The sequence below is a fragment of the Struthio camelus genome, chromosome 5 (assembly GCF_040807025.1).
Source record: "Struthio camelus isolate bStrCam1 chromosome 5, bStrCam1.hap1, whole genome shotgun sequence".
Lineage (NCBI taxonomy): Eukaryota > Metazoa > Chordata > Aves > Struthioniformes > Struthionidae > Struthio > Struthio camelus.
The window spans coordinates 32580138-32723864 of NC_090946.1; the positions used below are offsets into that span (position 1 = coordinate 32580138).

Here is a 143727-nt window from a genome sequence, read left to right on the forward strand (position 1 = left end):
GTATTAAAAATTGCATATGGCATAACAGACTAGTTAATTCTCTAAGTTTTTCAGTGATATTTTCAACAGTATTAAAAGTATTTCCAAAGAAATTTCCAACCTTTATTCACCCTTTGTAGACAAATTCCCTTTACTGTTTTTCTTGCTCTTTTTTGCAGTCAATTTCTAGCAGTCACTTTCAGTTTGCCAATGAGAATTTCACAGCAACAGAGGGATTTCTGTACACCTCGCAGAATATATAGAAAAACTGAATGCCTTTAATGTTTATCATGTGACTTAGCAACACAAAACTTGATTCCAAGCGGTAAGGTACTTCAATCAAGTAAAGACAACAAGACAAAACAAATTACTACAGGGCCCAAGTTTTCTCTTGAAGAGGTAACACCTCTCATTTTACATTCTGAGTAATTATAAGTGACTCCTTTAAAATAGTTTTAAAAATTAGCTAAATTAATTGAAAAAAGCAAAAAAATGTAATGACAAGAAAAGGAATAAATGATTATGTTTCTATATGATTAACTAGAATGTATATATTCTATCAATACAGACAGTTATTCTAGCTAGTACAACCAGTGGTGTTTAATTAGCAGGAATTCTGCATAGTTAAAGTGGTGGCTTTGTAACAAAACATACATAAAGCACTGTAAATAGTAATAATATGTACAGAAATGTTTAATTCTTTCAATTAAGGGGCTTATCAAGTGAAGTGAAACAGTGTATAACCCTGATCAGAGAAACAGACCAGGCTGGAAAAATGATAACAATACTTCACAGGTAGAAAACATTTTCATGACAAGATCTCAACATGAATTAAAAAAATACGCTATACTTGTTGTTCCTAGTTCAAAAGATGTAGTGAAAAAAAGAAGATAGAATTGTTTGTTTCCTGATTATTAAGTGGTCCTTCCCTGAAACTTTCCAAACTAAAGCCATTTCTCACATCTGGTAGGAACACAGATCTTTAAGACATTCATGTAATTCAAGTCAGATGTAAAAATCTGAACTACACTACGTGAAATTCAAGAACAAAACAGTTACAAGGTTAGAGAAGTCTGCAGTATGGCACCTCTTTTAATCAGTAACAGCCTCAGTTTCACATTTATCTGTAAGTATCAGACTATAACTAAGAATGATCTACTTCATTAATTATTTCAGTCCTCAGTGTAACAAGTTACCAGATTAGTGGCAGTTTACTTCTGTAATATTATTGCCCAATTTATTATCCCTGTACTCTAGACAAAGTCCACAGCAATATGGTCTGTATTAGACTATACTTCCAATGGAAAATATTGAAGATCACTAATATCAATAAGTACTTCCTTATCTCAGCCATTTGTAACTACTTGTATTGATTTCATTACATTCCAGCAGTTCTGCTTATACTCAAATGGTAGTCATTAATTTCCATTAATTAAGTCACAGCTAAACATAATTTAAATTATTTCCAATAAATGTTCAATTTGTGTCTGTTATCTGCATTTAATTTCCATTGATCCTAAAAAGCTACTGTTGAGCTTAATTGCCACCATAACAAAAACAGCTTACCATAACCATCATTGGGTCTCCATTAATACCAATGGACAGCTACAGGGACTGATTTCTCTCTTATTATCAAGCAGTAGGGAGCAGTGCTACACAGAGTTTGCAGTGCAAATCAATGGCTAAAAACCCAAACAGCTGCAGCTGAAGTTGCCTGGAGAGTGCTATTTACCTCAGCAACGAATGTGTGCGCTTCTGGGATTCCATTTTCAATTGGCTAGAAAATATTCTAGAGGTTTCCTTAGACTAAGGATGTGAAAAAAAAAAGAATGAATTATAACGGACTGCTGAGGGTAGCACAGTCGTCTGACTTTCAGCTAGAAAATGGCATCTGTTAAAGAAAAGTTCTGGACGTAAAGAAAAATGGAGGCAATTTGTGTAATCCTTTTTTTTTTCCTTACTGTAATTTTTGTCCATAAAAATACTCTGGCTGACCAAGAACTGGGAGGAAAAAAAAAAAAAACTTATCTGTAGGTTCAGATATTTTTGACATTATAGTTTCATAGCAACACTTTAAACTCATTGACATTAAATCACCATTTTAATATATTATCAGTTAGGTGTGTTACATACAAGTCAGTTACATTTAGACTCTCAGAAAATGCTAATTCATGAAAGCAAAACATCTGTGTAGAAGTGATGATCTTGACTAATATTCCTTTTGAAGAGAAAAACAAAAGAATCAGCTTACTGAGAATTAAACGTTACTGCGTTTTCAAAATGACATTTTCAATTTTGCATTGCAAAATATTTTTCCTACTTCCCGTATTTCAAGCTGAGATCTAAATGAAATATTTTGCTTTTATTCAAACAAAATACTCAATTGACTAACAATTTCTTTATTCATAATTATACTTTATTATAGCTTTCTGGATTATTTTATTGCTTTCATTAGAAGTGGAAATAAAACTCAGCCGTAAGACATTCCCCAAGAATGAAAAATCTGGATCTCACTGGGCTTTAGTTGGAGTGTTTTTCACTAGCTTCACTTTCTGAATATGTTCAAAGTCTTCTCCAAAGCAGAATTTGTTAAAGTTGGTCAGTCTTCAGTCACTAAAAGTAGAGCTTTATTGTCATTAAATTTGTCTCAAAAAGGAAGGATTGCCATCTTCTAGTGACAAATACTGTTGAAAGGCCTGCACTTCCAGTCTGAAAGGACCTCCATGCTCATCCTGTGCAAGAGTTGCCAGGCATCCCACATTATAACATGGTCAAACCTCTTGTCTGTTATGAAATGGCAACAGGGTATGGCTTTTCCCGCAGTTCTGTTACAGCCTCCTGTTCTTTCACAGTTCTACATATGCACACATGCAAATATAATACACATTCAGGGTCTACATTTGGGGCTGGAAAGGCATAAATTACCATTGGACCTAAGACTTGCAAAATTTGGAGATAGCCGTACTAACTATTTATCAACAGTAAATTGTTACTTTATCATAGTGAATGTTCAGCATTTAGCTCTGAATTCTGAGCCCAGGGAAACATATGACTGTTGTCACCATCCCACTTCAGCCCTACTGTGCCTACTCTGTTCACTCAGAGAAGCAGGGAATCTCATAGGTTTGCCTGAAATTCTAGCTTCACGGTATCCCTTGAGGTGAGAGAAATCCAGCTTGAAGGTCCAGATTTGCCTGGCTTGCAGCAGTTGTAACATGGTTAATATGGAGTCAGGATAAGCTCCGACATAGCATGCTCCACTATCCCAGTCCTTCTAGACAGTACGTCAAACAAGGACGTGAACTGCCACAGCATTAAGTGCAGAGTGGCACTTTGGGTTAAGGGAAATTCCAAAACAAATTGCAAGGAGTTGGAATCCCTTCTTTCCAGTTTATGAGAGATAATCCTTGTAGTGGAATAAATTAAAGAAAATAACATTACTGAATCAGTCAAATTTCTCTGTATATCCCTTCTGGTGTAAGAAAAGGTGACTTTTTTTGATCTTGCGGAGTCAGTAAGTTTGGAGCCTAATAGTCTAAAGAAAGGACAGGTTTTAAGGGCTGAAGTTTTTTCATGGAAAATCCCCCGCCATTAATATTTTGTGGAAAAAAAAAAAAAAGAGTGTAAGCTCAAACAGATGGTTGATCAAATAGCTAGAATCAAAATTGTAAGGCCCCAGCATTTTACCCTGAAACTACAAGGCAATTGGAAGACTCTGAAGTTTTGCTGTCACTGCTAGACAGTTGCCCCATCTTTGCTATTCTTCTACAAAAAGAGAGAAAAGTGGAGAGAAGTGTCATATTTACCCCCGAGGAGAAAGATCAAAACAATAGCTCTGCTATTGGTTTCTTATTGCCTGTTTAAATCTCAGAAAAGCTACAATGCCTTGTTTCCACTATTCATTAGTCACTTAGGAAGAAAAGGAAGGGACAAGCAAATGAATGAACAGATGAATGAAGGAATGAGCCCTCATTTGTTCTGCAAGAGGAAACATATTCTAAGAGGCAGTATTCAGTCTGCCTTGGCCAATCCATCCTACACAAGATTTGGCTCTACGGTGGCTTAGGGCACATCTTTGCAGTCTAATCTCAAGGTGACAAGGACTGGGGTAATAATAACAAACTTTGCATCCAAAAGAAAATTGACACTTGTAAGAACCAAGCCCAGATGCTCTGGGCTACAGGTAAAGGGACCAGGGCATCCAGGAACAGCTGAGACTCCCAGGCAAGCCTGTCATGCAAACCTGCATAGCAAGGAGCGGATGCACACCCTATGGAGGATTAATACTGTCAAGAGCTGATTGAAAGATCTGAACAAAGGAAACCATTTGCAGTGCACAAAAAGAAGGAATTTTATTGGTCTTAGAAAACTTATCTCCTGAAACCTTATCTATTAACTATTTACACAGACACAGACATCAGTGGTGAGAGATACTATCTGCACTTCCTTTTGATTGTTTCCCTTTCATACCAACATTACCTCGGCCTGCTCAGGCCTGCGCCTCTCTAGCTAGCCCACACTCAGGGTGTGTGCAGGCTCAGCAAGGCTGCTGTAAAGCACGCTGCTCCAGCAGTTGATCAAAGACTGGAGTAGGGTGGTTCCTGGGACTCTGAGTTTACACTTGTTTTCTAAGCTCCCAGTTATCTCTTGTGCCTATTTAGTAGAAAGTCTGATAGCTGACAGTGCTCCAAAGGACTGAGTACCGTAGAGAAAATGGTCTCTTCCTCCTTCTCCTACTCCTTAGAGAAGTATTTCACCCTAGGATCTCTCAGAAAGAGAAGAATAGAGGCACTACTGAACAATGGCATTTATCCCAAGTACAAATTGAAAATGTGCCATGAATATTTCTTGCAGATCCTGTGTAATAATCAGAGAACAGATAAAGCAGTAAAACTTAATTTCCTTCTAGTTCTTCTAGGACCTTCTTGATTTTCTCCATTTCTGTGGAAGAGAGGTGTCGGGCTCACCCCATGCCCATGTTTCAGCCTAAGTTTGTGAATGGAAACTTTTGTTCATATGCTTGAATCCCAGGCCGTTTCTCTAGCAGGAGTAAGATTCATAGAGCCGCACGTGCTTCACATGTAACAGATGAGACTCTCAGTCTCCTGTTTTCATGGTATCAGCCAGAACAGGTGAGGCTGACCTTATCCACAGTCAGAAGGCATGGGGAAGGGTGTATTAAAGATCCACGTTCTGCTAGTGCCCAAGGTAGTAGAAAACTGCATGCTATTCAGTATGCTGCTGACCAGCTGTGGTAGCAGCAGGGAGAGTGGTTGATGTGAAGAGCCAGAATTGTATTCAAATTCATATATTTTTTTCTAAAACAAAAGTAAAGTTCTGCCAGGTTGGAAGTAGGTCATCTAAGCAATTAACTGGTAGTCTTCAAAGACAGCTGTACAGATTTTTTTCCATCCTCAGAGTAATGCTCGTGAGTGGCCTCATGTAGATGTCCAAAGTGAGAACAAACTATTAGTGATGTGCATAATTGTTGCTGGCTCCAAGCTTCTGGTGGTGTAACATGCATAGCATTTCCTACTGGTACTTGCATATCTTGTGCCCATTCTCCCAAATAATTTGACTTTGAAATCACAGACTATGACAAATGTTTTGTTACACAACACCAGATAAGGACATAATTGTTGTTCCTCTTGCTTCCCATTTAAGAGTTGTCTCAGCTCCTCTGGCTGTTCAGACTGCCCCTATAAAAATAATTTTGCTGTGCAACCCCCTTGGCAATTTGACCTTCAGTTATAAAAACTGCGGGTTTTCCAGGCTCTGCAACCTGGAAGCAAAGAATGAGGATTAGTTAAGGATTATGATGGCTCATGAACAGTTGTCAGTTCTTCCAGTTCCACAGCTCATTCTGTTTTCCTTTCACACTCTAATTATCCTGGAAGCCCTGCCCAGTGGGGCAGGTGCCCTCAGGAGATAAGCAGCAGTATGAAAAAATTGGGAATTAATTCCATTGTACAATAAACTTGACATGTAATCTACTTCTTAGATTTGTGACACATCCAATAGAGTTAACATAACTATTACACACCCACTGTGGACCGTATATCCTTCCCAAGACTTTTCGGTGGTATTCCAGACAGCCCCATTTTACAATAACTAAGGATTCTCCTTATGTATTTTCCCTTTTTTTTTTTTAATTTGCACATACAAACATGCACTCAGTCATGGACAATAAACTCAGATGCCAATGGCTTGGAGGATACCTTTTCCAGCTGGATTCGGCTCAAGCAAGAGAACTCCTGGTGTACAGGTCTTGCAGGGATTTGGTCATAAACTTGGTATCTAGCCACTTAGCTTTATCAAGCTTCAGGTGCTTTTGAACATGTACAGGACTTCAAAAACTTAGGTACTTTGAAGCTGTGGGGAAAAAAAAAAAGGTGAAGATCATGTGATATTTAGGTACCTTTGGCCCTAGGCACAGTTGAGCAAAGTTTCCAGGATTTAGTTTCAGTATAAAGACATAGTACTTGAATTTAACTTCTGTACCAATGGAGATTCCTAAATCTATTTTTCACCCTATCCCTTAGTGACTAAGGCATCTGAATCAGTGGCGGAGATTAAAATAAGCCTCTTTGATAATTCCCTAAATTCTTAAGTTAAAAGCACTCCTATGAGATACATAAATGGTTTCCCTGTTTTACATAGACCAGAAAATCAGGACCAAAGTCCAAGAAAAAAGGACATATCAAAACATCAGCTGAAACAGAAGGTTCCAGCTGTTTCAAATGCCACTAAACCACAATGATTATTGCTAACATAAATAAAGCAAAATCTTAATCCAGCTTTATCAAGGAGTTACTAACCATATTTCTTGGTTCCTGAAGTAGTTTTATGAGAGAGTGCATTTTCATAAGCAGGGAGGAAGATGGTGTATTAGCTGCTGGACTGTAAAAAAAAACCTGGGCACCAACAAATCCATCTAACAACCAGCTGAGCTTGGTCACTTCATATTTGCCATATAGAATCGAAGAAGAGCTGTCAAACCAAAGTCCAAATTATGTCCTTGCTAAGTGGCTTGACTTGTGTTTTTTTGTTTTGTTTTTTTTCTTTGGACAATGTCACTTCCTTGTGACCACCACAAATGATAACAGTTGCATAAGCTTTATGGTTGCTAAACCAAAGGAATGGCTGGAATTTGCTGAAAATCTTTACAGCTTCAGTAGTTAGATCAGACTGACATTTTGTACTTTAAAAGCTATCTTTAAAAGACAAAATAGGTGACAGAGCCATTCCAGAATCTGGCAAGACAAAGAAAAAATATCAAAGCCTGGAAATGCCAACCTATTGCAGTTTTGATGCACTTTATGATTGTGGTGAAGGGTTTGGGTTTTTTCATTTGCAGACTCCTGGCTCTCTTCGTCCAGTAACAAAAGTGCCAATAGCCTTTCTAAATTAAACCCAGCATCTCGTCTGTATTTAAGGCGGCTCTTTCTCTGTCCCACCACAAAATGCCATACCACATCTTCATGCACAGTGCCAGCTCTCTCGTAGCATCTATGTGAACTTCCCGCCACTTTCCCAAAAGTGCTTTTTTTTTCTACTGCTGAGATCCTCCACTAAAGAAAATCATCAGGGTGTGTTCAATGGGTAATTTTTTGCTAGTCAGGTTAAACTGATCACCCAAAGTTCCCCCCCTTTTTTTTTCTCATTGCCTCACTCTTCTGTTACTCTCCAATATGTTCTCAGAGAAACCTAATTCTAGCTTACACACCCGTATGTAACCCACAAATGGAGGGAAGCATTGAATTTGAAACTCATTTAAATGTCCCTGTAATTTCTTAGCTTTCCAAAGTATGCGTTATTTATTGCAAAAGGAAAATATTTTTAAAGGTGCCAAAAAGAATGTCTGCACCAGCCATCAAGGCATGGTGCAGGGGAACCTGAGCTTTCTGGAGATGAGTTTGCTGTCTCTGGGACAGCAGAGCCATGAGAGCAGGACTGTTCAGTCCAGTAGTGTGCTGCTTGAGTAAGGATGTTCTGCTTTTGGGATCCAGTGTAGTATCTCTTCATGGCAGTTAATAAATGCCCTTTTGGATCCCAGTAATTTTCACCACGACTTATGCTTCTACATCTCTTACGAGTTTTTTAATCTCTCGCTGCTAGTTGTTTATCCTGGCATTTCTCTTTGGTGTTTTATTGCTCCAGTGGCTACCAGAAACTCCTTGGAACTGAGGTGGAGAGAAGTTAATAGGGTGCAAAGATTTGAAAACCAAGGATGACTTTTTGCTGGACTTGCGGAGGGACTGACTTGGGATTATGTATTTCTATTTCAGAAAGGCCAAACTTGGACTGTTTATTTAGAAAGGCCAAACAGATTAATGGCACAAGGTAAGAGACATCTACTGGATTCTTTCCAGAATGAGAGGATGTGCCACAGATAGTTCTAGATCTGAAAATCAAGTTCCTAGGTACTCAGGTAGTGATAGCACAGGTACTCAGCTACCAGAGTGATGAGCAAACCAGGAATGAAGTGAAGCAAAGCAAAGAGGAGAGGTGCCAGTAGCTCTGTCACTGCTTGTTCAGTATAAAATTGTTATTTTGGACTCCTATGCTTATGTAAGCTGTCTGGTAGATTCACTGTTAAGGTGTTCAGTCCTTTGGCATGAAAGAAGACAGTATGAACAGTTGGAACACTGTCTCTATTTCCCCTCGGTAAAATGCAATCTCTTTTGACATTATTAAATAAGTATCTTTCACTGTTTTCCTATTTCAACCAGCCTATGTGTTTATGTTTGAATGGTAAAGTAGCTTATAGAGAAAAATATCTGCTATAATTGTTCTGCCAACCATGTTGTTCTTTAATATGAACACAACAATAAAGTTGTATTCATAAACTCACTGTTCCCAATATAAGTAATTACTAAACCATAAGAAAAATAAATGCATGCAATAACCAAAAGCATAAACCCAGCACTGCTAAACAGCCCTTCATAACTGTGGCTCTGAATTATTACTGCCTCACCAACACAGCCACAATTTCTGACTTCATAAAATCCTCTACTCTACAAACTAAATGAATTGGATAATTAAGAAAGCCTATGTTTTGTTACCATTTTTAAAATGGTAACATTTCATTCCCTGGCATGCATGATCCATACCTACTTGCTCTCTATACATTTGAAGTTGTGTGCATAGAGAATTTAGAAGCTGGACAGCTGCTTTGCTCTTCATAGTCGCCTCAGATGCTCTGCCAGCAACTTCAGATTTAGATTAGAAAATCTTCAAGGCAGGGACTTTGTCAGTGAAGTGTCTTATAGATAGGTACAAAGCCAACAAGAAATAGAAAATTAAAGGTTAATAGTAGAAGTTTTGGTGAAAAAAGCTTAGCATGGGCGACGTGCATGTGCGGGCCATGGTAGGTACCTGGCAGGGTATAGAGTGGGGCTAAGACTGCAACAGCTGTTCACAACAGTTGTTTTACTACAGCATCTCCTGCCGCCCCAGGGCAAGGAGAGGGTCTTGATGGAGTGGCAGCTACTGTTGTCCCTGGAGGTCTGGTGGAGGAAGAGATAACCAAAATAACAGGACTGACCCCATAAAGGTCAAGTGCGCCCCACACTCTCTGTACTAGCCTAGAGAAAGGAGGCAGAGAGCAGGAATAATACAAAGTGTGCGATATAGTTCATAGTACATGCTGCACCTGCTCTGCATCTTTGCAGGGGGCTACGTGTGGGAGTGTTCATCCGTCTATGAGGTTTAAGCAGAGCTCACGAGCCCATTGGCTGGGCAGACGGAGCCCATGTGCGCACATGAAAAATTATCCTCGTTTCAGCAGAAAGCAAAGAAGAGGGAGGAAGAGAGAGGATGTTCCTTTTCTCTTCCACCCTTCCAAGCCTTCTATCATCTTTTTGTTGTCAGCCTCCCTTATTTTCCACCCAGACTGCTCCAGATTTTACTTTGATGACATGATTCAGTAGCGGTCTGCATGTGTGAGGGTTGCCATTAGCCTCTCTTTACCCTGCACAGCATAGTAGTCACTCCCACTGCTGTAGCTGAGGATAGATCATTACCTCTGTGTTTTCCTGCGTTGTGCCAAGAGATATCCATTATAACTCCCCCCAAAAAATGTTGGCTCATTACCTTTCACAATGCATTAGCTCCATAAATAAGACAAAATTACACCTGTATAGAAGATGTAAGAGAATTACGCATGTATGTTTTATTCTGAACAGCATCTCCAGAGCAGTTGCTGATACTTTCCCAGTTGCATTTCACTTGTAACATTTCAGCATTTGCCAATAGGATTTTTTTGCACTCTATGCAGATGGACGGGTGTTGTTATCACTCCACCCACATGCCTGAGTCCAGTAATAGTCGTGCTCCTGGCAAAATTCAATTTCTTCTCATCTCTCGACCCATGTTCATCTTTGTATTATTTTTAATTAATGTACGGTTAGCTGAAGCTCCCTCCTTAAATCAATGATTTCCTTTCAATTCTTGTTAAAGATTTTTCATTTTCATAGTTTTGCAGCATGTTGTCCAGAATCAACTAGCAGCACGTTTTCCTTTCATTATCAAATCAGTAAGGAATGGACTCAATGAAGCAAAACAGAACATAGACCCTGCACTGAGAACCTTCAGGCTTAAAGGGCTTTCTGTCTGCTCCAGACATTCATTTGCCAAATACATTGCAAATGAAAACATTGTCTTTTGCCACCTTGCAAGCTACAGGCCAGATCCCCTATTGCTGTAAAGTGTCATAGCTCCATTTTGGATTGTGAGCAAAAAGTCCTGATTTACACCAGCTAAGTATTTGACACTGTACTCTTCCTACTGTCTAGCGAAGGGAATAGCTGTCTGCGAAGCTTCCCTTCAAACAGGAATTTTGGCGTTCTCTGTGTATTTCTAAATGCAAGTTTTCCATACTTTTTTTTCTGACAAATAGTATACTGATATCTATACTCAGCTCTTCAGGGAACATTATATTGAGGATTTCTGTCCGTGCTTCTGTGTGCCACAATGCTTGGTATATCGTAACATTGTTATTAAATAAGTTCTAATCTAAATGTGATTCAATTTACAACAGTCATTAGCAAACTGAAAACAATCCGTAAAACTCCCAAGACTTTCGATTCGTGTTTGCGAACAAATTACAAGAAATAGAGTGATGAGCATACCTAATCTATCAAAGTGGCTGTGCACGCAGCAAGATCTGCAAACTGCACAAACTGGAACTAGACCCAATTAAAGACAAGATCCAACCTTTATGGCTTAAGCCTGTGCTCACTGTGCACATGTGTTATATTAATCCTTTTCTTTCTCCTTTTGTCCAGTTACTCTTCTGTGCATTTTGGTCTAAATTTTCAGAAAATTGCATGCACAGTTCCTACAATTATGCATATAATCAATTAGTTATTTAGGTATACAACTACTGTGACCAGGTAGGTATGCAAATCTCCAAGCAGTTTTTACCACTTTTCCAGTAATTTAGACCTTTGTAATTTATGTGTCCAGTTTCGTTCAAAATGGTAAGTTCCTGGAAATTTTAACTCATTTGAAACATATGTGTAGGTCCATATGAAGTGCTCAAAAGCCTCACAAAGAGAAAGGATAACCTTGTTGTTAAGGCAAGAGAGCACAAAATCTGGTTTGCATTCTGAGTTCTGCCACACATTTCCTGTGTCACCCTGGGCAAGTCATGAACTATAACCTGTTTAAGTGTAGCTGACCTACATGTAACACAGACAGAGCAATCCTCACTTTGCAAGGTTACTGAGAGGTGTTTTTTTGTTAGCCCATATGAAAAACATTGACACGAGCAAGTAGAAGGTGCTACAGAAGCATAAGCTATCATTAATGATATTACATGTAGTCACAGTAACAAATATGATCCATACTCAATTGTAAAACCCTAAGTAAAGGGGCAGATATGGCCATTGAGAACTGAGTGAACAAATGGCAAACAAATGCAAGTAAGGAGATGAGTAAGGGCCTAAGAATAATGGTGAGTATGAGTAGGCATGTGAGTAATTAACCTTTATACTGCAATTTTTACTGTCCTCTTTGGTCTTGTCCTTTCATGTAAGGTTACAATGTCAGAAGACATTTGAGAAGAACTGAGCTAGCTAACATGGCACTGACCACCTCATGGTCTGTTTGATCACCATCGGTTATTCTTCACTAATCAAGGTGATTCTGAAAGTGATATTCATGCCATGTGTTGGTCAAGAGGTGGTGGAAAGCAGTGTGGGAGCAAACCGATTAATGTAGCTGTGTTCAGTTATAGGAATATATGCCCTTTGTTTCCTCATTCATCAGAACAGAACTGTAAAGTCATTTTTGTTGCTGTGACTGCTTTCATCTTTCTAGATAAAATGCAGTTAGGTTTACACATTGCTTCACTAAATGTTTGGGATAAGGCCTTGTGGGAGCTATATAAATCACAACATATTCTGTGAGAATACATCTTCTTTTAAAAATTACTTCATTTTTTAGCTGACCTATATATGACACACTGACATCATTCAGAGTATAGAATAGACTGATGGCCGTATAGGGCCCACATTTATGACCTAATACAGCAAAGTGCTCAGCATCCTCAGATCCAGCTGGGATAAAATGTTACATCTTGGGCCCCATGTAGCAAATTTTCATTTTCATTAACAAAATCTTTCCTGTTGAGAAACAAAACAAAGCCTTTGAAAAAAAAATCCTACAAATTGTATCTCTTTACCTCTGCAAAACACTTTTATGAGTATTTCATGTCTGATACTCCTTGGGATGATTTGAAAATAAGAATTAAAAATGAACATATTGGAATGAATGAAGAAAATTCTGCTATATTAAACTGAAGGGGTTTTGAGCTTCAGAAGGATGTTTGAAAATATGCCCTGATACATACCTCTGAAAGTGACGGTCACCCATCACTTGTAGTGAAACTGTATCTCAGAAAGCAAGTCTACGGATAGTATATTTAATTTCCTACAGAGGACTTTGTACTTCAAATGTAAAATGTTTATGTGTCCACAAATTGAAAAAGTTTGAAAAAGAGTGCTCTACAGAAAGTGCACAGCAGTTTTGGAGAGCATTTTATCTGGAAAACTTAGATGAGGATATCATCAGAAAGAGCTAATTATCAGCAGCATTATATTAATCTCACCAATGATTGTCATTACTCTCCAGCAGTTTGCTTTCTGCCCAAAATGATTTCATGAATGACCTGAGAGGTCATAAACCTAAATGGGCTTTCACATGAACCCTTCTCCATGGCTACTGTTTAGCATAGTTGCTACTCTTAATTTATGATTTGGGCAGTGCAAACCACAGCGCCTCTCGAACATGTCTGGGCTGGGCATTGAGGACTGCAGGGAAAACCACCCCCTCAGACTGCTATTTGCTAGGAATGCTCCTGTGGGTGCCTCCACCTCTGCCAGTGGAAAGGGGCAGTGCAGTCTCCTGGTTCATCACATCCACCTTCAGCATGGCTGTACGCTTTGAAGTAATTGCTTCACACAGGAAAACAACACAGATTCCACTTAACAACATTCAAATAACAAGAATATGAGGGGCCGTTGTGGTGAGCCACTGTGACCTTCAGTAGCGTGTTGGCCTTCAGAAAAAGATATAATCTTGATTTTAAAATTTCCAGTGAGGAAAATTGAACTATAAACTTTGGGAAATTATTTCCATGGCTAATTACATTCAATTAAAAATCTATTAAGATTAGAAGGGAGCTTCACAGGGGTCCTTATCAGCTACAGAGAAAGAGCTCAGATTTACTGTTTTTTAAATGTGAATCACCATCTGTGTTATGCGGTATTTCTTTTATCACCAGTTGCAACACAGAAACATACTGACTATAAAAGTCTGGTCAGCAGAATGATCATGATTTCTTTCCAGGTCTTGTGAAGTGTTTATTAAATGTATTAAACATAAACTGAAAATTTGAGATAATCGTTATGTGCAGTGGGAGTAGTTTCACACTTTAGCTGGTCTTAATAACATCTAAACTACAGTTGGTGGGAAAAAAAAGGCCCTTCTATAACATGATTCATTTGATCTTAGACATACGCCTAACTTACACTTAGGCAGATGAATCATATTTATAGTATGTGTGGCAGTTAAGAAAATTTGGGCCATGGCCCTAGTTCTGAGCAAGTAAGAGAAGGCCAGATGAAAAAGTTTTACTTACTGGAAAATGAGCTGCAAGACAATAGGGTGGAGGGAGTGAATCTTCAGCTCAGATCCATGGTGCTATAATGGCAAGTTACCCCTGCAGGTGCCAGGCCCTGGAGTGCTGCAGAGAAATTCCCTAAGGCTACGACAACATTAGTAAGTACTGAGTGCAGAAAGGAATAGATTTGGCCAGCGAAACAAATGGAGTTCAGATTCCAGCGTCCACATTTTCTACACTTTAGGGGTTTTACTCTGGGCTAACTGTAGTCTGGTCCCACGGACTGCATGTAAGATCCACTCTTGGATCTTCTGATTTCAATTAATCTAAAAGGAATGGAGTCCATGTGCTCTGAGATTGCTCTGTGATGTGAACCAAAGCCCGGCAAGGGAACAACAGGGAGACTCACTTCATAAGCATTCTCTAGATCTGCACTACAGCGTTCATGCAACATCCAAAGTGTCTTTTCTTTGTGGCAATAAAGTATGTGGATCTGTGCTCAACACTTGATGCTAGATCTCTGTTAGTGGTCGTTATCTTCTCCGCTCTAGTCCATAGCCTGCTAGAGACATTCAGTCACACATTCCCAGAGCCAAACCAAACAGTCTGCTCCTTTTTCTATCTCTAGATGTTTTGCTGACTCCTGTCAAATATAGCTAGTATGTTCAGAACCGCAGTGTGAACTGATTTTTGGATAAAAGTGCCCAAGGAGCTAGAATAATATCCAGTACCTGCTAGTGAGGAGTCTGCCTGAGTTTCAAGCTATGCTTTAGCTATCACACTCTGAGCAGGCCTTTAACTGTCTGTGTTTCGCCCTAACCTGAATCCGTGATCCCTTAAAGATCAGATTGGCTTGGTTGAACTCAAGTGTCCAGCAGATGTAGGCACTGCAATCCTTTCTCTTTCTTCATACAGATTCTCTACTTTAGCACAGCAGAAATACCTGGTTCCTTCTCTGCTTGGCTTTGTGTGACCCTACAGGCTTTATTAGACTTTGTCACTTTTCAGTTTGATCTTGAATAGAATTTCTTCCAACACTAATGTAGACAACTCTGCAAGTGTTGACATTAAGAGGAACAAAGTTCTTTAAATTGCAAGTTCCTTAGAGGAGAGATCCTTCTTTCATTTTTCTCTAAGTGCTGTGCTCACCTACAGGCTCAACCTAACTAATAATAATAATAATTAATAATAATAAAAATAAAATAATAATAATAATAATATCATAAAAAGGTGGAAACTTAAACAAAAGATCAACAGCTTTTATCAATGTGTGGGGTCATGTCTAGAATGTAGAGAGATCATTTCATTTGTAGAAGACTTAGTAATTGAAGGAGGAAAATTATCTACCCCTTCTCCACCTTCCAAAGAAATTACCTAATAATTTCCAATCTAGATGAATTTTAAAAGAATTTGGTCTTGACTGAGTCATCATCTCAAAGCAAGGAAAAGTATTTTGCTATTTAATTTAAATTTTCACAAGTTGTCTAATGTCAACTGAAATTCATGCTGTACCTCAACTAACATATGCTTCTTAAATTTTCTCTCCTTTTGCTATACATCTAATAAAATAAATAGACAAAATTAATAACTTGTTGTACTTCTAACCCAAGTGCCTTAAGAAGCTGAATTCAATTTCCAGACAGGGAAGCTGAGGCAGAGGGAGCTCTAGGGCTTTGTCGGAGATCACACAGCAAGCCAGCTACTGACCTAGGAATAAAATCCAGGCGTGCTGTTTAATTTCTACATGCAGTCCACTAACCAACACTACCATCCCAATCTCTCTGCAGCTATATCTAATTTCTAAAGGTGTTGGAAAAGTTTCATTTTTGTGCAAGATTTCAAAGGAAAGAAGGTTGTCTTACTTGAAGCTATTGAATTTTAAAATGTTGTATTATTTTGCTTCTAAGTGTGTGAAAATGTTTATCCCACTTGTCAGTTTCTCTCACAGAAATGATACTTTGATAAACCTCAGTGCTTACGGTCTCTGCTGTTAAAAGATCAGATTCTTGAAAAAAGTGAAGAATGTGATTTAGATGTCAAAAATGTCCACCTGTTTATATGACAAATACAACCAAGGGAGATTTTCTTCCTGTATTCTCTGTTGATGCTTTTTAAACGTTAGTGGTGGAGCAGCAAGTATTTGTTAACATCTCTAAAGAATGGTTTGTTGGTGTATAGATGCAGAAGTAGCGTTCAGAGTATTTGTCGGACCTGAGTAGGAAGGGGCTGTTCCGTTTTAGGCAAGGCCTAGCTACAAAGAAGCGATAACAGAGACGCCATTGACCGACAGGGATACATGCAGAAGCCACAAAGATTTGTCTCCAGACAGATCACAAGAACCAGAATTCCTTCACACATAGAAAGAAACAATTGCTGAGCACTTGAAGGAAATGTACGGAGTTGAGATTCAGTAGTGTAAACCAAGAACCTTTTTGTTGATACAGAAAAAAATATGCCTGTTGGAAGTCTTCACATACGTAGATGTCAAGGGTTTCTTTTTAGTAGAATTAAGTAAAAGCTTTCTTTGCTCCTCCTCCCACAAAATGCCTTGGGAACTTTCTGCAGATCCCAACTGTCAGGTTTTTGCCTTTTTCGCTCAGTCTAAAATACATTTATATTTTTCTCCTCGCCAATTAGATAATCTTTATTTTTCATTCATCTCAGGCCTAGCTGCATCACTTTGACCTCTTTGTGAGGCCTGGGTAAATCCTGAAGATGCTGGGCCACAATTCTTAAGAAGGAAACTTCAAGTTCTTTCCGCTTCACTTCCCCTTCACATGTCTGAGGCAGTTAACGTTGCTGCCCCATAGTCTGCGTGGCAGGAGCTGTGTGCTAGCTGTGGCACCTATTGTCTGCATTTTTCCTCTCGTTAGTCTCCTTGACCTTTTATTGTCTTACTCCTGCAGTGTCAGGTCAGACTTAGTGTAGGTCTCCCTTCACTAAGGACCCCTTTCCTTTCGTGGATCACTAAGCAGGACAATTGCTCTATCCATCTTTTCAGGGTCTATTGTCGAGCCCCCCCTGAGCTGAGAAAGGTTTGATTCACTGGGGAACCATTTTGGTCAAAGGGAAGCCTGACTATGTGTCCTTTTAGGAACTCTGTCTTAATCACTGACTTTTTTATCTGGGATATGAAGAGGATTCAGGAGATCAAAAGGTTTGGGAGTACATGGGTTTGACCACATTTTTCCTAGAAATAATGGGAAACCTCCACTGAAAAATGAGCTCCGTTACAATGGGCAAACAAGAAGGAAAGCCACATAGTGTTCCCAGAGCATTCTGAATCATCAGACCTTCAATAGCTTCTATAGAGAGGGGAAAAAGTAAACAGAAATGTAAATGGAATGTAATAATTAATGGACCTAAAGAAACAGACTCATTTTATTTGCGCATAATTGTTGCCTTTAAAAAAAAAGATAAATCAAAAGACATCAACAGAGCAGATGGAGAAAGATGAAGACTGGAAGTTCAATGTGGCTGACCATGCAATGGACATGTATGTGGTTACTCAGAATTAGTTGCTCGTCACCTTTACAAGTGATTATACCTCTGAAGGCCCCATGTTGTTCCCAGCACCATGAAAAGTTATTGCAGTCTTGCTGGAGCACCACAGTGGAACTGTTGGTTTTGAAGGCCCTGACATTGTCACTAGATATATGTTCAGCCACATACCGTGCTATGCAAAATGGTACAAAAGCTACATGCTAATGCCTTAAAGACTTCTTCTTCCATGGAAACCCTGAGCATTGTTTATAATTATGAGGCCTTATATAGGACAGCCAAGAAATTTCAGTTCACTGTATTTCCAAGGAGGTTAACCAGCAGCTATGATTCCCATTCAGGCAATTTCTTGAAATACAGCTGCAGGTGCCTCTTTAGGTGCACAAATTTCAAAATGTTTGGTTCAGGGCACTTCAGGACGAATGCAAATGCCCTCTTTCCTGTAATCTAGCTAAAATCCTTTTACCTACTGTTATGGCAAAGTGCTTTTTAAAATAAACCTTTTAGTTTTCCTTCAGCTAGGCTTTACCTCTGCACAGTCAACTCAAGCCTTTTCAAAAAGCACAGCTGAATGTAGCTGTGTAAGGATAAAAGAGAGGAAAGAGACTGGTTTAGGTAAGGGATGCAAGCAAAGGGAGGAACTTGAAGAGAAAGACTTGGAGTGCTGGACTTGCTGTTCCTGAGATCACTGAGAAGAAACAAAAACTGTCAGCAGAAGCCAATGCCTCAACTTTTTCCTTTAACCTAGGCAAAATAGAGAGGGAGCCAGGCTGTTTTGCCACTTTTCCTAGGCAACTGCTCATATTTTCTTTGCCTTTCCTTACTTCTTTATTCTTTTAACAAGGATAATTACAGATTCTGCTTTGGAAAGCATTCCTATTTAGGCTAAAGTTTGTATTTAAACTTCAGTATATGCTTAGGTCTTTTCCTGAATCAAAGAAAAGGACTCAGCTGGAGATAATGAGCACCTATGCCTAGGCTTTTGGGTAAGGAGCTACAGCTGGCTTCAAGCAAGGTCAGACTTTCAGATTAAACTTTTCATCCCCAATAGGAAAGGGTGAAAAAAAAGCCTATTGGAAAACCAGAAAGCTCAGGTTAAAAAAAATAAAATGGAAGTCTTCCAAACCAGGAATGACACAAAGTGGCACCATCAAGATCTCTGAAACAGTTCACGTGGACATAAGCATCTGCAGAATTGAATAAAATGTAAACCATTACTATTTCCTGTAGTGAGATTTCTGAACCTGATATTTCTTGGTTGCAGAACAGACATAATCCTTTTTTTATTTACACTAAGTACAACTGGGAGAATTCTTTTTGGTTTACTGGTATATATTGTCACTGAAGGGACAAAAATACCTACAGTAACTTTTGTGCCACCATAATTTGCTCCTGTTATTTGATTTCCCAAGATCAACTGATCACTTAACATCAGCAGTGTCAATATCTGTCAACATTACCAGGCAGAGTTGTCCAGGATATTAAACATGCTGCATTTACATATAAGAGGAAGGGGAAGAGTGATCTAGGCATTTCCTGGAGTACAGAAACACCTAAACTGTGTTTCAGTTGAATTGTGAGTAAACTGTTGACTAAGTTCTGCTTCAGAAGAATCTTTAGTCCTGATCCTTAATGATACTAACTGTTGATTTTCTATGAATGAGTTCCAAACATATGAGGAAAAAATGTAATGAGTGAATGCAAACAGAAGTATCTCTGCAGGCCTAGTGGAATCAGTACAGCTGCGGTTTAAGAATTCTCAAAGGCAGAGAGCAAATACTGTGGAATATATTTCAACTGTATCAGGGAAGCCCTTTGCATAACAGAAGTGTGATCCCATGCAGTTCAGCTCTTTTGGAAAACTTTGAGTTTTGTGTACCATTTAAGCTTGACAAAGGGAGTTTTGCTGAATTGGTCTAAGGACCTAACCATGACAGATTCTGAGTAAGCAGAAATCCTACCAACTTTCACCTAACACTCTATTATAGATGGTATTTTCTCTCTACCCCTTTTTGATGGTTGTAAGGCAGGGATCTGATTCAGAGGTTGTAATTGTGATGTGTTTTACATGGTAAAAAAAGGTAGGTCAAAAAGGAGCCTGGAGGAAATATCTTTCACAAGAGAGAGGAACTATTTTTTTTAACTCGTGATTAACATGAAGGCTATGGATAGAAGTCTCCTTCTAAACCCCTCTAGGATGTTTGCTATGAATCTCTAAGGTTACTCTTTCAACTGATCTGCTAGCAGAGTGTTTTGTGTGAGGGCTTCCTAGTCATCTTTGGGCAAAACCAGCTAAATTACTTCAGTCTGATCCTGCATTAAATGGCAGCTGCCCCTTTAACAACCACAGGTAAATTATGTCTACGCCTTTTAAAAGTCCCATGCATCTTGTGTTTCCTGCATTTTCATAGGAGATTCCATATTTCTTACTATTCTGTGAGTCTCTCAGAGCATAGCTAGGTTAAGCTGCCGTACTTCTTACTCGTAAAAGCAGCAAGTTGTCCTAGGTATCCTCACAGCCTAGTCTCTCTTGAGACTTTGGTAAAATCACTTATGGACCTCAGTTGAAATTAATTCTCCAAGCCCTGGCTCAGACTGAGATTTTAACTTAGCACAGCTGATTTATCTCACATAAATTGGGGAATGCTCTTACTGCCTTCTCTTTCAATAGAGTGGTGGGGACAGTAAGTCCAGCAAAGTAATGGTAACAGGAGGTAGATCCTCTCTTTCATTAGCCTACCTGGATCAGGAAGAGGATGATTCAGTATTCATACCCTAAATTCCTCTTGAAATGAGCAGTCCTGTTCTCCACACAGGACTAGTGGCTCTGCTGTGCATTTAAGTAAAAAGTAATATGGTTGGTTGTATTGTTTAGGGGTCTAAGAACTATGATATGATTGAGGTAGAACATAGATTGCTAATTATTCCTTATGAGCATGCGCATTTACTGCTTGCTGTCTTTTGTTAATCTCCATGTATTGCTTCATACTAATACCTTCTGTAGTAAAATGTAGCCCATCCAGGTGGGTGAAATGACTGTGTGTTCTTAGACTACATTGTGGATGTTGTATTCAACCCTGTAATCATCTAATTTTCAGACACCAAGTAAGCACGAAGCTGTATTAAATCTCCTTTTGTAATAGCTTGATCAGAGGCAGGTTAAAGTGGAGGGAAAGATTCCCATTAACTTCAGTAGTCTGTGAATCAAACTCTTGCTATATATAGACATATAGAAGGGCCCTGAAAACAAAGTTTTATTTTTTAATGTATTGTTTCATTTATTGAATAGCAGGGCTTACTGCCCAGTGTTATGGTAGTTCACAATGACTTCTTCCCACCCGTTCTCCTTCTCCTCCTTCCATTAATCAATGATGGGTTGAATCCAAATGTTTTGGATGTTCAGTCTGGTTTTGATGTGACAGTGCATAAAAATATCTAGAAAGTAGTTACTAGGGTGCTTGGTGTGGCTGTGTGTGTCCTGGGGAAACTTTCCCCCTCTTCTCCAAGAGCAGCAGCACGTTTTTTGGGGAGGTTAGCAGCTCTATGAGGTCCTCTTTGAGGCAGGCTCTGCTCCCTCCACCCCAGTGGTGCATCCATCATTTTTGGTTTTCCATTCCAAAATGTTTTTAACAGAAGTCACTTCCTTGCTGCATGTTACTTTTGTAATTGGCTTTGTTAATTCATGAACCAGGTCCATATCTGGTGTAAATCAGTATCATCCTGCTGGTCTCAGTGGAGCTACAAAATTTTGTATCCGTGGAAGATCTTGTCCATCAACTTTGTAAGGGAAGAAACATGCAGTTTTGGAGTGAAAAAGGGTTAATGTGTTTTATGAAGAGATGTTAGCAGCAACAGCAAATGGGAAATCCCACCTAAGCAGTGAGGTGTTTAAGTTCACAGATAGTAACTTCTCAGTTCAGCATCACGAGATAATTGTGGATGAAGTTTTACTCTGATAACCCTTGTATTGTCCATTTATGGATGTTTGAAAGGGATGCAGAGCAAAAAAGGACTGGGATGCTGATTCTGTATAAAAGAGTTCAGTTAGTATCATCTTAAAATAATCCTTTATAAATGTATCCTTTGCACTCTTACTTCCATATGTAACTGACCACCCCAAGGACCCTTTGAATGTAGTTGCTCAAAGTTTATTCAAGGATGCATTTGGTTAGATTTACGGTATTTTTCACTTGTTGGCCAAAAGTGACATAAGGGGTTTCAATGTGCAGCTTTTAACGCGGTGGCACTGCCTTCAATTTAGCATAAGTGATTATATATGTTTGACTGTCAAATCACTCTATGTAGCTTTTGTGGTTGGGGGCTTGTTTTATCAAAGAATTCTGCTGAACCTCTTCCAAACCAGAACTCCCATGTGTATAATTATATTGTATTTTCATTACATAAACTTTATTTTTAAGACTGAAAACATATGAAATGATTATGGGAATGTGCATTCTGTGCAACACCACCACATACTTGTGGCAAGAGAAGTTTATAACATAAACCAAACGTTGTTATTAATATACAGGTACAAGATACATCCATGTGACCCCTAACCCTACAGGATTCAGGGGTCTGAAAATACATGCAGTTGCACTTCAGATTGCTGTCAATGTCGTCTTTGCACAAAACGTACAGCAACCTTTCTTTTGCATTAAATATTACCCACTTGATACTGCATGGAAGTAGATGCCAACTATTCAAAGCTTACAACTGAACAGTACTTGTATAACTAAGTGAGGTGCTTCCGAAGTCTTTTTTCAAAGTGCAACTTCAACAAATTGTATGGTTTTTCTTTTTTTTTTTTTTAAATATATTTGATAGGTATACATATAGCTCTGTTAGAGAGCCATTTTATCTTAGGGCAACTATTCTGGTGTTTTACCCTAAAATTTTATACTGTGATTATGTTCTTAATGTACTTTCATTGTTTTCTATCACAAACCAATGAGGATCTATCTCTGATTTAAAGAGGTGCCACAGAGAGCAACATTTTAAGGTCAGGATATCTGCAATAGAATGTTGTTTAAGTTAGGATCCAAGACTATATCAAAGACCAAGGCATGGCCAGGAGGATAAATAGGGGAAGTTCCGAGTAATCTGTCATCACTGTCTGCAGTGCATATTCATTCATGGATTTTCATCTGCATAACCAGGTTGTGAAGTTTTATCCCTATGTCATAAATGGAGAACTGAAGCATCATGTAGATTAAGTGGCTTACTCAAGAACATGGGCATATTAAGCATGTCCCTATAATTTAGCAGTTGAATTCAGTTCTCCTTTTGCACCCTTATTCAGTTGCTCTAAATAGTAAGTCATCCTTTTTTTCAGATGTCTTTGCTGGCCTCCTGTGTAATATAGAATTTTTCTTTGTCTCAGGAACTTTTGCATGACTAACAGTGATTCTTTAAAAAACAATCCTTAAAAGAAGTAAAGACTCTAAAGGGTATTTGGTAAAAGCAAACCATATACATATATACGTTTACAAACACAGAGATCTAGAGAAGACATCCATCATCAGAGCAATCTATGAGTCATCTAAGATAAATACTAACTCTTTCAAGGCAGTTCTATACAATAGATCAACAAACAATATCTTCAGTTTGTGGGGAGGAATTTAGACCCAGTCGTTTACAGGCTGAAAAACAGGTCAAGGAATAATGATGATAACTTGCCTTATCGTGAAGCAGTGTGTATGTGACTATTGTCATCCATAAACTACTGACAAGTACACTCTCTTGGGCTCTGATTCTTCTCTCAGGGGTGACAGCCCAGAAGTCACTGATGTTAGAAAGCTGTAAACCAGAGTGGAAAATCAGCACCATGGTTAAATAACTTTTGTAATTTTGCATAGCTTATAAGTTAATATACAACAAAGTTTAAAAGGACAATAAATGCAGAAAAATGCCTGAGTCAAATGATCACAGGACTTCTTAGTCATGAAGGAAATCATCCGAAGACAGTTCTGCAGACTCAAAGTTGCAAATTCCTGCGCAGCAGTCTGAAAGTCCCAAGCCTGAGTCACTTGGAGCTCTCGATCAGAGAGAGTTTGGAAGCTGATGAATCACTCTTGAGCAGCATGTATGTTTTTATAATCTCCACTTTAAGGAATGTCCATTCAACATCTAAGCTAATGACCATTGGATAAGGGTGCAGATGGAATGCAGTTTCCACATTTGGAAACACTGTGATGAATCTGCTCTTTAAGTGTGTTTATGTTTGAGGGACTTCACATGCAGGCTGTCTCCTCAATGGCATGTTAAACTCTGCTCTCCAAAGAGAAGAGTGCAAGAGACAAGGCAGTGGGAGGAGGAGAAGAATCCAAAAAAATAGAAAACTTGCATAATACATTTCTTTAAAAGCATTGAAATTAAATTTGCAAAGTTTGAGGTACATTTTTCCTTTAAAGGAATAATAGTAAACCACAATAATCCATCCAAATCACCACAAATGGTTAAATGTTGAGGGGCCTGGATTTGCAAAGTAACACATGTATTCCAGTATCTCTGCAATGAATTCAGCTTGCCAGCCCATCAAATGTTTAAATAGTGAAATCTTTCAAAGTGTTTGCAAAGAATTTGTGGGTTTTCAAGGCTTTACTAATTTTGCATGCCTGCCTTCCTTCAGTATCTCCATGTCCACACTGATATATTCTGTCGCCAACACTGCTGTCAGCAGTGTTGAAATTTGTCTTTCACAGTCTTAGCAATAATTTTTGGTGTAAGGGAAGAGTTTGCAAGCATACTATAAATCAGCATGGCATTTAGACCTAGCTCCCGTAACGTGTGTGTTTCATTGAAGACCACTGGCTTCACATTAGGTATTCTGCAGTTTCTTACAGTGTAGAGCAGAGACTAGAGCTAGAGGCTTATTAATTACTTTGAAGACAACAAAGGATCATCCTCGGCTCTTCTCCTAAACTCATGTAAGCAACTTCCCCACCCTCAGAATAATCCCCAAACTACCTTTTCCCCCTCCTTTTACTTATGTATTCCTCTGCACTTCCTGATTTTGGCAGGCATATTTCAGAAATAGCTATTACAATGATGTTTCCACTCCGAAAGAGGAAATACTGGGTGGGAGGAGTATGAAAGGAACAGAGGAAGCAAAGCTGTTTTCATACCATCTCAGGCTGAACTTTAACAGCAAATAGCTGGAAATACATCTGGGCAAAGTATTCTATTGAGCCATCGAAGCCCCATCATTGTACAGCACAAGGCCAAAACTGAATATATGCATAAACTGAAGTGTGTGGCTTCTTGCATCATTCAGCACAGCTGATGCTGACAGGCAGCTCTAAACTGTTGAACAAACTGAATGAATCAAGGTCAGGATAGAGTCAGCAGCAAGCTTCTCTCCCTCCGCGATTCACTGATACATGAAAGGTACTGACTGGATGGCTCTTTAGTGTGGCTTTGTGTGTAGCAGTCATACAGTAGAAGCTGCTCTGTCACATGTTTGTCAGCAATCCAAGATTTTAATTCTGAACTTTTCCACGAAACCAATAGCTATATGTTCTGGCTCTGGCCCGCTCTAGTGCTTGGCCAGGGCTATGGGAATTAAATGTCAAAGCAGCCTGTCTATGAATTGAGATTGCTTTCATGCGTCTCCACCTGCTGGCTGGCATTTCACTAATTGCAATAGCCCGTAGAGATGATAGTGTGCCTTTTGAAGTAAAGAGCTTACACGGAAAATGTAACTCAGTTTTAAAAGAAGATGAGCAAGTGAGCATTATAGGAGAGATTATTTTGTAACTCACTAAAGAGAACATCACAGGTAACAAACAGCTCAAAGGCCACTGAGATTTTCAAGTCAAGCTTTTGAACTTCTGAAGCCTCAACTGAGAAGATAAGTAGTAAGAAAGATTTTGGGAAGGAAAATATGAGAAGTGTGAAAGCATGATTACTTTATTTCACTACCAAAACCAGATGCTAATAATGTTAACGTGCCTCTCTCTGACACAGTGAAAGAAGCAAATTGTTTATTAATATCTGGAAGCATAAGCATTCTGGGGCCCGCAGCTTAGTTTCTGTGTGGTTAAGAAAGCAGTCACTTAGCAAATGCAGGCAGGCAGCTGTTTCAAATGGAAAGGAATAGAAATGATTAATGACTTTTATGCTATAAAGAAATGAACCCACAGGATTTCTTTCTTCTACTGTGCTGTCCCACTTGGCCATTTCTGTCATGTGCCCTGGGACGTTCTTTGGAAGTTTTCAGTGGGCTGTCTTGAACTACTCTTTAGAAACTTAGTGGGCCCGATCTGGAGCCAGACAGTTGCTGGCTGTGGATTTGATCCATTTGTACACACATTCACAAACTCAGAGCACAGATTATCAACACTTGATATTCCATGAACTTTGTACTATATCAGCAACAGTATATCTCACTCTAAGATACTGCAGCGGCTATGTTATACAGTGTAGAAGGCAAGGGATGTTCTCACGAACTGAAACATTACAAGGAATGAACCCTTCCTCTGTTAGTAATGTCAGATATCGATACTGATGATTGCTATTTTACCATCGTCTGCCCTTCCAGCAATGGCTTGTTTTAGCCAGGCCAGACTGCTAAGTCTATCATCCGTTTCTTGTGTATGATTTCATTTAGCTTCTTAGGTTTTCTTTACCTAGCATCGGAAGGGGGAAAAGGTTAAAAAGAGGACGAGGAAGAGGAATATAGAGGAAAGAAAAAAGAAAGCTACACAAAACAAAATATTTTTACTGAATTGTTCACATTCTTCATACAGCAAGTTTTGTTAAAGTAGTATTTACCAGGGAGAATCAAATTATGCTCTGATTTGACTTTATGGAATTATTTTGAATTTACTTCTGTACTAATGTGTACATAACTTAATCCACTAAACGTTCCTTCTCTGTATGTTGGATTGTGTGTTCAGAACTGCCAAAGCATGAAATATGAGTGTTTGCTCTTCCAAAGTATTCTTCCCTTTCAGAAGTGGCATTCCATATTGGAAAGCATTGGGAACAGGATAGTAATTACAGACAGTGCTAAAGGTGCCCACTGTATATCTGTAAAATTAAGCACATTTAAGCACATTTATTACATACCTATACAGTTACCATTCTTGGCAGTTCAGCATACTCGGTTATTGTTAACACTAGAAATCTGACTAAATTAGCTAGCTCTGTGAACTCAAAACCACCAAGTAATTTAGAAGCTGTATGAGTTTAATACGTCCTGAATGTGTCTAATACCTTGGCTAAACACAGGCATTCATCAAAAAAGAGTTCTCATAGATTACTTTAAGACACAGCAGGATAGGAAGATGATATTTCCTTGTCTGCAAGTATATCGCTCTCAAGTCATCATTTCAACACAGGAAGTTATCAGCTACCTGGGGCAACAATGTGCACTTGAACACAATTAGCCTGCTGTCTAATGATATTTAAGAACTAGCCACATAAGGATTTCTTACAAAGTTGTCAAAAAGGCTTAACTAATAATATTTTTAACTAAGCCTGTTTAAAATACCTAATAAACGGATATAAAATAAAAGCAATTTTTGCACATTTGAACTGCATGCTTCATTTACATCACTTATTTCTAGTCTAGGAATAAAGATGAGCTCAAATGAATGGTGTTTCTCTTCCTGTATCTCTCTGTAGATCTCTGTTAGGTACTCAGGTAAATTAGTACTGATGCTGTTCAAAGCTCACAGTATAAAGATGAGCTTTATATATGTCAGTACACAAAATCACACATGGAGGAATAAGTTCAGATCTGTGTTCAGTCTGCTTTACTGAAAACAAAAGTTGGTCCAATAGCCTGAATCATCTTGCACAGGCTATTTAACTCAAGCAGGAAGTGCAAGTACATATATGTGTATAAATATATATATTTTTTTTTTTCTGTGCTACTGAACATCAGGTGAGGGCCAGATCTATTTTCTGCAGTAGATTTTTTTTTTTTAGCTCTGATTTTATCATTGCAAACTACTTCCTGAAAACCTCTCCCTGGTGATCCTAGAGGGCATAGGAGTAAGTATTGATGTTTTGTTGCTACCTGGACCATCTAGGTGATGTGTCTATGGATGAACTACTTCATCTCTGTTTTCCTGACCCCTTTTATCTTTCAGGTCAGTGCATCACCTAAGTATTTGGCTCTGCTCTCAGTCAACATATCTTTTTTTACTGTCATACTATAAAGTCTTAAAAAAGAGTACTCAATGGAAGGTGCCTCTGTATTGTAGTGCTATATTTCAGCTCTGCTGCCCATCCATGAAGGAGCATAAGACCAAATGCTGTGAATTTTGTATTTTTTTTTATAAAGTGTTTTAATGCTGAGCAGCATGTGAGGTAGGTGAACAGTTATTTGCATCATTTACAAATAGATCATAGGTCAATAGATCAGTTGTGTAAATAATTCAAGTTGAAGGTTTACTTCTCAGAATAATTTTCCTTGTTTTCGGGAAAGTCTTCTGGTGTTCTCAGGCCTTAGAATTGTGCTACCAGTGAAGAAACAATGATTATGAAAATTTCACCACCAATACTCTTACTAGTGTTACTGTTTTGGCAAGAGAGTTATTGCCTGCAAGTCCTTTGCCAGTCTGACAGTATGACAAACTATTACTATGGAAAGTAAAGTCAGTGAGAAAGTCATTGTCTGAGAGGTATTTCAGAAGTGTCTGGTGAACTGTACAGTAGCCTGATAGTGACTATATCTTCCTGTATGAGAGACTATAAAAATTAAACAGAAAAATCAGCATGACATAACAGTGTCTGCAGAGAAAGCAGTATCAATTTGTCCAGTAGTTAGTGCATTGTTCTGATAGTAATTAAAATATGCCTGACAAGTGTATACCTCTGCAAAATCAATGGAAAGCCAGTATATGCAGGTGGCTATGAAGTGAAACCCAACATGGGGCTAGACTGATCCCTTTCTCGTTTGGGCAACCAAGCAGTAAAAGGAAGCAAGAACCTCTTTCCCAGGTTAGTGACGCCCCTGGTTCTGGCACAGACCCTTATCCCTCTCCTTTTTATTCTGCAAGCTGCAGCTGGTAACACAAGGGGAGAAGTAAGCTTTAGTCTGGCAGTGCAAATACTGAAGTAACTTACTTCCCCCGATGGAACAAGGAGGAACCATGGAAGGAATTGCAGCTCTCTGAGTCATACTTCCTCCTTGGAGTTTCTCTTGGAGTAGTGCAGCTTTGCACCATGCCTTAGGCTGACACTAGAGTTAAGCTAGGCTATCTCCTTATCCGCAAAGTGATAAAGAGGGAGAGAGAAAGAGAAGGAAAGACAGTGAGGCAGTGGATTATCATAACCCCACATCTCCTGATTTCAGCTCTATATATAGCCAAACAAGTAAAAATCTGTTTTTGGAAACAGTACAACTATTTAGCTCCCAACCCCTTCAAACATCATACATGAAAAAAATAACAACCAGTCCTCTCCTGACCAAGATACTGTATGTGGAACCATGTTAAGCACATTCTGATCTCCAGCCAGAAAGCAAAAAATTCCCAACTGCCACACCTATCCAGGGTGTGACTAGAGACTATCAACTAGTTTATATTTGCACTTTGATATACAGCACATGCTTATGGTGTATCCTATGGTGTATCCTTGGAAAAAAATAGCAACAAGTTTCAACACAAATTCTGCTAGATTAGAAGGCCAGAATAAATAAGAGCCAATGAATTGTAGAATGACTTGAGGTAGAGTATAAGATCTCATCTTAAAAAATAACACGAAGGCAGTACATTGCAGATGAAACACATAATGAAAAAACATTCCAAGCTTCTCATTTGAGAAATGATTACAAATAAAATAGGCTTGGGCATGCCAAGTGTAAAATCTTTGATATGGAAATGCAGTAATGGTTAAATGAGATGGGCTGAAAATCTATTTATCAACAGTCTGTAATACCTAGTTGGATCATTCTATGAGGAAAGCAAATAAGGAGTAGTAGGAGAGCATTCTGGCATGGTTAAAAAGCTTACATACCTCCTGCTTTTGTACCTCCAGATATATCTCTTCACCTTAACTAGAGATTTTTAGAAGTTGCTTGGCATGCTCTTGGTATGGAAACATATGTTGAGACCTAGATTTTCAAGAATAATCTAGTATGCTTTAAAGGGACCTGATTTTTAGAAAGTGAAAATGAGTCCTCTGGCATCAGGCCCTCATTACGCATCTTGGACTGATATCCCCAGAGGCGCCGCTGCTTGTTTCTGAAAATGCCTCAGCCTGGGCTACCAGTGAATGTGAGGGTGCTCCATAAGATATGTATTCATGAAAATGCTGCTGTGAAAAAGACCGCCAAATTGTGCTCTATGTGACATTGTACAACTTCAATGAGCTCTGCACATCTAACTGAATATAGAATTTGGCCCATTACTGTTCCCTCCGATTCATTTTCTTTCTTATTCACACTAGTCTTCTATTACATTATTGCCAATGGGCATGTAAGTCATTACTGCACCCTACATGTGAGTTATAAATGCAAGTGCCATGGAAATTAAACTCCTTGACCTGCTCACATTTTTCTCTTTGATGTCAGTCTGAATAGGCATTTTTGACTGGAACATAGTTTTAATTTTGAGAGCTGGCAAGACAACCACAACCTTTTCTGCAAGGAAGTTCTCCGAAGAATTCTTTGTTGTTCTTCCCGAATTACTTTCCTGAAGAAAGAGTGTCAGCAAGTAGCATTACAGAAGGCAGAGTATCCCAAATCACATTTTCCCTGTACTCAAATGCAGGAGACTGAAAAACAGCTGCAGTGTTCCTGTTCATACCAGTAAATACCCAGTCCTGAATATATCGATTGGAGTAAGTGGTAAAATTTCCATTAGTCTGACCTGCAGATGAAAATGGAAAACCTATTTCATACATCACTTCTGCCTTAGCAGTCAAGCATTCCTCTGGATACATAGGATAAGTTCAATTTTCTACCTTGGACACATGAGTACAACAGCTATGTACTAAGGATTTCTCTCCACAGTTGCAATCTGAATTTGGAGACGTTGTGGCTGTGCCTAACTATGGGACGGTTGCACGCTACGCGTCTGTGTCTCGGTTGTCCAGAGAGGAAAATGTGCTGGGATACACCATGGTTCTGGGGCATGAGCACCTTCTTCCAAGGGAACCTGGGGGAAGGAGGGAGCAGGCAATCGAAGAGAACACCCCTAGTCCTGCCCTGGAGTCAGGACCCAGACCCGAGAGCTGCAAAGGTCTCCAGGGAGCTACAGTTCAGATTTGCTTCACGCTGCGGCATGGCATGGGGCAAAAAGGCAAGACTGTAAGTCAGTAGGTTCTGTTGTTTCAGAGACTTGGGGTTCCCACTGGCAAAAGGCTAGGTAAATTGCAAAAGATCCTGGACCAATATTAAATTGCCATTTGAAATCACACGATGTTTTGCTGAAACACTGTAGAGACGTCTGTTTGGAGGTGTACAATTTCCCATCTCACTGTTGCTGACCTGTTTAAAATAATAAAAACAGAAAGCTTTCCAAGATGGATGACACTGGGGCCGGGGATCAAAACCTCACTTGTGTTTCTAAAGGCACTTTCCATGCTTTTAAACCTGGTTCTTGCATTCATCAAACACAGAGGACTCTTTTTTTTCATGCTCTCAGCCAGGAGACTTCAAAAAAGGAGATGTCTAGGCCATCTATTATGCTGCTAGTCTTTTTCTTCATTTTACACTATGATTCTTAAAGCTGCAGGGTTTCAGGTAAATAAATATTCCAGAGCTACAAAATAAGCATGGATCCAAATTATACATCCATGCTATTTAAAGAAAGATTTTGTTTCAGGCCATGTGACTGTCTGGGAGAAATTGTTGTTTTATACACTGTTCTGTAATTTGTCAATTAGGCCTTTCCTAGAACTTTCAGTCTGGCAAAGAGGCAGAAAATAATTTTATGGCCAGGAAGATGGCACACATGTTGACTTGTTGGAGTTCCAGGTGGAAAAGTAAATTTTCATTACTGAATCATTACGAGTAACTCCATAGTTAAGATTATAAGAAGAACAGACTATTTATTTAAAGCCAAATCTTAAAACCTTTTCAAATCCACAAGTATAATTGACTGACTACAGAATGAATCTACTAATTCGTGGCCTGGAACACAAATTTGAGGTGGTTTGGTAAAGATGATTCAAAAGTACTCTTCCTGTCTCATGATTTTCAACTTTCTTACAAGATCTGTTGTCTTCAGAGAAAGAGGGAAAGATACTTGAAGAGCTATCTACAATTTATATCACTGCATTGATTTTCTTGAGATACAGGATGAAATTCTAGATAATGTTAAAGCCAGCAGCTTTTTAGCACTGATTTTGAAAGGACCAAGGTTGACAAAAAGTGGCAAGAGAAAGGGCAAAATGAGTATCTTGGGTTTAGATCAAAAGCACTTGAAGATGCTGATGCAGGAGTAAGTCTCTTCAAAATCGAAGCAGAGTCACCACACACTGGCCACTTTATATTTCTTTACAAGCATATACTTTTCAGTAGATGGAAGGAGCCAATAAGCAGCACAGTTTCTGCTTTGATGATATATTCTAAATGTGCAAGTACATAATGCAGTAGAAACTAATCAGGAAAGTCTAATGGTGACAAAAGTAGCTTAGTTATTGCAGCTGAAGTATTTGCTAGGAAAGTAAGTTTTTGAGACTTCTTTCCAAGAGATAAGGCTATAATTGTCCGTTAGTTTGACCCATAAGAATGCACTCTTTCTGGATTTACAAGAGACGTTTCATTCCCTTGCAATTAGGTTTTTTAAATTATTTCTATCTAGCTGATTTCCAAATGTGTGCAGAGGAGGCAAAACTTCACTCTAGAACTGAAGAAGAACGTATACGAGCTCTTAAACCAATTGAAAGTAGTCAATAGAAACTATGAATGCCCACGGATTTGTGCGTTTGCAGTTCTGATTTTTTTCTGGTGAAACTTCATTCATGATTATAGAACAGTTATGTGTTTCATATTGGTAAGATGGTTGGAACACGAGATCATCAATAGCCATGAGAAATCAAAATCTCTAGCTACTACGCATAGTGCTGCACTCGAAAAATAATTAATGTAATGTAAAGAAACAAGAGTGTAGAACTGTCCATGAGAAGTCTTTTGGTATAAAAGGAGTTTGAACTAGAGAATGATGGGCAGACTTGTGAAGTACAACACTGATGCTCTCTATTTGCTTCTTAGTACAGCCAGCTACTTCTTGTACAGTGTTGGGCAAGACAGTTCAATTTCTCTTTGCCTGTACCTGCAGCGTGGAGATAAAATGATTTCCATCTTCAGTCCTTTGTTTCTTTTGTCTTCATGAACAGCAAGCTTTTAAAGACCAAGGCTGTATCTTACTGGATTTATGTACAGTGTTTAGTATGGATGGCTCTCATTCCCCAATGTGACCCTAGGCACATTGTTCCTCTAGGCACAAAAGTATTACAAAAATAATTAATTGAGAATGCATATTTATTTAGTTCATTGTAATAACTTCAATGAGGATATTGACCCAAATTTTAACTTAGTGTAAATCAGTTTATCTTCATTGATTAGTTTGCTGTTTCTAAGCCTATTGCTTGAAACTATCAGGTTCAGAAGCAGGATGTCAACACGCACATGATGATTTCTGTTGTTTTCTCTTTTCCTGTGAAATGAGCAGGTGAGGATTCCTCACTGCCTAGAAGGTAATTGACTGAGAACACATTTTAAATATACCTGATGCCTATCAATCAGTGAAGACGTAAAATGATATAATACAACTTAACAACTTCAGGAAGAACACCTTAATTGCAAAGAGGTATGTTGAACGTATGCCGAATTCCCTTCATTGAGGCATCTTTCTGTGCCTTATCTCACTGTCACTATGTCCTTATCTTACTGGTACAAAACCAAAGTTTATTTTCCTGGAGAAAATCACGTCGAACTGGAAAGCAATGATTCAGCACCCATGAAATTCAGCAGAATTGCTCCTTTGATTACCAGAAACATAAGGACTGTAAAGACCCTTCCTGTGGCTGCTGAGCCACTCTAAGTCCTAAGCATCCTCAACCTTAGTGTGTTTTCATATATTAAGATGTACTTAGCACCTCACGGTTTTTACTCCTGACATATATTTGGATCTTTTCTCTTTAGCTCGGAAGGGCCACCAAAATGTTTAGTTGTTAGAGAGCGTTAAGTACTAACGCTGTTTTTCATAATGCTGTCTGGTATGCTGAAAGAATATAAAAGCTCATCTTTGAGAGTAAATTATCGCAATATTTAATGGAAGAGGAATCATGTTCTTCCTAGTAGCATCCTAATTTGGTGTTGCATCAAAGTTACTTTTTGTTTTTTAAAAGGATTCAATGAATTTTCCCCTCCAACAGCACTGGGCAACCTAAAAGTTACATAGAGACATCAGAAGTCTTTAATGCAGATTTTCAGAGTAAATGAAACCTTTTTTCAGTGTGGTTGCCTTTGTAATAACAGTCTTCTTATTTGTTGGATACTTATGTAACATAAGATGAAAAGACATTTTATAGCCTCCTGGCAAGAGGACTAAAAATTAACAGCATACCTGTGGCTGCCCTAAGCCAGGGAGGGAGTCATTTTCAGGCCATGGGAAAACTGCAGTTTTGCATCCTTCACTTCTTCTGACTTACTGGTATTCAGTATTTCCATAGACTTGTTTTTTCGTGAAGGCATCATCATGCACAAAAAGAAAAATTAGGTAATTCATTTTGATGAAAGAACAAGTGACTAAGGTGGTAAGTGATAACTACCATCCATTTACACTTCCCCAAAGAATGTGGTGGTTTAACTTATTCTTTCATTTTTATATTTTCATGCCTGGCTAAGCTCTCACATCACACACAGTCAATTGGCTCTCCATGCAAAAGCTATTAACTGTCTGATTACCTCTGGCAGCAAAAACAAAGAGATGCAGTGCACATCTAGAGGTATGAATCCTCAGCCGCCCAGTAGCCTTATGGGCCATATCCTGCCAACAGTCCACAGGCAGGCAAATTCCCACTGAATTTAAAGGGTGTTTTGCAAAACAATTGATGGCCCTTCACACTGACTCCCTGTCAATATGCAAAAAGGAAAACCACAAAAAGATAATGATCTGGATTTTGATCTCACCCATACTGGGCTGACAGTAGTATAATCCCATTGACTTCAGCTGATTTATTCCATCAGTCAAGTGACTTTCACAGGCTTTGGGCTGGGCATTTAAACAAATGTAAACTTGATCAGAATCAAGCCCAATCACATTCATGCCCATTCTTGCTTTGAATATTTGTCTTCTGTAGCACATTTCCACCTGGAACTTGATTGACCTCAGTGCAGAGTTTCATTATTTAAAACTAAGTTGACAACTATTTTCAAAAAGATAATTACTCCCCTTTATAAGTGCAGAAAGCTTTTATAATCCTTAAAGGAAGCATGCTTAGAGATGGAGTTTTCTGCTCATCCACATTGATTACCAACAAATAGATACGTCAGTGCTACAGTCCCTCAAGTAAGGCAGCTTGCTAAGACATGCCTGAGCTAGTTGGTTCAGATGTTGCTGGCTGCAGCGTGGAGCACACTGTGGCCTGCAAAACCCACCCAGGCCCCTGGGTAAATACTTGGGCTACTAGCCTGTCCTCAGCATGGGGCTGCTCTCATTAGGCTGCTATCAATACTTGTGCTAGCTAGTTGGGAGGCAGGTCAGGGGAGCCGCCTACGTGAGCTGCAGTCGCTGCACGGTTGATAAACGCAGGGTCCATAAAGGTGGCTGAATCTAACCTTTGACTCTGCATCAGCTTTTTTCATTGACCGTGGAATATCTCAGTGGGGCTAGCAGAGCTAGGTGGGAGCTAGGGTCACTCCCTAGTCACTGGACTAGGACACTAGACTCCCTAGTGTCTAGGACACGAGACTCCCTAGCGACTGGACAGGAGGGATACGATACTGGCAGAATCGGTACAGTGGAACTTACGCTAAGGGACTGTTGTAAATTCGGTTACAATTCTGCCTCGATAAATAACTCTGCTCACGCAAAAGTGCCATGAGATCTCCAATGACCTCAAGTGGCTAAGACCCCACTTTCATGGCTCAAAGAAGTATGCAGCTAATTGGTGTATTGCACCTAGGGGGGATCAGACCAACCATGCTAATGCTCCTTTGCTTCTTCAGCCTTCAGATTGTTTAAACTTTTTCTCTCAGCAGTAACAATTACCCGGCGCACTAGAGATGGCAGCGATATTAGATCACAAAATGACTCACTATTGAACTAGCCCTGTCAAGCAAGATAAATACAATTTAGTTGTTAGCTAATCTATTTTTGTTTGTATTCTCAATTCATCCGAGACAATGATTACATTGCAGTCAATATCATGCTAGCATTAGGTATATTTTGTTACAATATACGTTCTTTGCTTTGCAAAGCGAACATTTCTGAATACAATAGCTGTATTTGTCTGTCAATATTACATCACTGCTGTCGTACTATGCATCAGGTCTCTGTGGCATAACGTGTGAGGCGTAATATTTCATGTTTGAGGAAAGAAATAAGGCAAGGGCACCATTTAATTTAACAGCCTTTAAGTAACTAGATATCTCATCTAAGATAGACCCTTACTATCTGTTGTTTTCATCTGCCAGCTCTTCCTTCCTTCATCTCTATGACTGAAGTTTTGTGGCTTCGTACTTTGTTGAATCGTCTTTGGACTTTGCCATAACGTAGCCTAAGAGGGATGGCTGACAGAGGCCATCTTAAGTGGGCTTACAGGATGCTTTTGCACCTCAGTCACTACAGAAATGCTGACCTTTATCAGTACAAGCAGGTCTCTGAGGTGCTCAGCGCCTTGTAAGTTCTGCTCCTGAAAGAATTCAGGCTTTGGTATGGCTTTGCATCTGAGTTATTTATTTTCATTGCACTTCCTGTCACCTTGTTTTTATTTTTGCTTAGCACTTATTTAGCCTTTGGGAAGGCTATTTATGGAAATCTACGATTTTCATGATAAAGAAAGCGTTTTGCAATTAGGAAAGAGAGGAAACCATTGATCTTGATAAGAGAGAAAGAAACTTTCTAACTTGCATGGCTGGTGAATCCAATACCAATTGCAGAACTTTGCAAAATAGTAAGGAAGCAAAGGTACATAATAAAAAGGAGGTGAAAGATGTCATATAATATGCTATCTTTCTCTATATGAGTTTAATGCTGAATAAGTTGGCATACCAGGTAAGACATTTGTCAGCTGTCATATTTTATTAAAGTCTTTACAGACTCATGTAAAAGATACCACTACAGTCATTTGATTATCAAGTCTTTTTCTGAGAATCTGAGAGAGATAAGTGATTTTTCTGTGCACGCTGAGAAAAAAAAAAAAAAGGCTTTGCAAAGCTCCAGCATACATATATAACAGGGCTTAATACTCAAGATCTCTACCATTTTTCCAAAAACTGACTGCAACATTCTGCTGAAAGGACAAAAATATCAGCAATGAGTTTACAGTACTTTGGAACCCAGAGAGCTGTTTTTAAGGGATGCATGAACAGAGGATTACTAGCCATCACTATGTTTGGCTTCTACTACGGCGCTTTAGGTCTTTTGCTGTATTTCTACTGATAGTAAGAAATTACTGCAGAGCCTATTGGTTAATCATAATACGTTAAAAAGGCTGCTAAGTGATGTGGAAAACCATTGCAAAGATGCTTAACTGAGACTGATACACAACTATGTACATAACCTCTTTCTATCTGACAGTACTATCATTTCGTTTGGGCTATGTGGGAGCCTGCAGTTCCTATTAGCCTGAGCAATAGTTCATACCATACTTCTCATGCATATGAGACTCTGTTTCCCTGACTTAACCTGTGAGCGAGACAAGGCTCACAGGATGGGATGAAGAAGAGTGAAAAATAATTTCCATTCTCCATCTTCCAAGTATATAACACTGCAGCGTACTGCTTGTCAAGTGCATTTTGAGACAATAATTTATTTTTCTCATCTATAGCATCAGCTATTATTGTAGCATCAAACATTATTATTTTTATAACATCAGATATTATTTAAGCCGGTCCAAAATTGCATACCTGTATGCAGTTGCATCTCTCTCTCTCTCTCACTTAGCTGAGCCAAATGGATGAGATAACTGCCATGAGTGAAGCCTGCTTGGGCTCAGACATCTTGGAAGTGATGGGAGTAAGTAGGGTTTCTAAAGAAGAGGTAGGATTGTGGATAAGAAGATAAGAGAACGTTAACTATGTTAACTTTCCTAGTCAGAACAGCAGGAAAGAAGAGACAGTCTGAGTTCAGGATCTGGTTTTCCTAGTAAGAAGATAACACTGAAGCACAAATGACGTATGTCTTATTGGTGTTTCCAGCTAGCTTCACTGGACTGAGCAACTGGAGGACTGACAGCACCATCTGAAACAGTCAGTCAGAAGTGATAAAATGCCGAGCTTGACAGCACAAAGTGGTATAACAGACCTGTGGCCTATTCCTTACCCACTTCTACCTCTTGCCTGCACTTTCTAGTACAACAGCTAAATCATAAAAAGTGACTTCTTCTGAGGGTGAATTGAGATGCCTAGTGGGCTGACTACTTGGCATGAAATGAAAGCCAGCATCTGGCATGGTAGGTCTCCTTCATCTTCCTTATCTTCAGACTGATACCACCAAAGGACTCGGTCTGTTTTGGTTTTTGACTGATTCTTGCTAGATGGTGAATGACTTCTGCAAGTGGCTAAAGCATGGAGTTTTAGATGGGTTGCTGACACACTCAGTGCTGCAGCATCAAAGTTCCTAAGGGTTGGATCCAGTGTGGCACTCAGGTATTTAAAGAACAGGTGCTGCAACATCTGGGCTGCCCAGTATAACATCTGCCACTGCCCAGCATAACACAACCAGGACCATTGGAGAGAGGTAGCTTTGTGTCCTCGCACCTCACAATGCTTCTCCTAATACTGGAGGATAATACTTCCATCCACTGAGGGTGAGGAGCGCTGAGCTCTCTCCTGAAGGTAGATGCCTACCCTTTTCCTTTGAACACCTGAGCAGGGCTCTTTCCCTGAAAATGCAATGGCCAGAGGAGGAAGAGGTCCCTCTCCTTACATCTTTTATATCTAGTCTACTGGTAAAAGCCCAGACATGGGAGGTGTAGGGGTGGTGACCTCCTCAGCTTGTGGGGTTTGGTCCTTCTTCATTACCCAACTGTTGGGCTGTTCCTAACTGACCCCAGCTGCCAAACCCTCCTCAAGACAAAAAAGAGCTGGGATTTCTCACGGGTTTGCGAGACGGCCCTCCTGAGGCAACGCTTTCTGGCCTTCTCCTTGGTTGTTGATATTCCAAATAATACTTTGTTGCTGTTACGTTTCTGCTGCAAGGGTAACAACCACCAGTTAAAAAATATTTTTATAGCACAGAGGGTGGGCTAGAAATAAGGGAAGCTGCACTTGCAAATTCCACACATTGCACTTGAATTTTCACTTCTCTGTGCAGGAACTGTGCATGTAGAGTCCAGCTGGGCTTTTTGTCAAGATTGTTTCTCCTTATGCTCACTGCACTGTAGGAATGGGAGAGAGCTCCCAGGATTACAGTACTACACCACAGTTAGTTACCAGAAGAGCTGCTTAGCACCAAAGCATGAAGCATGATCCAGTGAAAAACCTCAGAAATGCTGGTAAAGCAAAGGAGTTAAAATGACTTGACATCAGAAGCAGGTTGAAGAACTCAGTGGGCCCATCACTGAAAATCCCTCGGCCGGCCAGGGATCGTCAGTAGTCTTTATTTCTCAGGGAAGCCACTCTGAGACTTATGTTTTCTTCTCTCAGATACGATGTTCAGAACTAAGATTTTCCTTTTTCGTTTGGGCTGTTGCTCATCACACGACACTTCTCACCAGAGATGGAATGGGCTGCTGTGGCTTTGGACAAAACTAGCCTGATCTAGGCACTCTGCTGAGCAGCTAGCTGCCACTGCCCCAGAGCTTGCTGCATGGCAGTGGTGCTGTGTCTGATTAGTTTGTAAAGTGCAGTGGGATCCTGTGTGAGGAACGTTACTATAAACTATTGGTAACAGCTGCCTGTGCTGTAGATCAGTGGTTAGCGTCAGCAGTTTTCTGTGGAAGAAAATCCTTTGGCTGTCTGTGTGGGTTCCTAAGCTCCAGGGAAAGCTGAGAAATGAATCCAAGGTAAAGGAAGGTAACGCTGATATATAAATGAAACCAAGACATATTTTTACGTACATTTTTGTTTTTCATTAACATGGTCCCAACTGTGGAGGTACCATCTAGGAAGAACATGACCTTAAATTCCCTTTAAGGGAGTGGGAACAGTTGTAATAAGGGCAAATCAATGCAGGACCTTTTACATTCAATACAGAGTATAAATTATGGACCTAAGCAGGTAAAGTATTTACAAAAGTCACACCAGCAGAGACATAAAACAGGAGATAACAAATAATAATAATAATAATAATAATACGCACCAAAGTCCCCGTTCTTTGGCACTTACAAGCTTAATTACAGGGTAATGCAATCAAACTGGTGATTAATCATAAACTTTTTTATCAATGGAGAATGATAGAATTTCCCGCCAAAGACTCCAGCTCGCATTTTGCTATCAATGTAACTCCATCGAGTGCATGCACAGAGACAGAAGCTTTCCCTGTTCCCCACCTGGAAACCTGAAATAGCTTCACTGGAGTCTGTGGAATTACACCTGAGTAAAATCAGTCTGAAATAATCACAAGATAACAGGATTCTACCTTAAACTCAGATTCCTCCACAGAGTCAAATAATTGGACTTGAATCCATGTACCTACTGGATGATCAGAAATTTTAATGGCATATGTAGTGCATTGCTTTGTATGGATAAACTACATGTTCATTAAAGACATTAAACTTGTAATCTCTGAGGGGAGGGCCCTCAGAGAATTATCCCTGCCCCCAAGAGTCCACAGAGTACCATGAAAGACCCCAGTGAAGGAAAGCCATACCTCATTCTGCTGGACAATGCTGTTACTATAATAGGAGGGAAATGGAGGGGTTATTAAAGAGCAGAGTGATAGTTTGCCACAGCCAACAAGGATAAAGTGGTCAAGAGTTTACATATTCAGATTCCTGTGAAAGGAAAAGAATAGCTTCCTCAATCCCCCGCTATTGGATTCCTGGCTTTATTGTAACAGCCCCAGTGCAAAAGCCAGTCTGTATATGAACATAAACAAAGTCAGAGCAAGAACTTACATCATACTTTGGAACAAATAAAGCCTGGGGGGAGAAATACCTCTAACTTACTTAAAGTATATGCTGATGTAAGAATGTACAACGTTTCAGGGTCCCTTTGTAATAAACTCCCACGCTGCAGCCTTAAACCTTAATGGTCTGTGAAAGTTATTATTCAATGTTTTTAGCATTAAATTTCATTCTGACAGGACTTTATGATGTATATTACAGGAGAATACTGTTAACCTAATCATACTAATACCAAATCTTTGTAATATAATAGCTTCAAACATTTTGAGCATGGCACAACTTGACTTTTCATAAATACAGAAAGATGAAATCTTGAGCGATGTTATTTTCCTACTGATCCCCCAAGTCCATCTGTTAGAATTGCTAAAGATCAAGGGCCACTTCTTTTATTTTATTTTTATTTTTTAAACTGAAGAGTGGAAAAAGATGCTTGGCTTCCTAGGGCCTAATCCTGCACATTTTTATCCGCAGAAACAGTCTCTTCAAGTATTTATCTTTTTCTTTTCAAGACATGCCTGGTGTAAGTCATGTCTGCAATATAATTCCTTATTTCTGGTACTGATGACAGCTTAAATTATTAAAAGGAATTTGAAAGTCCTTTTTAAGTTTCTTACTTCTACATTATTATTTTCCTTTCTGCATTTCATTTGGTTTTCGTAGCAGAAGGAGCCATATCAGAGTCACTTTTTCCTTCTGTTTATTAAAACAACTCTGTTTGTTTGCCTTTCATGAACAGTTAAATCCAAAGAAAAGAAAAAAAAATGCAGTTAGTAAATACTCAGAAACACTCACCTACTTAAAGAGAAACTGAATTTGCATCCTAAAATTGTCAAGAGGGGCCCTTTAAGCTTGTAACAGGAGCAGATTCTTTTAAACTTTCCCAGAAAACAGCAGTGACCTTGCAGATCAGATAACCCATGGTCTACAAGAGTTCAAATATGTCATCAAGACTTTATTTTACTGCTTGATGTTCCTTGGCCTAGTTGCTCCAGTCAGTCTAATTGCCCGCCTCCCCCCCCCCAAAAAAAAAAAAAACCCTACAGAACTGTACAGTCAGAACCAAAGTCAGCAAAGCAGAGCTGAGCACATGGTAGAACTTGGATAAATGAGACTGCATGTCGGAGGCTAGATTTTTGCTGAGTGATTGTAATCTGATGGGTACAAAATATTAAAACTAATGGAAACATTTGATTAAAAATATGATACATCTTTGCACACAGTATTATCACAAAGCCATCATAGACAGCCAGCCAAGCGCTTAGTTGTAGCACAAATGAACATGATATAAACACACAGGCCCCAGTCTTTCTCCTTCCACACAAAGCTCACAAGAAAGATACCTGGGTTCCTCAGACCTCTGTTGGCTCTAAACGTTTGCACTGAGAGGCCAAGGCTTGCTGGCACCGCTCTCAGAAACGCAGATGGTGCTACAAGCACCTTCTGCCTGAGCCCTGTGACCTCCAGGGAGCTGGTGCATCTCCAAGAAGCCCTTAACCTTCTGAAGGGGTCACCTGTCTTCTTGTCAGGTCCTCTGAACAACCTTTAATCTCTATGTTTTTTATTCTAGAACAATATCAGACGGTTTGCTAGAAGACCATGCCTTTTTCAGCAGTCTTCCTGATGTATCAGGAACTTCACAGAGGACTGAACAGGAGTGGCAACACCCTACTCTCGCTGTAGCTGGTTTCAGCGAGGCTGGGTGTTCACCAGGGATGCTGGAGTACCTACATGCTCTGCCTCCTACCTTTAAGGACAAGCACCTCAAAATACCCCATTTCTTTTTGCTTGCTTGCCAGCTGGATTCTGGTGACATATTCAATTTTTCTGTGCCCTTACTCTTTGTTATTGGTATGAGGATGAAGTAGCCCATAAGCAAAAGAAAGAAATGCATTCTAGTTAGCATAAAAACTGTTCCCCTTAATTCCTTCTCTAACAGTTTGTAGCCTGTGAAATCGAAAAGGCATTTCGTGTTTAGTACAGAAATTGACTTTGGTATATCTTCATTGATTTTTACTATCAACAGAGACTTTCTATTGCATTTTTATGAGAAGATGAATACTTTACGGAGTTGTTGCAGACGTAGCAGTTAGTCTCAAGGGGTACCAGCTACATTTTTTTTGACTCCACAGTGAGCCATTTCAAGGATGTAAACCAAAAGACGACTAATTACTTCAGCAACAGCTAGTGTCTAGATTAGTTTAGGTTTAATTTCAAACTGTGCCCTTAGGCTTCAGTTCAGCAATGTATTTAAACATATGTTTATCTGTTAAGCATATGAGTAATTCCAGTGTACTTACATATTTAAATTTAAGCATCAGTTTAAGTCTGTTCCTGAATTAGCTTCTAAATCATTTGCAATCTAGCCTTGTCTCCAGTGAAAATCATTACGTTACATCCCTGGATTGCTCCAGAAACAGGAAAAAATACTCTGTGTACTTCTTGAGCAAGTTCTCTTGTTTTTACACTAACTTTTTGTTGGGGTTCAGCTTCTGTAAGCAGCTCCAGCCCCAGCCTGAATGCGAAGCTGAATCTGGGATTTGAAGAAATACTTTGGTTTTGGTCAAAATACGCTCAAACTCTACATAGATTTTAGAGAGGAGAGATAAGGTGGGGGCATGGCTTTATCACGTGTTTCAAGTAAATATGTGCCCTTCCCCTTTTCCAGATCCTCCCCTTCCCATCAGAATATTCCCTAGGAAACTTCCTGCCCTTTTCAAGACATGTTGCAATTAGCACTCATACCATGATACACATGCACTGGACACAAGCTTGAGCCTGGCAGAGATTCTGTGTGTATTTTGGGTTGGACATAAATATTAAGGGTTTATCTCAGTTTTCCCTCAGGTCAGATTCGGGTACTATACTGTTTTCCAGTTGAGAATCACTGCCAGATAGTCTCATGTAACTTCACTGAATCTAGCCATACTTCCTAGCCTGATGCAGTGAGGACTAAGGAATCCCATGTCAGTATCCTCTGAATTTTTTTAGCTTTATGAAAAAGACCTCCCTGCCGTGGTCAAGTAGATGGATGTTTTAGACAAGCTGACTGAACCTGACAGTTTTCTGAATGACAGCAGGTGGTGACAGATGAAGCACTGACTTACACAAAGCCACTTAAGTCATGAGCTGGGAATCAAACAATTATAAAGGGAATTTAGAATGGAGAGACATCCTATTTTTGATTTTGATTGTTCTTTTAAAGGGGACACCAATGCTGCGACACTTGTACAAACGCTTACGTTCTTCCTAGGCTAAGTTAATGTTAAGGCCGTACAACATTTCATACTTTGGAAACAAAACATCTCTGATGCAGCTGTTAATGAAAATTGACATTCATATTTTATTTCGAGCTTTTACTTTAATCCCACTGAAATGTAATACACGTGCAGAAAGATGATTCCTCTTTTTTCCCCCCATGAACAAATATCCACAGTTTAAGGTTGTAAAACTGAGCAATTTAGTAATGATGTAAACACAAATGAAAATTAGCCAACAAAAGAAATTCAATGGAGTTAAATAGGAGGCTATTATCATACCTTACATTCCCTTCTGTCACTAGCTGTAGCACCATGGAGAATCAGTAAGGTAAGAACTAACCATAGGGAACAAAGCAATTACCTGCTAATATGGTGCAGTAGTCCAAACACAGCAAAAATAAATTATAAATATGAATGCTACACAAAGATATAACTAAAGGTTTATGCATTTCCAAAGATATATGCTATTCCATACTAATTTTTAATCAAATTGAGTTGCACCACAAGCAAGTAAAAAAAATAACAGTTAGCACAAGCAGATCAAATTAAATGTAAATATTTCTGAAGTCTACACCAAGACTATAATCTCATCTTTCAAGGTATTCGGTTCTTCACTTCCTTTACCGAGTTAGGGAAGCAAGTAGACTAGATTCCCCAAGGCTCGTCACCCTCTATTATTATTTATATTTTTGCCCATTTACTCTAACTGCCACAGATTCAAAATGGTAGCATTCTAGAGCCACTCTGCACTCATTTGGCACACGCATAAAAGTGCACACACAAAAGGCAAAAGGTAGTAGGAATCCCAGGCAATATAAGTTTATTTGATTGTAGTCATTAGTGCTATACATTACAGGTTCAATCCTGCTCCCTTTGATGTTGATGGTAATACTCCCATTGAATTCATGTGCTCTGAAAAATGCCTGAGTTTTGCAAATTTATCATTTTGTCATCTATGCTTCAGGTCAAAATTATAATCTAGTGTTTTAGACTTGATTCTGAGCCAAATGATTTTTACTACAGGTTCAAAGAATGCAAACTTGTCCTTCAGAGAAGTGCCAATCCACTTTACGACGACGAGTAGGATGTTTGAGGCTGAGGGATCCAAGGGATACAAACATCCTGCAGGTGACTATAACCATCCTGAGCTTCCAGGGTCTCACTGCAGCAAACAGCAAGGATGTCACTCTTGCGGGGTGCATTGTGGCTGTCTCCTTAGAAAGGGTTTGGAAAGTTAGGATACCAGATACAGGATACCAGAAGCTAAAGAGACTTTCCAGCATTCTTAGTGTTATGGAACTGCATCTCTCTCAGTGAAATACCTTAAGTCAAGTCCTCAGTCATTCATGTTATCCAGTCCGCCACTTCTAAGTGAAGTAGCTTTCTTTCTTTTCTCATCCTCACTTTATGGCAGCCTCTGGTAGAGAACACTACATGGCAAGAGATGTTATGTAGTGAGAGATAAGTTCTTCTTCTGACTGCAGGCATTCAACCACTTTTAACACAAGTATTCAAGAGGCTCTGAAACTAGACAGGTGAGCGTCCCAAAAATGGGACTACGCTTTTCCCGAAGTCAACAGGAAAGAAAAGAGAATATGGAAAATATTAAATGGATGTCAGATTTAGGACATGTAGGATGTAGGACTTGTTGGACTTGTAGGACTTGTAGGACCCTCCTCTACTTCTTGTTTTACAGTGCCAGTGAAAAGAGGGGTGAAAAATACTAATACCGTGCTTCAAAAATTACTACAAGTCAGATGTCAGATGTAGGACTTGGATTTTGAAAGGATATCTCTCCTTCCCTGCCAAGGTTAAAAGCACAAGGAACCAGAACCTCACCAGAGGACTGGTAACCTGCCGCAGGCTGTGAAGGAATTAAAGAAGGTGAGAAGATTACAGGAAGCTGCAGGCCTGATCTCCAGAACTGACCCTTAGCACTGCCACTGACTTCAGCTGGAGTTAGGAAGTGTTCAGCGGTCCACGAAATCTGGCCCTGAAGAGATTATTTGCACTGGTTTTACTCAAAGAGCGTGTTGCAAAGATGCCACAAGCAGATTTACCATTTCCAGGCAGGTCTGGAAAGAGCAGATAGGGCAGCAGACTGAAGCAAAGAAATATGGCATGTGGCTGGTTGGGCTAAGTTCTCAGCTCTGGAAGAACTGGAGAATGGCTGGTAGAGTTGGTGAGAAAAAACATTGCACGTCTCATGTGTTTTTACACCAGAGAGCCCAAGGAGAATCTTTTATCATCATGTCTTCATTCTACATAGAAAAGCGCATATAGACATCTGTTGATCTCTGCAGCTAATTTTCTCTGGAGCCAACACATTTAACACATTTAAACAGGAGGCAAATCTGTCTTGATGGAGCTATTCTACCAATTTATCCTATCTGATACTCTGGCTCACAATTACTAATGCATCAATGTGGCATTTCTGGCAGAGGGAGACAAACGTAAGAAGAAGGTACTTAAGACATTCCTAAAATAACTTTTCTGCGGTGTATGTGATACATACTCCATGCTGATTTATTGGCACTTATCAGGAATTATATAAGGTAGCCTGCAAAATTTGATTAGGGCCTCGCCACTAACGAGTAATGCAGCCTAGCTGTCACACCAGAAGAATATTTGTTCCCCTCCCAACACATCATTACGTTAGCAGTCTACACTGTTACAGCGACCAAACTGCTATTCACCTCCGTGGGAGCAGCACTGAACCTATAATCATGCCAAAATACCCTCCTCTACTTCTTGTTTTACAGTACCAGTGAAAAGAGGGGTGAAAAATACTAATACCGTGCTTCAAAAATTACTATCGCTACCCAGTTCCACAACAAAATTCTGATGGGATTTATAATACGCCTTTAAACTGCCTTGCAATATTACAAAGAGGAGCTGTCAATTTGGGGAAGAGAGAAAATGTTTTTCTCCTGATTTGTAAACTGGGTTTCCACGCTCTGCCTGGCTAACCCGTGTTTTCACAGCTCACCAACCCGCCTCGGACACCGACACGTGCGCTGGTCGCTTCCATGCTGTTAGGTTGTCAAAGTGCACTGTCAGCTGAGGACTTTCGGTAAAAAGTTCACTGCAAAAGAGAAGCAAGAACTGTAGCGGCTCTTCTTTAACTCAATGGTGATGGAAGAAAAGGATTTCCACTACAGCGTCTTTGCTCTGAGAATTTTAGTGTGTAAATACGTTTGTCTTATTCACTTCGACGCCGTCACCCAGGCTCCCTTTCTTGCCCGTCCTTCCGGCCGGTCCTTCCATTTTTGGCATGGCAAAACCATAACGAGAAAAGAACAGCCCTCTTCCCGCTCCTCTTCCTTCCCCTCATTAATTTCACCTTCGTCCCTTTTCTCCGCTTACCTCCGTGGTCAGGCTAAACTCGGCCTAACTCCCAGCACCGGCTGCCCAGCCCGGCCCCGGGCCCAGCCCCGACCCTTCCTCCCCCGCCGCCCCCGGCCTCGGGGCAACGATCTGCCCAACGGGCCTCTGTCAGCGCCGGGACCGCAGCTCGCTGCCGGCCTCCGGCGCCCACCCGTGCGCGCGGCCCCTGGCGCCCCCGCAGACACACGGCGCAGGGGCGGCGGGGCCGCGGCACTTCAGTGCCTCCCGCCGCAGCAGGCACCGCTGCTCCCCCCCCGGCCCGGGCGGGCCCGGCCGCGCCGCCCCGGCGCTCGCTCGGGCCGGTTTGAGGCGCGCGGCCGGCGGCGCGCCTCTTCGGGAGCTTACGGTAGGCGGCGGCGGCGGTGGCGGCGGCGGCGGCGCGCCGGCCCCGCCCGCGCCGCCCCGGCGGGGCGGGGCGGGCTCGCGCCGGCGGCGGGCGGCGGCGGCGGCGGCACGGCCCCAACGGCGGGCGGCGGCGGGGCTCGGCCGCCCCCGCCCCGCGGCGGGCGGGGTGACATCATGAGAAAGTGCCGGGGGAGGCGGGCAGGAAGCGCCGTCGGAAGCGGGGCCGGCGGCGGGGCGCAGCGGAGCCTCGGGCCGCCGCGGCCCGCCCGTTAAGCACGCCTCGCCGCGAGGCCGAGGGCCGCGCCTCCTCCCCCTCTCTGCCCCCCCCCCCCCGCCCCGCGGCCGTTAGAACCGTTACGGGGCCGTTTCCGGGGAGCCGCCAAGCGGAGCAGATTCGAGGCCGCGTGTGAGGGGAAGCGGCTGAGCCGGAGGGAGGGGAAGGCGCCGGCCGTTACGGGGCCTGGCCGGAGCCCCGGGGCGGCGGTGCCGGTGCCCGGGCCGGCTCCGCAAAGGCGGGCGGGGGGCCGGGGGGAGGACCTCGGCGGGGCGCGCGTGTTGCGGCGCCCTTGCACTTTTGACCAGTCCCCTTTGTGTGGCCGGGAGGGATCGGCCGCGCCGCTCGCCGAGATCTGCCTGATCCGCCTGGTAACAGATCTCCTCCCCCATTGGCTCATGCTAATGGGCGCTTCCTGCGGCCGCGCCGCCCGCGCAGCGCCGGGGGCTCCCCCGGGATCGGGGCCAGCGCCGCCGCCACCGGCACCTCTCGCCCGGCCACCCCCAGCCCCTCCGCGGCGTTTCACGAACGGAAGCCCCCACGTTGCCGGCCTCGTGGAGAAAGGAGAAAAAATGGGGGGGGGAGGTGGAAAAACCCACCCAAGCCGCAGAGGCGGCGGCAGGGCGAGGGCGCCGGAGGCGGGTGATCCTGGGCCTGGGCTGAAGGGCTTTGAGCAAAGTGACCAGAAACAAATGTTTGGAGACAAAAGTGCAGACATGACACTGGCTCCTGGGGGAGGGAAGGGGTTCGGGCCGTGCCTCGCTCCACAAAGCGCTTGGCCTGTAAAATGCCAGGCAGGCCGCACACCAACTGCCCCCTAGGAAGGTGCTGGCGGGCACGGAAGTTAATTAAATGTGATGCCCGAGTTGCCCATCGTTGGCTGGCTGAATTCAACCGGATCTGGCAGTGCGGGGTCATTGTGTGTTTTTTTAGTAAAAATCAAAACTTCCCCAGCCAGCCTAAGTCATGAAAACAGAAGTGAGCTCCCTGCGTGTGCAGCATGATAGACAAGCACGGGGACACGCTTAGGGGACTGCTTCCTTGCTGAGAAACCATCCAGATTCACCCCACAGACTGCAGTGCGCAAGGGGAACTGAGATCCTGGGGCCTCTGCCATATCCTCCTAACAGAGGAAGACAAAATAGGGACAAGTGGTCAAGCAAACTGGAAAGATGGACAGATATTTCATGCAAAGGGGTTACGTAAGCACGCAACTGTGCAACAACATGCCCTGTGATCTTTGGCACTGCTTTCCCCATAGGTCATACAGGAGAGATGCTGTATGGCTTTGTAGCGTGTCGGTTACGGCCGCGAGCCCCCTCCAGTGCTTTGAAACCTGCTGGCGATGCTTCCCTAAATGCTGTTAAGGGGTAGGTACTAGTGCTGTTAATGCTGCGCTAACGTGGTGGTAAACACTGAGGTTGGAGTTAATTTGAGCACTCAGGTGAGCAGAAGAGGAGCTGAACCCTAGTTTATGGCGTTCTCACTTCTCCCTGTCCCATCCACTTCGGTCCAAGACAAGCTGTTTCGCCCTTGGAGCCGTGGGTTGCCTTCACCTCTGCTATTTTCCAGCAGGCCCCAAGCTCCCGTCAGCCTGTTAGAAAGCGGGGAGTTGAATGGAGACTTTTTATTAGAAACAGAGCAAAACACCAAAACATTTTCACATACAAGCGGTTCAGTTGAGCTGGGGGAGCAGGAGTTATTTACGGTGGGGCCGAGCGGTTGCGCGTCACGCGTGGACAGACCGTCCTCGCGGCACAGCGCGTGCAGTGAGGCCCTGGCAGCTCTGGTGGCTGCTGGCACCTCCCCCGTGTAGGTGCTAGCTGTGCAGGAGGAAACTCCGGCCACCATTTTGCAGCTCTGCTGAGATATTTTTTCTGGGTGGCTGTGTGCAGTGGGGGTGGGGTGCTGAGTTTTGGCCTGCCGAGGGTTAACTGCTGCTTTCCGCCCTTGGAATTAGCTATCACCATGTCCCCTGCCACCGCTGAGCCGCTTTTGGAGGGTAAATACTTAAAAGTGAAAGGAAAGACATAAAGAGAGGAAGAAAAAACACCATCTTGGTGGTGGTGGTGGTGGGGGGGGGACCCTAATTTCTTTAAAATTCTCATGTGCAGCAAAAACACGCAGGCTGGGAAAAACAGGAATGAGGAAATGGGAAAAAGCTTCTCCCATGGGATTAACTACAAAGACTCTGGGACTTCAGGTCAGGAGCGCGCTGTTTTAAACAGCAGATATTCCAGGTACACATCGGTAGTAATAATAACTGGTAATTAATAGTGGCACACTGGTACTTCTCTGCCCCCCCTCCCTGGCGCCCCCAGTAAAATAATACCAACTAAGTCTCCTTGTATTTTTATCCATGTGTGTCTGTGTGTGGCCTAGCCCCATTCATCATTTGGCTCCCACTGCAGAACTCTCTCCATTTTAAAAATTATGCATGATACACTGAAGAGACAATTTGGGTTTCCCCCACCTCTCCCTTGCCCTTGAAGAAAGCAAGCCCTTGTCTCATTTGCATTTGCATTAAAACCCTGCTCTCTATAAGCTAAGCAAAGGGGAAGGACTTGAAGCCTATGGGATGGCTTTAGGGCTCTGCCCCTTGCTTTTGGCTCTCTCTCTCTCTTTCTCATTCTCTCTCGTGCTTTGATCTCTGCTTAACAACAGTAACGTCACAGCGACTATACAGGAGAGTTTTGTTGGAAGTTAGAAAGTTTTGCAGCCTCCAGAGGGCTGTAGCGGCAGTAGCAGCAGCAGCATCCAAGGGACTCCTGGAAGGGGAAGAGAGAGAGCGAGCGAGCGCCCGCCCGCCCGCCCGCCTGCCGCAGTCCTTGCGCGAGCTGCCCGGAGCCCCGGAGGCAGCCATGGAGCACCAGCTGCTGTGCTGCGAGGTGGAGACCATCCGGCGGGCCTACCTGGATGCCAACCTCCTCAATGACAGGGTGCTGCAGACCATGCTCAAGGCCGAGGAGACCTGCTCGCCCTCCGTCTCCTACTTCAAGTGCGTGCAGAAAGAAATCTTGCCCTATATGAGGAAAATGGTTGCCACTTGGATGTTGGAGGTTTGTATGTTTCGGCGATTTCTTTGCAAACTGAACTGAATTCAGGCTGCGGGCTGCTCCCCCCTCTGCTGCCGCTCGCGGCCCCCCCCTCCCGAAATAACTTCCCCCGCACGGCACACGTTGCTCTGGCTTCGGCGGCTCCCGCGTGTAACGTCGGGATTGGGGTCGATTTTATCATTATTACTGTAATTATTACTCTCTTATTTCTGCTGTAACGAGCTGCTGCTCTAGAGGGAAGGCTCAGGGCACCCCCCCACCCCCGCGCACGCACACACACACAGACACACAGACACACGCACACACACAGACACGCACCGCTCCCGAAGCGCAGGGTCTGGGGGTGCCCTGGCACCTTTTCCGGCTTTCGGACCAACGCGGTGCTAGTGCAAGGGGAGCGTGGAGAAACCTCGTTTGGAAAATGTCCCCCTTTCAGCCTCCCTGCCTGGGCGCCTTGGCTGGGAACGGCCACATCGCTGGAGCCCCCGGCTCCCCAGTCCGGGGCCATGGGGAAATCCTGCCAGTTATTTTTCTGGGGATTTTATTTTAAATTAATATCCTTGTACACGTATGCAAGTGCTGCCCGTGCCAGTATTATGCGCCATCTTTGTTCTTTTATTGCAAAGCAAAAGTGTTTATTAATCAGGAGAAAATTAGAAAGTCCCGGGGAGCAAGCCAAGGGTGTGTGTGTGGGGGTGAGCGGGCAGGGGCCGGGGAAGAAGGTCGGGGCTGGGGGTCCCCGCCGGGGCTCTGGGCAGGGGGACGGCCGGAGGGGCTCTGGCATTTCTGGGGGGAACTGCAGGGTGAAAGTTTCTTTGTTCAGCGCGAAGAGAGGCTCGAGCTGTGGTCACCCCTCAAAGGCATGCTTGTGCTGCGGCAGCGATCTGCAAGGTCGCCTGGGAAAAGCGAGTTGGAAAAGCCCTCTTCCCCTGGCAGGACGCGTTTGGGGGGGCTCCCAGCGGAAGCCCCAGAAACTGGGCTATATTTTCATGCCTTTTCGGAAGCCCTGGGCGCCTGCAATCTATTTTTAATTAATTTTTGAAAGCGCAGTGCCCTGCCTTGCTCTGGGAAATGTCGCGCCTCGCTGTGCTGCAGGGCGAGAGAGGGACTCGGTGAATTTCACTTCGGGGGGCTTCCCCCGAGCCCCCCAGCCGGGCCCTCGCCGCGGGGCTCGGTAAAGGACCCCCGCCGCGTCATTTTCAACCTTTTTTGGGGGCTCGAATGATTTTTTAAATATTTTTAAATATTTTTTGAAAAGATGACGTCTGGGGAAATGAGGCTGGACGCCACCTTTGTGTCTCGACCAGAGAGGGGAATCGGCAGCACAACGGCAAATTAGATGATTGGAAAAAAAAAAGCCAAATAAATCCGGGGGCAAGCCCAGCTCTGCAGCCACATTCCCAGACACGGGGGCTTGCTTTTCCCTTTTCTTTCCTTTTTCTTTTCTGTTCTGGGGGCTGAGAAGATGGGGACAGATCGCTTCGATTCCTCCCCCCCCCCTTTTTTTTTTTTTACCATGAGTCGCCTGCGGATATCTAACGCCACATTTCTCCCTACTTTGTCACTCGTGACTTTTTCTGCTGTTTTCTTTGATGCCTCTGTTTTTTCCTTATTTATACGTTTTTTCTCAACTGCATTTTTCCCTTCTCCTTCAGCCTTGCCTTGCAAGTCGGGGGGGAAGGGGAGGGAAGGAGTCTATATTAAATTATTATTGAACGATCTCTCTCCCTCTCCCAGGTTTGCGAGGAGCAGAAGTGCGAAGAGGAAGTTTTCCCCTTGGCTATGAATTATTTGGACAGATTTTTGTCGCTCGAACCCCTCAAGAAAAGCCGATTGCAATTGCTCGGAGCTACCTGCATGTTTGTGGCTTCAAAAATGAAGGAAACTATTCCTCTGACCGCAGAAAAACTGTGCATTTATACCGATAACTCCATTAGACCCGACGAATTACTGGTAATTTCACGTTTAATCACCTCAGGAAAAACCAAAACCCAACGGAAGGCCCCCAAACGCTCGCAGAGCCCGGCGGGAGGGGGCTGCTGCCGCCGCCGGCGGGGGCGCGGCCGCCGCGGGGCGCCCCGAGGGGCAGCGGGCGCTGCAACCCCGCGGGCGGCGGGGCCGGGGGCCGCAGCCCCGGGCCCGGCTCGGCCCGGCCCGGCCCGGCCCGGCGCGGCGCGGCGCGGAGCGGGACGCGAGGCGCGGGCGCCCCCTGGCGGCCCCGCGGGGCGCCGCGGCGGGCGCCTCCCGGCAGGGCGGCCGGGCAGCGGGGGGCGGCCCAGCGCCGCCCGGCAGCCGCCTGCCTCCCCCCGGCGCCCCCGGCTGCCCTTGCTCGGCGGGCGGCCTCCTGCAGCGCCCCGCCTTAGCCCGAGCCGGGCCCTGCCGTTCGTCGAGCGTGCGGTGCGGAGAGGCAGGCAGCGAGAGAACGCCGCGCTGCGGGAGGATTCCCCCATCCCAGGCAAGCGGGCTCGGCTCAGCGTTAACTCGCCCAGATGCAGTTACTGCACGTCCAGCTGTGTATGAGTGGAGCTAACCGCATTTTCCCTCTTCTTCTTCCTCTTCTCTTCTTCTTCCCCCTTTCCTCCCTTTTGTTTTTGCAGCAAATGGAGCTGCTTCTGGTGAATAAGCTGAAATGGAATCTGGCTGCAATGACCCCCCATGATTTCATTGAACATTTCCTTACTAAAATGCCTCTGGCAGAGGACACCAAGCAGATCATCCGTAAACACGCTCAGACTTTTGTGGCTCTGTGCGCTACAGGTATGAGCCCTGCACATGAAACAAGGCGTGTTGCTCCCCTGCACACACCTGCCCCCCAGCTTGTAAGGCTTCCCGTAGCTATGGTCTAAAGTGAGTTCACAGAGCTGTGGGGAGGTAGTTTAAGCCCTGATTATTGCCCCCCGTTGTTTGCAGAAGGCGGATTACTTTGCAGAGGTAAGTTTTTCAGAAGATAATTTTTCTTCTGAGTTGAATAAGCATAGCTCTTGTTGTCTGGGGGCAGAAGTACCCCTTCTTGGTAGTTTGGCAATTGAGTTTGCTGCTGAGAGTGACGTGATTTTTTTCATCTCTGCATATCACATTTACGCAGGGCTGCAAAAGACTTACTGCCCATATGGGGAATCCCTCTGTGTGGATTCATTCTTAAGACAGTTTTTAAAGGCACAGAGAGAGAGTCTGCTTGTGAATAGCTCTGCGTGGGGGTTTTAAAACTTCCCTCTTCAAGTTGCCTCTTCCCCCTCCTCTGTGGCTGGTGGATTGGAGGAGGGCCACGCGGCACAGAGGCTTTCCTGGCACAGGACCGAGTCTCTGCCATCTGCACCCTTCTGACCACGTGCTGCGCTGAAGCCATGTGCAGGGGCGGCCTCCAGAGGAGCCAAAGGCGCCGACTGTTCGCTAGGCCAGGTTTGCAGAGGCCTGATCTTTGGTTTCAAGGGCACTGTGCGCGCGCGCATTCTTTGAAGCTCCATGTTTGCGTGTGGAGTGTGTGTTGATATGTATTTGTACATGTACTGGCTTTACCCACCGAACCCTAATGAGTGGGAAGGAAAAAAGTTTAGAAGAGTCTTTCTGTTCTCCAGATCTTAACTGTTCCCACAGGACAGAATGGAGGAGTGGGGACAAAGGAAGCTCTAAAGGGAAGATACCCTGTTTGAACAAAATGTATTCAGTGCATTTTCTTTTAGTACGGCAAGACAAATCAAGGAATGGCAAAAGAATAAGAAAAAGCAGCCAAAGCAAATTTCTTTAGCAGTAGTACGTAAAGAGGAATGCCAGATGCCGTCCCTGTTAACACTGGCAAATTTACTATAAAGGAGATGCAGCGCTTTACTAAATGTTAATAGGCAGTAGCAGTTGCACTAAAAAAGATACCAAACGTGTATTTGGACTTGAGAAAAGGTGCCCACACTTGAAAACCCCGGTGGGATATGTGCAGTCAATGGACCAAAATAATTACAGATAATACAAAAGTTCAAACGTTTTGTAGTTTATTTTCAGAGAGATGGATTTGGTCAAAAGATTCAAGAAAGACTGCAGGCACTTAAAAAAAAAAAAAAAGGAAAGAAAGAAGAAAATGTTGTTTTCACAGAGTCAGCCCTATTGCAAGGCCTAAAGATAGAACAAACCATAAAAGAGAAATTTATAAACAGTGGCATTGCTTTTCATCTTGGGCCTAACATCAGAATAACAGGCAGTTCATAAGTCAGCTTGCCTGGAATAACGCTCAGTGTTTTGAGCGCTACAACATTCAAACAGCAATCAAAATACCTGCAGCAACATTTTGGGAAAATCAGACATGTTCTCCATGACAGATTGAACCAGATAAGGCTGCTGGGACTCCCGAATATGTGATTTGCTAAGTTTGAAGCTACCTCAGTTGTTAGCTAAAAAGAACAGCTACCCAGCCTCCCCTTTGGATTTGGGGATGTTTAACCTAGGCTGTTGTGTTGGCAATGACAGGGATGAAAACAAGAGTAGTTCAAAGGTTGGAGACTTGCTAAGAGTCCAGTACTTTGATCTACTGTCGGTGTTGTTATGTTTCTTTTAGGAAACACATCCAGAGCCTTTATTTAACACTGCTACGCACCACAGCTGGAGAATGGATCAATAAATGGGAACCATGTTCTGGGAATTTTACTTAGATTAAAAAAAAAAAAAAACCAGTGCTGAGCTCACCAGAATTGGGGCCCTCATCAGCTCCCTACTGAAGTTGTTGGGAACATTGCCTGGGGATACAGCATTCAGGAAGGCTGCCACTCTAGGCTCTGTATTTTTATTGTTTCTTTGGATGTCAGGATTTTCTGTACCTCTTGCTTTCCTCATGGCTTCTTTGTTGGGTAGTGAAGATAACATGTGGCTAAGTAGCATCTGGACTTTGCTTTGCTGTTGCTGGGTTGTGTTGCATTTTCCCTTGCCAGAATGAACCTAGATGGACTGCAAATGTGTTGTGCTTGCCTGGATGTTGTGGGGCCCAATCCAAAGTCCACTGAAAACACTGTAAAACTCATTTAAGTGGCCTCAGGGGCAAGCGCAGTATATCCATTGCTAGAATACGGCCTGCATCCTCTACTAAAGGAAGGTATCATCAGAAGACACAGCAAAACAATGCTTGCATAGAAAATAAAATCTCAGCCAGTTGGCTGAACAAGGGGAAGGCTAGGGAATTGTTTGGAGATGTGTGTGTATGTGCGTTTGCTCCAGAAAGAGAAGGTTACATTACAAGGTGAAGTTGAGGGGAATTCCTTATAAGCTCCCTCTTCAGTTGTCTGCCTAGTAAAAGTGGGTTTGTTTGATTTGATTTAGTTTTGAAAAATATATTTTCACCAAAGGATGTCTTTGTGCTGTGGTAGGTTAGGGAGAAAAAGAAAAAAAATTACCGGGGTTGTTTGAAGTTAACACATAATTGAGTTTAATGAATGGGGCTTTGGCATGGCCGAGCAAGGCAGGGAGAGCTCAAAAGGAAACAGGCCTCTTTTGGCCCAACTTAAGACCAGTATTGAGGGAGAGCTGCAGCTCTACACAAGCATAACAATGAATAGCAACAAATATTGGAGCTTCAGCATTTCATTATGTTCCTCTGGTTATCAAAACATACCAGGCTCCTTTTCTATTATTATTATTGCTATTATTATCGTTGTTGCTTTCGTCCTTTCGGACGGAGAAAGACCTCCCTTTGAAACAACTGGGCTACAATTCTCCTATTCTCTGGCCTTTATAAAATTGGGAGTCTCAAGGTATGTGACCAGTTGGAACCTGTTGCATCTTGCAGCAAGTGATTTATGTTCGCAGTTTTGATTTGCCTCAATGAAAAGATTTTCATTCATAGCCCCCAGCTCTCCAGACGGATGGAATTGCTGCTCCATTTAAAAAGGAAAAGGGGTGACTCGCCTTGTTAGGAATTTTTTTTAAAGCGCTGCAGCGCCTATATGCCTGCTTTGTCCTCCCTTCAGGGTGGCTGGCATTCTTCTTTCTCCTCCCCCTCCTCTCTCTCTCTCTCTCTCTCTTTTTAACAACGCTGAAGTTGTTTATTCTTTTTGGATGAAGTCTCAGATAGGCTACTGGGGATGTGTGCTTCAATTGATGGGGCCCCCTACCCCATTGTGGCTGTGTCAGGTCTAATTCATCTCACCGAAGCCCCCTTGTTCCTGAGCGCTCAATAGCGCAAGATGAGGCGATGGAGGCTGACAATGATGCCACACTCTTCACTTGGGGGCATCCAATTACAGGCGAGAGGGGCCCCCTGATTAATATGCTGAAATTAGTGGCCTCTGCCACAAATAATTCCTTGTTGAGTTGCAACAAAAAGGCAGTCCATGCTGCTTGTCTGGAGTGGTTATAGGGACAGACACAAACTGGTCATTTAAACTTCATTATCACTTTTCCACCTTGGAAAGAATGAGGGTGTGACTATGAATTTGTGTTCTTGTTTACTGCTCTATTTAAAAGAAAAACGCAAATATTAATCCTAAGCGTGGTCCTGTCAGGACAAACTCATTTGACTGACACATTTTGATCATATTCTGCGTGTGGAACTCAGTAAGTACTGACGCAAACTCACTGACACTGGCCCCCTCTGAACAAATGACTCTCGGTGAAATTCGTCTTTGCCCAGAGAAACCCCTTATTTCTGAAGTCTCCCTGCAACGATGTATCAGTATTTCAGTTAGGGGACTATCTTTGGAATGGATGTATTGTCAGTAGCCAAACTGAATTATTTGGATTATCTGGAAAGACAAAAGTTTGCTAGGAGGCGTGCGTGTTTGTATGTGTCAGGAAATGGGGGGATTAGGAAAAGGGGGTAAGTGAAATTAGTTTTACACATGCTAACAAAGATGAGATGGCCTTAGATAGAGTTTGGCCTTTTGTTGACTCTATCACAAAAAAATTTGGCCACAACTAATCGTATCAGCTTAATTTTGGAGGCTCATAGAATGCTGGGTGAAATGCCCTTTTGAAGGTGGGGTATTGGTCTGGGCTACAATGGACTGTCAGAGATATATGAATAGATTTAGAGAGAAGACTTTCACAGACTCCTGAAGGTCTTTAGTTTCACTGGTAAAACATTTACACAAAAGTTATTTTATCATAATAAAGGAGATGCATGATTTAATACTTAAACTGTTCCACTGAGCCCTCTAAGCTATCCATTCCTTTGATTTCATTCAAAAGTTTGACAGATGGTTTATATTTTTTCAACCCAGAGGAAGTTGTATTCTGATAAAAGCTGAAGGAATGTATCTCAGGTTCTTGTGTACAATGTGGCGTTTCCCCTTTCTCCTTCACAAAATTAGACATTTACTCGTGCCACTTATTTGCTTTGTTTCTGATTCTTCTCCAAGGTGTACGCTGCCCTGGATCAAACGCATTCCTGTTTATTAGAAAGAGTCTTAGCATTAAAATGTGGATTATTCTTATTAAGAAGGAAAAAAAAAAAAGCTAAATGGCAGAGATAGCCCCTTAAGGAATCATGGGAGTGGCTTTGTGGAGAGACCTACAGCAATGCAGTCTGGAAGGGGGCCCAGCCTCTTGTCAGCATGGTGTCACATCAGAATGTAACTGATTGTCCGCCAATTCTTGGGACCCCCGTCACTTAGTTATGCCACATTTACATTAAATCCCTGTTGCCAGGATGGATGGCAGCCACTGACAAGAGACTAGGTTGAGACAAAGCATTTTTAAGATGAAACCTTAATTTAAATATGGATTATCTGCCTCCTGATGGGGTTAAGCAGTCTTTTTCTTAATTTTTGTTGATGTTGTTGTTCATTAAAGTTATATTCCTTTTCATGTCAGTATAAAAGTTTCTGCTTTAAAGGGCCCGGAGACTCCTTATTACAGTGCGCCTAGGATCTGATCATGCTGAACACTTAAACACTTAAGAATGTGAACAGGTTTTCTCAGATGTATAGCGCTGTTGACCCAAAAGACATTATTCATATGAGTAAAGTATTTAAACATTTGAAGAATGGGGGCCCTGCTATGATAAAAATATCTCAAAGTGATGAATGGTCTCCCAGGCTTACTGCTAAGAAGGGCTACTCACTCAACTGCAGTTGCTTCTGTGGATAAGTGTTTACAGGTTTGGGCCTGTAACAGTTTACAGCAGGAGGCACCCGTCTAGTCGTAATTTCCCTACCTTTTCAGATGCGGTAGTTGGCAACTGAAGCCAGCCCATGCTGACAGAAGAGACCGTACGTGTACGGGAAGGCTTGTCCTAAAGAAATCATTCTGATCTTTTTTTTTCCCCTCTTCTCTCTTCATACAGATGTTAAATTTATTTCAAACCCGCCTTCCATGATCGCAGCTGGCAGTGTGGTAGCTGCTGTTCAAGGCCTGCATCTGGGGGACACTAACACTTTCCTCTCCTATCAATGCCTCACACATTTCCTATCACAAGTTATCAAATGTGACCCGGTAAGTGACTCTTTCTTAGATTCCCTTGATCTCCTGCCTCGGAATTTAAGAATAAAAGCCTGCCTACTGCATAGTAGCCGATCTGACAGTAAATCTTGATGAAAGTTAAACCTCAGAGTGTTTTTTTTTTTTTGAACATGTGTTCATCCTAGTTATTTAGCCATCATTATATACTCCAATAATCAGTGATTATGCTGCTGCAGTTCATTGATATAAATGCCACATCCAGTTCTACTGTTTTGAAAGGCAGGTGTATTTGACATAGCAAAGGAAACTTTGAATTTATTTTAAGACAATTGCAGAGGCTGTATTTAGTAGTTGCTAATTAAAGCAGGAGTCTATGTAAAACAGAGCCTTTAAAATAAGACAAGGAAGTAGTTACTAAGATTGCAGTAAATAGACCTCATGGCATCTCTGACCTTATCTCTGACCATTCTTGAGACCTTTTATTGTGACAAGTGGTGTGAAAAAGTCCTTCTTAAAAGAGTTCTAATGATCTAATTTGGTTTATTACGTGCTAGAGCTGCACAGTAGCTGGTATCGAATTTCTTTTTGGAACAAATGTTTGTCCCACGACTTTCTTCTGACAAGGTAGATGGTCCTCACAGGACTCTCATTTTGCCCTGCAGCTTCCAGGAGATGCACATCAGTAACTAGTGAGCAATAAACCTTTCATGAGTGAATGGGCCAGGAAGGGAGCCTACAAGGAAGACCTAAAGTCAATGATCCATGTCATAATGGTGTGTGAAGTTGGGGCAGAGTTGAGCTTTGTTTTGTAACAATGTGGAAGACCAATAAATAGATGCTTTAAAAAGGTTCTTGTGAGGTCTCCAAGCACTGGACAATGAGCCAAATAAAGACAACCCTGTGGTTAGTGGCAGAATCTTTGAGATGCTGTTAAATTACTTTACATGTTCATAATTTAAATATAGAGAGAGCTATATTAGTCCAGACACTTCAAAACAAATTTAATATAATTGGACTTTGCTGACAAGATGGAATGATTTCTGGAAAGTTGAATGCATCATCAGGAGTTACTCACAAAAGAGTAATGATAAGAGTATCTGTGGGAAACAAATGCTGACAAATACTGTATCACAGCTTATTATTTTGTTCACCTGAACAATGCCCTCAGTATTTAGCACGTTATTTTTGCCCTTTCTATTACTGCAGCAAAAGTAGTATGGATCCAGCACGGGAACGTTAAATACTATGAGCGCTTTAAATGCTGAAATAAGATGCTGTAAATATCCTGCTGTTCAGTTTGGTATGCACCTGTAACGCTTTTAGTGAGGTTGTGAACAATGTAGGTATTTCAGTGTACGGTTGGCGCCTCTCCAGTGCAAGATATTCAAAGCAGGTACTTGAGAAAAATGCTAGGCTTGCTATCTGTACTGATAGTGAGTATCTGATGCAAACAAAAATATTATTTAATTATTCCTGATACATAGCATTAAAATATATTAAAATATATCATGGAGAACAACAGCATGTCCTTATGTGACTTGACTTAGTTGATGTCGGAGCTCTTTCAGAACAGAAGAAAGTATCTTTAACAAGGAGGATAATTGCTGGTTATTTCTTTTTATTGTCCAGAGTCATTGCAAGGCCACAGTCTGTGTGACCTGAACTTAATTTAAGAGCTTTAAGAAGAATTAACCCTCCTTCAACCTTTATTGCTGAATATACTTAAGCTTTAGAGCCGCAAGATATTTTGAAATAAGGTTTTCACATAGCTTTCTACAGAAAATAAGACTCATCATAGAATTATAGCTAGAAACTTAAGTTACTCAAAAATTGAAGCATTACTTCCATCTTATTTCTTGCTTGGAGTTTCAGAGTAACATTACCGCCGCTGTTATGTTTGTATCGGAATAAGACAACAGCATCTTTCACTGCTACCGTTCTGAGTAGAGAAAGCTACTTGGTTTCATACATAGCACGATTCTCCTGCGCTGAGATTTCCCGTCAGACATGCCTATGCAACCAGGAGCAGCACATGCTGTTTGTTAATATCTCTATTTGTTACTCCACAGTGGTGGTTTCTCTTGTCAAACCGTGCAGCTGAATATGCTTTCTGTTGCATCGTCTTGTCTTGAAATACTAAGAGCATGCATTATAACAACATGGCTAACGTTCTGCCTGATTATCTATTAGCTAGAGCAGCTGGTCTGTTGGATTTCTGGTTATGTAATTACACTTTTTTACCTTTAGTCTCAAAGAAAGCTGAATCTAAAGTAAAATGAATATCGCCTGATTGGAATTCCTTTATGGTTCATGTTTATATTGGTAGGAGTCCAATTTCCCATTTTGCCTTTGATCGGGGTAATTAGAAGTCAGATAATCACAATTAGAAGTCTTGGGCTGTCTTCCATCATTCTATTCTTGACCTCGTCATCCAAACAGCTGGAATTTTACCTGACATTCATTGCCAGGCCAGAAATTTGCTAAACTAGCTTAGATTGGGTTTCCTTGCTGTCTTTTAGTACACTGGAATTTGTCTCCTGCCTGCCCCTACTCAGAGGCGCCTTCAAACATGTGCTTGTTATCCAGAACGGGTCAGGCAGTAACAAAGGATTTCCAAGCAGTTTCTTTGTTGTTGTTGTTTGTTTCCGTTAGTATCTGACCCTGGAGTCTGATCATGTCTGCTGTGCGCGTTAAAGGTATTTGACCACATCAGTTAAGCTAGCAAGTCTTTTTTCACCAAGAAGCTTAATTAATCCAGGAAGGGTTTGTGACCTTGAACAAACTGTGGGCATTGAAAATTTGGGTAGCGAAGCAGAAAAGTTTTTCGGAGACGTTATCAGAGTAACACACAAGTCTTGTATTTGCTTTTGAGTATTGAGAATTACTGAGAATGAAAACCAAAGCTCTGGTGGGATTGTTCACAGTGAATTTTTAATATTTTGCAGTTATTTTTGCCAGCTCTAAGATGTTCCTCCAGACAAGCTATTCAGCTGATAGCCATCTGAGTAAAAATGATTTGGACAAAAACGCCTGAGACATTTCAAAAATGGTTGTTCACTGAACTGTAGCTTAAGACACAGTCTGTTTGTAATAAATTGTAAAGGCTATGTATCTTTAAAAAAAGCAGAGTTAAAACGTACTGTACTCTCAGAATCTCACAGGAAAAAAAAGATTTGTGGTCAAAAATTACCATTAAATTATGTTGTCCAGTGTAATTATTCATGACTGGACTCCAGAAGGAGAAGAACAGGTGTTTACAGAAATCCTTTTGAACGGTTTGCTAATTGCTTATTTCACTTGAATTACTTTGCATATTGGCTTTCAGAGCTCAAACATGCTATATGCAAATGGTAGCATTTCCAAAAAAAAAACAAAACAAAAAAGAAACAAAAAAACCCACACAGAACCAGGACTTGATTTGCTCTGAAAATAAATTGGCTTTCAATTTGGAACATTGAACATACTACCTGGATAGGATTGTCCTCAAAAGTGCCGGGCTTCCGAGAACTGGAAAACCTGAAAGCTGTATTTCTGTACTACTCTAATACATCTAATTCCAAGTGTGACTGAGGTACAGGCTACAGGGCATGCAAACAGAAGTCTTACAGTCAGAACTGGTCTCTCATATCTTGGAAGGAGTGACGGGACTTCATAAAGCCTTACTGGGAAGCCCAGAGGTATGTAGGAGCCAAAGGCACGATGACTTTAGGATATGAGGCGTTTCTTTTTGTCATTTAAAACGCTGTGTGTCTCTGTCAAGAGGAAATATTACACTAGGGTTTAAACCAGAAAAGGTCATAGGTTATGTGTTTTCAGTGAGCTGTAACTGATGGTCTGATCTGCTTAGAGGTAGGATTAACCTCCCTCTCTCTCAGAAAGGACTTGCAGAGAATTGTTTGCTTGGGTTTCTAATCTTATTTTACCCCAAATGCCATGTGCCCTTATTGGTGGCAGAGGAGATTCTTCTGGTAGTGGAATCAGTGAAAAGCTGGTAGATCACACAAGAAGCCTCTGAATGAAGGCAGAATTGAAACTGGGAAATAAAGAAAACAGCAGGCAGGTCACCCTCTCAGGAAAACAACATTCATTCTCAGTCATGCACATCCTAACACTTTTGACGGCAATTTATCATGGAAGACTGGGTTCACCACAAGGGCTAACACATGTCATAGGTTAAATCAGAAAAGGCAATACTGAAAGGAAACTTCAAAGTCCTTAATACACAGAGTTAAATATGTTGAGAAAAAGCTTACGATGTTTGTTATAAAGATATGAGTAAACAGCATGCTGGAGGAATTTTGGCAAAAATGTGTGATTGTTTTGCCTATTTAAGGCACCATTCCTGTCTGTGTCCTTGCAATGGAGGTACGTGGCTCTGAGGAATACGTAGCCCTCGTTAGCAGAAAGCTGGACAGGCTGAGCTAACAGGCCTTTTCCAATTCTAATTGCTGAGGTTCTGTAAACGGAATTGGATATCTACTGGTGCGCTTTAATGTCTGGGGAAGTTCCCTTTCCCACAGTAGACGTGATCTACCAGGTGCTTTGTGCTTTAAATCACACTGAAGCCAGTGCAAGTGGTGAGGCCCTTGCACCCTCCTGGCCACTCAGTAGGATTTTGAGTGCACATTCAGCTCTGAGAAACTGGTTGTCAAGCAAGGGAAAAATATCGCGCCCTAATTGACCTGTTGAGGTGAATGCAGTAGTGGGCTGAAAACTTGGCAGGCCTTTACAATGGATGGCTATGAATATGTTTGGTGGTGGTTATGAAAGATCTGTCTCCATTTGGGGGTCATACAGGCTATTCCTTTGTTTATTTTTTATCTGAGAACTTCATATCATCAAAACTCATGCCTGGGAAGACCACTGCTTATGAAGTAACCTATAGTGCGTCTAGTAGACTGCACTGGCAAAGTGTTTCTGTGGTTAAAGTAGAGATCATTACAGCATCAGAGCTATTTGGACCAACTCTGACTCCAGCACAGTTTCATGTCTTTGTAACTCCATGCTTTTAATTAGGATTGATTCACATTACTGTCCAGCCAGATTGTTCACACTTTTCAAAAAGGTATAAAAGCTAGTGAGGTAAAAGATAGTTTGAAAGGTCTTTTATGTAACTGCTGAAATGTCACAGCACAGGCAAAGTAGTGTAGCACAAACTACATCTTACTGTGTCAAGGTCCTGCCAGGGCAGTGCCACTGTAGAGCAGCTTTCATCACCTGTTCAGTCATAGGCCTGTGGGGGTAAAACTAACCAAGACAGGACAGTCAGAGCTAGTCCAGAGGAACGTATACAGCGATGCTCACTTAGGCCGTTAAATAGAAGTGGCAACAGCTAGTTGCCAGCATCTTGCAGAAAATCTGGTAGCTTATCCCAGCCTTTTGCTGTCTTCCTCTTACTCTTCCCACAGCCCTTTCAGGCTGCGGCCTTCCCAAATAATTTGATCATATTTTTCTTGCCTTTTCAAAAAATGATAATTGGTTAGTGATCTCAGTATTTTTCTAAAGGACGCTGGGTCTTTTTCTCCTCCCGTTTAATCTTCTCTAGGATTGTTTACGAGCCTGCCAAGAACAGATTGAATCCCTCCTTGAATCCAGTCTACGCCAGGCACAGCAACACAACGTATCTTCAGAAACAAAGACTGTAGAGGATGAAGCAGACCTTTCCTGCACACCTACTGATGTGCGAGATGTGAACATTTAAGAGGACTTCTGCTAATGGGTTTGCTTGGCAAGAAAAGCAGACAAAGAAAGGGCATCTGAGAAGGAATCAGCATCAGGATCTCCCCCCCAGAAACCCTTTTCTCCAGGACATTTTTATACCAGAAGGGAAAACCAGTCTTGTTTTTTTTTTTTTTCCTTGTTCTGTCTCCCTTCCATCTGTGACTTCAAACAAACAAATAAACAAAAAATACCCCAAAAACTGTCTTAAAAAAAAAGAAAAAAAATAGTATTTGCATTACCCCCAGGGGTTTGTGCTACAAAAATAGAAGATTTTATACAATAATAATCAACTAGTTTTTATATTAAAGTGTTCTTGTCTGTATGTTGTAAAAATAGGCATTAACACACAAAATGTCTCCAGGGGAGGTATTAGATTTGATTTCTTACATAAAAAACAAACCAACCAACCATTTTTAAAGTAGAAGAGGGTTATCTTTTTTTTTAGATAGTAAATGAAATATTCTTTTTTCTTTAAAAAGCATAGCTTTAACGCAGTTCTAGGCTTTTCTGTATCTTGCTTGCTTATGCATTTAGTCACTTTATAATTCATCTGTAAATGTTTATTTTATTTCCTTAGTTTTTTTATCCTCTTCACCTTATAAATGGTTAACGTAACCCATAAGTTAGTGTATGTTAGTATACAGCATTATTTTATGTTAATCTTTTTTTTTTTTTTTTTTGGTGCCTGTGGATTGCCTGTACATAAGGCATTTGTAGGGTTCCAGCTTAGCATTGTCGGGAAAGGCCAATGTACTACTCATACGATACTCTATTATAAAGAGAAACCGAAATAGTGACATAATATATTATATTTTTGTAATCTTCATATTTTTGTAGTTACCTGTGTATAAATGCTGGTCTGACCCAACAGATATTCAGCCTAATTATGGTCAGGTTCAATCCACAGTTTAGTCTTTGTTTTTGTTTTTGTTTTAAATAATATTCTAAAACCATTCCATTCAAAGCACTTTCAGTCCATTAGATATAGGAAATGCATTCTTTTATTGTGTGGGAATTTTTTTTTTTAATGGAATGGTTTGGAAATATATAAGTGCTTGTTCGCAAACTTGGAATTGCAAAGCAAGTGCATTTAACTATGGTGTTAGAGGAAAGGTGATATTTTTTTTTCCGAAGGTTGTGTTCCAGTGAGAGAAATTACATTCACAAATTGCCAGGATATCTTCCTATCCTTTTCTGTAGAAAAGTTGAAGTTTAGAAAGCCTTTGGTGCCAGCTCATCTTTGTAAATTAGGGGCCTTAAAGGTTCACATATAGGACACATAGTTTAAGGATTGTCTCTAGATGTTTTACAACTGAAGGTTTTTAAACACTAAAATATATAATTTATAGTTAAGGCTAAAAAAAAGAAAGAATATTTATTGCAGAGGATGTTCATAAGGCCAGTATGATTTGTAAAATAATGCAATCGCCCCTTAAAAAAAAATACACATAATCTTTCTACCCTTGATGTTGCAGTTTTAACAGCTTATTAAAGAAAAAAAAAAAAAGACACTCTTCAGAGAACAAACCCAAAACAAAACAGTCTGTTATTTGGCCCCTTCTTATACACTTTCAAAAGCAGTCTAACCATGAAAAACGCCATAGTTAATAAACATGAGAATTGGAGTACTTGAAAGAAGTTCTTATTCCAGTATATGCCCCATCTTTTTTTTTTTTTTAAATTTAGCTACAAATAGAAAATTTGCACATCTTGGCTATGTATCTTGTTATTATTATTTTAGAAAGTAGCTGAAGGGACGTGGACATAGCTGTTGAAGTTGACGCTCGAGGAGAATGTGATGGTGAAATGTATGTGAGAAAACTGCCGCTAAGGTGTTGATTGTTTAAAAATAGAAAAAAAGAGAAAAAAGAGGAAAAAAATAAAAAAAAAAGAAAAGAGAAAAGAAAAGGAGTGGATGCTCCATTTTTATTGAGCTGCTATGGATAAATTCCCAGCATGGTTTGGAAAAAAAAAAAAATTAACATTGCTTTTCTGTATCTTTGTCATTGTGTTTTGCTGCTATTTTGTGGATCAGTTTTTTTTTTTTTTTTTGTTATACAATGTCATATACTGCCATGTTATAGGTTTTAATTTTCTCATAGAAAATTATATTATTGACATCATTTTTTGTAGATTTTTTTTATGTGATCAATTTTTACTTAATGTGATTACTGCTCTATTCCAAAAAGGTTCCTGTTTCACAATACCTCATACTTCAGTTAACCGTGTCTAGACCAGGTTTTAATGTTCGTACACAGTGCCTCATAATTCTACTGCAAACTGAAATGCATCGAACGTTATTCTGAATGGGTCTCGCGATTAGCAACTAGGTTGCATTAATTTAAAAACAGCAGACATTTCAGAAGATCAAGTAATGTCAGTTTTTTTGTTGTTATGCATTTTATAAAGCTGGATTCTTTGTCTGATCTGGGGTTTATTATCATAGTAGTTTTAAGCTGTGTTATTAGCCACATTGATATATGAAAGGTGCATTATAATATAAATCTTGTATGCCAGCTGATGTGGTTTCCCATCAGTTGGGCCACATCATTTGGTATGATAGGTTATCTTCTGGAACTCTAAGTATTTTGTGTGTTTAATCTGTTATGATATACTAGTTTGTTTTGTTTTTTTCTTTGGTAATTATAGCATAATGCTAATTTAAAAAGCCTGTAAATCTCATAAATAAGCCAGCTAACAGAGTTGTATGCTGAAGAATAATCTAGCTGTTGCCTGTATGCTGCTAAACCAAAACAGAATTAGAACTCAAAATTTGAGGGCAAATGCAGTTAAGATCCTACATAGTGCATCAATAAAGCATTGCAATGCTACTAGCAGTCGCAGGACCCAGGAGGACTGGATACATTCTGTCCAAATTTCAGGAACATTTCTTACTGCTTACCTCATAAACACTTCTGTTTGTGGCATCTCTGTGTCTCTGAACCAAACATGATTATTGAGTTAGTGGTTACTGGTTATAATATATGTTACACTGAATGGCAGTGTGTACTGCAAATTTCTTTAAATGTTGTATGTACTAAAAGGCCAAATCCAGATAAGTGGGTTCATGTGCCAACAGAGATGCTTTATTTGTCACATTATTATAACAATCTAGTAAGCAAGCAATTCAGATTTGTACATTTTTATATTGTACTTATTGGCATCACTGGTCTGAAATGCACATTTTCACCAACAGACCTGTAACAGACAAGTTTCCAGCAAAAAAAAAAAAAAAACCTAAAGTCTAGAAATAAAATTGGTAAAACCCAATGTCTGCTTGTTGTGTTTTTTTTATTACCTTCATGAATGCTGAATGGTAGTAACTACCTGATGCAATGAGTAAACCACATGATGTTTTTCTAGTGTTGACTGTCCATGCTTTAAGAGTTGCAATGCATCTTTTAGTTAATAGTTGCCATAAATCTTTTAATAGTTATTATAGGAAAATGTAGGTGTTTTTAGCAATGGGTAGGTGACTGCCTGTCATAGTAATGTGTATTTTAAAAAGCAAAATAGACTTTTGCTGAAGATTTCCTTTTAAACATCTAAGGTAATTAATTATTCAGAGCAAAATACCATTTGGTGATTCTTTTCAATAAAGGTAAAATAAAATAGGTGTTTGATGCTACAGAATGCTTGTTTGTATTTATTTATCAGTGTAAGGTTTTGTGTCCTAGAATACCTCCATGGAAAATAGTTTGTTTTAAAAGCAGTAAGGTTAATATGGCTTCTTTTCCTTTCCTCCCCCCTCATATACAGCTGTCACATGTTACTATTACATCACTATGATAACAGAGGAAAACCAAAGTGGAAAAATTTCAGAGCCTACTAAAAGTACGTAAATAACTAGACTTAAGAGGAAAGACATGCAACAGCAGTTATATATTGATTATTTAGAAACTAAAATTAGTTATAAGTTAATCTGTGTCCCAATTCACATTCCAACATAACTATCTGAAAACTGGGGATGCACTTTCTTATTATTACAGAAGGTGGACACAGCAGAAACTACTGCTTAGTCTTCGTGGAGAACAGTCAGGCTTCTGACCTGTGTATTTGACTACTTAGCCTATGAAAATAGGGTGAAAAATACGATTTCATTTATACCTTAAGAAAAACAGTGATATATGTAAAATGTCAGGTATTTTCCTCTCCTGTCTCAAATCAGAAATGTAGTATTTGCCTCCTGAGTTTTCCATTGACTAAACTTCACATTACAACTGATTCTATGCAATAAATACAGCAAAAGAAACAATAATTAAATGTTGTATGTGAATCACAGACTAGAGCAAAATAAACAAGTTGTCTTAATGCAGTTACCGATAGATGGGAAGCCATCGGCATCAGAAAAATCACAGTTGAGCCTGTATTAGCTGGTCAACTTACCAATCATTTCAGCTAGGAAACTGAACCATGTGCCCTACTGTAAAATCACAGCTGTAAGATCAGGTAGGTAAAGTAACTATGTCTGTATCAGTATATAATTTGAGCTGTAATTCTCTCCATTAGAAGGGGGTACCGCCTTAATTCAGTCGAGTCACACTGGTAGACTGTTAAGGCAAGGTCATATAGCATTGAAAGTGAAAAATCTAAGCTAGCACTAGAGTGACTTCAGATACAGGTCAAGCTGTAGCTCCACTTGGCCTAAGTCAGAAAAAAAAAAACAAACTTATTTTTCACCTAAATTTTTAAGACATTTTTGCCTTAAAACATCAATAGATTTTAAAGAAATGAAAAAAAAATGTTGGCTTGCTTTTGTAGCTTTTGAAGACCAACCCTTCTAATTTTAAATGTTTGAAAAGTGAGTGAAAGCATAGTCATAAAATCTTGCTTTTGGACAAAAAGCTTTTTTATGAAAATGAATGATTCAATGAGAAACTTACCGACAATATGTTGAACGTGTTAAGTGTTGTTTTGGGTTTTTTTTTTTTTTTTTGCCTTTTCTATCCTTCCTGTAAACTCTATTCAACTGATTGATAGAAGTATTTGTTGTCTTACTTAAGTAGCTCTAAGTCTACATAACCATCACTGTTATTTATGGTTTTCTTCGCTCTTAAACATCATCTCTGAACGCCTCTTACTAAGTCTGGATGTTAGCTAACTATGCCAGTATTAGTCACATGGCAAAGGGCAGGAAGACAAGAATGTAGTTAGAAAAACAATTTACTACTATAGATTTAAAAAAAAAAAAAAAACCCACACATTCAGCTAGGCTATGCTCTAACTTATTCAAAGGAAAAATATCTATTATCTTCTTACCTCAGATTGAGAAGTACGCACAGACTCCTCCCCGCCAAAGACTTCCCTTTCATTGCTGAATGTAGCCTGAGTGACAAGCTTGTACCTTTCATAAATACTTAAATTCATACACTCTTTAATAAACAGTAAGTAACAATTAACAGGGTCTGTTAAATGTAAAAACTTGAAATCCACTTGTGGTCAAACATACCTGGCACCTGAAGTGAAGGAAAAACTGCAGAAGATAGGGGGAAGAATGAAGCTTGGACCTATATGTCAAGTAAGTCATAGGAATGACCCAGGAATGTGGGCTAGATACTCTGATGAAGACCCCTGGCAACATCACTGAAAAGCTACAATGGGACAAAGGCAGTAAAGCTGTAAATGATGGCATTGTAATGACTTTCTGCCAACATTATTTTATGGGAAATGCATCTTTTCTGCCAAAAACAGTATTTTTATGATGCCACATATAAAATTGACAATGTTAATTGTAGTGGCATGGCAAACCAAGACATTTGACCCAGCTCCGTACGCTATTCTGATCCAGTGATGAGAAACTGACTGCAAATTTGCCACCTGAATCACATCTATAGTGTGAGACTTGACAGGCCTCTGACTCTGACCGTTTGGGCTGAGAAGTACAATTTCAGCAGCAAGACAGAAGTTACCCTTTTAGTTCTTTATTGTGACTTGAAAACAAAAGTAGTTTCTTGACAATCCCATTAAGTATCGGCAAAGCCAGATTTACAGCTGTCCCACTGTTTGCCTGTGTGAGGCCCATGCATTAGAAAGTCCCATATTTTATGGAAATCACAAAGTATTCCCAGCCATAATTTTCCTGAGTACTCTTTACCTAAGCAGGGAACAAGCTACTGCCAGAAAGCCTGTGCGTGCTCACCATGTGCCGGGAACAGGGCGCAAGCCGCGTCTGTACTCTGCACAGGCCCAGCGGATGCAGAAGTATCACCCACAGTATGCGGACAACAGCTCTGCTCCTGCAACACCGGCAGTACAGGGCAGCTTCTCCTCCTACTGACCTCCTGTATATAAAAGCTGTTTTCAATAGGGTGACAGAACAGCCCCAAGTCTTTTGGAAGCAGTCACTACCATGCACAGATTAATATGGCAACATCTCTACTTTTCTGAAATCTCCTCTGTGGACACAGGATGCCATGTTTAGTGGCTGCTCCTGGGTCTTCCCTCTTACCCAGCAGGAAAAAAAAATCCATCAGTGTGGATTTTGGCACTCTTCTCTTTTTACTTATGGCTTCTACTACCTTTTTATTTACCACCGTATCCTTGACAAAATATAGCAATAAGCCCTTAATTCAGATAAAAACACATGTAGTGATCCATCTCAAAACCAAACACCAGTCTGTACATTCACCTCAAGACTGCAATAAAAAATGATATTCCCATCATGTTCACAGTATATGCTAATGGGCAATCACAGGACAGTTTTCCTTACTTCCCTACTGTCCTGGGGTGAAGCCTACCCGAAAGTACTGCCCAGACAAATGAGACTGTGACTACATCTGTTCAGCTCTGGCTGAACAAGCTGAAAAGCTGAGTAAGCCGGAAAACAAAGCAGCAAGAGATGAACTTTGTTAGGCAACTGTTGCTAACTCTAGGCTTCCTAACATGTTTGAAGTGTGAGACCAGAGGGTGATAGGTACCCCTCTCCCCATCACTAATTTGCCTTAGATATGGAAAAAGTCAAAGAGAGCAGCCTGGAACTACATGGTCAGTGACGCTACGGTGGCTTGTGCTAACAAGCAAATATGGAAAGCAATAAATGGTTCAGACAGTAACCCTTCAGGGGGTGGGGGAGAGCCCTGCACACTGATGTCTGACACCATTTAGAAGGCTGAGCGCGAGATGGAAGCACTGTGTGCAGGGGCCAAGCTGCAAGCCAGGACCTGACATGTCGACTGGGTGGGGCAACCAGTCTATTCCCCTGGATCCATGTGGTGAAGGTCTAAACCAAACTGCAGGTGCTGGGGCTTTGATTTGTGTCTGCAGTGTGTGCGTATCAAAGAACGGAAATCGCTATGCATCCACCATCCCCAACCTGCTAAGTAAATAAATTTTAGATTACATGTTGCTGAGGGATGTGGTTCTGTTATTTCATCCATCCCACCTGCTTTCCCTGTGACACATGTTCTAATCCGTCCCAAAGCTGTGGTCCATTAAATGCTTGGTCTCCTAAGATAGCTAACAAGTAACCCACAGCACGGATATTATCTGTAACGTTACCTCCAGTCCTCAAGGAATTGGGCCGAGAGGGGCAACTTGCTTAACGAGGCCACTAAACCAGTATGGGAGCATTACGACAACTCACCCGAGCCAACACTGAACAAGTGCTCTAACTCACTAATCTGATGGGAAACTGCCTGAAGCAGACAATTGGGCTTTTTGATGTTTTATTTCTCCTTTTCCTGGATTCTTACCACTACAGACTGTCTGAATACAGGATATGATTTCTGAACAACTTTTTTGCTTCTTGAACACCCACAGGCTATAATTCTTTACATTTTTTACATTTGGTCGCTGGCTATTTTAAACATGAAGACCAGTTCTTCAGCTAATTTGTTCTGGTCAAAATAGCTATGTTCCTTTATACATACAGACATGATGCCCTCCCAAGCATCCAGAAGGCATCAGCAATTATTTAATCAAAAGTAAACAATTCTTATAAACATAATACCATTTGTTTTATTTTTTGACTCTGGACATATCTGTAACTGTTTCAGGCCATGGAGGCCAGAACGGTTCCTCCCCTACGGCAACATCCTTCTAATCTAAGTGAAAATGTTCACCTGCCTTGACTCTTGCAAGATAGTGCTCAATAGCGCTGTGGAGTCAAACAAGCATATGCCCGTATGCTTGAGGAAACACAAGTGTTCTTCTCATCCACAAACGGCTTTCCAGTCATCTAAATAGTCCTCCATGTTTTTAAACCCCTCTGCAAACATACCTCAGGCATCTTCAGGGGGCTTCTCCCCTGCTTCTGCTGATGGAGAATTTTGGGCAAATTGTATATGAAAGCTCCTTGAAAAAGTCTCTCCACATTTTTCTCTATAATATGGTATGTTTCTTTCTCATACTAATGATGCTACTAGATTTTTGAGAAGTCTATCCTCATCTGATTTGCAGAAGAGAACTTGCTCAAAAAAAGAACACAAGACACAACTATAATGGGCCAGACCCTGGGCATATAGTTTGGACAATGTACCTATCATTAAGCAGGCTTATGAATTTGTGAATTGCACTCAAATTATTCTCCATCTTACCTAGCTGTTCTGGATAAGACACAAAAAGGATGCCATAAGTCCACGTGATTTTAGAATTACAATGGTCCTAACTAACTGGACCATACCCAAGGTCTCCTCAAGAAGGAAATACGCAGCAGACAACCTCTGGTTGTCCTTAAAAATGACATACTGTTACACTGATCCTTAATTTTACTGGATACAAATATTCATTTTTCCCTTCTATTTCAGAAACTGTTGAGTGCTTATGAAAAATACATTCTGCATGTGTGTTACTTTTAAGGTGGTAAAGAGGGTCTCAAAAAATTCAGTGTCTGCACATACATTGCAAAAAAAAAAGAGAGAACAATGTAGGCATGTGTTTTTAAACTACTGTTCGTGCAGTCTGGTCAGGACTGTGTGACACAGTATACAGTGTTTTGTCATCCAAGGAATGTCTTTGATCAAGAGTTTATGCAAGAAGGAAAAAAAAGCCATGAAACCCTAATCCGTTCCCACAGTCCAGTAAACGTGAGCTGGACAAACAGTGGACAATAGCAGTAAAGCTTGCTTTTGGAACAATAGCTGCAACTAAAAAAAATAAAGGGTTGCTGACTCACAGTTCCTACTGTCAAGAAAGATTCCATGCCGTGTTGATTATTCCTCAGAATCTGAAGGATGCTGAAGGTTAAAATTTTAATTACATATCGCACTGAAATAAAGCAGTAAAGTACGCTGCTAAACAATCAAAAAAAGACAAATATTGATGTTGATTTTGTCTAGTGCAGAGTCGAGATGCAGAGACTGCATACGCAATCCTTCTTTCTACCTCAACATTCCTCTAAAAGTAAACTTCATAACTTGAGATTATATTATAAATAAGAATCAGTTTAATGCTTCAGATATATCACTATTCCATCCCCACAAATTCTGCATGACTACAAACTTTCTACTTTCTCAAGATAAAAGCTACATGCTGTTTCTCATACTTATTCAGAAACCTTCTCTAGGTAATTTTGCCATGCTAAAACCAGATGCACAGAATGACATAGTGGTTAATCACAAAGGCATATGAAATACCATAGAACAATTCAAAACATTTTATAGCAAGCCACTGTAGAATCACTTGGCTCTTACTACAGTTGATTTTTTTTAAACACTGCATACATTTCATCTGAGAATGCACTAGTACCTACTTTATGTTAACGAAGATTTCAAAGATCCCTCAGGTTGGCTACGTTTCAGATGATCTCAGTGACTACATTTCCTTTCTCACCATATCACCACGTTTGATAGAGCTATATGTACATTCAGGAGTGGTAAAGTACTTTAGGAATCTTAGCGTGAAAAGTGTTGCAAGAATGTAGGATATTATTATACTTTGGCAATAAACACTCCTAGGGTGTTAGGGTAGGAACAGTCACAGTGTGGTGCTGAAGTGATATCCCAGTTAGCTCCAGATTAGTTAATTTTATAAGTAGTATTAAAACAGAGCTCATTTGCATATTTAACAGCACCATGTATCAGTGAGATCAGTGCTTTGCTCTAATATAGGTGGACTGTTTCTGCTATTTTAAGTCAGCTTTAATTTTAGCAAAAATATCACCTCATTGCATAGCATAGTCTAGACAGTCCCAAAGAACGAAGGAGCTCCAAGTTCTCTTCTTGTCTCTGTTACTGAAACCAACGTTTTCAAACCTGAGTGCATAAAGTTAAACACTTAGAAGACTGCTTTCAAAATAGTGCCCAAAGCACTTGATTTCAGTAGAGGTTGAACTGGTTCTGCTGTTCCAAGGCCTGGGACACACTTACTGAAGTGCCCAAGTATCAGTAAGCTCCAGGTGGCCCGGACATGTCATGCTTAGACAACAAATCTTGCCACTGGAAACTTGCCCCAGAACTCATTCACACCTCCCATATCATCCCTATTTTCTCTTGCAATACATACATTTCTGTGGTAATGTACTGTCATAGCTTTGGCCATGAGAAAAGCACCTCTGGCAGACTGTAAAATGAGAGTCTTCATGGTCACTTGCCAAATTATGAAAACTGAAATTTTAGGATGTAATTAGACCACAGAACCCACTGCCATCTGAAGCTGTAAAAGGTAACATTCAAAAGGCACTTGCATTCATATTGGATAGCACCAAGGATACGAAGACTTAATTGTAACGGTAGAAGAAATACTAAACCTTTTGTTTCAAAACAAAGCCTTTCTCTAATGGAAGATCAGGATGAGACATAATATCACACATACATTACTCTATCTGCCCGATTTGTTATGATCGTCTCTGAAGTGCTTTGGACGAACCCTCATCAGAAATAAAGATTCTAATCCAGATGGACTTCGGGTAACTCTAATACTACAACACATTTTAAACTGTATCCTTAAAATCATTAGACACAAACGCTAGCATTTTGTCAAAAATGCTAGGGCTTCACACTGCTATCGTTGCAAAATTGCTTTTGGAAAGCAATGACCCTGAGAAGGAGCCCTGGCTTTATCTTGCTTGCCAATAATTTTATCTCCAGAAAATGCCATTCATTAATATCATCAGCATTCCCTTTCAAGCATGCAGCACTGCAGAGTAATTACAAGACATTATAAAAAAACAGAACGTTCGAACAGGCCACACAAGGACAAGGTACCCGCTTTTGAGAACGAAACAGGAAAGAATCTATGACTGTCAGATCAGATACTGAAACACAGTGCTGCCTTTACTGAAAAATATCTCTTTGGCAGCTTATGAGTTAAAAAAAACAATCAGTATTAGATCCAGGCCTTCAGTTGCATGATTTTTAAAAATATAAGATCATAATTTTAATGCTCGTTTCTTTAATGTGGAGATGGGTATTAAAACTTTATATTACAATGCACTTGGAAAACAATATAAATGCAAAGAGAACAAAAGATGTCAAAAGAATAGTATTTACAGACTAAAAGTTTGCAAATTCAGATGTATTTGATTTCCTTCTGCAGGGTAAGTCATATCTCTTAAAAGGGTAGCAGTTCTTATTTTAAGGTACTGTGGAACATTAGGGTACAAGTAGATTTATGACAGAAAAATCTTCCTTTGTTCCAATGAAGGAAATTGCATTTACAGTCAAAATGTAAATAACAGTAGTGTAAACAGTAGCGTTGATCTATTGGAAAATTAAAAAAAAAAAAAAAGATAATTTTACCTCAGGATATCTAATACATATCTCTAGAAACAGTCATTAAGATGTGCTACCCTTCTATAATCCCTAAAGAAACAAACTGTGTGCTTTACTCACACAGTAAAGCTTTGTGCCCACTTTTTAGAAAAATCTATATTCTACAGTTTTACAGCTTATCCAGCTGAGAGAAGATCATGAATAAAACAAAACAAGCTAGAACTCAGCCCAAGTAAGTCAGAAATTTGTGAGTAAGATGTTTCAAACATTCCTCTCTAACCACTAAGTATAACTAGAGGTGGTGAATGCAGCAATGCATTTTAAAATCTGAGTAACTTGAATAATTTTTTTCAGAAATTTTCCACTCTGTTTTTTTCAGATCAAGTACTTCTGGAAAATTTCAAATCCGTTTGACCATGTAGCACAGAGCCACAAATCTTAATGTCCAACTTTATTAATAACCAATATTAAAATCTACAAGATTACATTTTTTCCATATCTTTTCCTCCCAGTTTGCTATTTAGAAAAGAACACAGAAAAATCATTAAAGTAATTAATGTGGCCCACACAAACTTTATTTGGCCTTTCCACACATAGATCTTTTGACAGAACCTTTACTTACAACACAATACTTTTTTCCACATGAGTCCCGATCATTCAGAACACAGGATGAATAATCAGGTTGTGAAATTAATGAAGTCAGTTATAAAATTTGTTTTAATTTGTTGCTGATTTTAGGAAGGTGTTAACAAAAGAGGAAGGACATTGGAAGAGGAGAAACCATATGCTTGTATCTCACAAAACTGAATGCTATTTTGAGAAGTGTGGTTTTCCCAAATGGATTTCTTTTTCCCAATAGCATTCTAGTTGGGTTACTTAAGAATACCCTTTTCATGGGTGTTTGCTGACTCTTATGTTTCTCATTTTCTAGATGACTCATATGAGAACACATGCAAAAGCACATGCAAAACAACTAGGTACTCATAGCCGCAAGTGATGTTAACAAGTAGCACATTCTGAAGAATTCAGGTTCTTAAAATGCAAAATTATTTGGAGACAATTAGACATCTCACGTTTGTGACAGCAAATGAACATTCTTGAGGTTTTCTGGGCTTTAACTCCTTATCTGTAAATCAGGTATGAAAATACCTCTGTACTACGTTGTGAAGACTCCACTGTTACATCCCTGAACATCACAGAAAACCCGCCAACTTCTGTTTCAAAAAATAATTTTGAAAGTTTGTATTAAGTATGGAAGTACATATCCAACAGAAATTTTAACTGTAGCTCATTTAAGGCAGTATTTCTCAGGTACTTGCAGCTCGGGGCTTGTTCTGATCGCCTAGTGGTCTAGTTGCATATCAATTAAAAATCAGCCAAACTCGTGCTTCCTGAAATGAAGGAACCATCGTACTGTCATGTCACTTCCAAAGTCTCAAATCAAGTTTCACAGGAAAAGTGAAAAACTCACCCACATACCACTGTAAAGATTTTTCCACTAATGTTAAGTCAATGAGCACTACTAACTGGCAGAGAGCTTTTACTAATATTATTGAATTATGAAGTGAAACAATCCTTGTAATTAATAATGAAAGTGTAAAATTTTACAGAAGTAATATTTGAAGATAACTGTTTCTGGAAAAAAAATGTTTCTACATTCAAAGATTTGATAACAGATCAACAAATCTGTATAGTATTGGGATTGATAGGTTTCTGGCGCATAACCAAGCAGAAACAGTTTTATAAATAGTTTCAAGTCCTTCTTCTCCAATATTTTCACCGTGCAGGGGAAAAAAAACAAACAACCTACAAACAAATCCTACCTCCATACTACTTTATTTCAAAGAAATCTATCACATAATTAGAGGAGTTGAATTATGCGTAAGTATATTCTGAACTTTCTATTTTGGCAACTTCTACCCATACAAATATTTGCAAACTCTTACAAGAAGCAGCACTTGGATAATCCATTTCTTACACAACGTAACAACCTCCTCCACTAGATGGCTCTGACTTTCATTATATATATATATATATATATCAGGACTGTTTGAACACTTGCACACAAAAGCCAATTCTAAAAGAAAAAAAAAACTACAACAGCAGTTAGCTATTAAAAAGGGCCTCTGATCACTGTTATATTCAGGAAAGACAAAAAGCGAAAGATTATTTTGAAATAAAATGATACATATGTATGCACAAACACACTCAACAAAAACATACCAACTTTTTTCTTGAGCATTGGTAATCCAAGAATTGCAACAAAATGCATGTCCTTCACATCCCAGATGCGAATGCACAGTGAACACTTTAAAAATTCGAGTTGCTTATTTTCTTGTATAATAAAGAAGCTGTACAAGTAAAACAGAGGTGAGGTCTAGATGGCACAAAAGAGTGCTATTGAAGGATATGGCCATGTTAGCACATTGCCTTCCCCAAGATAATTCACTCTGTGAATAGTTTCTGATATCCATGCTAGTCAAATCTCTCTGTGTGAAGCTACATTACGCCATGTGGACCTGGCCAGACACATTGTGGTGAAAGATCTTCCACAATTAATTATATAACAGCATTTGCGATTAGCATGCCGAGATATCTAGCAGCACAATACAGAATATCTTTCAGGTAAAATAACTGTCTTTTTCTCTTCAGCTAACATAGCTGAATATTTATATAGCTGGCAGCATTTATTTTTTGAATGAGATCAACGAGCATATTTTCAAGCCTGGAAAACAATGAGCTATTCCCAGATAAAAGGTACTAGTAAAAACTGGTATCAGTATCACAACTCTTTTGCCAGTCATATGTCTATTATTGATCACTTAAAATTGTTAGTGTTTGGGGTTTTTTTGCATATTGGATCCATCTGCAGAGCTAGCGTAAAGAGCAAATTTCATGTTTTGAGCTGCAGCTACTTTAAGAACAAGCATCTTAGTCTCTCTCCTATTAATTCTTATTCCATTAGCAATCCTACCCTTTACCCACACAAAGACGTTCCCTACTGTAAACTCAGCAGGCAATAGATCATATTTTACTACAAATGGTATAGTACAATATGTACACAGGGTGTAAACTGAACTACATATACAGGCTTTTAAAATAATATACATCCTTTAAATAAGAAAGCATTACAAAAAAATACTTTTTCCTCTTAAGAATTAATCCTTATCAGTGCAAGGTTAATGAGGAATTAAAGCAGACATTTCTTTTTAACAGCTTCACACACTTATTTCAGTGATCCTATATGAAACCTGGAGATAATAACTGTAGAAGGACGTTATAAGAAATACTGTTAAAAGCTCAATATTTTTCTCTTCCCTCTTTAATATTTTAGCACCTGTTCACTATTTTCATTTTGTTTAGAGTAGGAGTAGATAAACACTTCCCAGTTATGTGTTCTTTTAATATTTCTTCTTTGTTCATCCATGTTTATCTTCATCTGCTATACTCAAAATGTTAGTGAAGATCTTTCAGTACTGATTCTAAAATCAGACTGAATGTTTAGTATTGAGCAAACCTAAAAAAGAATACACGTAAGTGTTGCAAAGCATCTGTTCTCTGGATAAATGCCCCAAATTCCCAATTCCTCCCTTTCTGTTGTTCTAGTCCCACTTGTAATTTGAGTCATTAACAAATGACATTTTCAATTTTTCTTTTAAATAATTTTTTATTTTATTTTGCATTTGCCATCATTGGGAAAACTTTCAACTTATTTTAAGTACTTTCACTATGAGCCCAAAAGGAGAACAGTAATTGCTCTTAACTGCACAACAACTTGTTCAGCTTAGAGATTAAATCTCTAAGCAGGTTTAGAGATTAAATCTTGTCACAAATTAATACCCTTTTGTGCTAAAATAACAACTTAATTCTACAAACCTGTTTAAATTTTCCTCTGATTTTTTCCAGATCTTCTTGAAGCTTGTCATAAGTGGGGTCTTCATAAGGGAATTTCCGAATCATCCCTATTAATGAATCCAGAACCCTTATCTTTTTACTACAAAGAATCGAGACAGAAAAGAATATTAGTCTAACATTTTTTCATCTGCCAATATGAAGATTATACTGATATTTATATGTTATAATTCAGAGCACAGAACCCAGTTCTCCATCCCTTTTTTATTCAACTTTTTCCCCATTTAACTCACTAAGGCTGTATTCCTTTGAGATATATACATACAGACACACACACATATGGAAGTGGATATATAGATATTTATGCCATAACTTGCAACTGGAAGTTGAGTTATCACACAACTAATAAAGTTAAGTTTTCCCCTTTCACTTACCTTCCAAAAATTGAGAAATATTGAAGAATCTTTGAAAATACCAACTAGATGACTGAGTGAAATAAAGAAACGCAGTAAGAAAGTTCACCAAAACACCTATCAAGATGACTGAGAATACTGTGGCAATTCTTTCAGCTAACTTTATCAAAACTGGACAGGAAAAAAAAATTACAGTTCCACCTAACCAAAGGAAAGCCATCCATTTTTGGCACAATATAGACTTGTGTGGCAAACTGGAGAAATTAAAAAAAAATTAGCAAGATGGATTTCTGCTGCAGTCAGAAAAAAAAAATTATGCAGAGGCCATAAAATTCCAGATATGGAAGGCAAAAATTTTCAGCCTTATCAAATACTTCTGAATTATTCATGAGACACTGACGCCCTTGCATGTCTCTCTGGCTTTGGGAAACAGAGCCTATAATTATAGCTATTACTGACAGTGAATTGCAGCTCCCTGAAAAAAGCACGACAGCAATGTAACATTAATGTCAGTCTTGGATGTTGGGATGACCGTATCTCTGAGAATGAACGATGCTAATTAGAGGATAAAAATATTTCCAGACTGAACAGTGAACATTCAGCACAGGTCCTTGAAATTCTAAATACCGCTCGTGAATGAAATTCTCTCCAGCATCCTCCTATAATGTGGTCTTGTGTTTTATTAAGGCATCTCAAAGACAACACAATTTGCTAACAGGTTAGGAAAACACTGTATCTGTCCAGTCATATAAAATTAAAAAAGAATTAACTGAAATAAAAATACTAGATAGGGATTAAACCATGTATTTAGTAATTTTCAGAAACTGACTGTTAAGAATGCTAACGTTTTACCAAACTGAAATTAAAGTATCCTTAGGAAATAAATCATTTAATCTTCAGAAAATGAACCTGGAGCCGGTTTCTTGTCCAGCTAAATACGTTTAGAGTTTCCGAATGCCATGAAGCATATAGTACTTTCCTCTGTAAGGCACAGAATCTAACAAACCACTTCAGCACTTTCACCAGATTTGTAAGCTACTAGAATAAGGCCCAAGATAATGCAAGACTATATCTTTCTTCTTTTTAGAGGAACAGTATCTACTCTTTGCCAGCAGTCTTATGGAAGCTATAGAATCAACAATAGCAAACGCACACGTACGGATAGGACAAGACACCCCATCGTAACAAATTTTGCACAAAAGTATACAAATCACTCAGTGAAAGCACAGTGCAAGCCAGCTACAGTTAGCTATAGGCTGGAGATGCATGTAGCCTATAAGCTGGATTCTGCACGCAGTACCTTCTGAAGGCGCGGTCCAACTCTACCATCAACTGTTAGCAACCAGACAAGTACAACCTCGGCACTTCCTCACCAAAGATCTATTGTAGTTTCCAGTCAAGAATATTGTGTAGCGGTTAACAAGTCACCCTTACTTGCTACATATGTCAGCATCACAGCTTTTACATAATGAAAAAGTGCTCTGTTAATGGTTAGCAAACTGGACTGCAGTGACGTAGAAGTGCTGAGTGTTATTACTACTTTATAAACATGCATTATTCTCCATTTGGAGAAAAAAAGCCACAGAAGTCATAGAAAAACATAGGTTGAAAAGGATGTCTACAGGTTATCTAGTCTGCCTCCTGCCCAAAGCAGGGCTAACTTCAAAGCTAGATCAGATCAGGTTGCTCCCGGCCATCTCCAATCATATTTTGAAAGTCTAGAAGGATGGAGTTCCTATAACCTCTCTGGGCAATCTGTCCCAGGGCTTAACCACCCACACTGGGAAGAACTTCCTTCTTACCTCCTATCAGAATTTCACCTGTTGCAACTTGTAAACACTGCCTTTTGTTCTTTCACTGTGCACCTCTGCAAACACTCTGTCTCCATCTTATCTAGAACTTCCCCTTACGTAGTACAATTAGATACCTCCTTTGTCTTCTCTTCTCCAGGATGAAGAAACTCTGTTCCCTTACACTCTCTTCGGTATCATATGCCCCAGCACAGGATAACACCCCAGTGGCCCCTCTGCTCACCCTCCTTCTGTTTATTGATACTGGGGGGGCCAAAACCAGACACCTTAATTTGAATCAATATTAAAGGAATAACAATTATTTTTATTCCTACCTGTTCTTTTCATCTGTGCATTTGTGGAGCAGACACCGCCATGTAAGTGCAAACCCCAGGTAGCAGCCAACCTGTGAATTTATAAGAATGCCATGGGGGATATACACACACAAACACACGCACAAAGTCAAACAAACAAAAAAAGCATTGCATTCTAGCTCACTCTTCAGGAAACAAATCACTGGATACACAAATAAGTTTCTGTGTTGGAAAGTTCAGTAAATTACAGCAGGGTAACAGTTGAGTCCTTGAAGTTGCGTACTACAGTTTAAAACACAGCACAAACAGCAATTCTGAAAAACACTAGCCTATTTTATATGCTTTGAACTCCCAAATTTATGACTGTAAACTGTAGCAGTGGGGATATAACTAGAAAACAACCTGCCTATTTAGGATGCTTGGATAAGATTGGTTTTTGCAGCAGTGCCAGCAAATAGCCCCCACAAACACCTGTACCAGCTCAAATGAGGGAGCAGCCAAGTTAACTGAAGCAGGAAATTATCTTTTTTGAGAGTATGATTGAAATAATTTTACTAGTCTAACTGAAGACAGTAGCATGGAGTCAGAAAGAAGCACAAGGAGCTGATGAAGCTAGCCCTGCTGCCAGAAGAACTTCTCACTATGACTTTGGATACTAAATGAAATAGGAACGTAGATAAAGTTTTTCAAAGCACCTGCTGGACGAGATAGCTGGAGTCCCTTTCAAAAGTGACTTAATGTTGGTAGAGAAACGATGCAGACACCTAAAGCAAAATTTAGCTGAGTTTGAGGAGCTTAAGTCCAAAACTGCTGCCTAATCCCACACTGGTCTGTATGCGTGCATGTACATACATCTGACCTTTAAACTTAACAAAACCCTGTAGGACTTGGAAGTTCCTGCAGCTGACAAACCAACTTCAGAGTACAGCAGGAGCGTTTGGGATGCCTATGTTTGTTAAAATACACAGCGGAGGTCCTTCATGAGGCCCAAACATAAGTTTAGGATTAATATCCCATTAAGTGCTGGAGCATATTTCAAGTGAAGCTTCCAGTTTATTTTCTTCTAATAGCAATTTAATTTTAATGCACCAAAACTGCTTAGAGATCCAAGGTAAATGGAGACAACTGACAGATTTGTTTCAAAGTTGTACTACAGCTGTAAACCCAAACTACTGTCGTAAAACACACCTAGCCCCTGGACACTCAGCAGCAGGCTTCTGTGCATAATTAGCACAGCTCCACCAGAGGGGGGGCAGTGCCAATCTCTTGCTTGAGCCCAAAGCCATACCCTTTCTAAGCCCCTCTGAGGGATGTGATCTTACACGGATACATTGTAATACATTTTAATTACGCTATTTTCCTTTAATTCTCTCTCTGGCAAGGCCAGTAACAGATCTGTGATTTTGCTCAAGACACATAACAGGCTGAGAAATCTAAGATTACCCAGGTCAATCTCTCACTCATTTAACATGACTGCCTACAACCTTACCATCCTCCAGAACTTCCCTATATTAATAGGTTAGAACACTCCTCTATCACACTTTTATCTTAGGCATCCAGTTTTGGGGCTACTGTCTAACAGTATCTTCTTGGAACGCCACAGTTGTAGTGTAGGTAGCAAAACAGTACATCACTATACATTTCCGTATCATGCCCAAACGTAAAACAAAATTTTATAATAGACATCTTTCTGAATTTTTTACAGTTTACCATTTTCACCTCATAATGCACCAACACCATTGCCAGTGTTCTTTTTCCAGTTAATTAACTTCCTAAACCTGAAAGAGCGCTTGTAAAATTACCAAAGGAGCTTCAAACAGACCAAACAGATTGAGATTTGTGGTGCCGTACTGGAAATAAGCCCTGCTAAGAATCCTGTAGTACAGCTTCCACATCAAAGCTGAACTTGAAAAAGACCAGCTCAGGTCCAAAAATACTTTAACCACATTATGCAGCACTGAACATGCAACATTATAGACTTGAGCTGGACGGACAAGATGACAGAGTGGCACTGAGACACCTTGACTCATTTTCAGGAAGGTTTACTGAGTCAGGCATGGCATCATGTGAATCTAGCAATAAATGGAGCTGACTCTACCTACTGAAAAATAATTGTACCTCAGCCAACAAACACTACCAGTATTAGAAATAAGAGTGCAGCTGAGACACCCATAATTTCCCCCTTTATGAGGCAATCTGGGTGGAGAACCAACATTTCATGCTTTTGTCGGTTCTCTCATATCTGAGCTCCCTGAAGCCTTGATGAGTCAAGTCTTGACTAACTGAGAATCTTCTACTTGTCTTACACTGAGCCACAGATGACCCAGGAGGGCCTCTAGCCTGTTTTGTGTTATAAAAAGTAAATAAACACTACATGCATTGTCAGTTTGTTCTGAGCAAGCTTCTTCGACTTTGTTCATATTTTTCTCCTTTCTTCCTCCCTTTCAAAAGAAAAAAAAAATTCAGAATTCCATACAGCCAATAAACTCAGGAAATGTGAAACCATCGTTAAAAACGTTCAAATCAAAACATCACCTTTAAACTAGTTTTATGGGCCCTCTTGGACACATACAAAGCAATATAATTTAAAAAAAGACATTCTGCCTATGTACCTATGACTAGAGAGTGTAAATGGACTGTCTCATTCAAAAAAAATTCCTCATTATACAATTTAAAGTGCATAACGTCAATGAAGTTTATGGAATGTATTCAATTTTCATCTCCTAAATGCTAAATACTTTCAATGTTTTTTTTTTTTCCCTATGTGATGCTATCAACTGGTTCAGCACAATCTAAAACAAATTGCTTTAAATGATCCTAGAATGGAGCCCTTGGGCCTCAGGCTACCACCTACCATACCAGGCTTTGCTCAACAGTTTCTGTGCTACAGTGAGTTTCTTGTGATTCTAAAATTTTCCCATTTACCTCAGACCCAATCTTGGCACCGTGGAGTGATCCATACCTCCTTCCCTCAATAACTCCAACATGGCTGCCTTCAGCGTATCCCTCTTGATACCCCTCACCATGAAACCTACAAAAAGAGAAGTACAGTTTTTAATGCTTGTATTCATATCAAACACAAGCAACTCACACGGTCAAAAAACATTCTTTATCATTTCAGTAATACAAGTTTCCTATTTAGAAGTACCCCACAGCATTAATTTCAAATAACATGCATTTATGAACATCTAGGTGTTTTCAAACGAGTTTATAACATTTTAACACAAACAAGGCACTTCGCAATCCAACTTAATCCTTTTACCAACTAGCTATTATTTTTTGCACAGCTAATAAACTCTCGAGTCCGAGTCAAGTTTTAAAACGCGGGATTTTAAACATGCGAGCGCTGACAGAAGTGCTGCAGCGCACGCAGGGGAAGAGCTGACATCGAGGGACTCGGCCCTTCGGGGAGAAAGAAGGACGAAGACGGCTTGCCCCGCTGCTCTCCGCCCTCGCCCTTTCCCTGGCTCGCTGCCCGCCGCCGGCTCGCACCGCTCCCCCTCAGCGCCTTCCGCCCCCCCTGCCCGGCCGACCGTCAGCTGCGGCGCGAGAGGCGCCCGCCCCCACCCCGGCCCGAGCTCCGCCGCCAGGCCGAGGCCACTCCGCCGGCCCCACCTCTCCTCGGCCATCACGATGTCGTCAAACATGTCCGCGCCCGGCGCAACGGCCGCCGCCATCCCGCCGTGACAGCCCGAGACTCTGCTCCGCGCTCGACGCGCTCGACCGCCGCCGCTCAGCATGCCGGGAAAGGACGGCAAGCCGCAGGGGCCGCCGACGGGAGGCTCCAGTGCGCAGGCGCGCAAAGCTCCTCCCCCCCACCCGACTGCGGCCAGCCCTCAAGCCGCGAGGGGGCGTGGCCCAATGGGGTGCCGCGTGCGCGATGGGCGGGGCCTCCCCGCCCCCTCGCCCCGCCCCCCTCCCCGTGCCGCCGGCTGCTCTGTGCCGGGACTGTATCGCCCCGCCGCCCCTGGCGCGGCGGCGGCGCCCGCCTGTCCCTTCCCGTGCGAGTGGCCGCGGCGGCGCCTCGCGGTGCCGGCGCCGTTGGCCGGCCCCGTTCTCGCGGGTGGCCCCTAACGGCCCCTAGCGGCCGCCCCTAACGGCCCCTAACGGCCGCGGGGCGGGGCGCGCGCCCCAACGGCCGGCCGCGAGGCAGGCCGCGCCGCGCCAGGGGGCGCCAAAGCGCTGCGGCCGCCGCGGGATAAAGCGCCTCTCTGCTGTGCTAGGTGGGTGGAAGATGCGTTTGTTACTAGAAAACTAGCCGCCCTCGGTCTCAAGTAATTTAAGACGTGGTGCTTAACTAAGGTTTTTGGCCAAAGCTCTGATATCCTCCAAATGTAGCGAAAAGTTGCCGAAAGCCGCTTGGAAATGTTTCATCCAAACGAAAACAGAAACAGGTCGGTATCTTGAATACTGCCTTCCTGGCTGAGGAGGTGGATTATGAAGGCTGAGAGGCATACTGTGTTATCCAAGTTCTATAAAATGTTCAAAGGGAAGCTAACACCATCTCGCACCAAGGTGGACCTTGGTTCTGGTTTCTAGATGAGAACTTACAAAACGACAGCTGTACCAAAGGACTTGCTTATATAAAGCAGTCTCAAATCCCTGCAATGAGGTCTGTGCAGGTGTGCTGAAATAAGGTCATTTTCAGCTGGATGCCCCCAAGTACAAGTCAGTGCTCTGGATTCAGTTGTAGACTTGATTTCCCAAAATTACTTTGCTTTTTTTTAAGTGATCCATTTGAACGCTTGTAATGTGTTTCCTAAAAATTAAAATTCGGTGGATTTTTTTCATTTGTCATGTTTGTTTGTTAGGCCACGATGAGTAAGAGAGGGAAACTGTTTATACCATATGACTGCAGTGTTTCTTTCTTATCCTTTCAGTTCACTTCACTGGGTCACGCTTTCTCTAAGGCTTTCAGACCTCTGTTTTGTAGCCAGCTTCTTCCATGAGCTGATTAACTTGCACATACCCGTCAAAAGTATTAGTTGTCTGTCTGTCTGTCCTGGCGTCCAGTAAAATCTTTCTGATCTTCTGTAGAACCACTTTTTTCTTCATGTTTCTCTGGCATCACCTCTTTCTGTTCTCCAGCCCAACAAATACAAATGTCTTTCTTTGAGTCCTGTGTGGTGGTACTCCTTGAATACTTCTACAAGTAAAGCTCAATTTTTTTTTATTTATTGACTGATAAAGCTATCAGCTCTGATTCTAAATCGTTCATGGCAGCACAACCAGTATAGCAACATAAATGTTTTTATGAGTGAAAAATGACTATAAGAAAGAGAAGAAAGGAAGAAATATTTCCAACCTGGAACCTGAGCTAGATAAATATTGAACTGGATTGCTTTCAGGTTTTCGGAATATTTCTTTCTCCTGGAAAAGAAATAATCAAACAAAATGCCCAACCTTTTCTTTTTCAAGTAATGACTTGCCTCAGTTTTGCTACCCAATATGTCAGTTATTCCCTATTATGCTAGCAGAAATCTTTCATAAAAGCAATGTGTAGCCTAAACAATAAAGCAGAAGAACTGCCCCATGCCCCATCTGAGAGCTCACCGCTCTTACAGCCTGTTGATATATACTCAGCGTAGCTGCTAACTGTCCTCAGAGCCGCCTTGCCAGCAGTAGGCGGAGAAAGGGTATTGCCTGGAAATCACTTCCTCTGCCCATACTTAAGCCTCAGAGCTTCCAGAGCCTGTTCAAAAGGCTTGTTTAATCCAATATTTGTCTTTGGTTTTGTCCAGCAATTTACCACTACATCTTTTTAACAGCTATCAACCTCATTCTTGTAAAGCCAATATATTTTTCCTGTTTTACAGCCAGGGCGTACGATGTTTAGATTCACGCATTTTAGGCACAGAAGGAACCTGTCCTGACTATCTAGTCTGGTCTACACACAACCCAGGATGTGTAGCTCACTCAGTAATTTCTGCATCAGGCCTTGGACGCAGTTGAACCCCTGATCCAAGTTCTATTAAACTCCAAAAAAAAGTGTGATGTTGATATTACTGGGGATTTGGTTTGGCATTTTGGCATTAAGAAAACAGTTCAATACCACAGAGGGAGTGGGAGCTAGAAGTGGAATGGAAAAAAATAGTGATAAAACTGAAAGGATAAATCTTGGTTGCTTTCCCATGAAACTGTTAGGATGTGTAGTACTAAGGAAGACTTTAAATGCCTATGAAATTTTTGTCTCGTTTCTTGAGCTTATTTCTGGATGATATAATTTTTGTTTCTTTACCAGTCAGCCCAGCTGTCGTTTTGTAAGCACAAAATCATTTTGTAAAGAACTATAAGTAAGACTAATTTCCAACAGAAGAAATTCAAGAATCTAGTACAGGCCAGTTTTGCTTTGACCAGGGACATTTTTGCTTTTCAAATAGTATATGTTTGATGTATTTATATAACAGCACCAAACTCTAGTGTGCTATTCTAGACAGCTGTATTACTACATTTATTTATTATTACAGATGAACACTGGATAAGGGTAAACATTTATACTTACTTATAAGCATATATTTCAATATTCAGTTATACTGATGTCTTTCAGGCTATGCTGATTTATCTAGAGTGACTGTAGTCAGTCAGCCAGCTCGTGTTGTCTGTTAATTTCATGTTTAGATTTCCCTGAATCTCACACTAAATCACCAAAGTTTTTCCCAGGTGTGAACACCTATCCACTGTACAGCCTCTCAGTCACAAACACATATTGTTCACCAGCCATCTGATGTTAGTGGAAATGTTAGGTATCTTTGAAGATTTCCTCTAAGCTAGTAACTACGATTTAAATCTTGTTTTTGAAGTTAGAGACAAAAAGTTCTTTGATCTCAGTGGGCAGTAGGATTGATCGAATATGCTGAAAATAGGATAATTTTTTTCTGGCAAGTTGTGACAGTAAAGCTAGTTCCATTTTGGGGACATTCTTCTGCACCTTCAACAATGAGTCCAATCCAACAGGGTTCCCGATAAACTTAGTGTATGTCATAAATTCACCCCTAATGCAGAGTCCTGCTGAGATCTTTCCTTGCTCTCCCATTCGCTTCCAAGGGATATGCATCTCTACTTCCATCCCATTGGAAGCTGCCTGAATGGAGGATTGGCTTCTGTATGTTTTAGATGAAAGAGAATGCATTTGTTTAGTTTATCATGTCATTTTCTGTTCCTATACAAAGCACACTGGCAGCATAGGAAGCACCATCCAGATTGTTCACATACATAGCTTCAGCACTTAACGTTGCTATTATGAGCCTTGCATAAAGGATTTACAGCTTTTTACACTTCCCCAAAGTGGAAATGGAGATGCCCAGTATCTCCTTTTCTGCAGCCTTCTCACTACTCTAACAACTCTTATTTACACATCATAGCTTCCAGTTGAGACTTCACAAGGAGACATTCGACACCCTAACATGTTAAAAAGAATTTAGGGCTGTAAAATGTACTACTACAAATGAAAGCACTGCAATCGACTTACTGTCTTTGACAAACCATGATCAGCCCAGCCTTATATAGTGCAATTCGCAATGGTGGGGGTGTTTATATTCCCACAGAACCTACGGCAAGGATGTTTACAGGTTTTGCAAGTTCCTGACCTAGTCAGGTGTCTAATGGTAGGGAAAGCATTTTCCAGTAATCAGTCCACCTCAAGCTGTGATCTTGTCAGATTTCATAAGCAAAACGGCTGGGCCTGGTCAGTGCTTGGATGGGAAACCTCCAAGGAAAACTAAAGTGCTCCAGGAAGCGGTGTGGGTAATTTAGCTCCTGGCATTCTTCCCTCTGTCTGAATAAATATTGAACCAACCTCTCTAACCATGCTGTTACAGTAAGAAACATTGTGCTGCTGGTGGAAGATGCAAATTCAAAGGTGTCAGCAAATGGGGTCACTAAAAATCCCAAGATACTGTTCACGAATGTAGGGGTGCTCATTTTTGTGCTCTACACACATATTCACAAATAGAGACATTAAAGCTACCTAAAATTCTTTCAGCACTTAAATTAAACAGTGTATCCTATGCATTCTGTTCTTATTTACTGTTTCCCATCAAAACTGTCTTTTGGCAGAAAAGTGAATTTTTGATGAATTTTAAAAATATTCATATTCATTTTATTTTGTTTTCTAGTTCTTGAGTTATATGAAGGGGTCTTGAAAATTATCCAGGGTTCAAAGAAAATATAGTGTCTGACGAAAAGCTGAATGCCCCAAATCTGAAAACTGTTGGGATAAAACAATTTGAAAATCAGGACTACATTTCCCGATATATGAGGACTAGGAAACCTCCGGATGTGTGGTAGTGGCTCAGCACAAAGGAGAACGTGACCCATCATGGGAGATGTTTTCAGCCTAGAAATAAATCTACAGTTTCTGTGAGCCACCCATGCAGCGTTTCCAAACTGAAGTATTTGGTCTTTGATTTCCTGTTAGAAAACAACATCTTTTTCAGGAAGAACAACCTGTTTTCTCCCCACTTGCATTGCAGAGTATACTGCCATTTTTAAGAGGCAGCAGCATTCCACCCCCAGTATTTTTGCTTTTTGCCAGTGGACGATTTATGTACTAGTGTAAAAATCCACAGGTAGAGTTTGTGGTGTGGGCTGAGTCTGGCTGAAAATCACTGCTGACAGTTCAGTTCCTGTTGGTCATACAGGAGCGTGCTCCATGGTGTGCGCTTACTGACGTACAGGATGCAGCTTTGCCTATATTGGAAATTGGACCTGTCTGCAACCATCAGCAGCTGTACTCACCCAAGCCTCTGCTTTGCACCCATGCAGCAGAATCCCCCACTGGAAAAGGATGGCAGCAATCACATTTGTAGCAGATTTTTTCCATCTCTCGTAGAGCAGCTGGGGGCAAACACCGTAGGTCCCTCACGCTCACGTCAGCATCCAGCACGCTGATGTCAGCAAGCGGAGCAAACTGGGTTTAATGACATAAATGGAATGTAAAAGTCATAGTTTATAAAATAGGTGTACATCCATGATCACGACTGCCCACAGATCTTAGAGCTGAGCTTCCCTTATACATTGTACCAGAGAATAGGAACTTAAGATTAGGTCAGAAGTGAAAAAGAGAAAGTGCCCTTCTCTTATACCCACTAAATTATCAAAATTTAGTGAACTCTCTCCCTTGCATAGTAAAAATACCTTTCTTATACGTGCTATTTACCACAGAGTTCATCAGTAATTGGGAACAGATGGAGTCTGATTCCAGCATTGGCACTCAATGTCCAGCTCTGGGTAAATCGCTCGGTCTCTCTGTGTCCCTGTGTGTCATACCTCTTCAGCAACACCATCTTCACAAGGGTGCTGTGGGGCCAAATTCAGTAGTTTTATGAAGCTCCTTGAAGTCTTTAGGCTAAAGGAGTTACAAAAGAGAGTCAGCCAGGTTTTTGTGTTGAAGATGATTTTTTTTTTATTGCAAATGTACGTGTTACACTACTGGTAATATACAGAAATTTAAAAAGCTACTGTTTCATGATTACAAAACTTCACAAAATTTGTTACAACTAAAAAAATCCACCTTCAAGAGTATATAAATAGAATTTTGAGCATAAATAATAGTAACAAAATAAACAGATGTATGCATTCAATAAATTAATTATAAATATTGCATTGGCAATGAAGTGCTAGGTCAGAAGAAGAAGGCTAGTATTTCCAGTAGAGTTTTTTTGGTATAGAAATCTCTATTATAAATGAACCTTTGGAAAGGAGTAAAATCCCTGAACCCTTTTCTCACATTCCTTTTTGGGAGGAGTTTCAGGTTTGTTATTCCTTTGTCAAATTGTTGCAACAGGAGAACTGAACTGAAGGTATCAGACATGCACCTCTTGGCCATAAGGTACCCACAGTCTTTCCCTGAAAGGTGAATGGTATGACTGACCCACTTCTGCAGTATTCAAGTAACTAAACTGTCTCTCCATTGATTTCAGCTGATGCAGAATCAAGCCTGGAAGGCCTTAAAGGAACTGCTGATGTTGGAAGGTAAAACATGAAAACTTATTTTGCAATCGATTTGACCTATACATCATCTATTTTCAGTCTTTCTCTCCATTTGCTAAAGACATATATAGTTATATACAACAGACCTTCTGTTACTGAAAACTAATTGGTTGGTACTGCTCATTCCCTACCTGACGAACATAAATATTGGGTTCTGTATACACTTTTACCCATATATAGAATTCTCACTAATGTTAATGAGGAGTCTATATTGGATGATGCAGCTCCTACAGTAAACATAAGTTAGCCTATAAAAGAAATCAAAGATCCAGTTTTCCAAATTACCCTTTAGCAATAAGGGAAGGAAGAAATATTTCCCCCTCTTCCCTTATGTCTTAAGGGAAGAAGAAACACAATATACAAGCAGAATTGTTTTTCAGTGGTATGCTTTCAATAGAAAGTTTTCCCAGAATGTTGTCAGCAGCTTTTCAAGGGACAGCGTTTACTTTAGTTCACATAACCACATTTGCTAGGTCTCCCTTAATCGTGTGTTGTTCCAAATGTTTGTCTTTAAGGCCTATGAACCTACAAGATCGTTAACTTCCCTGTGAATGAAAAACATTTGCTACATTTGCTCCTATGAGCAAAAATAACAGGTGAACATATGTGATAATGAACTTGGTATAGAAAAATTAGAATAATTCTCTCGTCACCACTGTAACGGAGTAACTCTGGTGAATTGGTTAAGCTTTTCTTATTTAATCTTCTTTTTTTCCCCCCAAATAAAGTATGGATAGGGAGGCAATTCTTTAGAATATAGCTCCTGAACAATCATATCTTCCAGGTACAACACATTGTAAGGAAAAGGCTGGCTCAATACTTAAATATAAAAAAAAATTCAAAATACTAGTACATGAAAAGCTAAAAACCTGTAGTATTCTGCAATATTTCTTTTACATCATATTTGTAATCGGAGTCATTTCTGAAAGCTCGGGCTCTTCACTGGAGACAGTTTGGAGGTGATTCCAAAGGGATCCATGCTGTCGGTTTCAAGAGGCGATGAATACATATCTGACTCGAAAGCCTGGCTATAATCACCATATTCACCAAAGTCTGTTGATTCCACAGGCACAGTGTTGATCATAGGTAAAAAGTGAGATAAAGGAAGAAAATCTTTTCCCTTGAACTGCTGTCTTTGCTTGGCGCTGCTCAAAGACACAGAGATCCCGTGTTTCTTTGATTTATATATGTTGTAGCCGTCTGGGCGTATCTCCTCTTCAAAGGAACAATCTTCGGTAGAATACCTGAGCTGAATAGCAGGGAGGAAAGAAAATCACAAATATGCCCATGGGCCCTATGCCTGGCAGCTGCGAGCAGAGAGGCACGAGGGGACTGGCAGGTGGGATGCTAGCCCGCAGCATTGCTCTGGGGGCAGCTCTTTCTGCTAGGGACCACAGCTGCTGAGACCAGCCTAAAGCTCCCCATCTTGCATGTAGCATGCATTGTAGATTATGAAGCCATTAAAAGACAACATTGGCCCAATCCAGACCTGCGGAAGTTAATGTATGCCTTCCCATCCTCTTAAATAACAGTTGAATGCAGGATCTGTGCTTCCTCACTTACTCCTGCTCTGAGCACAGAGAAGAAGCATCTCAGTTGCCAGTGCTCCTTCAGATAAACTGTTGTTCATTGCTGGCAGTATTTAAATGCAGTCATTGGGACCTAATCCGACAATCCTAAAGGACAGCACTTACACAAACATGCCAATCAGTAAAAAAAGATTAAAAAGATAACTGCCAATGCTTTTACTCAGCATTAATTGAAATTACAAAAAACCTAATTAATGCAGTATTATTTTCCCATTAGTCATTAGTTAGAACTACACATTTTATAACAATGCGAGTTCAACATTTTTATATAAGAATATATTTTCTTAGGTGTGAATTTGTAGAAATGCATTTGTGATATACCGCACATGTAGTATATGAGGACTTTGTATCACCAGGTCAGACCTTTCCAGGTCCTTTACATAATCACTGTATTTCTTACAGCTCTGGTGTTATTTCTGGTTATTTCAGCTATTACAGGTTACTGAACTCTTGGTCAATAAAAGCCAATTGCTGATTACATCTCAGTCATCAGTGATAAAAGTGTTCTTACATGAACGCTCTACCTGTCTAAATTTAACTTAGAACGTAGCTGATACTTTTAATTCCTTTCTCAAACACCATCAATAATATGGAGTACAATTAAGTGTGTAAAATGGGTGTCTTTTTAAAGGCACTTTTTAAACCATTCAAGTAATTCACAAAACAGCATTTTCTCCAAATTAAATTATACAGTATTTATCCTTCTACACACAGTATATCTTGGGAAAAAAATATATGTAGGATACAAACTGATGGTTCAGTTGTTATCTGTTCTTATTTCTATGAGTGGTCAGCTTCACTGATGACAATGATGAAATAAAAAGGCTTCTTGAGCAAGTGCACACTACAAATCATGGCAGTTATTGATTATGCCCCCCCCCCCATATCTCAACTATACACTAGGTATATAATATGATAATATAAGCAGTTATATGATTTCCCCTAAACTACAGGAATTATGAAAACGGACTACAGCATGCCGCATGTTTGAAATCAACTTTAGTCATCACTTTTCCACAGTGTCAGAGAAAGGCATGTTTTGAGTGTGCAAATGGTTGTTGAGTCCAGTCCTCAGGTAGCACTCTTGCCCTTTAGTTCTTCCACTCCTGAACACAGTGCTGATAAGGGTACAAATTTCTCCACGGAGCTTGTCTGCCCTGGCCAATAGTGGAGGGGCGATAGCAGGTGTTGTGAACAACCTGATTTCTCACCTTCAGCCTGAACTGGGTACAGTCCCAGGCAGTGTTTCTTTGGCAGTCAGTGGGATATAGTTAGTGTAGGGGTATACGCTAGAAGCCATTTCTTTCTCATTTCCGATAACGCAGGCAGACCTCAGAGCAAAGGGTCCATACAAGAGGGGAGCTGCATCTCTCAAGAGAAAGCTTTTCTGCATGTGTCTAATTCTGCTCACTTTACTTCTGTGAATGTTGTCACTGAAGTAGACAAAACTGTGTTTGAGAATAAAACATACAGAACCTGTCCACAATGCATAGTCTGATGGCAAGGATACATGCCATTGTATTTTTTAAAAAGCATGTAATTAATACTATACATCCGTAAACACAGTATCAGTCAAGGGTTATTCACAAGCTTTCAAAATGCCATTACAAGAAAGCTATTTGTAAATTGTGCAGTCACTAAAGATCCAGTCTGCAGCTCCAGTGGGAGCAGGATCCAGGCTTTGCTTAGTTTTTACTGATCATTTTGGTCTGGATATACATTAAAACTTTAAGCTAATAATTCACTTACCGTCCAGACCATCTGAACCTCAAGACCTGTGCACCTTATCAGTGCATTGATTGTCTGACTCTAGCCAACAAAAGCAAGGAAATGCAGAAAGAAAGACTTCATCCTATGTTACGGACTAGAGGAATAATATCACTTGCTCTTATTAGAGATATTGGGAGTTTTGACAATGGGCCAAGTCCTTGCCGTATTGATACCAGCAGAAATTTTGCTAGAGTAATCAAAGCAGAATCAAACAGTGTATTTACTATGGCTGGTAAAAAATACTGCCTTCTATCTGTGAAACTCAGTTTTCTCTAAAGCAGTTACACAAAGACTGAACTTGAATCTTACCCTTTACATTCTGGAGTTGGCAATATATGTGACTTACAAAGCCACCGTTTATGTCGTTGATAATGTTTAGCTGATATGCTGACACACTAGGTGAAAAGCATGAGCTAGCAACATTGCATCAGAAGGTCGCTAAGTGTCCTCAGCCTCTAAGTGTCCCAGAAGTGTGCTGCTGCAGGTCTCAAGGACCAAGTGAGACAGGGGAGGAGAGTCCTCTCCCCCCTGAAGTCCTGTTTCTATCTGATACTTAAGGAGAGAGCAACCATGTGAGTGCACCTCTGCTCCCAAGGAGCACTCTTCTTCGGAATTATTAATCTAAACAGCAAGAAACTAATTAAAAGCAGTGTGTATAATTCAGACTCTATGGGCTGACTTAATCTATTTCTGTGGTAGAAGCAAAGCTCCGCACCAATGAGGGATTTTAAGCATAAATGAAATTTTGCTCTATATTGTATTTTCAGTCTCTTCTGGGGACGTGTAACACGTAATGGAAATAGTAGATTATTCGCGTTAGAAAACTGATTTTTTCGTGCTGCGCTCTTCTAATAACCATGGTGGCCTTTTAGGCAGTAAGAGTGACAAAATCAGGGTCTTAAGGGGGGGAGGGGGGGGGTCGGAAGCTTTGTTCGCCCGTCGCAGCGGAGCCCTTCCCTCTCGCCGCGGCCCTGGCGCGGCGGCCGGCGGGGACAGCCCCTCCGAGGAGCTCCGAAAGCCCCGGCCCCGACCCGGCTCCGGCCCCGGGGGCCCCGCGCCGCCGCTCACCTACCTGCCCGTGCAGCCGCCCCGCCGCGTCCATGCAGAGGTAGCGGGAGCTCCGCACGCCCTTGATGGCCACAGTGCGCACCGCCACGGCGCGGATCTCCAGCAGACCTGTGCGGGGAAGGGACAGCGGGTTAGCGCCGCCGCCGCCCCCGGCCCCGCCGCCGCCCCCGGCCCCGGCCCCGGCCCCGCCGCCGGCGGCAGCACTCACTCTGCGGGCTCTGGCTGCCGGCGCCGTCCACCCGGCCGTCGCTGCCGATCCTGAGGAAGTAGCTGAGGAGCCCGTGCTTGCTGGCGGTGTAGAGGTGCCGCAGCCGTATGGGCTCCCCCCAGCCGTAGTTCACATGGGGGCCGGCGTCCGATAAAGGCAGCGACCTGGCCCCCACGGCCAAAGCGAGGCCGAGCAGCGCCAGGGAGGCGGGGGACTTGCCCAGGCGCTCCCCCATCTCCCCCGGTTGCTCGGTGCCCCCTCGCCCGCGCACCCGCCTGCCCGGCAGCGCCGACGCCGGCGGAGAGAGCGGCGGCTCGGCGCTCTCTGGAGCGGATCGCCTCGGGATGCAGGAGAGGCGCAGCCACCTCCCGGCCTTTTATAGCTCTCTGTTATCAGCCCGATCGATTCGGCTAAATCCAGTTCCAATATAGAGCCCATTTCATAGCAGGAATTGGTCAGATCAGTCACTCCCCCCGAAAATATTGATCGGGTGACATCATTTCACAGGGGACACCCTGAAGTCGCTCCCTCCCCGTCCTCACCTCGAAGCTTTCCGCTGCCGTCCCGACCTCCCCTGTGCCCAGCGCGGTGCAGCTGGCCGGGCAACCTTACCCAGATGCCAGGGCAGAGGCAGAGGCAGAGGCAAAGGGGCTGGTGGTGAATGCGTGTACATATACATTAAAAGAAACCCAGGGGTTATGCGGAGGTGAAGACATGGGCTGTGCTGGTGGGCAGAGACGCAGGAGTCATTAAGAAGGGAATAAAACCACCGCAGCGGCGCTCAGAGCGCTGGGACTGAACCCGCAGAACGGAGCTCCTGGATCGGAGCTTGCCCATCCTTTATTGCCCTTATCAGAAATAAAGCGGCCGTGCCTTTGCGGTATGCTTTTTTACCTCGTTCAAAGAAATTAGCCCTCGGCAAAGCACAGCACGCCTCCTCCTCCCCAGACCTCTGGGGCTCCCCATAACGCACTCAGTGCCCAGCGGCGGCCGCGGGCTTTGCGCCGCGCCCGCTCCACGCGTGGCGGAGCGGCAGCGAGAAGCGAGCGGAGCGCCGCGCCCCGGCGGGTCCCCCGGCCGCCCCCGCGCAGCGGCCGCGGAGGCAGGCGCGGGCTCTCCGCCGCGAGGAAACGCGCAGCTACCGCCGAGCCCGGCAGCGCTGATTGGCGGCGGGCCGCAAATCGCGGCCGCGTTGGCCGAGGCGGAGATGCGGCAACGGGGAAACGTAGCGGTGGGGTCGTTACCTGCTGTCGCGGGGGCCCGGCAGCGCCGGGCGGGCCGGCGCCGCGGCGGGCTCCCGAGCCGCCCGGCCATGCCCGGCCGTGTCGCTAGATGGAGCCTGGCACCCGAGAGGCGGCCGGCGGCGCCGGGGCGGCTCTGCCCCGCGGGCCGCTCGCCGCTGGCGGGAGGAGCAGCAGCAGGAGGCGGGGAGGCCCGCGGCGGAGGCTTGGGGAATTTTCTCGGATCTCAAGAGAGAAAACAGGTACCAACGGGATTTCGTAAAGAAAAGAAGGAATCCTTCCCCCGCGGGACGCATTAAACCAAAATTACACAGAACAGACCTTCTCGCCCCCAATAATGTATCTAAAACCACCACGTGCCTGTCAAATCCCAAATATTGTTTTTACGCCTTTTGCTACTCATTTATTTTCATCGTTTTATCTGTATACTTATGTCTCCATCCTGTAAACACCCATACAAATAGCTTTTCTTCATGAACCATCTTAGTTAGCCATCAGCGAGGCTATGTGCATAAAGGTCATAGAAGAACACAGAATTTTTCTAGGATGAAGGCCTGCATTTATAAAATTGCTTACACTTATTATCACATGTAGCTTATGGTACTGAAGTACCATACCACGTCAGTTAATCAGTGTTTGAATGATCAGGGTCTTGTATCCAAATCTCTCTGGAGCAAGGGATTATATGCCACCAGTCATTCCAAAAGCAACTACTGATTTTGAATATGTTCATTTTTTTTGCTGGTCACCTTGAGACACATGAAAAGGAACTCAGTTTTCTCTGCACAGGTGATGAATAATTTAGGAAAGTCAGGACCACTTCACTTTCAGATATCTGCAGCCACATCCTCCAAATCATGAGCTGATTTGAGAAGTGTTGGCCTTTCAAACACATAAGTTTGCAATATTATAAAAGCAGTAAATAATACCAAGGAGTCTGAGAGCCTCATTTTTTCCCTCTACAGAATTTTGCAGCATTATTACATGACTGTTACAAAGGCAGTTCACTGCCCTGCAACCCTGGGCCCCACAGCAGTTGTGCATGTAACTCATCCTCCCTACATATGCATTCTTCAAGGTATTGAGCACCCACCACACACACAGAGGTTATGGACTGAAGTGAATCTGAACAGCTTTTAGTCCATTTTGTTGTGCATCTCAGTGAACAGGAGCTATTCCATTATTACTGTTGCTGTTATGCTATGGCATAAATAATATTTCTCATCACAAGTATATAGGGTTTTCTTCATGAAGAAGTCAAAGAACTTTCAAGTAGTAAAGACTTGATGCTTGCAACTCTATTTATGATTTTTGACAGTATTATTATTCCAATGTAAAGATAAACAATTGTGACAGAAAGGGCAAATCATTTGTCCTAAGTGATATTTCAAGTCAGTGAAAAAATGGCTAAAAGTGAGAATCACTTAACAGTTGATTGAGAGCTTTTAAAATTGTTTTCATTGTTGTTATTGCTGATGTTATGTGGACTGATGCTAAAAGGTTTGAAATCAAATGAAAATGGAGCATTTAGCTCATTTTTGGGAATTGCCTCTCTTGATATAACTATCCAAAATTATTTATTAGTTGTCTAAAAATGTAGTGTCTAGTGTATGCCATTTGCCCAGGTTCCTCTGCAATCAAAGACAGAGGTAAGTACCTCAGTACTTATCTGGATCGGATCATACCAATAGTACCAAACCAGATAGTCTCAAAAACAGCTGTTTAAGAGAGATGGCATAAATCATCTCTGAAGGTGCCTATTTCCTTAATGGCTCTGGAAAAAGCCTAGATGATTAGCTCAGATTAGGTAACTTATTTTTAGCCAAAGCTAAATGAGATGAATCTCACAGTGCGTACACTGTTTTCAAAATATAATAGATATAAGATATGATTTTCATGTACATTCTTATCTATATTACTGAACTTTCATCATTTATTGGCATCTTTTTTACCAAAGTTCAGGAAAAAGGCACGACTCCTCATATTCCTACAAAGGTATTTGCGAGGACGTAGGGTAAATCACACGATCACTTCCAGTGCTAGACCTGCTTTCTGCCTGCAACAGAACATTCATCAAGCAAACCTGCAGTGTAGCACTTTTCACTTCTCTGGGGACAGAAAAAAGAAAGAAGAAAAATCTTGTAGAATAAAAATATCTCCTGACCAAATCATACGCAACTGCAAAAGCATTTTCACCTGTTGTAATGAATCATTTATTTCGACTACACTTTTCAATGCCCCTATATAATTTCTGCAGAACAAGAACTTCAGATTTTTGTAATGCTAGAGCTGAATTGAATGTATTTTGGAAGAAGACGACTACCTATGTTTTTAAAAGTCAGGCATCCAGAGATCCTGGAACATGCCAAAAAGATAACTGAAGGTTTGTACCTAACTAGGTAATAACATCATTGGAAGTAACTGAAATAAAACCAAGCAAAGTTGCTACAAGTAATGAACAGAAAGAGGGCATGGCAATGACACATGAGTAGAAGGCAGTCATAGCAGCCTACCTTTTTTCAAAGGGAAAAACTATATAGGTGAGTCATTCAAGGCTGAGTGATGGTCAAAAATGCAATGAACTAGATGCATCTAGGATGAAGACACATCTGCTCAAAAGTAGAGTAACTTCAGAATATCTATAGAACATTATAGCATTGACTTTGGATATATGAGTCACTGGGAACCTTTGGGGTTTCTCTGGGATCCCCCGTAGATTTAGGAGTAGGCACTATATGAAAGTGATGCCATAATAATTCTGAAAAGAGATTTGTAGCTCTTTCCCCTTTTTTTCTGAGGTCAGAAGTGAAAGAAGAATTAGAGACTGTAGAAATTATGAGAAAAGTAAGTTCCCGAGCAGAGCTGCAGATATCAGTGCTACTTCCATTGCTTTCTGATTTCTGCTATAGTTCCTGCATATCATCCCAGAAGTGTCAGTAAAAGAAAGTTTTTATTTGCCCCAGTGGCAGAGGGCCAACAGAACAGTCCAGTCCTTTTTCCTGCTTTTCGCAGAGATGAGTTAGGCAAATGAGGGAAGGCAGAAGTGAAGGCATAGTACACTGTGATACGTTGTTATTCGAGCATGGGAGATGGAGTTGTTCTATAAAGAGCCTTATCAGCATGGCACAAGTTAAAAAACCTGCCTAAGAAGGAGAGGTTACGCTACCATATGTCAAGGACTGCTCTGCTTCCCAGCTGCTTCTGCAATCCAAGAGGCATAAAGGTGACAATATTTCTTTCTGGGCTGTGAATGAGGGCAGAATTAAGATTCCACAGTTCCTGCTGCCGGCTCCCGCTGATGGGGTGTCATACAATAGGACAAGCATTCATAAAAGCTCTTCCTAGATATCACAAGTGCAACAGTCCCTAGTGAATTAGGAGGATCCAAATACATCAGATACTTTAAGATTTTCAAATAATCAACTTCTTGAGGGATCTCTGGTTTGAAATTGCTCCACTAAATTCGGTCAATGCACTAGAAAGATTGTTCCTACTGTAATTTGTAGTTACATGTGTCAATGCTGGTTCTTTTTAACGAATACCTTCAGAGGACTAATTTCAAATATCTCTCACTATTCTGTTATCTAATGCTTTCTTCACTATTGCTATCAGTGAATGCATTCCTCAGAGCAGTGCTTACCCTGGAATTGACTTGAAACTCTCTCAGTCAAATAATATCTTTTGATAAAGCATACTGTAACGCTCACCAAAGTCTCTTCAGCTTCAAATGGCCTAACTACATCTTTTCTTAATTGGCAATAGTTATTTCATATTTTGGAAATAGTTAATCCACCCCATCTTCTCCATGTGCTACAAAATCCTTTGTAGTTTTGGTACATAAGAAGTGTTACTGATTTTATGGATACGTATTTGGTACAGCAGCTCTCCAGCACTTAATTTCTAAATCAACAATAAGTCTAAAAATACAGGAAGATTATCTAAATACTTAATTAAAATATTTCAGTACCCAGAGCTACTTTATGAAGATATCAAGAAGCCTGAGATTCTCATTTTATCTTACTTTTGTTTTAGACTTACCTAAATGCAGGTTTGTGCAATGTAGCCAGATTACTATGTGTGGTGGTTTCATCTTTAAGATAATCTTGCATTGCAATTATTTTTAAGCAGACAAAGCAGTGACTGCACCTAAGCTTGGTGCATTTCCTGAAAGGGTGGATAAAAATAAAGAGACATCAGCAAAATGAAGAGAAATGAGTCTTCTCACTCAGACTGTCCACTACAGAGCCTGTGCTCTTGGGTACAAAACTAGGGGAAGCTGCACAGCTGTGCAGCCCTCTTGATCTGGCTGCATCCAGCCATGAGCAGCCGGGGCTTGGAGGTACCTTGCTTGCCTTCCCTGCTTCCTATTCAATAATCTAGTTCCCAAGGCTTGGGCTGACGTTTATAAGCTTCAGCTAGCCTGTATCTTTAAAAGTCACTTTCTCACTGATTGTTTCCTCCTAAAATCTGTGATTCTGAAAAACTGCTTTGCCTGAATCCCATACTTAGAAAACTCCCAGGCCAAGAGGTATAGCGTTACCATGAATTTAAGTTTAGTGTAAAGTGGCCCTGTATCATCAGGATCAGAAACTTTTTAATAAAGACAGGAAAATTTCCCAGCACTTACTTTTAACCCTCCACTGCTTGAATGCTCTGCAAGGGAAAGAAAAAGTGAATATTTTCTATAATTATTTTCGTATACAATAAGATCAATTTCTCCAGTCCATTACAGCGGAACAAGTCTCTTCTCTGTGTGGTATAAATATTTTATTTCTAAGCACACTTATGTCTTTGCTAATGGCTGTAGGTCATCTTTTAGGTCCTGAACACAGGATCTTTCCTATTGGCTCAGGAAAGAAATGAAAGTGAAATCTCACTCTAAATTTTGCAGTGTTTGTAATCACACGCCAGTGCTTGTGCCTTTCCCTGATGTAGTTACTTACAGAACAATGGTGACGCTGCTTCTGCCCCAGCCGTGGGTGCCTCCTTAGCACTATTTTTGAACGACCTCAGACGTGACTTCGGCTCTGGGAGGAAATAGCCTCCCCCTGCTTGTGTTCTGCACTTAGAGATTTGCTTTAGGTACTGGACAAATGAATACTGTTTGCAGATTTCTTTGCTAGTAGGCCTTGGCTTACATACCGTTTTCTAGCTTGGCCTAGGGATTAATACTGCTGGATTTTGTTTATGCAACGGTTCTGTGAAAACCAGGAAGAAAGTCTCTAGCGTTTTCAGAAAAGAGTAACTCCAGGTCATCCGCTTCTCAGTCAAAAGCAGTATCCGTTGAGCGTGAGTTACATTTTTTTTCTTGTCAGTGGCTAAATAGTGTTGGCTTTGTGACCAACTCCTGCTCCCAAAGGAAGTATTTTTCTTTCTTTCAGTAGACAGAGAATAGAAGATCAGGTACTGCAAGAATAGGGAAATCAGTTTGCTATCAGTGGGGCTTCCAGCTCCCAGGAGCGTGTGGTCAGAGCTGTGGTCCTGTCCGAACCCACCCAAAACTCTGGAGAGATGTGGTTAAGCAGGTGACCCCATCCAGTCCAATACAGTGGCATTTGCCAGGAGATCAGTCCTCATGAGCTTGGTAGGAAGCTGGGAAGTGCGAGGACTTCAGCACCAAGCCTGGTGTAGGCACATTAAGCCACACTTGGTAGAGAAATTTCACTGATTTGTATCTGGATGAGTTTGTTCGATAAAGTTCTTACTTCATTGCACTGGAAGTCCAAAATGTTTTCTGTGTTAACAAGGACACTAAGTCAGGGACTCTCAGGTGGTGATTTATAGAAGTTGGAAGTAGGAAGGGGAGGGAAAGGGAGAAAAGGGATTTAGCTATGGCTGTCTATATGGTCAGGCATGGAAACTCCCTTCTAATATCAAAATATATCTTCTCTTCCTATACGTCAGCGAACATGATTTTCACTCTTCCTGAAGACATATGTAAAAGAGAGAGCTAAAGAAAAAAGGGAAAAGGGGAGTTAAAGAAGTCAGTTAAGACCTACAGTTTTCTTGTTGCCCATTATTTCATGTTGCAAATTTGCTACTTATCATTATCTGTGAGGGTGACTGAGCACTGAAACAGGTTGCCCAGATTGGTTGTGGAGTCTCCTTCCCTGGAGATATTCAAAACCCCCCTGGACATGATCCTGTGCAATATGCTCTAGATGACCCTGCTTGAGCAGCGGGGTTGGACCAGATGATCTCCAGGGGTCCCTTCCAACTTTGGCCATTCTGTGATTCTGTGATTCTGTGAATAATGAATTGTGAGCCGGCGACAGGACTGGGTGAAGGGTAAATCATCAATGAATGCTCATGAATGGTATGTCGAAGTATCAAGTCAGTGCCCAAGGGAGATTGGTATAATGCCGTTTCACTTACTGTCATCACTCTTGATCATTGTGATATTACAAAAAGGACTTTTACTGAAATGATGAAGCCCTTTATGAAACAGTTCTGAACAAATGCAAACTTAAAAGGGCACAGAGTTTCCCAATGACGTCATTTAAGACTGTTAATAATATTCTGCACGCAGCTGGATCCTCAGCTTCTAGAAAGTGATGTGATTCAGTTAAAATCAGTAGAAGCCTGTCTTTCACCCCAGCCCAGACTCTGGGCCTGAAAACAAGGAGAAATGTGTTAGAAGATATAGAATTCTTGCGCATTTCCTCTTAAATCTGTTTAAGTAAGCAGAGTTACTTCACCTGGATTTTACAAAGTGTGATGGTATGTCCGCTCCCTCTTCACAAGATACCTAAGTTCAATCCTTGATATATCCTTAGTCATGCAAGAAGTTTGGAGAAGGGCTTAGTTGAAGTTTTTCCACTCAGAGGTCATATTAAATAATTTGCTGCTGAAAGGAAGCCTACACCACAGTTGTAGAGTAGCTGCATGATTTGCTATGAATCAGGAAGCTGAGTTAATGGTAAGTAACTCTGATGGTCCTTACTGCAGTTTCTTAACTAGTCACATTTGCTACTATGAAACATGGCTGAGGGACATGTGGGGTCAAGAACTGAAGGGCAAAGGTTACTGAAGCATCCTGCAAATGCAGCTAAAATTGACCTTTATTTGACAAAGCAGAAGTAACATGGGATCTAAAAGAATGGTATTCAGATAGCTAGTCCATCCAAAACATTGTGTTTGGATTGATCCTAATTAGCCATAATTTCCTAGTTTAATGGCCAATTAAAAGGCCATCTGAAAGTAAGAGAAGCAGAACAAATCATCGTGGAAAAAGCTTGGATGGTCTTTAAAAAGTAATTCAAGTTTACTTAGGTTTTACACATTTGACTAGTGAGAAAACTAGGGGGTAATGAATGTCTTACTCTGTTTAGAAGTAATTCAGATTCATCAAATAACTTGTTTCAGTATGAGATAAAATCTGAAGCATCGCTGAAAAGTGAGGTGAAATGCCTGCATTACAGCATAGTGTTTATCCACCTAAACACCGCAGTCAATATATAATGTAATGTGAAATCCCCCACTCTCTGGCTATTGGTTGTGTTATATGCTTTGACCTGATGAAGGAAGCAGAATTTCAGCTCAGTATTTCTTTTCTATGTATTTACAACTATGATCATATTTATAATGGTGAGAAGGAATTTACCATCTTCAGCCTCCAGATATTTTTATTTTAAATTCATCTTTGTTAAACTTTTTGGTTTTAGAAACAAAATAAAGTTCCTTAAACATTATTGGCCCAAAGTGAGAGCCAAATTGTCCCTAGTTCTTTCCTGCCCGGAGGTACAAGGAAGACCCTTGCATAACAAGAGGCAGGAACACCTCAGATCTTGAAGTGAATGAAGCAGACCAAAGTGCTGAGAATGAAAAAGTAGAGTCTTGGTGCCTCTTTCTTATGCATTGGTCCAAATTTGCCTAGTTACAGAAAGGTCTGGCTTTAATACCACTATGATCTGGAGGCAGAACTGGGTTGTCAGAATGCATATGCTCTTGAATATGAGTCTGTTGATTTAGGCACACATTTTGCAATGGGAATTGTGAAGATAAGTTCACATGCTAGTTCAGAATTTGACCAATTTTAGACGATTTACAGAATGGGGCAGGAGTCCCTCTCATAGTTCTATCTGGGGAGTCAAGATTTTTTTCAAGAGTAAAGGCTCACTGAGACCTAGATATTACTCTTTATCAGAGGTCTCTAGAAGATAAAGCCTGTAACAGAACAGCCACTGATCTCTGTTACTGTACTCTCATTCTGCAGAAGAGCTTCTATTGCTAGACAATAGACTGCCTTTTACCCTCTGTCTTGACTAATCGGTCACATATTGCCATCAGTGTGCTTTGGATTCAGTTAGGCAGATGTGTCACTGATTGTATTATATTGCAGAAGGAAATAGCCAATACTAATGAAATAAAGAGCAACAGAACTATAAATGGACCGTACACAAATGCTTCCTATTCATGACTGCAATAGCAATACTAGTATCCCATTCTTAGAAGACAGCAATCCCCAAATCTACACACATACAAGCAACAATAATGATATTTATAAAAACACCCTTTACACCATCTTGGGAAATAACAGTGATATAAAAGCTCATAGTTTAGTCATTCACCTTGCATACTAACTGTCTGACTTACATTACCTTTAGAGCCGCATTTTAACTCTCTGTTTCCTGAAAAGGTAGTGATAGACTCATCAACTATAGCTTTTGCTGGTAATTTACACCCTCCCTACCTAAGTTCCTTCTGTATTGTCATTAAGAGATGGGAAGATTTCTGTAGAGGTATGATGTCTATTAACCACTTTGCAGTGAAACAGATCTAATTTTTTGGTTAATGCAGTGGCTTGTCATGGGTGGTTTGTATTTTGTTTGTGTTTGACTTCACCATATAGTACTGATTAGTAATAGTAATGATCCAACATTAATATTCAGAAAAATACTGTTAATACTTATTTAAGAAAAAGAACTAAGGCCCAATTCTGCCTTCCATAGAAAGAATGCATTTACTTCAATAGAAACAAAAACAGACATTTAACAATTACTATTATCAATAAATACATACATAATGCATACTGTACTGTATTAATATATATACTGTATTAATTCATATAATTGATGTGAATACATATAAACCTACCATATATAATGAGTTATATAATATACATAAAATAAATTATAAACAATCTCAATTAATATTTATAGCTAACAACTTTGTTTCACATTATACATGCATGCACCCATAAGCAAGGATCTAATGTTTTACCTTATGCTTCCTAGATTTAATGGTACACAGACAATGAATTGATTTTATAGTCTCCCAGTCTGTACATTTAATCCTAGAGAGCTTTGTTCATGTTACATATGTGAACACACATGGCTACAGCTTTTCCAATTTTAGATCAATGAGCCACACAGTAAACAGCATTGGGTTGGCAGATCCTCTGCATTCATCTGAATGAAATGAAAGGCAGCTCAGTTCTTGGCTCCAGTTTTCTGTCACTCCATTGTCATTCAACAAAATGGACCAAAGAGAAAAGCGATCAATCCATAAACTCGTGAAGCCTCAGTCTCCAGCTGTCATCAGCTTTGAGCTCTTTCCACTGATCTTATCTGTTGCAGAGTGATTGAAAGTAATTTGTTTTGGTTGAAAGTAATTTGTTTTGGAGAGTAATTAGATTATCTCTTGGGGGGCTTCCTACCTGGTGACCCAGTGTTTCTCCTTGGCTTGCTGCTCATTAACATCAATTACCATAGAGACACTCTTCAAAGGAAGGCTTGCACTGCCCAGGGTAGGGAACCTATTAAGAAATATGCTTCTCATTCCTGCTAGGAGATAATAAACCTTCTGATGTCAAACAATTATTTGTGGGTCAGACACATAAAATCCCACTGGGGCTTAAGGCTTTCGTTTGCCATCCAGTGTAAAATGCTTAGTAATTAGGAAATGAGCAAGATTTTTCCATAATGGTGTATACTGACACGAATATAGCAGGCTCAGACCAACTCAGATGTGATATTTGTGGTATTTGCCAATGCAGTGTAGTAAATAAGGTGGACTGGTATGGAGGCTAGTCTGGAAAAATACAAGTATGTATATTCCATGCTTGCAGAGATAGTAGAATGGCAAACAGAATAAATCTCTGTAGGGGAAAGTGCACAGAGACTCAGAAGTTTATGCTACGATTCTTGTCCCCAGAATCAACTCTTTTCAATCAAGACAATTAATATAGTGATGTATATGACACAGCACTGATAAGTGTCATAATAATGCCAGTATCTCAACTTTTTCTGTAATCACAAGAGCTCTGAATGAGTCATTGCCTGAATGTGACATTTACTGGTAGTGATTACATCATTACTACTGTGTGATCCTACAGAACTTTACAAGATAAGCAAGAAACATAATGATCTGCTTTTTGGATCATATCTCTTTTTCAGGCACAGCAAATCTGAACGATGAATTGACCTGATTATACATCAGTTTACAAATGTTCAGGCTAAAATTTCCCCTTGTTTCAGCTGATCTTTGTTGTCTTGCTCTGGCTATAGAAAGAGATTACGGAGAGGGCAGAAACAGCCTTCAAAGACAACCTTCGGTTTTAGGGCTTCCCTGGTGTCCCCACAAACCCCCAGCCCGGCCCTGGGTGCGCAGGCTGTGCCAGGGTTGACCACAGGGAAGCTGGAGAAAACATGGTGAAAATGTCCTCATTCTGCAGCTGTTCATGGCTACCTGCAGCTGTTGGGAGTCCGCAGGGAGCAAAATATAAGTTAGAGCGGCTTGACAGAGTCAAACTGAAAGAGAATCATCACCAATGCTTTTATTTATCAAAACCTGTGCAATTGGGTGATGCTTGCTCTCCCATTTTAAATACATGCCGTAAGTCCTTTAAATCTTTTTTTTTTTGAGAAGCTGCTAAACGCTAACATCTGAAGTAAGCAACTGCCATTTTTTTCATTTGTCTTGTCTGAGTGATTATGTCATTATGTATGAAAGTGATTGTTTTATGTGTGCCAAGGAGGAAGAATAATGAAGACCTTTGATGAACAGAGCTAGCAGCATGTAAATGTGGTAAAGGAATGCAGAGGCAAATGAATGACCTTTCTGAAACAGAATTTCTCCCTGGGCCACCATTTTAATCTGCATTAAAATCAGTTAATGCATTTATTTTTTCCTGCTGTGTATATTATAGTTGATTCCTCAGTGCTTCCTTTTCCTAATAAAATGCACATTGTCCAAAGTGTTTGCTACGTTCTTTAAATAGGCTACTGTGGGCCTGTTTATTAGCCAGCCAGCGGCTACTTACATAGAACAAAACACTTCCTCTTTCCGTAGTTTTCACTGAGTGCTTCTCACTTAGATATTGTATCAGATTGTGCTTATATAACTTTCATATTAACTCTGAGCTATAGATGGGCTTTGCCCCCCCCCCCCCGCACTCCCTAAAACCTAACACTGTAGGCTCTAAAAAGTTCCCACATACAGCCATTAGTCTAAACATTACAAAATAATTTCTGCTTTTGTAAGGATAAAATCCTAGGCCCTTACTCTGAATACCATTGGCTGTTGAATAATTTCTCGTTTATATGTTAGTTTTGAATGTTACAGCTGTAAACCTGTTTGTTGTAGTTGCAAAGGCTCAGTTTTGAAGTGTATTTTACAAGCAAACTCTCAGCAAATTTCTACTGAAAACAGCGAGGTTATTTAATATTTCTCCCAGGGTAGTGAAGGGAGCCCTTGTCTTAGGACCACTGTCCTCATGGGGATTTAAGGTAAAGGTTTCACACAGTTACATGCAGATGCAGCTGACTGCAGCTCAGAGCATTTACTTTGCTGTTAACTTTCATAGATCTCTGTGGTTGAAAGTGTTTGGATTCATTTATGATTTAAGTTAAATAAAAGTAAAAAGTAAATTGGTTTTATTACTAATGACTGTGTTTGTTTAAAAAAAAAACCCCAAAGACAAGGATTGAACAAGCAGTGGAAAATAAATCGCCTTTTTTTTTCTCAGGAGCGATTCCCTCAGGACAGGGCAGATGGACTGCTTGCACTTAGCTGCTCGTGTGAGCAAATGCAGAAGGTAACTCTGCAGCCCAGCAAAGCCAGGTCGACTCAGTGGCACTCACATTATAAATAAAACTGAGCGAAGTAAAGAAACTGGAAATATCATGAGAAGACTGGCATCTTTAAGGCAGGTAGTGTCACCAGTAACACCAATATCAAAACTGTGTTGTTTTGTAGGCATTTCCTATCAATTCAGGATCCTGGGATAGCGGCTGGGGCCTGTCAGCCCCCGAGAGCTTCATCATCAGCGTGTGTTGATGAAGGCTGCACGAGCGCTCGGGGAGGGAGTGTGTCCCGACCCTCATGATGTGACCAGTGACCATGTAGTCCTGCCTCCTGCCTGATGACCACCAGTAGGAAATAAAATTCGGTCTTTCTCCAGCGCTGCTTGTTGTGAAACTGAGGATGTCACAACAAAACTGAGGTATCCTGAAAAGGGATGCAAATGAGGCCGCCTTGATTTGGACGGCTGCTTAGTAGAGAAGAGGAGCAGGTGGCTGAATGCATTTTATCTGATGTGCATTTTGGATCTGAACAATGAATGATGGAAATTCTTCAGTAAGGAAATACAGGGCAAGGACTGACAAGCACACTCTGGGATTTATACCCTAGAAGTGAGTAGGTAGCAGCAAATGAACTTCTAGGTGAAACTGAGTCATGCTGTTCTCATTCTAGATTGCATCAGTCTTGTATTTGCAGGAATACCTATCTGTATACACTACCTTCAATTAACTGGTTAAGGTGATTTAGAAGAGAATGCATTAAAGTTACTAGGTATTTTTGGTGTGGAATTATGTCAGTAGCAAAAGGCTCTGTTTACAGCAGCATTGTAGTTTAAGTCAGGAAAATGGTTTGAAGCAAATCTGATTTTGCTCCTTGCTGTGCTTCAGTCTGCAGTGTGGAGTAAGTGGTATCAGAATATGTGCGCTGGGTTCATTTTAGATTTAACTAAACTCAGAGACGTGCTTGGTGAGCTCCCTTAACATGCTGTAACCACTGTGCGTTCAGTTCATGAGACCAGATTAGAGCTCGTCTGAAGCAATCTGCCTGAAATGTGTGCCGTGTGGACCTTAGGTCCTCAGCACCAGCTCTGAAGATCTGCTCCAATTGGCACTTTGTTGCTTGCAATTGCATTGCACTTGCATTGCTTGTAGGCGAAGCCAATGTCTAACTTGAAACTATGGCTATGCAGTTTTTCTTTTGCCGAGATAAAAGAATTAAAAAGAAAACTCATGATGGAAATCTGACAATATTGCTTAGTCCTGACATATTTTCTTCTGAATATGGGACAATTCATAATATTCATAACATCTTTTGCCTTTTAAAATAAAAGTGTGTCTTCTGTGTGTGGCAGACCATAGGCCCAGTAATTTCAAATCTTGACATGGCATCTGATAAATTCTACTATAACTTTCGCTTTTTTGATCAGCAGGACGCATGGTAATGTTTTATTATGCACTTTCGATAGTCTGACTCTATCCTTCATCTCCCAGTTGACTGCCCTGATAGTTTAGGTAATGAAGTGAAGCATGTGTACCAAGCTGCAGTGAATTCTTACACCAGAGTTTTTACACTCAGGCTCCCTGCTCTTGGTCTGTGCTGATCTCTGTATACAAGGTGATTTCTGGCTCCATTGGCAGGTTTCTGAAATGTAGGTCTAAGGAATTCTGGAGGGGATTGTCATCTACCTCTTATGTAGTTGTGAGAAGGCTACCAAGGTAGCTATGCAAAGCAGGCTGCCAGATAAAAAGCTAAATATGGATCAAAGGGATGAAGTCCATGGCATAAATGTTGAATTTCCTCTTGGGAAAATGCCAGTTTATATAGCCAGAAAACTGCAAATTGTACAAAGTCCTAATGAGGAAATGGGGTAGGTCACATATCTCAGAAACATTGTGGGCAGATGCTTCTGTTTACAGCTGATGTACAGTTTTGAGTTTTTTTCCAGGACTACAGAAGATAGAAACACAGTTTAAAAAAAATGAACCTCATATCTGGAATGCAATACAGCAAGTAGGAGCTAATTCTTAAATAAATTTCTTATCCATGGGATCACAGGATAAGATAATTCCCCAACAGTTCTGTTAAACAATATGAATCATGTGGGTCTTAAATATTCTGCTTACAGAAAACCTATGTCTTGTCTTGCTTCAGTGTCACAGTAGTGAAGAGGAAGCAAGATGGATAAAGTGACAAAAAAGTATCCGTTTGTTTTTTTTTTAGTGAAATATTCACTATTTCAAATGTAATTGCAAAATCGTTTTCTGTGAACACTACATAGGAAAAATATTGTTCATTTGGACATTTGATCAGGAATGCTTTGGAAGCAGAAGTATGAGTCATTTTTAAATGTGTAGGTTACTCAACCAAAGGAGAAGAAACACCAGCTTAGCTTATGACTTAGGCAGCCAGCCACCCAGAAGGATAGGAAATACCAAATATTTGCAAATTCAAAACATGGACCATTCAACGATTTTTCTTTTTGAGACATGTACGGGTGACAATTCATATTAGAAAGTACCCACTGACTACTGTTTGCATAAGCAACCACTTGAACAATAGATCGCAGATTAATTAATGAAAGTCGTGATTTGTTTGTAGGCACTTCACAAAGTTGTGTTTGTCCCTTTCATAGCAAGTTCAAGCATCTCTAGCTAAGAGGTGACTTGTTATTCTACAGATAGCAAAGGAGCCAAATTACAAAATGCCAAATGCTCTTGCAAGGGGTTTGTCAGCTCGTGTTTCCCCACATCCTGAGATTTGAGTGCTGGCCTTCTTCCAACATTTCCAGTTTATGGCCACAAATTTTACCTGCTCTTCTGCTGGATGGCTTTGCTAAGTCTGCTTTTTCCCACTTGATACTGCTGTATAATCCCACACAGTCCCTCCTATGAAAAAAGCAGCAGGACTGCTTGAGGGATTTTAGGGACATGAGTGACTCCTATGAGAAAAAAGAAAGCAGCAGCTCCCCTGCTTCACTAACACAGCCATCCAGCACTGGCTGGTTTACCCACAAGCCATTAAAGGAATGTTGTGAGATAATGATTACAGGGATAGTGCAACTGTTTTTTCTTTGAAATACACAAAGGTGGTGTTCAGGTAATGGTTGTGAATGTTAGTCCTTTTGATGTCTGTGGGCTTGACACTTGCACATCTGGAAGCCTGTGCACCTAGCTATAAACACACATCGCAGCTCTGCTCCACATCTGGCTTTACAAAAGATCAGCAGGACACGCACCACTTACAAATGCCACTCTTTTCTTTCCTTTTAAACTTGCTTGAAATTGTATGTTGTTAACTTCTTACTTGCTTTGGTGATTGTTTTATTCATTTTCTTTTTACTCACCTTCAAAGAATAAGCCGTCTATCACCACAGACCTCGCTGCGTTACCCTAGGAACAGTCAGGGCTCGGGGCTGGCATTTGTTCACAGCAGCTGGATTTGAAGCCCATTGAGGGCAGTGTAGAGGCTTTGTCAAGGTGCTGAGTGCCCTCAGCCCTCTGCAAAAGCAAGAGGAGCTGAGGTTATCCTGCAGATCAAAGGAGACGTGATGCGGTTAGTTACGACATAAGTCTCATCAATTTCAGTTACTATATCCTTGTATTTAATTATCCTTTACTTCTAGATTCAACTTCAGTCCATACAAGGGGTGACAAAATGCTGTTACCATTCAAAAACTGTTTTAGGCTCTATGTGAAACTTCTTAGTGTTACAACTCAAAAAGCAGTAAGCACGACCTTACTCAGAAGTGAAAGTAACCATCGTTACTTTCTGGAAGTCTTAACAAAAATGCCACAGCATTTGTGATACTGTCTGATGTGCAGAGTTGGCCCCATCTTTCCAGGTAAGTGCTGTATTGGTCTCACTACCTAGTGCCAACTCCCTACCTCATGGATTAACAGATTTTAGGCTTTAAGACTGCTATGTTAAACATAAGATTTTGTAATTTAGGACATAAACTCATGATTTCCCTGCTTTCCAATTGGGTCTCATGCTGAGGTACCAGAGTTAGACATTTGATACATCCATGGCATTTGATATCCCAATTAAAGTTCAATGAGTGCATATCACAGCTCATTCAAACTCTGATAACCTTTGGTAAATATCATAGGTAAATAACCTGTGATTAATTACTCAATGTTATTTACTCCAGGGTAAAAATGGAAAGAAAATACAATGGATGGAATGGAAAGCAAACAAAATGGATGGACACTTCCATAGTTAAAACATTATTTATATGGAGCTTTTAGAGCAAATTGACAAAAGGTACAGAAGCAATTCAGCAGCTCATCTCCCTGTAGTAAGAAACTGTCAGCTTGGTCTAACAGCTCCATATAAATAATGCTTTAACTGTGTAAGTGTCCATCCATTGTATTTCTTTTAGCAGATACAAAAATGAGAGAACCTCCCACTTTATTCTCTAATTTTTGGAAAGTATTTTAATGGACAACAAGGAAATGCTTTACCTGAGACAAGATCGATTTCCGGACAGCCATTTACCATCCAGGTCAGTCAGTCTGCCCTGCCCTTCTCCTGCCCAGGAATACATTTCAGCATAATTTTAGTGAAATCACTTTGTTGTTTTCAGCGTGCTTTGCCAGTTGCAACCCATGCCACAGCACAGCATTCCTCCCACTTTGTTTTGGCTGCTATTCTTTTGGGCTGACATTTAGCAAATTTGCGTTAATGTCTCCCTAATATAAAACTCCTTGTTGAATTAACTCAGCTGACATTGCCAGTTTCAGGCCCAGACGTGAGTGGGGTGCAGAGCCGTTAATCCCAGCAGGGAGCTCCCCGGTTCCTCTGGGACATATGGTTTATTTTGCCATGGGGCTCGCCTTAGGCATGGGTTGCAGCTCTGGGACAGCTGTGTGGGCAATGTTGTTGCTCCCAGGAGAAGAGGGACTGCCCTTAGCCTTGGCTTTTGGGGGGCACGCGGTGCAGGGAAGATCTTCCAAACTCTAGAAAGACAGTCATGTCATGCACCCATGTAAGGCTGAGTACAGCTTTGTTGGACTGAAACAGGTATATATGTTGGGGTGACATGTTGGGTATATTTCCTTCCTATACTTAGAGCTTGGCTTCAGACCACTGAAGCCAAAGGAAAATTCCCTCCTCACTTCAGTAGACCTGAATCAGGCTTGTACGATGAAGTATACCGCAAATATAAAACTGTAACTGTATGTTTGTTACTTACTCAGCGCTGATACGTCTTCAGATTGCCAACAAAAGCTCCTTTAAAGCTATCTCAATAAAAGTTTTTCACAACAAACAATCCACTATGCCAAAGGAGGCAGCTTTTGCTCATAAACGCTTATAGGTGTTAGCTGGATAGGTGAACTAAATAGTAAATGTTTGCTTTCTACTTAGCAAATGTCTGTCATGACCCTGCTAAGTAGCCAGAAACAAATTATGTGTGAAACTCAGCATCCCTCTCTCTCTTTCTCACACTCTCTTTCTCTCTTCTGTGATTGGTATTTGCTTATGCAGATGATGTTCTTAATTTAATTATCCGGAATATGCTTATTTTACAAATGATAACCTTGTAATCTCCTTAGCAGGCAAAAAGGGAAAACTTTTACCACAAGCTATTCTTCATTGCACATCATCTGATTACCAACATTGGTGTGGCCCTCTGCTTCTTAAAAAATTAAATTAGTCTTTCTGATTATTTCCACTGTTTTACAAGTGGATTTTACTTTCAGAAAACAGATGGGAAAGCCTCAGCAATATCTGGAAGCTGTGTGTCATTAAACAGCCTTCTATAGTAGCTGGATTTTTTAAGTGCTTATATTGGTTAATTATAAAATGAATTAGTTTTGATTTGTTTTAACATTTTCTTCAATAGAGTGATTGAGTGGATTCTCCCCTAGTATCAGTGGTTTGAACAAAGCTGTAACCTATGCTTCAGTGAAATTAAGATCCCTGTTAAAGGTAAAACATGAATAGATATTCGTAGTTAGAAGTATTCTAAGTATGCATTTCTAAGTATTATATACATATGTATACATATATTATATACACATATAAATATAGGTTGCTATAGAGCTGTGAATGCTGCATTTTTCTGAGAGCATTCAGTACAGCATATAAAGAACCCATGCCGGTTATGCATTAAATGTGTATTTATGATCTTCAGTTCTTGTGCTCCTCTGTTTTACCAGATGTATATCCTTTAGTGTCTTCCCACCACCAACACAAAAGAAATCTTTTTAACTGATGGTCACATGTACAGGCAATTCTATTAACATAGCAACTTGTACAGGTACATGCTTGACTGTGTCCCTAGGAAATTGGTAGACATCTGTAACCCTAATGGGGCTTTCTGCAGACTCATAGTGACAGTGTTTGATGCTCCTATGAATAGAACCAGAATAAATAGGCAAGCGGATGCATATTTGCATCCCTATTTTTCTTAATTAACTTTTGGAGAATGTAAACAAGGAACAAATGCAGATTTATACTGTGCGATCTTCCAAAACTATAACAGAAAGAAACCTGAGACTTACGTGGCCGAGAGGAGTGAATATGAACATTCTGATCTGCCGCTATGATACCCTGGTGGCTGGGGCTGGGTAGCTGGATCAACCTATGGGAACACATAGAGCTTTTCATTAAATGCATCTATTCCTTGTTTTGTGTGTATGTTCACTTTCCTGTAAGAATCACTAGGTGATTACAGCAGAATATGTTTGTGACTATTTATCTAAAATTAACTGTGGTTCATTTGATAACTGCATTGGTAGCCTTATTTATTTTCTGTGATTGTTCTGCAGACGAGCAAAAATTCAGTGACCTTTAAATTAATAATGTAGAATATGCAGCCAAGTAGTTACATACCCTCGTTCTGCGGGGTCACTAATCCACGCTGACCTGACTTGCGAGCAGAAACTCACCATTAGACTTCTACAACCAAATAAAGCAACCTGTATTTCAAATTTTGAAACATCTAAGTCTCAGTAATCTGCTGTCGTCTGAACCATGAGCCAAGAACTGGCTGGTGAACCTTTATGAGCAACTGACAGTTCACCAACAAAAAGAAAGCAAAATGGAATGAGTTACCTTGCTTGTTATGGGTTATTCATCCAACTGTCCTGTTAAGTAGTGAAGTATTAAGAGATCCTTTTTCCACTGGTTCTGTCCAACTAGTTAAAACTTAATGGAAGAGGTATTTCTTGATTTTTTTCAGACTTTATTCACAAAACATTTCAACTCATGCATTTTTCTCTTCTCTGGTTTGCTGCTTACCTGTGACTAGTTTGCCAAGGCATAAAGGGTCCAAATAACTTGTAATCATTTAGCATATGTGTTAATTATTCTACTGAGGTCAGTCTAGGTGTGCATAGTAATTAGCAGAATAATAAAATGCAGAATAATTAGTACCAGTGACTCTAAAACAAGTAACTATCTTGGATGTAATTCTAGCATTATTAGAATAAAGATTTATGTAAGACTCTACATTTCTGAACTTCAAGGTCAAAGAATTTCCATTTTTTCTTACTGTGTAATGTTTTAGGTGTTTATGGATTTGTCTTTAGCAGCATCTCTATATTCAAATTTTTAAAATGCACTCGCTATTTAACACAAAGCTGTGTCTAGAGATGCCCTCTATATAGGCATTTCTCTACCTAAAATACGCTTTACTTTGATTATTCCAACATGGCATGCCTTCTCTCTATTACGTAAGACTATCATAATTGTATTTATAACTTACATGGTGCTATAAATACATAAGTGCTTTTGCTTGATCATGCTAAGCATATTAAAAATCCCTGCCCTGAACTGCCCGTGCTGTGAATACACAAAACAGATATGATTCAATGAATCATTCTGATATCATATCAGTGAGCACAAAGGACTTGAACTTTAAGTTTTTCTGTCTGGTAAACAGACACTTAATGATCTAACTCTGCTTTCATTACAGTTTGTGGCTGGCTTACCTTGTTCTTCACTGCCATAGCGAGGCCACAGCCTGCTGAGGGCTGGTCTGGGCATCTTTGTGTGACACAGCTGCTGAAACCAGATGGCAACTTTGAGCGATTTAGGGGACAACCTGCGAAGGCCTGGGAGGAAGGAGATGTGCGGGTGAAAATAAAGCGTGGGCAAGGAAAAAGTTCTGCAGTAACCTGAAAAGAAGCTTGAACTTGATGCAGATGGTGAAAATAGAGAGCAGATCCTGATCAGAAGAGTAAGCAAACAAACCCATCCCGACGACAGTGTAGCAGATAGTTCATGCACATTAACATCTGCAGGAAGGAATTTTAGTCACAGGGTCAGACATAGACATAAATTGCTCCCACGTTCATAGAGTTTGCATCAACGTTGCTTTGACCCATTACAGCAGCAGCAGCAAGATCTGGGTACATGCCTGGGTAAGGCTTGAGTGTCCTTGACTGGCTTTGGCCTCAGAGTGATTAGAAAGCCTCAGGAGTAAAATGTGACAAAATCTCAGGGAAAGAGAAAGAGTAGAAAAAGAAGGCAGAGGAAGGGAGAGCAAGCGGAGCTAACATAACTAAGAAAAATAAGAAAAGAGGAGTATGAAATGGAAGCATGAGTATGAAGGTGAAAAGAGGAACAACAAAGCAAGAGGAAAAGGTGTCAAAAATGGGAAGTGTAGAAGAAAGAGTGATACCATATTGAATGGGAAATCTTTCCAAGCACGAGCAGCCCGGGCGAAGCTGGGAGGAGGAAGCTGCTCACGCGTGGCTTCTTTTGTGATTGCTGTCTGGGTCCTGACCTGCCTTCCCAGGCTGGCAGTACTGTTTCCCCGGTGCAAGCACGGCAGGATGTGATGTGGCCACACCAGGGTAACCCCCAGCGCTGCATGTCCACGTCCACGGAAATCACTGAATCTATATCCAACCTCAGTTAAAGGACAGACACCAAGAAAAAACCACGCTGACTCCAGATCACGACCACACAGACGAGATACCTGTCTAACTGCCCCGGTTAATATTTAACTCTTCATGGAGGAGCTCCTACCTGCAGTAACACCAGGCTTTTCCGTGACAGCTCTCTGGTGGGACTGGGCAGGGAAAGAGAGTGCCGGGGAGCGGCAGCGTGCCCTCGCCCCACCAGGCTGTGTGGAGCCGCCCTGTTGGCTGGCGCTAACTGGGGCCGGAGAGGGGGGGAGGCGCTGGCCCACCGCAGCGGCCTGCCGCAGCTGCGCTCTCGCGTCCGAACGTGGCCAGCGCTGGCCCTCGCACCAGGAGGGTGCGTGAGGAGGAGGAGGGAGGCGAGGCAGAGGAGGGAAGTGAGGTGGAGGAGAGAAACGAGGAAGAGGAGGGAAGCGAGGTGGAGGAGAGAAACGAGGAAGAAGGAAGTGAGGAGGAAGGAAGGAAGTGAGGTGGAGGAGGGAAGTGAGGAGGAGGAGGAAAGTGAGGAGGAGGAAGGAAGCGAGGCAGAGGAAGGAAGTGAGGGGGAGGGAAGCAAGGCAAAGGAAGGATGTGAGGTGGAAGAGGAAAGCAAGAAAGAGGAGGGAAGTGAGGAGGAAGGAAGGAGGAAGGAAGCGAGGCAGAGGAAGGAAGTGAGGAGGGAAGTGAGAAAGACAGGGGAAGTGCAGCAGAAGAAGGAAGCTGGGTGCAGTTGAGGGAGCTGCATGCTGCTCTCCAGGGCGCATCCTTGCCCCCCTCGGCCTCCACCACCTCTGATTCCCTCCTGGCACGCGCGGCAGCAGTGCCCGGCCTCCCCGCACTCCTAAAGAAGGGACGGAAGCAGCGAGGCCGCTGCCGGGTTTCCCCTCCACTGCTGCTTGCCTTGCTGCAGACCGTTTGCGTAAGTCGGAAGTGGGGCCCAGCTATGGGGTCCCGGTTTGCAGCCACCCCTGTTGCCCCACACTCAGGCTTGGCGCCTTAAATGTGGATGTTCGCTGGTGATGGCCAGCCACCGCGCCGCACTGGTCGGGCACGGGCCACAGGCCTGACGCTGCCCCCGGCAGCCTTCGTGTCGCTGAAAGGTCCCTCAAACAGTCCAAAGCGGTTGGCGTGTTCGAGCTCGCGAGCTGGCCGAGCAGTGCAGCAATGCATTTTTTCCTCTAAAGTCCCCCTCAAAGTCCCCCACAAGGCAGGGGTCCCGGTGGCCCCTGCTGCCTGGTGCACGTCCATCCCTGCACGCTGCTTCCGCAGTGGCGGGTCCTCCCTGGCCACCAGGCATCCTCTACCTGGCCATCAAACAGCCACGTTGGCCCAGCTGACATTGCAAACACTCTCCTTGGGGGCACCAGGAGCAAACAGATGTAGCTGCGGAGATGATGAGAAAGGATGTAAACAGTAGCTCACCAGAAACCACAGCGTTTTACCAAGTGGCTTTGACACTTGCCAAATACCTTTGAGCCGATAAAGATCCGATTTGTACTTCAGAGGTAACCTGATTAGCAGACAATTTGAATCTGGAATATGTTAATTGGTACAAACATCACTAAATCACTTTCTTTAGCCTATATGAAGTAGTGCGAATGAGCGATAGTGAAGGTCAACGCAGCCTGGGGAGTCATACAAAATGATTACTTGTGTATCTACCCATGATAAAATAGAATGATTAGTAATAAAATGTAATTGTATGTACACAAAAAAAATTACTCTAGGAAGTATCCAAGGTCAATCCAGCACTGAGGATTTAAGAACAAAAAGAATTAAATTTGCCCATGCAAGCAAGCTCTAGGCAAACACGACCCATTTTGTCAGGACCGCTGCCTCCTTCAGTGTCCAGTGTAGACGGCGTTGGCTAAATGAGCGCCTGTTCCTTGTTTTATTTCATTCAACGGGAAGACTTGTGGCCTATTCACCACACAGTCTGAGGAAAGAGGTGCTTGTTTTCTGAGAAGCTTTCTGTAGCTTTCACAAGTTCAGCATTTGTGTGCCTCACAAATATTAATAGATGTTAATATACAGCTGGATATATTTTGAACATTTTAGTGACAGCTTGGAAATGGGTAGCTGAAGCACAGAGACATTAGTGTTGAGAAGGTGCAGTAATGTAAACTGGCCGGTCTGATACCTTTCCAACATGATATTTCATAGCTGATTGTCACTGCCAAGACATCATGTATGTTCACCACACAGCACAGCTGATTTCAGTTGCAGGCGCTCACCATGTTTGCCAGCTGGACGTCGTGGTGTCAGGTCAGGCACTCAGAAAACAAGGGCCAGACCAGTTGTTGCAGTGTAATACTGGCATCACGTGGGAACCAGGTGGCAGAGACGACACCAATATCTGATTCTCTGGGATGGCACTGCACTAATTTTGCCTTGAAAACCTTCCATTCACTTTATACTCTCTGCTGCTATAACAAGGCAACTAGGGGTCCTATACACAGCTGCCTCCTTCATTTCTCTCACTTACATCGCTCCCAGCACAGGACCACTCCTTGTACTGGGTGAGGCAGGAGTCCCACTGAAAAAATAACAAGTGAGGGTGTACTGAGGCATAATGCATATATGCAAATAAAGCAAATTTATGTTCTGATGTTAACTTCTAAGCAGCATTTCTGCTTACTTGGACATCTTCCCCCCAAGAAATTTCCATACTTGTTCAAATGTATGCATATCTCTTGCAGATGAAAAAGAAGCATTTTCCTATCACCAGACTGACTGTTGACACTGGTTCAGATTGCAGGCCCTTTGGCAGCATGAGGCCTTTAAAAGCAATCGTTCTCAAAATTCACTTGTTTTAACATGGACGAAACATGTCTTCTGCTAATCTCATTCTCCAAAGGGGTTGCAGAAGCTTTTGGAAAAAAAAAAATCTGAAATTTTCAGAAACTTTTGTCCAAATCTGATAAATGTTTAAGTATCTATAAATAGTCTTTTAAAAAAGGACCAATGAACCTTTTCTACAGACAGCATTAACCAGATTTTTTTAAATCTAAAATGAAACATGATATAATGAAATGTCATTTAAAAAAAATAAGTAATTGTCTGCCTCAAGTGACTGGCTGCAGGCATTTCTTGGCACAGTATTAAACTATTTTTTTAGTAACTAATTTTAAAATCAAACAAGGCAGGGCAGTATTTCTCATTTGAAGACCATACACCATGGCTGATGCACAGGACACTGGAATTGTGCTGTGCCTCCCTTTTTCATGTTATATTGCCTGAAAATAGCTGGGTATTTCAATCTTTCACTATTCCATCTATTTTTAGATTAGCTGGTAAAAAACAAAATTAATTTTTTTTAGCTTCAGATAAGATTTTCTACATTAAAAATCTGTTCTTTTCATCTGTGCTTTATAAGCAACAGTAGTTTGTGTCATATAAAGAGAGATGCAGTATTTCAGGGAATTCCTTTTAACTTTCTTACTGAAGTGCTTGGTAGCCTTTATCAAAAGACTCCTCACCCCTTAACAGACTCCCTTTAATTGGCCACTTGCACGGTCAGTTAATATACTGCAGTAGAAACCAAGTGGTAAAGTGTGAACAACTGAATCTGGTACTATAAACTCAGTGACTGCTCTGAAACCTGTAGCTGTTTATATACAAGCCAGTGTTTTGTCATGCTGATTTTTATTAGCACAGATTAGATACAGACAACTTGGTAGATGTCACAGAGGAGTCAGAAAATGTTAAGCACAAACCATTTAAAACAGGCAAGTCTGCAAATGGGTGATGGTGCATGTTGCTGAGTGTCTTCTCTGCCCCTGGCGAGTGCCCAGCTCTGCCGGGGCACCTCATCAGGGATGTGGCCGGCCACCAGGATGTCTGGCTACGAGCCAGGATTGGCACTAGTTCCCTTGGTTTGTCTTACGTGACAGGCTGGACCATCAGTCTGATGTGGGAGAAATGTGCCTGGCTTACAGAAGGGGTTAATCCACTTTCAGGAGAGGTTTCAATAGTTGTTCAGTGCAGAGAAATGTTTGTCAGAGGATACCAGAAGCACTGGGCATGCCTGGAGCCCAGCAGTGCTCCCAGTGATTTCAGAAATGCAGCACCACATTGTATATACCATGGCAGTTTATTAGTGTTCAAATTCACTCTCACCTTCAGTGCATTTCTTTCGCTACCTCCAAAAGGCAATGGGAGAAAAGCTGGGTTAGCAGTGAAGTAAAAATGGGTGATGCTAAAAGAGAAAGAAAAGTTCTCAAGAGTTCTCTGCAACGTCTCAGGCTACTCCCTTTGCGGTGGCAACAGGCTCTTAAATCTTCCTGTGAGTAAAACTATACATGAAAAACAACTTTTCTGGGTGCTATGAACCCAGAAAACCACTACCTGCAACCTCACCTTCCTAAGAGCTAAGTCTTAGGATTTACCTCTGATCTTAATATTATAATGGCACATCTCCCCAGTGCTCATACAAGTTCTTGTCCCCAGCTGTAACTTTTGGCTGTGGTTTTGGAAGACCCTGCAGTCTTCCAAATTTATGCTTGTTCATTGTTTACAAACAATGTAAAAAAAAAAGTTAATTGTGAAAAATATGTTTGCTTACCTATCCATTCTGATTCTATTCATAGGAGCATTAAACATACTGCATCTATCCTTGTTCATTAAAATGAAAAAAAAAAAAAAACCCAACTATGCTGCATATTTAGAGAACCTGTATAGCTTTACAGAGAAGTTACTCCTGCTCAAAGAGAGGACACTGGCCATTCACAGCTCATTTATTGGCATCCCCTTTCTAGGAACAGGGAAGAGAATATCTCTCAGTGGAAAATGGAGTGGAGAAGTCTGTATCTTGGGGTCTGGCTTTCTTGGCATCTGGCTTTCTATTTCACATAGCCCTTAACTGAACAAACTCTGTTTGCCATCAAGGAGTGCAAGATGAAACCTGAATATTGTCATTCCCATTACATACCCTTCCTTAAACCTAGGAAGGGGCTTACCCATGACTAAAACTGAAAGTATAGGGATTTGACATGGTGTGTGTCCATATGTGCACAAGCACATATACACGAGTATTTATAAATCAAAGTTGTGCTAGTGGATCTTGCCGTAAGGTGTGCTACAAAGCACTTTATCTCTCTATACACCTATAAGAGAGTAATCAGTATTTGTAAAAAGAGACAATATCTTAAACAGGTAACCCTAGAATATCTAAAATCAATGTAAACTTATTTCACTGTAGCATGGCAGAGAGTGCAGCACTCATTAAAGGCAAGGAAAAGGCAATCAGGATTCATTCATACGACTAACATCCAGCAACACAAGCCCCAAAACTGGGTTTGTCTCTAGTCATTAATATTAGATGCTGCATGAAAAGCTGTTGTTGTTAATAAGCACACAGCTAATACACATAAGAATGCTAATTTGTGGCACATGGAAGTCTGTGGATTTATAATCAAGTTCATGAATCTGGGCTTTCCTGGACAAATTCCAACTTTATCCGGGTGAATTTTAGCTGAGTAAGAAATTCAGATTGGCATTCTTAAAGGAGCTGGCATAGATGCAAAGGCTCCCCTGCCTTTGCAAAACTGAAATAGCATTTTTTGTCTTTCATTGCAGGATGCATTCCACTCTAAATAGTTAAAATCAATGCGAGGGTGCCATATGTTGTAAACGTTTATCATTTATTATGCATTTAAGTGTGCACAGCACATACACCACAGTCTTGAACAGTACCTGTATAAAACTACAGACAGATTCTGGTAAATGGTGAAAGCTCATACCATGTAACATTGTTATCAAGGTTTTATCACAATATTTCAACGTTACAACTACTACCTCTGAATATATCTTGTGTGAGGCTGTCAGTTTTGGATTTCAAGGGAGTGAAAAGTGACAAAGAACCATTCCCAGGCAAATCCTTCGTGATCTGGTTTTGCTGTCTGAAACTTGGAACAAAATCATCAGTTGTCAGAGGTAGTGGTGATAGTTACATGATGATCGCTCACATATAGGAAACACAGAAAGTACAGAAATCCCCCAAATAACAGAAAAAAAAATCCTTAGGCACGACATTTCCTAGGCGCTCTCTTGATTTGACTCCACTTTTTTAAATTGTTATTTCTGTTTTGACAGCAGCTGGCTTGAGGTCTGGTCCTGCTCTACTCTGATATTACTGAACTTTGGTGAGCAGATTTTGTCTTCAAGGTCGTTTGTAAGTAGGCAAGTCTATATGATTCCAATAGAACAAAAACTTTTGAATAGGAATGTAAAAAGAAAAAAAAGCCAAACTCAAATTACCTGCAGCCTTGAGATTTGCATGTAGTTAAAAATAATTAGTTTAAATTGGAAGATGATCTGTAAACATCTTTTAATTCACTACACATTGTGTTTAGTCCCAGTTACAACTTAATGTGTTGATGTCACAAAGATAATATATCATTTAAAGAAATGAAAGAAAGAATGCAAAAGTAAAGGATCCTTTTTGTGATTCCCCCATAATCAAACCTGTCTTTTCCTTCTTTGCTTTAGAGACATGAGTTACACGTGCAAAATATATAAAGAAAAATATAGGGTTACTTGATGACGATATAGTACTGCAGCCTGACAGCTGTCTGCAAATATTTTCACCATGATTATCCTTACTAAAAGTAAATCGTGGGGTAAATATAGCTCAAACGTGACAAGGCTCAAATAGGACGCAACCAACTCTATCTTGAATACTTTTGGCTACATATGGAAAAAAAAAAGATTTGGGATTACAAGGATTGTTCCCCCTGGCCCTCCTCCAGAATTATAAGACCACGCAGGAAAGCATGTACCTTCCATGCAGATTTTGTAAGGAGACTGGCTTCAAGCGTTAGTGAGGTAGAAATTAATCAACTTTGTCAGGGAATGAGACGTAGAAGAAAGCAGCATATTTCTCCATCCAAGTACTGCACCAAAAATAATAAATAGTACAGAACAACCTCAATTACCTGAAATCAATCTAAATTCTATCTACAGAACTTGTTTCTTAAGAACCAGCAAATGATTTTGCTTTTCAAAAACTTATGAGTACTATAGTGTTTCACAGACTTTGAAAAATCAATATAGTTTCCAAATATGAGAGGGAATTTGATTTGAATAAGGTATAATTTGCTCATAGTAGCATATTTCACAGTGTGTTCATTGGGGGAGGCACAGATACTTTTTTTTTAGCCTAATGCAAAGCAATCGTATCACATATACACTTCAGTTAAGGGCCACAAAAGATTGTCTACCCCTATTTATCTAAACGGAAATTTTAAAACCCCACTGAGTTTATATAGTTGTTTAAGCCTCTCTGCTGCCTAGTAGCTCTGGGAAGACTGACTGCAGGAAAGTTCAGAGTTCAGCACTGGCAGATCTAAAAACAGATTTGTGGGGTAGCTCTTCAACGCTGCACTTTCTGTACCAGAGGTAAACCGATACTGGTTCAATGAAATAGCAACACTGCACAAAGGAGGTCAGACATTGTGTGTGGCTACAGGCTAGCATCAGAACTTGGAAAGGTTTATACAGCTCATTTTCAAAGACTAAGACCTTCTTTGGGAATCACGGGGGTTTTAAAAACACACAAAGAAGAGCAAAACCACCATAACAAACACATACGTGTACAACAATAGACACTGTACAACACACAAACAGTGCAAAACATTGTAATATCGGAATTGAATTTCACTTATTTTAGAACATGTAATAGCAGCACACCTGTGATAACTTAAAAATGAATTAAATAAACCACAGAGCAGAAGTTCTTCTACTGTTGCACAATGAAATGAAATAGCTTGGGTTGGAGGTTTGTTTTGCTTTCAGAAATTAAAAAAAAAAATCAGAACTATAAATTACTTTTGTGGCAATATATACATATTTAAATAATTAATTTAAATATCTTACACCTACTCTTGCATAAAACTCTCCAGTAAAAGTGCACCATGTTTCTTTTCCCCAAATGCATTCTCTGTCTTCCCCCATGCTGAGGTAGGTCTGAAGGGAGATGTCTCAGATTCTAGGAAGAAAATGTGTTACTGTCATTGTCGGAGATACTTTATTGCCTTTCTTTGTTCTTCCATTTTTGCTCAGGGCTATGTACATCCCGGGATAAATCCTGGATTCATAAGCATTGTAGTTGTTTGGCAGGAGAATCTCTTTGAATTTGCACTCATCATTGAAGTGGGTCTGAAATGAAAAGGAAAGAATGAGAGAGAAGGAATTTTAAACATCAGGTGTGGACATATTCTTGCTACCAGGTGTAGTAGGTGTGCTGCAGGAAAACACGCAGCTGACTTTCCCCCTGTTAGTTAGCTTTTGAAGTGTTTGTCCAAATGAAGCTTCAAATGACACTCAGCATTCAGAGGATGCCCATGTCCAGGCCAGGCATCTACACTGGAGCTGTGCCGGGAAGGATGCCCCGTAGCGAAGTCTGCACTCTAGGGGAAAAGGGGCACATTTTAACAGCGTGGGCAGTAAGGGCAGAGCCCTGATCTGCTGCCCTGCTTCTCTAATTTGGTCAGTGCCCTTTTCCTGTTAGTGAGGAGAGAGATATAACAGATGCTGGGACAATGAGAGCGATGAATTGTAACCCACGCCCATGTGCCCCTGTTAAAATGCATAGGTCCACTGATATTCCTGAGTCTGCATGTGATGAGTTTACCAGCTTCCCAAAGCAGTAGCTGTCCAACCAGCAATAAATTGTCTGAGAGGCTCTTCACTTCCAGTGATGTGGTTTCATAGGCAAGTACGAAGAGGGACAGGTGCTACAGGTGTGTTATCTGGAGAGTAACAAAAGAACTAATCTCTACCATTTCTGGGCAAAAGCCAAGGGTTTTGTAAGATAGGTCTCAGCCTGCCAGGGGATTACTTTGTCCAGGACACTAGAAAAGCATAACACCTTCATAAGAAATGATGCAAAAGGAACTATTGCACTTTGATGCTGATCCTACCTAGCTTGTAGTTAAAGCCAAAATCGTCTGTGACAGAACTGATGCCACAGCATCATTCTGGATGCTTCATGTCTTCATTTAGGTGAAAATACCCTAGTCAGCTCCGATATAGTTGGGCCCTTCTCGGCCCAAGTTCCTTCAAAACATTCATGAGAGATACGAAATAGAAAAGCTGTGGGTAGGGAAGGAGATTCAGGAGTGTGGGGTTGAAATGACGCTGACCACAGTAGCTTATACAGAAGTGAACTCAAAAGCAGAAAGACAGCTTGAAATGGGCAAAGACCTCCACTGTTATTGTCAAACTCAACTGGGTTTTAAAAGATGCCTCTAACTATTTGTTCCCAAGATTCAATATAAAAAAGATCTGTATTGTCTCCTAACAGATCTGCCATCTTATATCTATAAGCCTGACCTCTGAAGATGCTGAACGCTCATCAGAAACAGACTCTCCAACCAAAAGCATGAACAAGAAGTGATGAAAAAAGGTATGTTGCAGACACTTTTTTATCATGTCATAAAGAATCGTATATGGGGGCCTGGCTGATCACAACTTCAAGTGCCCTCTGAGATATGGGTGAGGGACTGCCATAGCTGCCTAAAGCTGTTTATATTTGAACATAAGAAAGATAAGGACTGTGGCTAGCACGGGGCTTGTTGCACAAAGGGACTTGCTCTGTTGAGGAACATGCTAGGCAAGATGGATAGCCATGGCTGAATGAATTTATTTTTTATGACGGAACCAAGGAAGGGCTGGAAACGCAAGGAGTGGGTTTACATCAAAAGCTCAGTGAGCTCAGCATCCCTGGGCAGCGCATGTTCCCTTGGCAAGGCAGCAAGGACTGCTCTGCATGCCTGGCCCAGGCAGGGCAGGGATGGGGCTTGGGCAGCTTCCAGTGCTGTGCACACCTCTCACCCCAGCTGGCTACAGCCCCCTCCCCAAGCACATGCCTGGTGGCTACTTACAGATCCGTAGAGTCTGCCTTTGCTATTCATGGCCACGAAGAGTCCACTTTTCACACCAAATATGCTCACCACTCCTCTTTCCACGGGAGAGATTTCCAGCAGACCTACGGAGGAGACACACGAGTCAGGGGGACTAAGGGTCATGCGCCACACTCACCGGGAGGCTCCCAGCCCCGGTGCCCCAAAACAGTCCAGGTCCCTGCGCCCAGTGCTGCTGTGGGTGGCCGCAGACCCCTGGCCGCACCGCACTCCCCCACCCCATGCTGGGTCCTCTCTTCTTTTGGCTAAGCAGCTATTTTTACTCTGCCCCCCTGCATCCCCCCCCGGGTTAAAATAAGCCAGCGTGTGCTTGGGGGCGAACGAAACATTTGTCAGCGTGCGGCTTACACCCCCCCGCTGCCCGACCGTATTGTTTCAGTTGGGTGTCGGAGCCGCGGGGCCACGGGGTTAAGTCCCTGGCAGATGCTTCCCCGCTCGGGGGCGCCGGGCCCGGGCCCCGCGGAGCCGCGCGGCCCCAGATGTGGCGGCGGCGGAGCTCGGCGGCGGCGGGGCAGCGCGCAGCCCGGCGGAGCTCGGCGGGCGCCTCGGCGGCCCCGCAGCGCGCGCACCGCACAGGGCCCGGCGGCGCAGGTGAGCCGCTGCGCTCCGCGCCCGCGGACGGCGCCGGCTTACTGTATCGGTTCTCGCTGTGGACGCCGTCGATGCGGCCGCCGGGCAGGACCTGGATGTGGAAGCCGATGCCCACGTTGCAGTAGAGGCGCCGCAGCCGCTTGATGCCCAGCAGGTAGTCGCCGTCGCGGCGCTCGGCCGGCAGCCGCGCCACGGAGCGGGCGAAGAGCGCCGCGTCCCAGCGGCGCTGGCGGGGCCCGGCGGCGGGCGGGCGGCCCGGCGGCGGGCGGCCCCGCACCGCGCCCGGCCACAGCAGCCCCAGCAGCAGCGCCGGCAGCAGCGCCGCGGCGAGAGGCATCCCGGCTAGCGGCGCGCCGCCCCGGGCCGCCGGCCGCTGGCTCCCCGGCCGCCCTCGCCCCCCAGCTCCCACTTCAGAGCGAGGTCACGGCGGGGAAGAAGCCCCCGACGGGCGCGGGGAGCCCCGCGCTCAGTCCGCCGAGGGTGCGCGGCTGCCCCGGGCGGGCTGCATGGAGAGGAAATCCCGGGAGCGAGGGCTCCTGAACTTGATCCCCACCCCGGGAGTCTTGTCTGAAGTGCCCGGCTTCTTCGGTAGCTGCTCAGCCATAGCGCTTCAGCCCTAGCCACGATATTTATATATCCATGTGCGTTGGTACCTATTACATCACCACCTACTGCTGTCTGCTGCAGCCCTCCGGGTTAGCCCAAAGTCACATTATCACCCCTAGATGCTTAACAACTCCGAAGCGTCTTGAGGGGAAAGGGAGCCCGGCACTGGTGCTAAACAGCAGGGACAGGACAAACTTTTTAGAAGAAAAGGTCATATTTTGCGTTCATCACAGCAGCTTTCTCTTTCCCTTCTTTTCTTTTCTTTTCTTTTCTTTTTTCTTTTCTTTTCTTTTCTTTTCCTCTTCTTTTTCTTTTCCTCTTCTTTTTCTTTTCCTCTTCTTTTTCTTTCTCTTCCTTTCTTCCCTTTTTCTTCTGCCTTCTTCTTTCTTCTTTCTGCCTTCTTTCTTCTCTTTCCTTCTTTCTTTTCTCTTTCTTCTCTCTTTCTTTCTTTGCCTTTCTCTTTCTCGCTCTCTCTCACTTTCTTTCTCCTCTCTTTTTCTCTCCTCTCCTTCTTTCTTTTTCTCTCTCTCTTTCTCTTTCATAAGTACTTAAAAATGCTAATGCAGGGCACAAAAATCAAAGAATGCTCAACACACTTTCCCCCCAACACAATGTATGACTTTGTGGAAATCTGTGGAATTTAGGCTTTTGCTGTATCCAGGCGACATGGTTTACAGTTTGCTGGATGCAGAAAAATTCCCTTCATTAACAGCCAAAATAGTTGTTGCATGGGAGGTTTAAGCAATGAAAAATGAAAGAACTTGCAAAAAAAAGTATTTAACAATGGAAGGGGCCAAGTCTTTAATAAAGGGAAAACATTGAAATAGGCAGCTTGTGTTCAAAAGCAATAATCATGTTTCTGATTTAAATGTCCCTTTAAGACATTGCTTTGAACTACAAGACATGCAGAGCTCCCTGTTGGTCAGTATACCAACTGATAAGGGCTGTCATGACAGGAGTTTATTCCTGATCCTGAAGCTGTCCATTCATTCAAGCGTTGTTGTGCTTTTTAATTGTACAATCATTTTCTAATGTTTGTTTTGCATTCACTTGCTTAGGTGTTGCTGTTGTCTCTTAATGATGTAGTTGTTCTTAGGTGATTATTTAATTCAGTTTAAGTTCTTGGAAATAAAATTCAGTATTTAAAAGTAGGAGAGGAGAAGTTCTAACTGCATCAGTCCAGAATTATTTTGATCAGAGCAAATCCCATATGTTTTGTTACCTCCCTCGACCCTCAACAGGTTTTCATAACCAACAGGTGAGGGAATATTAGAATAATTTTGGATAGTCCTGAATTAATATGAAACGGGGGAGGAGGGTGAAGTGGTTTGTGACTCAAGCCCTTTATAGCTTGAGGACGGTTTAGTCTTTCACGCCAGCAAAGCACTCCTGCTGTTCCAGCAAAGGATGCGAGAGAAAAGAGAATTGCCCCAAGCCAGATGACAGCTCACCTAGGTGCGAAAATCTCTGACCTTCGCTAAACCTAAGCAAACTTAGAAGATATGCTTTTATTCCTTCTTGTGAGGTGCATCTACACTGTATGTGTGTGTGTGTGTGTGTGTGTGTGTGTGTGTGTGTGTGTGTGCACGCGCATGCATGTGTGTGTGAGATTTCTGCAATGGTTTCTTTCTCCTACTACACCTTTAGGGATGGAAAAGAGACTGCTGCTGCTTTGTGGATGATTGTGGATGACTGACTTCTAGGTGTTGCTTTATCTTAATGTGTCAAACAAATACATTTATACATGAGAACAGTAAATACCTGGGCAAGGCTAGTGGAAAGCAGAGCTGCTGCTCCTCTGTCTGGGAGCACCTGTGCCATGCAGGGACTGTGCTGGGCAGCGTGTCCTTCCTGAAGGTCTTTAGAAAAGCATGATCGCACCCTGCTTCAAAATCTGAATTATTTTCTGTTAACAAACAGCAACAGATGAAGTTGGGATGAACTTTATTTATGCTTTGAAAGACAAGGTGAAGGAGTGGTGCTTCTATCCACACACCTCGTTAAGTAATGCTTGTTAAATGACTTGGGTGAGTGATTGTCCCTGACCCAAAAAGCATGAACTGCAAGGCCTTAGTCCTGTGAATGTGAGAGCACACGCCTAGCGGTGGGTGCTCGCTGAAACTTGAAGTTAGGGATGTGCACTTCGGGCCCAGAGGGCTGTGGGGCCAGGTCCCTTTGGGACATATGGAAATGAATTCTTAAACACCTGTTAGGCTCTGAGTCCGTATACTTGTGAGATCAGGTCCTAAGTGATTACGCAGAGCATCCAGAACATTAAATTAAGTTGCCACAATATCGTTAATCAGTAAGGGAAATTTTCACAAGCTCATTCATAAGCTTGTTACAGAGTAAAATACTTCAGATGAACCATTCTGAGAACAAAAGCAAGTTTCCAGCTAAGGATGAAACTACATGGTTTGTGTTTGCTTTTGAATTTTATATAGTCATATGTGTGTGAGCACACATACAGATGAAGTTGGTATTTGAACTGCTCAGAAGCCTCCAAATAAGGTGTTGGTTCCTTGACACTTTTGACAATTCATTAAGCTTACAGCCTAACATAACGTTCCACAACATAAAACAATCAAGCACCTACTACCTATAAAACACTACGCCTGATGCTTCAAAGCCCTCTAATTGTTCGATTGTTTACATCTGTGAAAAATATATAGAGAAGAATACATAGAGCAGAACACAGCAGAACTATGGCATTTTTAATTTGGTAGAGATGTAAATTACAGGTGGAAGGAGCTGACATTCGTTGCCTTTATACTCCAGTATAGACATCTTCAGTTGGAAATTATTTTCACAGGAAACAATCAAAACAACATATTCCCTGCGGAAGTCAATGAAACTGTGTCTTCTCATTTTATTTTGCTTCTTTTGCATGAGTAAGATGTTCCTTCATTCCAGGGCATTTCTACAGCTACTGTTTGTGTCATACTGGAGCATCTCTCAAGCATTAATTAATTTATCCTTACAAAGTCTGTGCAAGGCAGAGAGCGAGAATGATCCCAGATCAGAGATGGACACAGAGAGGTGAAATGAGTTGCCCGCAAGCACCCAGGCTCCCTGTGGCAGGGCTAGGACTGGACCCTCCAATATGCCACCAGCTTTCATGCAGTGAAGGGGAGCTGTGCATCTCTGGGTCACCCCATAATTAATTATTTTGAATCTTTCATATCATGCCACACTCCACTGCTGTGTACCCCCTACCCCTTGTGTCTCACACTCTTTCACAGCAATAATTTAAATATGACAACAGGTAAAATAGCTTCATCTTTATATTGGCTCTGTTCCTTTAAAAGCATATATGGATATCATAATTCAGGCAGCTCTGCTTTCCAGATTCTTCCAGGTACAAAAAATAAAAAAGGATTCACAGAATTCAACCCCAGAATTCACACCCATATTCAAATTCCATATTATGTATTCTGAAAGAAAGGGGGAAAGAGAGAATAAATCTGGATTATCTTTGCAAACTTTATGGAAGTTATTCTGCACTTGCACTGGCACAGCACTCAGCAGAATTTGGCCCTGTATCTGTATCTCTAAAGGAGTTTAGGCCCACAATTCAGTTTACATATTTATTAACCCCACTGAATACGTCTAAATGACCCTGAAAGTTATTGCTCATGTGCTCTTCTACTGAAAGCAAATATTGTACTGAGACCCTTTGATCTGGAAGGATGGGGAGTAGACTGGAAGGGGCATGGAGAAGTACATTGTTACCAGAAAATCCCTTTCACTGTGTTTGTGTGCTATGAAGACATGGCAAAAAAGCAGGCCCGTACCCCACCTCCACCTTTGCACATACCCCTTTTAATTATGTTTATTTCAGAAGATTACTCCCCAGGAATCTGCAGAAGGGACTCGCCTGAGCAAGCTTTCTCACATTCACATCTGGCTGCCCCTCTGTGTGATCAGGGCAGGGTCCCTGGAGGAGGGGGGCTGAAGCGCAGCACAGGACTGGGGGCCTGAGCCCCCGGAGGGCTGTGGTTGCTGGGGACCTCTGCCGCCCAGGCCACTGCCACCAGCATAACACACGTACCCGTACATAAGCTAGTGAATCAGATGTGCTTTTTTTTTTTTTTAATTCCTGTTTGCAGCTGGTCTATTTGATCTCTGCGTGCCTGGGTTGTTTGCCATTGTAAGCATCTTGCCATGATCAAAACCTTATCTGGGGTGATGTAGTGTTATACATTGGAACGGGGCAGTGGAGTATAGCAGCAGGCAGCTACAATGCTGGGCAAATAACAAAGGCACCAATAACTTCTCTCCAGTATATTTGGATTGGTTCACTGAGGGGACTGGGTGTTACTTTGCTTGTAAGGGGTATGGGCTTTTTCAGCAGCTACTCCCTCTGCTCCCATTGAGCTTGTATGGTAATGTATCTCTGTATAAAGCAGAGACCAGAGAGGACAAGACTGCCTGCATCTATTTGGCTCCTCTAGGTCTCCAATGGCTCAGATGTTGCAGTTTACACTTCCAGCTTGTGAGGGTGCTGCCCATATACACCCACCGCTGCAGGGGAGCAGGAGCCAAGGAGCTCCAGCTGGAAGATCAAGTCACAGTCATTTGACTTTCTGTGAATTACATTCAATGTCTTAGCAACCTTTTTCTCAGCTTCCATGTTTCACTTCTTTACCTTATTGCTTTTGAGCTGTAGGGTTAACTGTTCCTGCAATACCAGCTCAGAGGCCTGAGGTGTTGATGTGGTGGTAGCAACTCCTGGAGAGACTGGGGGCTGCTCTTAGCCAAGCAACCTGACATGGTCATGGCAGACCACTTCCTTGCCCTGCTGGTCCTCGTCAGTGCCTGATGTAGGAACAGCTTTCAGGTGAAGAAATGCAGCTGGGCAATCTATTATAGCCTCCACTTCTCACTGTGTGTCTGCAGGCTGCAGCTTTACTCCATGCTTCTTTTTAACCAAGTGTTCCCCACAAATGAATCCCCCATCCCAACTATCACTACCACACCATCTTTCCAGCAGTTTTTTGTTCTGTTGGCTTTTGCTCTGTTATCAGCTCTTTTGCCCACACATTATTCTCCTTGCCCACTACTCTCTTTTCTTTTTCTCCCTTTTTCTGTAGCTGTCCTACTCCCTTCTCCATCCTCAGGACAAGATGACAAGATTACAAAAGCAAATGTCCTTCGTGGAAGTTGTGTTCATGATAAAGGATGACTAAATGACACCACAGACCTTAACTGCAGGGCCAAAGTATATCTTCTACCTGCTGGATCTTCTGTAGTCACCTCTATGGTGCCACTGCCTACTTGAATAATTACGTGTGAACTACAGCTGGCATGAAAAAGAGCTTTGGGGAGCTATGGCATGAAAGCCAGCTAAGGGAGGAATTCGTAGCACTGCTAAGTGGGATGTCTCTCTGATGCTGAGATTAGTATCAGTTCCTGAAACTGGAGGTGCCAGCCTGGGATGCTTCTCTGTGGGGTGGTGGGACGAGTGAAACGAACATGGGGGATCAGAGTTCTCTTCAGGGGTATCATCTTTCTCAAATTCAGTATGTGACAGGATGAGTTCAGTGTTTTATTAACAGAGAGGGAATATGTGATTGGAGTTTGTATTATTGAAGAGCAGGACTCAGTGGGACGGGACAATGGAAATATCCTGGGAATTTGTCAACCAAACCAGACCATTTTTGAGGGAGATCATGTTCTGGGGTCTTGTCATAGCCTTACAGCCCTCATCCTCAAGCTTCATGGAGTATGAATCTAAGATCAGTAGGGAAATCTGCTAAGATTCTAGGTGGAGAAATATGTTCAAAGCATTCTTGTTATTAATGTAGTTATTTTTGAGAAAGCTTAGTTACCATCAAGGCTCATTCTTATGTTAAAATTTATATGCTTATACTTTCATATTCATTGCTGACATTTCTGCATATGCTATTTTGTTCTTCCTTGTCCCGTATTCTTCTTACCTATTGAAATTATAAACAGTTTCAAACTAAAAATATACATATATTTTTTCCTTTTGTCAGATTATGGAACACATACTTTTGCTGATACATTACTTGACACTTTGCCAAAGAAAACTGGTAAAAGGAAACATAATGGAAAATGAGTTTTGAGAATCAGGGTAAGTGTTTATTAAGCTTATTTTTATTATTATTATTGTGGGAAATAGTAGCTTAAGTTAACTTTTTGTGTGAGAATGTTTTAGCTGACTTTGAGTGTATCATAATTCTTTACACAAATCTGTTCAACATGTGGCCTCTCTTGTATGAATCATTTTCTACCGGTGGCTAATGTGAAGGAAACTGGCTGTTGTAAGCAAATGACGTGTATTGCTGAATTTTAAAACTGCCCAGCAAAGCACCACTTAAAATCTGTCAGAACATATATGGACATAGCTGTACAATTCATAACCTTTCTGAGCATGTAGGAGAGTAACTTTTCCAGTTGACCTTTAGTGTCACAACCGTGAAACAAATGGATGTCTCTTTTCCTTATTTACTCTTGGACTTTTCATGATGCTCATCACTCCCAGCTCTGAGTCCTCCTGCAAGTTGGTGGCCGTATCCTCAGAGTACCTCCGTGAGTCTGGGCATTGCTGTCGTCCTCCCCAACCCATTGCCAGCTGTGGCCGTGAGGGGCAGCTATGCAGCCCTCAGGTGAGGTGCGTGCACATACACCTGGGGTGGCAGAGCAGGGATCAGGATCAGAGGGGTCTGAGGAATGTATGTATGGGGTGAAAAACTGCACCAGCTCTGTACCATGCTCCTTCAAACGCTCACAAACTGTGTGCAACCTTCCAGAGTGCCAGAAAAAGTCTGCATCAGGGGGAGAACTGTAGCACAGGTGTTCAGAAACTTCTTAAATATTCTTCTTTTGCAATACCTACCGTTGATATAGGCAATGACTAGAGCTTTATTCTGCGCTCTGACACATAAAGGGCTCCGAAAACACTATTACAGAAACACAAGTTAACTTATATCCCACTGCATCATCACAGTTTAACAGACAGCTCACTCAGCTCAGCACTACATTACTCCTAATGAAATCAGCCTGGAGACAGAGTACAACCAGAAACAACTGTTTTGTTTGTGGGATGAGTTTTTGAAAAGCAAACTATAGGCCACAAAGTGTACACAGAGGACAATGCAGCTATAGAACTGAGGACCACACCAGCGTGGAGCTTACCCATCAGATTCTGCATTGCCTAAAGTTAGTGACAGCAATAATAATTAGGTAAAATGTCACTTCTTCCCCTTCAAGATGTTTGGAAAGAAGAGCTAGGAAGCCAGATGTAGAGCTAAGAAGCATACTGCAGAAGCATGTAAAATATGTTGATCTGTCAGGCATCAGATATGTCTAGAAGATTTGTCTTATATTTTGATGTATTTGCTATTCTCTCCCTTACACTGTTAAATAACAGCTCTTATTGATTATAACGAGTGCCACTCCATCCAAGTTTGGATCACACAAGATTTAACTAAGTGTTGGAGGTACAACCCTTACCCAGAAAAATTCACCTGATGCCGACGAACCTGCAGAGATGGCAAAGCGCATTGCATGTTTTTCGACTTCATTTAATTCCTCTTTTCCTTCAAGGCCCAGAACAGCTCCAATCTAGTCAACCATTTAGATTCTGCCTCTAACTGTCTCCCCTCCATCCTTCTTGCTTCACTAATAAAGCAACAAGAACTATAGTAACATCAGTATTACAGCAAGGAACTAATGGATGCAGGTAAAACAAATTAACAAGCAAATGAAAAAGAGAGAGACTGCTCATCTCCTTTTGGATGGTTCTTCATGTGATAGTACTGCTATAACAGTACATTTCTTGAAGGGTTTACTTTTGTTCCTGGGGAACAGGATTAGACTCTAAGGCAGTTTGTGCAATGAAGTCGCACAGTCTTCCTGGCTCTCAGCAATGAACACCCATTCAGAATGATTACTTTGATATGGATCTTTATGTACATTATTACTGGTGCTAATGGGAATGGAGGATGTACATATGAGCTATCGGACAGGACAGTGGGTTGGGAATGACACATAATGAGGGGAAAACTCCCTGCCCAGGGAATTCAGACAGTGCTGTGCAGTCACTGCTATGCTATTTGCCACGTGCTATATACAGTCACAAAATATTCCACTCAGTCAGAGACATGGCCAGAAAAAGCCCTGCGAACCCCAAAGTCTTGCAGTCTTATAATAACCACTGAAGCATGCCCTCCACCACAAAAGGAATAGCAGAGCTCCTGTTCACCCATATGGGACAAGCTGCATGCAATTTATTCCAGTATGTGAAGAACCAGGCAAAAACAGAGGGGCTGATTTTGGTACATCCACGGCCACTTAGCATTGCGCTGGAACGTCAAAGAAAACTTAAAGTAGGAATAATGTTCATTTTTGTGTACATGAATGACTCTTCATAATGCCGGAATGAGGTATGATAAAATGATCTGGAGTTTTCAGCATGTCTGCTTACTTTCAAAGGATGAAAAACAAATATGAGTAGCAGTTTTTGGATGGAAATACATCCCATTGTTTAAAACATTCCTTTCAAAATGAGCCTCCATTCTTCTTCCCCCTCCTATTCCGCTTCTTAATTTGTAAATTTATTTTACATAAGGGTTTTTGGATACAGCATACTGCGATGCTACTCATCGCTTGAAGATCAAATGCAGGAACTGAGAAAAAAAAAAGCATTGGAGTCTTTATGACTGAGTTTCTTACATTGGAAAACAAAGGAACATAATGATGATACAATAGTCCTCACTGTAAAATGCCACTGCTATTGTCTACAACACTGTGCATGTCATTATTGTTACGATTATTATTTTTCTGACAAGGATTAGTCTAAGACTTCAGTTACAATCAAACCACAAACAAGACAAAATAGCAAATAAAATAAGCCACTGGCTGACTTGTCTTCTAAAATGCTCAGGCAGCTGCTAGTTTTTGATACCGTTGCTACATATTGTAATTACAACTTACTGCAGTCAGACAATTTTCATTTGGTCTGATTGGCCAACACCAATATAGCAACATAGGTGAATGATATCTATTTATTATGTACTTATTTTGAGAAGAAGATGGCCCAGGTCATGTATTGTCCCATAAAAGAAGGGTGGCTGCAGACGTGGAGAAGCTACAGCTGGTCCCGATGTTATGTCAGGGCCAACAAGGACTAGAGGAATGTGTTAAACTGGAGCCACAGCTGAAGGGATCAGATCAGTCCTGAAGATCCTGTCAGCCAGGGGAGCACAAGATGTTTGCTGGTGCTGACTCTACCTTACCCTAAGAGAGTAGATCCGAAAGCCTGGCTCAGTGGCCTTTTTCTTGGAGGGCTGAACTGTGGCACCAGCAAAGTCACACTGGCTGGAGAACAGAAGTTATCAAAGGGAGAGAGAGCAAGAGAGACCTGCAAGCTATGCTGGTTGTTTGCCTGGAGATCTGCACTTAGCTGCTGCTGCAATGGTTTAATAAGAATGTGATATTTGGTAGTAGCAACAGCCTTTTGTTGTCAGTATTTGAAGAGGCGGACAGTATCATCCCAAATCAACCTATCACAGTTTGGGGACCCCTCTATGCCCACAGTCATATCTTCTCTTTTCCTGTCTATCTAAACTTCCCCTGCTCTCTGTCACGCTGACCAAAGCAGGGGTTTACATGGGGACCCCGCTGAGGAGCTCTGAGGACAAGGGAGATGAGCAAGAAGAATTAGGCCAGCCAGGGTTGTTCCATGCTAGGTTTTTACAGAGTATAGAAAGTGCCTTTATTTCCCCATCACCAGTAGTTTATCTCACTTGTGGTAAGGCATCTGTTTGTGGGCCTGCGCTACAAATTGCAGCGGTCAAATTTTGCAGTGTAATTACAAAGAAACTACCTCAAAACTGCCTCTTTAGGCAGCTTTGGTATGAGTGCAATCATCATTCAGAGTTACAAGAGCAAACCTTGTACAATGTTCTTGTTTATTACCCCTTTGGAGCTGCAGCGGTTTGTGCCCGTTTCCCAGTCGTGGTACTGCTCCTGCTCCTGTTCCTGCTCCTTCAGGGGTTTCAGCGCCTCTCTCCATTATGTTGCAGTGGGAACAAGGTCAGGGCAATGCCTAAACACCAGGAAAGAAGATGATTTTTAAAAACGTTGCTGGGGTTCATTCACTGTGAGGCCTCACAAATACTTGTGTCAGGAAAAAGCCGCCAGTCCAGGATTAAGTGGCTGGAGGGAACAGTGCATGGAGGTGAGGGAAGGGCAGTGCCTTCAGTTGACATTCTTGCTTCACTTCATGTTCACTTCATGCTTTGTTTTAGCTTTAGCCAAACCCTGCACTCATTTATGACTAAACTACACATTATTACATATTATTTAAGCTTCTGTGATGATTAGAGGCAAGAGATAGACAGTTCCATTAGCCCCAGAGGGGAATATGCAGAGTGCCTTTGCTCACGAGCTGACTATATTGCAGGGGGAGCTGCAATACTTCAGCACAGAGCTTGTAAGAAATCAGCCAGACACATTTAAATAGCAATTTGGAATCACCAAATACTAGTCAAAGATATCTAGCTGTTGTTATACTATAAATATTACAATTGCTATTATTAGTAGTAGCAATACTTATTATTACAAGTTATAATTAGTTATAATTTTTATTGTGGTACCCCTCAGGAATTCCCTTAGTAGACCAGAGTGCACCATGCACCATTTTTGCACTATGCACTGTAACACTGTTACCATGACAATTTTTCTCTGTTTGCCAGTGTGTTTTGGCTAAAGAGCCAGCTGTTGAGTAGCTGTGCTCCAAGTTGCCGAGCAATAAATCCCAAACCAAACTCATGACCAGGTTTTTGCCCCAAGTCTCAGTCTTGTGACTTGCTGCACAGGCTGACTTCAGCAAGTCACCCTGCAAAAACAGCATTCTATCACTGTGAAACAAGTGGCTCCTAAGCCAGATTTATGAAAATATACATTAAATACTTATTTATGAGATGCTGCTGGTGAGACTGACAATGAGGAACATATTAGTAAAAGGTTCTGTGGAAACAAGAGAAGATAAGAATGATTGTTTTGCAATACAGGAGAGAAAGCTTTTAGAAGCATGTTAAGAAAAAAGACTTTTTGCTAAGCAGAAGGAGAGAAACTTGGTGAAATATCAGTGGTTTCTCAGAGATGAGGAGATTTCTCTGACACCTTGTCAGGCTTGAGAGATCCACAAAACCACTGGCCTGGCTTTTTGCTTGATGTTATTGAAATCTGCAGACTATTCCACAACACTTTGGGCAGACCAGTGCAGAAGGTCTCCTGCAGTGGCTGCTTCTGGCCAGAGCAGTATGGACAACTCTGCAAACTCTGCCCAGAAACCTTCATCTCTTTTTTTGGTTATGTTTTCTGTATGTTCATATCAATGTGCTGCACAGCTGTTGGGAACATTCTGGGTATTCAAGTCCTGCGGTGATGAAGGGCAGATAAGGAAATACTGAAATGCTAGACGTTTTTCATTTAGAATAATAGAGAACATTTTCTCCTCCCTTCCCCCTGCTCCCCCCAGCACACACACTTGTTTAGTGCATTTAGTAGCAAGGCAGAAAAGCAATCTTATTTAGCAAGTGAAGAGTCATGGTGGCTGGTAAAGCTAACACTGCAAAAGAGAGACTTCTCGCCTAATGCTAGTGGTCTAAAAATTAGGTGTCAGTTCTAAGCTAATTGTCTATTGTTAATGAGAAAAGCAAGTACTTCCAAAAGAAGATTCATTCCATCCTAAAAGACATGCTTAAGATAGCTAGGATAAAACATCCACTCTTCCACAACTTTTTCCATTGACAACAGCGGAAGCCTAGATGTTTAGCTTATTTACCCGTACCTTTTAGACTATGTATCTAGCTTTTATTCAACTAGATCCTACACATAGTGATGAATGGGCAGAGTCCAAATATGCAGGCACAGTGCATTTGGTGCACTTCTGAATTTACCGTGCATCTTCTTACTGAAATTGGTTGAATGCTAATGACTAGTAGTGGCACACTGGAGGATAAGAGAGACCTCCTGAACTTTTAATTGCCTTTTCAGTGGTGTTCTCAAGTACAAATACGTTCTCACTTTGAAATCACTGCTCTCCTACTTCCATAAACCAGTCATGTCCTACCATCCCAACATCCATGAAAGCAACTGTGCCTGAGCTGGCCCCAGCCTCCAGCTGCTCTGGTCTGAGAGGAGTGTAGGGACAAGGGTTTCCTGCCTTTTTGCTCACATCTGCAGGCTGCAGTTTGGCTTACACTTGGGTATGGTCTCTTAGCAGCTCTGCCTCTATGCAGTACTGCTATATGGGAAATATTACCTTGATGGAAACTTTACACTTATGCCTCAATTTTATGTACTAGGGATAGGATATCCTAGTGCAAAAGAGTGTGAACTTCCAGGTCTTTGCACATATACTTTATCATTATGAGTGCTCACTTGTGGTGATGACAGATGCAATATGAGTGCACATTATTTTGGAAAGGATGTCGGTTCCTTTCTGAAAAGTGATGTTTGCATGTTCTCCCACTGGAGATGGGAGGAGGGAACCCAGCGCTCTATGTGTTGGCAATGTTATTCTTTTTTTCTTGTATTGTGTAAAAAAGAGTAAGTGATTTGCAGCTGTTCAGATACTGGAGAAAAAGGATACATG

The 143727-nt window shown here is 41.5% G+C and overlaps 4 protein-coding genes and 2 long non-coding RNA genes across 15 annotated transcripts; 1 reads left to right on the forward strand and 5 right to left on the reverse strand.

Annotated features, from left to right (window-relative positions):
- Positions 1 to 2373: 2373 nt before the first annotated feature.
- On the reverse strand, positions 2374 to 34236 carry LOC138067458 (uncharacterized). 2 transcript variants are annotated; one of them, XR_011141432.1, is made up of 4 exons: positions 34135 to 34236; positions 23285 to 23404; positions 6198 to 6351; positions 2374 to 5761 (listed from the first exon to the last, which is right to left on the reverse strand). It is a non-coding gene; the product is annotated as an uncharacterized lncRNA (long non-coding RNA). The 2 variants fall into 2 exon arrangements; XR_011141433.1 differs by lacking the exon at positions 34135 to 34236 and adding an exon at positions 28685 to 28804.
- A 10619-nt stretch (positions 34237 to 44855) lies between these two features.
- Positions 44856 to 47849, reverse strand: LOC104152853 (uncharacterized). Of its 3 annotated transcripts, none has more exons than XR_011141431.1 (3): positions 47791 to 47849; positions 45381 to 47143; positions 44856 to 45272 (listed from the first exon to the last, which is right to left on the reverse strand). It is a non-coding gene; the product is annotated as an uncharacterized lncRNA (long non-coding RNA). The 3 variants fall into 3 exon arrangements; XR_696071.2 differs by lacking the exon at positions 47791 to 47849 and adding an exon at positions 47425 to 47654; XR_011141430.1 differs by lacking the exon at positions 47791 to 47849 and having other exon boundaries at positions 45381 to 47658.
- Positions 47672 to 68487, forward strand: CCND1 (cyclin D1). Of its 5 annotated transcripts, XM_068945402.1 has the most exons (8): positions 47747 to 47791; positions 49326 to 49434; positions 50192 to 50304; positions 50729 to 51123; positions 52858 to 53073; positions 53718 to 53877; positions 59381 to 59529; positions 65042 to 68487. In XM_068945402.1, exons 4-8 carry the CDS (start codon positions 50926 to 50928, stop codon positions 65195 to 65197), a joined length of 879 nt encoding a protein of 292 aa, XP_068801503.1. In that variant the 5' UTR covers positions 47747 to 47791; positions 49326 to 49434; positions 50192 to 50304; positions 50729 to 50925; the 3' UTR covers positions 65198 to 68487. The 5 variants fall into 5 exon arrangements, with proteins under 5 accessions (XP_068801500.1, XP_068801504.1, XP_068801503.1 ...); XM_068945399.1 differs by lacking the exon at positions 50192 to 50304 and having other exon boundaries at positions 47672 to 47791; XM_068945400.1 differs by lacking the exons at positions 47747 to 47791; positions 50192 to 50304 and adding an exon at positions 48019 to 48196.
- A 10195-nt stretch (positions 68488 to 78682) lies between these two features.
- Positions 78683 to 87044, reverse strand: LTO1 (LTO1 maturation factor of ABCE1). Its single transcript, XM_068945404.1, has 5 exons — positions 86850 to 87044; positions 86160 to 86265; positions 83256 to 83326; positions 80742 to 80859; positions 78683 to 80382 (listed from the first exon to the last, which is right to left on the reverse strand). The coding sequence occupies exons 1-5, from the start codon at positions 86972 to 86974 to the stop codon at positions 80314 to 80316; spliced, it is 489 nt and encodes a 162-aa protein (XP_068801505.1). The 5' UTR covers positions 86975 to 87044; the 3' UTR covers positions 78683 to 80313.
- A 2634-nt stretch (positions 87045 to 89678) lies between these two features.
- On the reverse strand, positions 89679 to 98425 carry FGF19 (fibroblast growth factor 19). 3 transcript variants are annotated; one of them, XM_068945408.1, is made up of 6 exons: positions 97860 to 98232; positions 97656 to 97759; positions 94094 to 94473; positions 92502 to 92580; positions 91971 to 92142; positions 91314 to 91643 (listed from the first exon to the last, which is right to left on the reverse strand). In XM_068945408.1, the coding sequence occupies exons 1-3, from the start codon at positions 98092 to 98094 to the stop codon at positions 94141 to 94143; spliced, it is 672 nt and encodes a 223-aa protein (XP_068801509.1). In that variant the 5' UTR covers positions 98095 to 98232; the 3' UTR covers positions 91314 to 91643; positions 91971 to 92142; positions 92502 to 92580; positions 94094 to 94140. The 3 variants fall into 3 exon arrangements, with proteins under 3 accessions (XP_068801508.1, XP_068801509.1, XP_068801507.1); XM_068945407.1 differs by having other exon boundaries at positions 89679 to 92142; positions 92392 to 92580; XM_068945406.1 differs by lacking the exons at positions 91314 to 91643; positions 91971 to 92142; positions 92502 to 92580 and having other exon boundaries at positions 92616 to 94473; positions 97860 to 98425.
- Positions 98426 to 125623: 27198 nt separating this feature from the next.
- FGF4 (fibroblast growth factor 4) lies at positions 125624 to 130830 on the reverse strand. The gene is made up of 3 exons (XM_068945410.1): positions 130533 to 130830; positions 129861 to 129964; positions 125624 to 128133 (listed from the first exon to the last, which is right to left on the reverse strand). Exons 1-3 carry the CDS (start codon positions 130825 to 130827, stop codon positions 127957 to 127959), a joined length of 576 nt encoding a protein of 191 aa, XP_068801511.1. The 5' UTR covers positions 130828 to 130830; the 3' UTR covers positions 125624 to 127956.
- Positions 130831 to 143727: the final 12897 nt, after the last annotated feature.

What these genes read in the sequence shown, in the direction of transcription:
- FGF4 (XM_068945410.1), bottom strand. Translation starts at nt 130,827, where the DNA reads ATGCCTCTCGCCGCGGCGCTGCTGCCGGCGCTGCTGCTGGGGCTGCTG. An exon ending in CCACAGCGAGAACCGATACA is followed by an intron (nt 129,965 to 130,532) that starts GTAAGCCGGCGC and finishes TCTCCTCCGTAG; the next exon opens with GTCTGCTGGAAATCTCTCCC. An exon ending in AAGGCAGACTCTACGGATCT is followed by an intron (nt 128,134 to 129,860) that starts GTAAGTAGCCAC and finishes TTTTCATTTCAG; the next exon opens with ACCCACTTCAATGATGAGTG.
- CCND1 (XM_068945399.1), top strand. An exon ending in TTAGACCCGACGAATTACTG is followed by an intron (nt 53,074 to 53,717) that starts GTAATTTCACGT and finishes TTGTTTTTGCAG; the next exon opens with CAAATGGAGCTGCTTCTGGT. An exon ending in AAGTTATCAAATGTGACCCG is followed by an intron (nt 59,530 to 65,041) that starts GTAAGTGACTCT and finishes AATCTTCTCTAG; the next exon opens with GATTGTTTACGAGCCTGCCA.
- LTO1 (XM_068945404.1), bottom strand. Translation starts at nt 86,974, where the DNA reads ATGCTGAGCGGCGGCGGTCGAGCGCGTCGAGCGCGGAGCAGAGTCTCG. An exon ending in TGCACAGATGAAAAGAACAG is followed by an intron (nt 80,860 to 83,255) that starts GTAGGAATAAAA and finishes GATTCTTTGTAG; the next exon opens with TAAAAAGATAAGGGTTCTGG. An exon ending in TCAGAGGAAAATTTAAACAG is followed by an intron (nt 80,383 to 80,741) that starts GTTTGTAGAATT and finishes ATTCTTTTTTAG; the next exon opens with GTTTGCTCAATACTAAACAT.
- FGF19 (XM_068945407.1), bottom strand. Translation starts at nt 98,094, where the DNA reads ATGGGGGAGCGCCTGGGCAAGTCCCCCGCCTCCCTGGCGCTGCTCGGC. An exon ending in CGGCAGCCAGAGCCCGCAGA is followed by an intron (nt 97,760 to 97,859) that starts GTGAGTGCTGCC and finishes TTCCCCGCACAG; the next exon opens with GTCTGCTGGAGATCCGCGCC. An exon ending in CGGGGCGGCTGCACGGGCAG is followed by an intron (nt 94,474 to 97,655) that starts GTAGGTGAGCGG and finishes CCTGCTATTCAG; the next exon opens with CTCAGGTATTCTACCGAAGA.